The sequence below is a fragment of the Anguilla rostrata genome, chromosome 16 (genome assembly GCF_018555375.3).
Source record: "Anguilla rostrata isolate EN2019 chromosome 16, ASM1855537v3, whole genome shotgun sequence".
Taxonomy (NCBI): Eukaryota; Metazoa; Chordata; class Actinopteri; order Anguilliformes; family Anguillidae; genus Anguilla; species Anguilla rostrata.
The window spans coordinates 5,929,267-6,073,445 of record NC_057948.1 but is presented as its reverse complement, the minus strand read 5'-3'; the positions used below and the strand labels follow the sequence as shown (position 1 = coordinate 6,073,445).

At 46.8% G+C, this 144,179-nt stretch overlaps 3 protein-coding genes across 6 annotated transcripts in view; 2 read left to right on the top strand and 1 right to left on the bottom strand.

The window, feature by feature from the left end:
* Nucleotides 1–31,791, bottom strand: part of LOC135242546 (low-density lipoprotein receptor-related protein 4-like) — a 118,516-nt gene extending 86,725 nt beyond the window's left edge. For all 3 annotated transcript variants that reach the window (XM_064313665.1, XM_064313666.1, XM_064313667.1), the window contains exon 1: nucleotides 31,506–31,791. In XM_064313665.1, the coding sequence (XP_064169735.1) occupies nucleotides 31,506–31,563 (58 nt within the window). In that variant the 5' untranslated portion in view covers nucleotides 31,564–31,791. The remainder of the gene's footprint in view (nucleotides 1–31,505) is intronic.
* An 18,411-nt stretch (nucleotides 31,792–50,202) lies between these two features.
* On the top strand, nucleotides 50,203–112,008 carry cstpp1 (centriolar satellite-associated tubulin polyglutamylase complex regulator 1). Of its 2 annotated transcripts, XM_064312966.1 has the most exons (9): nucleotides 50,210–50,543; nucleotides 59,375–59,477; nucleotides 71,704–71,834; nucleotides 91,437–91,521; nucleotides 97,216–97,301; nucleotides 103,271–103,466; nucleotides 105,613–105,722; nucleotides 108,906–108,969; nucleotides 110,852–112,008. In XM_064312966.1, the coding sequence occupies exons 1-9, from the start codon at nucleotides 50,501–50,503 to the stop codon at nucleotides 111,015–111,017; spliced, it is 984 nt and encodes a 327-aa protein (XP_064169036.1). In that variant the 5' UTR covers nucleotides 50,210–50,500; the 3' UTR covers nucleotides 111,018–112,008. The 2 variants fall into 2 exon arrangements, with proteins under 2 accessions (XP_064169037.1, XP_064169036.1); XM_064312967.1 differs by lacking the exon at nucleotides 71,704–71,834 and having other exon boundaries at nucleotides 50,203–50,543.
* Nucleotides 112,009–123,156: 11,148 nt separating this feature from the next.
* Nucleotides 123,157–144,179, top strand: part of LOC135241816 (cryptochrome-2-like) — a 28,916-nt gene continuing 7,893 nt past the window's right edge. The window contains exons 1-9 of the mRNA XM_064312519.1: nucleotides 123,157–123,495; nucleotides 125,193–125,301; nucleotides 129,004–129,146; nucleotides 135,436–135,620; nucleotides 137,448–137,536; nucleotides 138,901–139,041; nucleotides 140,117–140,428; nucleotides 143,185–143,336; nucleotides 143,926–144,128. Of these exons, the coding sequence (XP_064168589.1) occupies nucleotides 123,338–123,495; nucleotides 125,193–125,301; nucleotides 129,004–129,146; nucleotides 135,436–135,620; nucleotides 137,448–137,536; nucleotides 138,901–139,041; nucleotides 140,117–140,428; nucleotides 143,185–143,336; nucleotides 143,926–144,128 (1,492 nt within the window). The 5' untranslated portion in view covers nucleotides 123,157–123,337. The remainder of the gene's footprint in view (nucleotides 123,496–125,192; nucleotides 125,302–129,003; nucleotides 129,147–135,435; nucleotides 135,621–137,447; nucleotides 137,537–138,900; nucleotides 139,042–140,116; nucleotides 140,429–143,184; nucleotides 143,337–143,925; nucleotides 144,129–144,179) is intronic.

Here is a 144,179-nt window from a genome sequence, read left to right as displayed (position 1 = left end):
CCGTCAGAACTCTGTGGCGAAGGCATTACTCCATAGCAGATTTCACACACGAATAATTGACAAACTTTCAGAATCTGTTGCTTTGAAGGCTTTGGAGGGAACCCGTTCCCCCTTTGACAGCGGCTTCCTACAGAGGCATTGAGCATTCAAAACGCACCTCCACGCTGAAACGAGCGCAACAAAAAGCATAGAAAAAAACACTCCCTGCAGTTCCCACAGTATTTCACCTGTCAAACACTTACAAAAAATCCCCAACTTCACTGCTGCGGCCGGGGTTTACCTCCCGCTAGGCCAGGACCAATAGGGACATTGTTGCCCCTCTTTATAAGGACACAGTATATCTTTTTCCCCCTCTTGAGTCCACACAGAGCGTCCTGAGCAAGCAAATGTTCCTCAATATCCCACGAGGAGCACATTTAGGGTCGAGCACAGTGGAACGGGCCCTTGCAGAGGACAAGGGACTTCTTGTACAACCGGAATCACTGCCATACATCGCCGCGCATCCGAAACGGTTCGCTTCCGAGGGCTCACGGGGAAATGGGACACTAAAAGGGGTTGAACTCATCAATTATACGAAAATATTTCCGTGAACAAGGAGTCTTAAGAGGCCAGTAGTTCGGCACGTGTCGTTTAATCGCGATATTCACAGCAGTATGTGGAAAGTGAATCAACAGAAATCCTGGTATTTTAACAGATTGTTATTTTTCTTTTTTTAATCGGCAAAAACGCCGAGAGAATTTATCTTAAAAAATAAATAAAAAAACCAGATGACAAGCGCTTTGTGATTATCACTCAAACATGCAGGGTATAAAATTTTGCAAACACGATGCGCCCGTATCTAGCTGTCCCTGTTCAGATCTTCTGTGTAAACACACTTCTGACAGCGTCCGCCGCAGACGACAACAGGGTAACACTATCGGAGATGAACCCACCAAACCACGATGACCCTTAAGTTATTACACTATCAACACCCCAATAGGCTACAGAGTGACAGCTTGAACTGCTGATTAAATACACGACACATTGCTTTGACAATGACAGCATAAATGCTCATTTAGTTAGCCTATGTCATAATGCATTTCCCTGATTTTTTCTTTGTACTGCGACTGCTGATTCCTGTAGGATCTGGTTGGGTTTCTCTTGTTTTGTTTTTGTTCGTTTTTTTGTTTTTGTTTGTTTGTTTACAGTTTGCTGGCTGCACTTTCACATTTGCGCTAGGTAAGCATACTCATTAAGGGGACAGAAAAGGAAACGTTTAGCTTCGCTAACAGTGATTACAGGCCGTGATAGCTGCGACCTCAAAACGCGCAGTAACTACAGGTATCTCATTTCAAAGCTTGCATCAACAGACCGCGACATTTCAGCGAGGCTGTTGAAATACACGCGTCGCGCGCTGGTGAGCTACTCGAGTAGCACGAGGAGTAGACACAAAACAGCGTAACTTTCAGAATGAGCTGATATTTAAATAAAAGCGAAGACGTAGCACTTTTCATGAAAAAAAAAAAATACTCGGAGGCCTTTATTTCCTGACAGCAAGCAAAAAAACAATGTGCTAATACCGGTTATTCGGAATTGGGATGTTCTTTTTATCGAAGCGTTATATTGAAAAGTACAAACCTCTCACAATTCAAATTAATTTAAATGTAATTTATAATTAAGTATGACTGTTAATAGGTAATAACTTGGCAAGTGAAACTGAAACTGGGCCACAAGGCTTATCTCTAAAACCCTCACCGTTGTCCGCACCGTTGTTTTTCCCAAATCTAACTCTGCGTAATTAATGAATGCAATAAACCCCTATTTTATTGGAAGAGTGGGCTCATAAAAAGCGGTGGGTCCTGAATACGTCATTATTCACTGCAGAATGCAGAGGCTTCACCCTTCCGTTACTTATTCGTCACAGTCAGAAGAAGAGTCTGCCACTGTCAAAGGCAGCCACAGAGGAGTTTTTTAAAGCTCTCGGTGCTGCAACATCTCCGAGACGAGGGTTTTCAAAACAAATTGCAAAAGAGGTACGTAATCAGCCTCTCCCAACTCAGTTTTCAGCCGTCGCAAGGCACGGCTTTGTAATTTAAAGGAGTTCGGGAAGGATTAGACCCTAGGAAGACTAAATTAAATTAATTTTTCCAACATATTATCACTGACAGCGCATAATCAACATGTCTCTGTTTTACGGATCTCACTACAATTACACCATTACAATGTGAAGCACTTTGGGCTGCATTTCATGTATGAAAGGTGCTATACAAATAAAGTTTATTATTATTATTATTATTATTCAATGGCATACTCGGGTGATGACAAAAAAAAACAAGGAAGGCAAGGACAATTTGCACTCAGAATTAGACATACTGAATGCCACTGCAGTTTTATTTTTCATCAAACTTTCTTTACTTGCTCAAAGTGTGATCAAGAAGGGTTTGAATTAGCTTTCACGCATCTTCACACGGTTATGACATCATCTATTAAATGTCTGTTTTTTTTGGGGGGGGGGGGGGGGTGTGCACTTTATTTCCTGTTGGCCAGTTGAGAACATATTCTATACCAGCCTGGTCAAGTGACTATGCCTATATAAGCAGCCAAAAAATAATCAAATGTCCACTTTGCAGCGCAAAAAAAAAAACACCACACACAATGTGGAGTTGACAGGCATAATTAAATCGTCCAGCAAAGTAAGTTAAGTAAGTTCTAAACTAGCCTTTTAAAAAAACCATTCGTTCATCTTAAAAATGGTCAGATGCAGAGCGTCAAACTTCCGGCCTTTCATCTTGCGTGTTCCACACTGTGCGATAGAGAGACAAGGCGTTAGATCCGACTGTTACTTCTTTCAGATCGCTTAGCAGGGTGTTATTCGAGAGCCTGGGCCAAAATGCTCATCGTTCTGGCTAACTTCGTATTAGTCTTTGGGCTGAGCCGAGACTAAAGACAAATTTCCAGCCCTGATTGGACGATAACGTTCTATTCTATTCTTTTCGGTTCTATTATATTCATAGCGGCTCTTTCGCCGCGTTCTGTAATGAAAGATCCCTACCCCGGGCCCTCAACTGACAAAAGCAGAAAAATAAATTATAATGATTCAAAAGCCCTTCGAACAACGTGTTTACGTTCTGCCCGCCCGTCGGATATTGCCGAAACCCCAACGCTGACTCGATTAAAGGGCTACTACGCGTCTTTTGTTTCGGCGTTGGAGCCCTTACCGAGGCGCTGAACTGATGATAGGGGTTGTGTCAAGACAGGCTGAAGTAAACTCGACCCAACGCCTTGAACATCTGGCTTGCGGAGAGATGCAAAGCGGGCCACAGAGCATCAAAAACCTATCAGTCTAAAAGACATCGGTTCATACGTACCGCTATCCCTGAGCAATATGCATTTTCGAATTGAAAGGAGAGGGGAAAGAAATGCAGGCATTATTCTCTCTTCTGTAAAAAAAAAAACACTCCAGTTTAACTGGGACTATTAAACAGTTAAACGTCATGGCATGGCTACCAAAGCCTTTATATGAAGTCATAACAAAAGAGGCTGTTGTAATATATTTTATGCATTGTATTCATAACTGTCTGTCAACTAAATTACATACAAAGCAAGACTCAGCAATTTTGTCATACATTCCACATTTCAAAGTATAAAAGGAAAAAAAACAGGTCTTTCAGAACCAAAAAACTCTTTCCTTAGCGAGATTTCTTTCAATGGGGCCTTATATCTTTGCCCAAAATAGGTCAGAAGGACATGCTTCATAATTACTCACACAAGCCTATCAATGACGTGAAATTACAGTGCAATTCATTTTCAAATTAACTAGGGCTTTGCCTTATTTAGAAAAGAACAAAAAAATTAGGACGAAACTTTGACTCTCGATGGTGCCTTGTCTGCTGTGAAATAGATTTTCAGGAAAATGCGTATGGGAGCCGTCTGGGGATTTTAAAGGATGTTTTGCAGCCTACGGGTCAAATAATTCAGCATCTGGCAACGCTAAAACGTGTTTACTCACTGCAACGTATAATCAAATGAAAATTACCTACAAAACAGTTTGTGCATATATGAATGGACAAGCCATCGCTCGCTACAGGCTACAGCCTACAGAAAATACATTCGTTAATGACACTGACACTTCGTGCTAAACGCCCACTTCGAGCACCGTAATCACACAGCACGCCAAATCACTCAGTTGGCTGCGTCCCACGTTCGAGCAAATGTTATTCTCTGACTTTACGCGGAGCAAGGGATTTGACTGTAAAGGTTGAGTGCGACAGCCAATAAAATCAGATGTGGTTGTAGCTCATTTAGCAAAAAGGCTTATTTATTTCTGCTTGGTTGAGCGCCTGCTTCCCCACATTAAGCTTCTCCCCGAGGCTGTTCGGCCGTGCACCGCCCGCTTCAAAGCGCCTTACAAGCGCTGGTGGCAAACTCCTCAAAACTAGCATCTGCTAGTGAAAATCAACGTCTTATTGATATAAATCATTTTAAATTGGGGGTAGGGGGGAAAAGCACGAGGCGCATAAGATTTGGCTGGAGATGGGGAGCACGTAGCATATACTTTATTTCAACAAGTATCGTTGATTGTGTACAATTTATTTGCTTATAAAAATGTCAAATACATGATTTCGTATAAACAAAAATCTAACGGAGATTTTTAGTTTACTCTTCCGTTTTGCATTTAGGATCAGCCCTTTTCTTCGGGGCTAGATATGCAACAAAAGTGAATTAGCGCACTATTGTATGCACAAAATGGAAGGATCTGTTTAAACCGTGCCCTGACGAGCTTATTTTCCGTACATGGTCGCTCATGCTAGCGCGGATCTGACAGACGTGGCCTTGGGACTGTTGACATATAATCCCACTGGCCAAACCTTTACCTATACCTCTCTTAGCAAACACTGCCATTCAGGAAACACAATTTAACTGTAACGGGTGCTGAGAGTATTCAAATCCCAAAGTGACACTTAACGGAGGGCACTGGTACATAGTGAACCGTACTTCTAAACTCGGGGCCTCACGACCAAGGTTGTTAACAAATTGGTTTACAGGCAGGCTTGCACGAGAACGCCGGAATAAAGTAAATAAATAGGCAATTCTGACAAAAACGATCTGTATTGGTAGTAAAACAGATGGCCAAATGTAGGCCTATTCCAAAAGATGATCCAAGGCTATACCACAGCTGAAAGCGTAAAAAAAAAAAACTGTCCCTCATCGTGAATATGCTCAGTTAAAGGTAAGTTGTACTCCACGGGAAAAGTCCAGTCTGATGACCAACACGGAAGTGCAGTGACTCACCCACACCAGCCCCCCTCATACTAATCTGCTCAGCCCAAGCACCAACGCTTTTCCAAACACAGTCGTGACCACCTAACGACACCAACAACCCGTCAGTACATTCAGCAGGGCGTTTTCAGGGTGACTAAAGGGGGACCCTCACCTTTTAACTCCAAATGACCCTTTTACCACAAGCGTTGATGTCAGATTTAAATTATATATCGCATTGTGAGAAAAAAGTGTGAGGAAAGCATTGCACGCTCACTCAAACATGTTTCCATTCGGTGCGGATGTCAGGCTAACGGATGGATCTTTGGTCCGGGGTACACCTGTATAGCTGAGTACCCCGTTTTTACTAAGACCAGCCAACATGTTCATTTAAGGAGTGCAGGCAGGACTTCAGACAAGAGGGGCAACACCTATGTTTGCAGAAATGATCTGAGAGACTAAATGAATACATCAGGCAGGTTACACAACACCGTGTTATGCAATTAACTTATCCGCGCACGCGTACTCAAACTGATTATTGTCAAGCATTTGAGAGCAAAAGGGTATCAGTGAAGTGCTTTAAAATACCAGAACTCAAAATGACAAATAAAAGGGGTTAAGCGTTTTGGCATGCGAGTCCAGCAAAATATAGGCTGGGTGTGGCCTGTGTCAGTCACAGTTTAGCTGGTCTGTTCCGCATGGAATTATAAAAACACACACATGCACACACGCACGTAGCTATGCACATCAGTATGGGTAAATAACAGGCAAACGGAACACACACACACACACGTGTCAACACAAAGCCTGACTCACACAGACAGCACGTCTGAATGACTGACGCCGCTCAATCACAAACACACACACACACACACACACACACACACGTGTCGACACAAAGCCTGACTCACACAGACATCAACCACAAACACACACACACAAACGCATGCACATTCATAACTTTTACAGGCAATTTGTTCTCCCATTATCGAACTAACAGCCCACAACGCTGTGACATCAGGCGCGCCATCTTGTCACCGGCGCGTCTGTGAGAATACGAAAGGGGCCCGGACGCGGTCCACAGCTGCCGCCGAACCGCACGGCCAGACGTGCAAGGCCGAACCTCGCTGTGCGCTTTGGAAAGGAACACCCAGAGCTGGAGTAGTGTTTCTCTCTCTTTCTCTCTCTCTCTCTCAATTCAATTTCAATTTAAGTTGCTTTATTGGCATGAAATACAAACATACTTATTGCCAAAGCATACATATATAATATGTCAAATAATAATAATATTAAATAAATGTAAATGTAACAATATATACAAAAACAGCATTGACAGCAACAAAGTAAATCAATAAATATGTACAATGTTTATATAGGGGTGGGTGGTCTCCTCATCTCTCTCTTTCTTCTCTCTCTTCTCTCTCTCTACTCCCTCTCTCTCTCTCTCTCTCTCGTCTCTCTCCCTCTCTCTCTCTCTCTCCCCTCGAACAGAGCACATTCCTCCTCCTCAGGAGAGGGACTACACAACACCACCCTTTTTCTTTTTTTTTTTCTTTTTTTTTTTGCAGGCCTCCTCACCATTTGCTCAAAGATTCCGCAGCTAACAGCTGGTACCCTCTGCTGAAAAGCACACGCGGCGGTTGAATAATAATAATAATAATAACAATAATAATAATAATAATAATTCCTTGCATTTATATAGCGCTATTCTCGAACTCAAACTGCTTTACGGTGATGAGGGGGAAACTCGCAGCCACCGCCGATGTGTAGCAACCCACCTGGGTGATGCACGGCAGCCATTTTGCGCCAGAACGCTCACCACACATCAGCTCAGGTGGAGAGGGAGAGAACTAATGTTTAGCCAGTTAACCTGATGGGGGATTGATGGTGGAGAGAGCCAGGTTGGGGAAGTTCAGTCGAGTTCCCCACAACCCTTCCGTTAGGCAGACAGGCAGACAGACAACGCACGCTTGTGCATGCCAACGCATGTTGGTGCACGCATGCGGGCACGCACCTGAAATGACTGCATGCCTGCATGCGCACAAACGCTCGCCTGCATGCGGTGCGCGGGCGCCCTTCCCGCCCCGACGCGCGTTTCCTCAGGTGACCCTTTGTTCTTCCCGAAACCGCAGCGGTAGCGCGACTGGATCGGACTAAAACCTCTAAGCCCCCTAACTACGCCTCAGCAGGCACGCCTTCCTCTCCTTTTGAAAAGAGCTAAAATAAACCAAGGAAAATGGGTTTATTCAAATTCCCGATAAGCGAACCCCGCACGAAATGTACACCAGAAGGATGTACGGTGGATAAAAATAAAGTAGGCGGGTTATTGTAGTTGCCTACTGTAGGTACTGCATAAAGAAAATTGTTTTGAATTACTGTAATTGCATGGCTGACATGTTAACTTTTAAACGCATGTTAAAGATGTGCTTTTAAAAGGGGAAAAGGTCTCATCAAATAAAAAATGATTCAAATGAACAAAACGAGACACATCCTCCTGTCCGGGTTTACTGAATTCTTAGGGTTGCCACACAAACAGAGATTTTGATTGTTTTTTTAAAAAGTCATAAATCTTCCATCAAAGGCTGTGGACAAAGATCAACCCCCCACCCCCCCCCAAATCTAAAAAAGGAATGGCACAGTCCACGACCGGGGCCCAACCTTTGCCTCGAGACAAACGACAGCAGGGCTCTCTGCCCCCTATTCAATCGGCCCCTATTAATTTTCGGTAAACAATTTCCGAAAATCGAAAAGGGGGCCTTTGTCTCGCGCCGGCTCGCCCCCGTCCCGCTAGCGGCGTGATTAATCAGGTGGTCGTCGCCCCGTCGGTGCCCAAACGCCGCTCGTTCCTATCCCGCCACAGACCGCCCTGTCGCGGCCAGACGTCGGAAAAAGACACTATTCGTTGGTTCCTGGGTGCTTGTGTGACCAAGGAGGAGGGCTAAGCCCATCTAGCAGCAAGCGGGCCCGATGTTTTGGGAGCTCTGATGCCTGCCCCGCCCCCGGAAGAACGTTCCTTGCGGACAGCCTTCTTCCGAGGCGTCCGATTGGTTCGTCCCATTTGCCACTGATAACCAAATCACCAATCTGACCCCACTACTAATCACTAGCTCCAGAAGGGCTACTATTAAAATATCACATTTACCACATTTCTAACCGGTGTGGATAAACTGGTATAGTTTAAAGATTAGTTGATATCTTATTAAGTTCTAAGTTTTAATTATGAAATGGATCAGGCTTTGAATGACCAGCGACCTGAACTGGTAAAACAAAATAAAATAGATCAGGAAATGACAGAAAGCATACAGAAAAATAGATGCAGCAGCACATCTGGGAGTCCCATGAAAGTTACGCTCTTTCAGAGACGAATGCCTCTCGCCTGACCGTCGAAACCAACAAAGACACTTTTACGTTACCCACCGGCATAAAATCTTATTTCCGCGTCCTCCCCCAGAATCGCTGCGCCGTCAGGAACGAGGGAAATCAGGAGACCGAAACACAGTCTCAGAACCGTGAGCGTTTCAGTCTTCTCCGCTGACTTCCTGCAGAAAGTCTGTTCCGTCTCATTACCTTACATTACAGGCATTTAGCAGACGCTCTTATCCAGAGCGACTTACACAACTTTTACATTGTATCCATTTATACAGCTGGATATATACTGAAGCAATGCAGGTTAAGTACCTTTGCTCAAGGGTACAACGGCAGTGTCCTTGCCCGGGAATCGAACCTGCGACCTTTCGGTTACAAGTCCAGTTCCTTACCCACTGCGCCACGCTCCGCTAATCGATGCCCGGTGACCGAACGAGGGGGGGCCTGGTCCTCCGCTTAAGTGCGTTTCCAGATCGGGCGGATCAATACCGTATATGGGGTCACCGGCATGGCCTGCTGCAGATCAGCGCATCCAACATTCGTACACGGAGGGGGTTCCTGTTTTAGTCTGAGCGCGCTCATTACATATAACGTACGATGCTCACATTCACCTCATGATAGGACGGAGTGTGGCACAGTGGGTAAGGAACTGCGCTTGTAACCGAAAGGTCGCAGGTTCGATTCCCGGGTAAGGACACTGCCGTTGTACCCTTGAGCAAGGTACTTAACCTGCATTGCTTCAGTATATATCCAGCTGTATAAATGGATACAATGTAAAGTGCTATGTAAAAAGTTGTGTAAGTCGCTCTGGATAAGAGCGTCTGCTAAATGCCTGTAATGTAATGTAATGTAATGATGCCGAGGCCTGCGGCAGCCATTTTGACTACGTTCGCTAAGCTTCGGAAATGGGGTTTAACTTTTTAAACGGCGCACGTCGTCCGTTTTCAGAAGCAATCGATATGGGGGAAAAACAAAATGGCGGAATGTTTGTTTAATTATAAATGTGAACGTCTAATAGGCCTAGATTCAGGACGGGCTGAGAACTAGAACTGGTTCTATCGTCGCTCAGTTTTTTTTTAGGTGGAGACCGGCGGTTTGGCGATTTCCCTGAAAGACCGAGACGCTGCCTTTTTTCAGTGTCGTTAAAAAGGAAAGCGAGCCCGGTCAGGGAAGAGAGGACTAAGACATTCCCGCAGGTAGCCAACGCGAAAAAGAAATCACGGAGCGGTCGAAAAGGATCCAGGACAAGGAGAAAACGAGCGAGCGAGCGGAAATCCAAGAAAGCGGATGACAAATAAGAAACGTTCGCTCGGTTACGAAGAAGGGGAGGCCGGCCACGTACCCCGAGAAAAAGTCCCTTCCGCCCCAGGGGGGCGCCTCGACCCCGACGCATCCCCGGGGGGTGGCTGTCGCGAAGGCCCCCATTGATTTGTCAGCCGTGATGAGTGGGGTTTCGCAGCCTTTCCCACAATCCCCTGCAGCGGCGAGGTTCTCCCACAATGCCCCGGCAGGGGTGTGGGCCGAACAAAAGAGCCCCTCGCAAAATCTCCGCTGCAGTTAAATGTGTAAAAGCTGAAGAGGTTTTTTTTTTTTGGTTTTTTTTCCGGCCCAGTTAAAAAAGACCCATCCGGCAGAAAGAGAAAATGGAAGCTCGGCAAACAGAAACAGAGTGATTGATTCGAGGCAGGGGGGGGGGAGAGAGAAAAGGGGATTCTTGGGCCGTCTCTACCTTCGCAGCGAGACGCCAGGCCGCTCCGCCGTGCGCCTCTTACACCACGCCGCGAGACGGCTTCAAACGGCGCTAACCGCGCGCCGCGGACTCGGCGAATTAACACCCAGAACTACAAACGGCAAATTCAGAACATTTCGTAGTTCTGTAAACCATAAAAAACGACCGCGGAAATAATGAATCTGCCCTTCCAGACACAACCGTACACACACACGCCGAAAAGGAATCCCGCGCGGACCTTCGAGGTTTCTTCGGGACGTGCGAAAGGAGGCGCGAACGACAACGAAGCGGCACCAGCTGGACGCCGCGAGGACCCGACAGGTGGACAAAGGCAGCCCAACTCGGCTCGTCTCAAAAAATGCCCGCGTGTAATTGCCCTGATAGGTCGAATCATTTATTTTATCGCCTCCTCCGACACCCGATAGGCTGTGACTCAGTACCGCCCTGTTCCCGCCGGCGGGGCCCAAGAGGGCCGAGGGACCGTCCCGGAGGACATATTAAGGGGTCGCCAGGCGCTAACCGCTAACGTTCTGAAGCCGAGGCGGGAGGAACAGGCTCCGCGTCCAGGGAAACGTCGGCGCGTGTAACTATGGCGGCGTTGCTCGAAAACAGTTTCCCCCTCCCCCCCCCCCTTTCCCCCCGGTGTTCCCGCTCTTAGATGGCGGGCATCAGGCCCCTTATGGCGGCTCATTAGCGGCGGATGAAAAATGGCCCTGCTTCACGTAATCTCATTCCTGGGCTTACAGCAGGTCACTTACGGTCGGACAGGCCTGCATTCAATCTCTTAATATGTTCGTACAAAAGACGACATGACAGAACCGTTTACTCTTACATTTTACATTTTAACCACTCGGCAGACGCTCGTATACGGAGCCATTTTACGCAGCTTCTGTCCTACGTACGTACAGTTCGTCTATACAGCTGGATGTACACTGAAGCAGTTCAACGGTAAGTACCCTGCTCAAGGGGTAAAACAGCGGTGCCCCACCTGGAATCGAACCTGCGATCTAGGACTTGCAAGCCCAGTTCTCTAACACCGGCTCCCCGTCGATCTACATTTCTGTGATGTTGTTGCAGTGCCGTGTTCCAGCAATGACATCACAACAGCTTTGACTGGAGGAGGAGGCCCCATTTCAGGGTAAAGCTTCACCCGACAGGTGACTCGTTTGCTTCAGGCGGCAGTTATTCTCCACTGCACCGCGTCAAACTGATTGGCGATTTGTTTGAACCGCAGCGCCCCCTGTGGCCATCACCAGAATTCCCTACGGAAAGATTTTCCCCCAACCGTCCGGCCCTTGGGTTTGTCTGAGTTCAGGAACACTGAAATAACATTTTTTTAAAAACACCCGATTCTACTTTTGCACGCGCTCCCTGCTTCTTTTATGTACGTGTTTTCTTCTCATTTTCGAATGATGTTTGTTCACTGGCACTGTATACGGTGCATTTTTTTCGAACTTGCTGCGAGGACGCGACGCTTTCGAAGGAAAGCCGCGTGGCGGTTGTTGCAAAAGAACAGCGTTAAGCCGTCCTTCAGACGAGGAGGCCCATCTCCCGCTCAACAATCAAAATGGCCCCTCGGTTCATGCGTTTGCTCTTCGTAATGCCGGGGCAGAGGCGGGTAAGCCTCAAACCGTCTTTAAAATGAGGCAGAAATACTTTGGAGCAGAGTCAGAAATCTCTCCCTGATGAAAACAAAAACGAGGCAAAAAACAAAAGTGATTGACTAGAGGGCAGTTTTAGAGGTTCAGCTGCCAACGTCGAAAAAACAAAACAAAAAAACAAAACAAAACAAAAAAAAAACAGGAGGTCTGGATTTAGCAAAGAGAACACTGTGGCCTGCGAATTCAGAATATCTAGAACAGCACTGCTGCCTACTTGTTTTAGGAGGGAGAGCTTCGGTCCGAATCCTTATTATGAAGGATTAAGTAATTGGATTAGGAGACAAGAGCACGACACCACCATGAGAATAAGACCCTGGCCTGTAGCCTTGCGTTCCGTGCCGTCCGTTAAGAGCTACTGGGGCGAAAGCCCCATAATCAGGTAACTAACTTTAGGCCTCTGTTCACGCCAGATTAAGAAATCAGCAATTACTTCAGGCAGCCAAAGCGGCAGACAGAAGACCTCTCACGGCGTCCGCAGCGAAAATCCAGAAGCTTTCCATCCCTAATACCCTTGAGAAGATAACCTCTTCGCTTCAAATCGCTGACTCCCTGCAAGAACGCCGCTTTACAGCAGAAAGCAGGGGTCTCATCCACTTTAATTGGTCCAGACGTGGTACGCCCCCACCCCCCCTCACCCCCACCCCACCCAACCCACCGTCTGGACTCATCTAGAGAAGTTTAACATTCCCTGCTCGGGTTACAGGGCCATTAGACGGTTATAGCTAACGCTAAGTCCGGCTCCCAAGCTACACAGCGAGCAGTAAATCTGCTTCTTATTTATCCCCACCAACCCCCTCCCCTCCTCCCCCATTTTGTTTTTACCAGGCCCGTTCCCCCGAACTCCACCACAGCGTGCGCTTCTCTCGGGCCGACGGCGATGACAGCGTCCTGAAAACGTTTCCATTTCGCCCCCCCCCCCCCCCCCCAGCTCTGACGCTCACGGTGATTAGCTTATTTAGGGAGGAAACCTGCAGAGCTCAAGAGCCCCGGTCCCTATGACAGCCAGCTTTGCGCAGGTGCCCCCCTTCCCTGGCCACACCGTGGCCTGGCTACAGCCAGCGCTGCCGCGTCGCTAGGAAAGAAGTTTCCTCCATCGCAAAAAGAACCAAGACTATCCTTCACACTGCCTTTTACAAAGATTACACAGGGATCTTTTAGATTTAAGCGCTTGCACACACGTACTCCCTCTCTCACACACACACACACACAGGCGCACACACACAACCACACAACACTTCTGCCATGCTACTGTTGGAAGTGGCCGGTTAGCATGCATGGTCAAAGTAGCATGGTCTTCTTTTTGTTACATTAGCAACAGGTACGAATACGGAAGCCATAGATGAATAACGTGAATTTGAAGACGAACACATACTTATTTAATAAAAATGGATGAACGTTCCCTAAAATTGGATCTGTTATTTAAGTCAACGGCTGTCACACATTTCAACACTGAACACCGCACACACAACCTGTGGGTGGGGTGGGCGGGGGGGGGGGGTAGCTTCCTACAGACACACAAGTCCCCACAGCACCAATAAGAGATACAAATGAACACAAGAATATCACCCTTCATTACACAACTAGCGAAAGGAGAAACACCCCCAACCGCAACAGCAAAGGCAAGGCAGTTAAAAAAAAAGCACCACCGACAGGCGATTCTGCCGAAAACCCCGAAACGGAATATTCTCAGCCATTCCGGCTCGATCCCGAACGCGCGTTCCCAACGGCGCTCCGGTCAATGGGGAAAAACGGCTCCGGTGCCCGCCGTCGTTCTCTTTGAAAGAGAAACCCCAGCAGAGCAAGGGGGGGGGGGGGGGGGAGGACGGAAAGCCCGCCGCGCACGTTTCCGCTACATAATCCCACCCCGCGCGCGGCGGACCACAAAAATAAGCAAACACTAGAGTGTGTGTGTGTGTGTGTAGGGGGGGGGGGGGTGTGCGGGCGGGTGGAGGGAAAACTAAAAAAAACAATGGCGGGAGTCGGAGCTTCTCCGGCGGCGTGGCTGGGCATTGTAGTCCTTCCCGGGGGAGGGGCGCGATCCCTTTGTTCCGCGGAACTATTAAAACAACAAAAGGGGCCTGTACTTCCTGCCGGAGGGACGAAGCTCTGCGTTCAGGCCCTGCGGTCTGCCCGGTAGGGAGGGGGGGGGTGGGGGGTGGGGAGAAGGGGTTAGGCGGGGTCAGGGGTCGCCGCGGGACCCGAGACCAATCGGCCGCGACTGGAGGCCCCGGAGGAAGGGAGCCCGTGATCGATAGAACCCGCCAGCGGCGCCGATTCCCCAAAACGACGCCCCCCCCCCCGGCTCGTCCCCCCGGACACGAGGGGTGAGCGAGGGGGAACGAAATTCGGCTCTTATTTACGGCGGGACAAAAGGACGGCGTGAGGGGGGGGGTGGGGGTTGGAGGGGACACGGTTCGAACAGAAGGCCCCCGGCCCGGAGGGGTTTTGGGTTTTGTCAGGAGAGAACCCTGCCCCTCGACACGCTGGAGAGAGGGCTTGACAGGTCACTTTGGGGAAAGAGGGAAAAAGGGGAGGAAAAATCGGTGGGCTCTCCTCTCCCCTCCCTCCCTCCCACCCTCCCTCCCACCCCCTCGAAGGCTTTGGAGCTGAGGACAATGTGTCCGGGGCTCCCTAAATTTAAGAGGGCCCTCCGAGGACGGGGGTCCTAACAGCTGTCGCGGGCGCTGGAAGCGTGCTGCCGTGGACCCTCCATTCAGACCTGGGCTGGGGTGGGGGGGGGGAGGGAGAAGAGGTGCTTAATCAGGGTATTATACAGCACCTTCCAGGCCCGGGGGGTGGGGTGGGGTGGGGGGGTTCGTGGGCGGTGGAGACAGGCCCTCAAGGGGGCCACAGATCAATACCGCGGCGCTCGCTTCCCTCCTGTTACCTCAAAAAAGATCAGAGAGCTCAAGCCGTCGGGGAAATTCGCCGTCAAAGTCAACGCCGGGGGGTGGGGGTGGGGGAGGGGGGGGGTGTTCCGAAATCGTCCCGGTAACCGTCGAGCCTTCGTCGCAGCTGTCAGGGCCCAGCATAAAAGGGGCGGGGCCGGTTTGAGCCGAACCCCCCCTGCGAACTTCCGCTGCGATGGAGGGGGCGGAGTTGGGAGTCAGGGGACTTCACTCGGGGTAAAACGTGGGGTATGGCTAAGCTAGCAGAGGGGCGCAACTCGACTGGGGGGGGGGGGGGGGGGGGGGTACAAAGGGCCCGGGGGTTGTCCAATTTATGACCGGTTTGACCTCAAAGCAACCTCTTCACCCCCTTTTTCACTGACCTGGAAATTATTTCCATTCAGCGCACGCTCTTTCCGACCCTCCATGAAAGATTTACCAGGAGACGGGTGACACTTTGGGCAGGCGAGAAGAAAAATAAAAAGGGGGGGGGGGGGTTGGGGGGCACAATCATTATTTCCGGCCAATTATCTGCGTCCGGGAATAGCGGACGGTTCCGATTGGACGCCCCCCCCCCCCCCCCGGCCACGTCAAGTGTGAAGCGTTTCACCAGCTGGGAAAAAAAAATAAAACAGAGATTTAATGTCGAAAACGCTTCGCTTCCGAACCAAAAGGAAAACAAATGACTCTGTTCGGGGCGCTTCCTCCTGATTAAGAACACGTTATCCTCGCGGGCCGGCTCTTCGGGGGCGGGAGCGGAGGGGGGGGCGTTCCGGCGGTCGGCTGAGGGTTCGAGGAGGAGGGTCCCCTCTCTTCCTCAGCGGTGCCGTTATCCTCCTCCTCCTCCTCCTCCTCCTCCCGTCCGCAGGGCCCGTGAGATCAGTAAAAACCCGATAGCCGCAGAGCCTGATCCTTGCCGGGCTGAGCTGTATTGCGCGGTGCGGAACGCTACGTCCCGCTTCCCGCTCTCTCCCGCTCTCCCGCCAAGCCCGAGGCCTCGCCGAAGGCTGTAATCGCGGCTGCTTCCCGCCGCCCCCCCCCCCCGGAGCGCGTACTCCGCCCAGAGGCCAGCTACAAGGCTACTTCAAAAAGTGCTAAAACATGCTAAACCGTTTCTACTTGTCTGGTATTACCCCCCTCTTCTCCCCCCGCCGCCCCCCGAACTTCCTGATGTGAGGGGTGCGGGGGGGGTGCACAGATAACCAGCCGGCGGCGCCCGCACAAATGCCGCCAATTTCCTTCCGCGGCCGAAAGCGGAGTCTCGGGAAAATTGAGTTTCGGCCGAGGCGCTCCGCCGCCTCGAAGAGGGACGCTGGAGGCGGGGCCAGCCTGAGCTAGCCCGATAGCGGCCACAACGGGGAGAACTCACGAGGTCGCTAATCCTCCGGTCGCCCTCCCCCCCCCCACCCCCCGTGTATCCGACTCCGACTCCACGCGACCGAGCTGAGCGAGCTCGGCTCAGAGGCGCTACGGTTACCCGCGTTTCGACGCGAGACGAGGCGTCGCGGCGGCGTGGTCTTTGCGCGAGGCCCCGACGTGCTCCTCTGAGGACGGCCGCTCTCGGGTGGATCGGGGCGCGCACGGTCGGGCCCGGAGGTTAAACGTCCGGCTGAAGGTCGCTTCGTTGCAGCTCTTGCCCCAACCCTCGAGAGTGCTTTGAGAGTCGTCTGGTCTCCCCCACCTCTGCGGTCCAGCCCCTCCTTCGTCATTGCCTCCACCCTGCTCACATCTGCCGCCACCTGCTGTTCCCCATCACCGCCACCCGGCCCCACCCATCATCTGAGCCACATCGCATATCATATCTTGTGCATAAACTGGCTGACATGCTGGTCACCAGTCGGCACCCTGAGCCGACCAGAGGAGGATGGGTTCCCCCCCTTGAGCCAGGTTCCTTCCAAGGTTTCTCCCCATCTGCCACAGGGAGTTTTTCCTTGCCACTGTTGCCTTAGGCTTGCTCCTGTGGGGGTTTAGGCTAGGGTTGTCTGTAAAGCTGTTGTAAAATACGCTACACAAATAAAATTTGATTGATTGATTGAATGAGGCAGGATACCGGCCTGATGCTTCAGCCATTTCAGACCGCACGCGTCGTACGTCTCAGCGCGCGCGCCTGGAATACAATGCGGACTGGAAAAGGACGAAGTAACTCGCAAAGCTGCGCGATTTGTCAGTTACAGATCGAACGTGTGCTTCCCCAACCTTTCGGTTTCAGACTGGCTTCTGCGGTTTGCGCAAAGAAAACCAGAGGAAGCTTTACTGGGCTTGTGAAAGGACGAATTCGCTGGTTAACAAAATGTTTACCAGAGGCGTTCGCGCCCAACAGCCAAAACAACATCTTCCCCACACACTGTCGAATTTTCACTTTCTGTGAAGAGATTGAACACCCTGGGGAGTTTTTCTTCTGTTTTTCCGGGAAATAGATTAAAAATAAAAACCCAGGCTCAAAGCTGTTGATGTTTTCCCTGAACGGGGCGGGGGGTGGGGGGGGGGTCGGGGGCTCAATCGCTTCGTTAATTGGAACAGGTTTCCTTCTGGCACGACTACAGAGCCCCAAAATGGCTGACAGACCCACCGCGCCTCTAGAGGCGATAGTTTCACAGCCAATTTCATTCGCTATCTGACTACTGTTCACATACACATAACCAGCTGTCATGACGTTATTATGTCTAGTAGTAGTAGTAGCAGTCATTGTAGTAGTAGTAGTAGTAGTAGTAGCGGGGGTAGTAGTAGTAGCAGTAGTAGTAGTAGCAGTCATTGTAGTAGTAGTAGTAGTAGTAGCGGGGGTAGTAGTAGTAGCAGTAGTAGTAGTAGCAGTCATTGTAGTAGTAGTAGTAGCTGGAGAGGTAGTAGTAGTAGAGAGTCAGTTGCAGTAAGTGCAGCATAATTGCTAGCAGTAGTAGTAGTAGTCAGTAGCAGCAGTAGAGAGTAGCAGTAGTAGTAGTAGCAGTTAGTAGCAGTAGTAGTAGCAGTAGCAGCAGCAGTAGTAGAGTAGCAGTAGAGCAGATGCAGTAGTAGTAGCAGTAGCAGCAAGTAGCAGTAGCAGTAGCAGCAGCAGCAGTAGTAGCATAGCAGCATAGCAGCAGCAGTAGCAGTAGAGCAGATACAGTAGCTGCAGTAGTAGTAAGTGTAGCAGCAGCGCAGTGCATAGCAGTAGACAGTAAATAGAGATATTACATGTTTTTGTGGGATACAGTCGATAAGAAGATAGCTGCAGTGCAATAAATAAATGAAGAAATGAAGAGATAAATATGCATCAGATCAGCGTGATAAGTACGCTGCCGTTTCGGCACCGAACAGAGGGCGAGGCGGAGCCGAGACGCTCACAGCGGCTAAAGGCTCCGCCCGGGGCCGCTGGTCATGTGACACGCCCGTCTCCTCGGCCTCGCCGCCTCCGGCCGCCGGGTCCCGCTAGCCAGCCCAACCGCCGCCGGTCCGGCTCTCCAGCGAGCGGAACCAGGACACGGCTTCGCCCCCCCGTTCTCCAAAAACGGCGACCGGCCTCGCCGTTCGCGTTCGGGTCATCACCGCGTGGAGAAACTGCAGGGGGGGGGCGCAGGATCCGCTCCCGTGGCAACGTGTGTGTGTGTGTGTGTGTGTGTTTTTCCGCGCTAATGATATACTCCCCGCTTTTCTTTTTTCTTTCTTTCTTTTCTTTTTTTTTTTTTTGAACGGTGCCGGAAAGGTCAGGCTTCGGCTCGTACCCGCGTCATGTGACGAGATACAAAGCCTTCTTTTGCGAACTCTGTTTTTGTCCCGTTTTCGCATTTGGGGCTCGCAACGGCATGATGAGAGTCCTCAGTATCTGGAGGCCTGGGGGGGGTGGGGGGGGGGCAGTGGGTGGGGGGAGGGGCGGGGGGGCGGACGTGCCAGACTACTGCCAAGCCACCAGGGCGAGGCTGAGCTCGGAACCCAAATTCTTTTCCAGGGTAACCTACCAAACAAGCAGCAGCGTTTCGGGGGAGTATTTTAAAATCACTCAAAATATAACTGCATCGGTCCACAAAACCTTCCATACAGAACTGGTGTATAGGGTTTCCAGATTATAACAGTGATAATCACGTTTTTTTTTAGACCTCATAAACATTATGCCACGCTGCTCAACTTCAGAGTTCTCTCTCTCTGGGCGATACCGACTTCCTCAGTTGTACAGGCGATGGAAAAGGAAAAAAAGCAAAGGCCGGCTCGTTTTTTTAAAAGGAACCGAAACCAACCCTTACTTCTCGACACCACTGTTCACGAGGAGACAAGGAACACCCCCCCGCCTTTGTGAAGAAAACAGGAAGCAGGAAAACTTTGGTGGATCAAAATATGCGACAGAAATGCAGTCCTGTGTTTATTCCTTCCTTCGAGGGTGGCGCTTCCTCTTCGCGCTACGCGCGGCGCGTGAACACGGACGCACCGCCAACGTCCTATACAACGAGCTACAACAAACGAGTCAGGAGCCAAAGACAATACAGTACACACTGCAGTACACTAGCATTAGCGTTAGCTACAACATTTCACAGCGACTCAATGGTATGTAATGTAACACAAAGGCAGAGAAATGTGAAAATGAGAAAATAGTTTGTTCAGAGGGCAAACCAAGTTCAGGACATGGCTTTTGATGAGGGAATTAAAAGCCTTGTGTCAGTTTATAGACTCCATATTTAAATGTTGCGCACACTGCGCAGCAACGGCACCAGTGTATGACCGTGGGGAGAGCTGTGATTGGCCGCCCTGACATCCGAGAGCAAGCTTCCTGCTCCCGCCGGCTCTACAGTGGCATCTATCACCGCGCTTCTGTCAGGACAGTACGCCAAGATTCCAAAAGCAGAAACTACATTACCCATCAGCCCCTCATCTGCATAACTCACCACCACCACATCCCTCCAACTCATTATCCCCTTATTTTCCACATTTCCACTGATACATCTGGCAACTGCGGATCAATCCCTGAAAGATCAGTATGCGCATACAGGCACACACAGGTAACACACACGTGTACACACACTCACACGCGCACACACACACACTCTCCTCTCCTGTGAAGGTTTCTTAGAACAGCAGTCAAACTCAGGTGAAGGTCAGGACATTCGCCAACAACCACCCCCCCCCCCCCCACAACCCCACAACCCTACAACCCCACAACCCCCCCGTTGTTCCCTGACACCCTACCTGACTGTGTGCCATTCTACTACCCTCCCTCCCCCACCCCACCCCACCCCACCCCACAGAATGGAAGAAAGGTCACCCCACTCACAGGGGTGCCAAGAATAGCATAGCTGTTACCTAAACCACAGGAAGAAGGGACATGAACCCTTCAGAAGGGGAAAAGGGATCTTGGGTTGCAGTGTGGTGTGATGTGTGTGGGGGTGGGGGGGGGGAGGTGACAACAGTGCCCACGTCCTCGAAAAACCTGGTGGGGCATTTATTTATTAACTTTAAAAATAATTCTTTCTAAAAGAATTCCGTGGAACGATGTCGTCAAGGCGATCGTTGTGGGTCCTGATATCCGCTTCCCGCTAATGCGTTGCTGCTGAGGGGCTGTCCGTCTTTCTGCCCGTTTTAGCCCCGGGCTCGAGACAAACACCATCAACTACCCCCACCCCTACCACACACCCCCCCCCCCACCTCCCCCCGCCGCACCCCCCCGCACGCCCCCGAACACAATGTGTCCGAGCAGATGCATTAAAAAGCCTTTAATCTTTGTAGTCTGCCAAAAGGGAAGCACCCTCACTTCAATCTAACAGGAAAGAGTACAATATCAACGTAAAGGACAGAAAGCACTTTATAACGGGCGGGCGGGCAGGGGGGGGGGGGGTTACTGGGGAGAACTGTACCCGAACGGACACGCGTGCACGTGTCATCAAAATAAAGGCGTTAATAAAAAAAAATCAGAGCGATTGCCATGGCGATTAGAGAGCAGCGCGTCGCCGGGGCATGCCCGCGTTGCTAGGGGCTTCGCGAGCCGCGGGTCGGACTGAAACGGAAATGTGAGCAGGCGGCGAATTCTAATGGGGGAGGGGGGCGAAAATGTGATTTTTTTAAGGTGAGTGCCAGCACCACAAGCCCGGCGGGGGGGGGGGTGGCGCACCAGGCGCTTTCCCGAGGGGGGGGGGCAGCGGCGCCCACGCTTTAACCGCAGACCGCTGGGGACTGGCGCCAGAGAGCCCCCCCACCCCACCCCCCCTTCACGGCTGCCAGCCGCGCAGCTGGTCAGAGCCGCGCCACCTGTCATTGGTCCGCCCGTTTCCCCCGGCGACAGAGAGCGTCAGGTCTGACGTCAGGCCTATTCCGCCCCCGAGAACGTAACAAAAAAAATAAATAAATAAAAACGGGTTAAAGAAAAAAAAAAAAAAACAGAAACTCCAAAAGCTCAACGGAAAACACTTACGGCTCAGCTCTCCCTCGCTTCTCAAAACGGCCCCCCGTTTCTCTACGACGACCCCCCACCCCCGAGCGGCAGTCACGTCACGTTCGCCCGGAACCGCGCGACTGCGTTAGCGCCGCGCTCGATTAGCGCCGCGGGAAAAAAGGCTGAGTTTTCGGCAGAGGAACCGCCTTCGCTTCGCTTGGGGGGTAACGCAGCCGGGCTCGGGAAGCGTTTAATTATAGATACGCCGGACTGTCGACGGACCGGAATGGGGAATGGCCTTCGAGGCGCGCCGCTAACTCTGGCTCCGTACCCCAGACACGGGCCCGCGTCCTGTCCCGAGAGGAATCCGCTCGCAAAACGCGCATCTTTTATTTACGCCCGTTTAAAATGCGTACCGGATGCCCCCCCCCGTTAAGGCACGGTTTCGGGCGAGCGTACGGGCAAAAGTGGCCGATGGGGTTCAGCCGGATGGTGACGTGCGCTTCCCCCTGCTTTCCCAAACCCATAGCACAGGCCACAGCCGCGAGCGCAGCTGGCGATCCAAACGGGACGGTCCAAATTGGGAGAAAGGGGGGGGGGGAGTCCTGTTAGCCGGACTAACAGGACTCGCACGCACTACGTCTAAAAACTTATGGCAACTCTGAAGAGGTGACAAGGGGGTCGCCCTGTCTGACAAATGCTGGTTGTCTGTAAAACACGAAAAAAGCAAAACAAAATAATAAATAAATAAATAGAAAATGAGTTATCCGTAACTAATCGCCATGGAGATGCTGACACCCCAGCTGTCTGGCCTGCTGGCAGAATGGATGGCCGAGAAAATGGAGAGATAAGAAAGGAAGAAAGAAAGAACGAAAGAAAAAACGAAGCAGTAAGAGAGCGGAGCGGCTCACGCAGACGCTAAACTCCGCCGTACCTTTTCCTCTCTTCCTCTCCCTTTCCCAGATAAGCCAGGAACAAAGGACGGCATTATGGGATACCTTTCTAAATGTCAGCCCCCCACACACCCTCCCCCCCCCCGACCTCTGCTTCCTCGATGCCTGTCCTCGCTCCGACCCAGAGCAGGAGCCCCGAGGTGACCTCTGACCCCCACGCGCACATGTTACGGAGGGGGGGGGTGGCGGTCTAAGGCCCACGTGGCCCCCGCAGGCAGAAGGGGAGCGGGGGGGGAGGGGGTGACCCCTGAGGCGCTCTGGGATGAGTTAATTGGAGTGTTTCCTGCCTGCCACGGGGGCCACGGGGTTGGGGAGGGGGGGGGCACCTCAATCACCCCTCACGAGGCGCACCCCCCCCCGGGAGGATACCCCAGGCTTCCGGCACTTTCTCTCGGACTTTCTCTCTCAGTCCTTCACAGCGCAGTCAAACAACGCAGAGCCAAAAAAAAAACGTTCGTTTCCTGCGCACTTCCTGTGTGAAGATCAATCGCAGGGCAAACCCCCCCTCCCCCACCCCCCCCTAAAAAAAAAAGAAAAACAAAACACTGCTTCAACCCTCCAACACATTCAGTCACTCTTATGACGACAGTCGCCCAAAGGGAGCTCTTCTTACTGAGGTGGGGTGAAAACCTACACGCGAGCGCGTGGTAGCCGCCGCGCTCCACGTTCTGTCAGCAACCAGCGCGCTCCCCTATTAAAGAAATTAAAGAGCAAACGAAGGGAGGACGGGCCTCCCTTTCACGGAGCGCGTTTTGGGTCGATGCGAATCCGTTCGGAGCGCACGTCCATTGTGAAAGATGGATGGCGAGGCGGCCCGGTACGGCAGAGACGGAGATGCAGGCACCCCTCAGACACCCCTCTCTTAAACCCCGCAGGGGCGTGAGTGTGACGTCACAGATGCGCGATCAGAACGTTCGCAACTGAACATTCTAATGGTGATGTCACAATCGCTCCTGGTAACCGAAAGCAAGGAGAGTTCTAGAACACGCTGACCTAGAATTTTGAAAAAAAAAACAAACAAAAAAAAACATTCCAAGAAACCTACTGAAAAAAAAAACAAAAAAAAAACTTCCCCCCCACTCCGGGTAGAACAATCCGGGTAGAAACCATCCTGCCTTCAGCCAGCGCGAGATAGAGGAGATACCGGCGTCTCCTCAAAGGACAAGCCCGGCTCTCTTATCGCGCTCTCTTTTGTCACGCGCAGCGACGCGCAGCTATCAACGTTTCGCCGACGTCACCCTCCTGGGGCGTTCGACTGCGTGCAATTGGGCCGACGATCTCAGGGTGGGGCCACCGAAGGGGACAGCCGAGGCCGCACAATAAGCTCACCCCCGCCCGCCCGCCCGCCCGCCCGCCCACCCGCCCGCCATTAAAAAGCATCAGAAATTGTTTGGGCACAAAACCAGACCGCCGTTCAATCCAAAACCGGGACACGAGGAGGACCATGTCCCACCATCGCTGCTGTGCTCCGCCTCCACCATGGGGGGGAGGTAAACCCCCCCCCCCTCCCAATTCCGCCTGTCCCATCTCCCACCTCCAGGCAAAATCAATGACGCCCCGCTCCCTCCTCCCCGGCCATTACCGCTAGCGCGCGGGCAGGTGGGGGCCGGGCCGCCACCGCGGAGCCCAAATCCCCCATTCAGGGGGGAATTCATTACAACTGCGTGAGCTCGCCTCGCCCCGCCCCGCCCCCCCCGCCGCGAACCTCCCGGGGTTACCGCGGAAGCGCCCGCCCCGGCGGACCAATCCGCAGGCCTTCTACCGTAAATAAAGAAATGAATAAACAAGCGCGAATCCGCAATAGCTGCGACCGCACACGCGCATGCATCCATGCGTGCACGCATCCATGCGCACACACCCTCACACAAGCACGTGACCTCTTCTTCGGCTCATGACCAACCTTTCCACAAAACCTTGTGCAAATCTGTGAATCCACTCGGGAGTTATGCGACTTTTTGTGATAGGCCACGCCCATCGCCACGCCCCCCTCTTGGTCAATCAGCCTGACAGTTCAGCGACCAACCTCCGTGCCAAATTTCAGCCTCCTGGGGTGAAAACTGTGGCCGCTACGGGGTGGGACACTTTTTGTGGACCGACTGACCAACCAACCAACCAACCGACAGACAGCTATAGAGCTGCGGTCACAGCTAATAATAAACAGAGCTCAAAATGACTCATTACCTCGCCGGAACCGTGTCCGTGTCACGTTAACCGGGGGCAAGGGGGAACGCGCGCGCCCCATCCGTCAAAAATTATGCGTGAGGGTCACCGCGGCACACCCGAGGCATTCTGGGACATCAGCAGGCCACAGAACTAATGTTATTTTCATGCAGACGTGTCACAGCAAGCTGGAAATTAAGTTCTCTGAGAAAGTGCACACAGATTAATAAAAAACAACAAATAAATGGCAAAAACTGCTGAAATAATATTGTCAAATAAGAGCTCTAAAACAGTATTTACAAATATATTTTATTTAAATTACCTTAGCAATGCTCAGCACATCCAACCAAACACATTCCCACATTCAATGGAAGTCTTCTGACAGTGTTGAAGGCTTTTCTGTAGTCGGGAAATGTATTTGACACAGGCATCGAAAGCAGAAGATCATGCTGTTTGATGGTTTGAGGAACGATAAGAACCAAGTTTTCTTTTTATGTTTTGGGAGTTTGAGCACATTGTAGCTGAGGCCCCTTCACACTGCAGTTCTGAGAACCATTTAAGGATACTTTAGGTGACACTTTAGGTGACTTAGGTGCACTAACTGTCTTAACTACTACTTGTATTTTTTTCCATAGACTGCGTTGTTGCCGTTCTCGTTGTGTTAGTGTTAATCAGTTTAACCTTCAGGGTCCAAGTTGAACTATGCGGTTGTTCCCTGTACTTGGACCGGTACTTCTCTCTAGGGGGTTTCGTCATACTTGTTCCTGGTTATGGTTATACACTTTGTTGTACGTCGCTCTGGATAAGAGCGTCTGCCAAATGCCTGTAATGTAATGTAATGTAATGATACAGGTCAGGGGTCTCAAATTTGGATCTGTTGCTATTAAGAGCCGACACGTCACAATCGGGGCCATCCGTTGGGGAAGTGAAGTGTTCAGACGTTACGCGGCGAGAGGAAGCGCGTTTGGCGTCGGGGAAGCGAAGCGGTCAGGAGCGGGCTGAGGGAGGCGGCCGTCTGGCGAGCCTCCAAACCGCAGACGCTCGCGCGTTTCTGACTTCGCCCGACGAGCAGGGAGCAAGACGAAAGCGTTACTGGGACGGGATCTGGTGTGGCGTGCTGATGGGGCGCTCGAGCGGCCCGCCGTCGTTAGGACCCCCGCGGCCGTCTGTCCCCCCGCCCGTCTGAGAGGCCCCATTGGCGGGGGGCCCCGATGGCGATTGTTTAGCGGGGCTTGCTGCTCGGGCTCGGGGGGGGGGGGGGGGGGGGGGGTCATGAATGAAGGACGGGGGAGGCGATGCAGGAAGTAACGTGATGCGTCTGTTTGGGGAGGGGGCCAGGGGGCCAGGGGGCCAGGGTTTCCACTGGGACCGAAGGCTCGTATGGTGATCAATCACATTTTCCATGAAAATGAAATCAAGGTTTACGTCCCACGGCCTGTAGAATAATGTTACTGCTATACCCCCCCCCCCCGAGACCCGGCAGAAAAAAAATGTTCATTTTTTAAGTGAAATACATTTTTCAAAAATATTATTTATTACACTTTGATTGAAAGTCCCGTGCAGTGTAGGACGTAGCATCGTAGAATATCTGGGTTCTTGAGATTAAGACCTGACACTCATGTCCCTCACAGGGGATAAAAAATGAATTTCCGGGTCATAGGAGGATAACACATTAACTTGAGTATTACAGACTGATTTAAAAAAGTAGCAACACAAGATACTATGTAAAAATCAGGCAATTTCACCACCAGGTGAGAAGTAATAAGATTTCGGGCTTGTGAAGCCTCAAGAAATGTTGAAGAAATTTGCGGGAAGCCATTCCCTCTGAAAATCGAGGCATGAATGGTAACTAGTTGGGCGCGTTGAACTGGTGCCAACTGTTTTCATCGATTAATTCCTCTAAAGCTGATCCATCAGCTAATGGACCAGAACTTGGCGTTCCTTCCCAAAGACCTTCTGTCTCCAACACCAATTAAGAGAGAAAAAATCCCCCAGTCAGTGTCCACAGGGCCCTCCATTAAGGAAGAGATGTTTTTTAAGGAGTCACACAGAGAAGGCCTCTCTCTCTCTCTCTCTCTCTCTCTCTCTCCCTCTTCTGCCTGTGTTTAGTTTGTTAATTGGTTTTTCTCTTTATGTTGCTTGTATATTATTTTTGTTTTGAAGTACAATAACTTCTGTGGTTAAACAATGTTCCAATTAAAGGGTTTTTTTTAATCTCTCTCTCTCTCTCTCTCTCTCCCCTCTCCCTTTCCCTCTCCACCTCCACCTCTCTCTCTGGCTCGCACTCTCCAACCCCCCACACACCCCCACATCCCCCCCATCCCCCCCCCACCACCACAGTCTCCAGAGTTAATTTTACACCGGCCCCAATCGAACCAATCCAAACCTCGGCAGGGCGTGAGCGTCTGTCGGTCCGAGAGCGGACGGGGCGAGGGGGAGGATTTGGGGGTGGGTTTTTTTAAGGGGGGGGGGGGGGGGGCGGCCCCTCACTCACAGAGCCTCCTCTCCGTGGCGACACCCCCAGGGGGGAGGGGGGGGGGTTTTCGGCTCTGACAAACGCCGCCGATGTTTTTTGTTTCCCTTTCTCCACGGAGCCAATCTCCATGGCATGCGTGTCCTAGCGGCTCCGCCGGCTAAACTGGCCGCATTAGACACACTGCAGCGCCATTTCAACTGGGACCCCCCCCACAACCCCCCCTCCATTTCCCAGAAGCTCTTTCCACAGAGAGAGCTCCTCATGTGCCTGCCTTTATTTTCAGGGGGTGTGGATGGGGGTGGTGGGTGCGATTTTGATTTTGTCCTCCGCTCGCCATGACGACACGAAAAAAGCCGCGACTCGGTGCGTTTAAAACGCGGAATTAGGACGCGGGCGACTACTGTAACGATGCGCCGACGCCCGAGCTCCCCGCGCTGACGTCTTCATCAGTCCGCGAGAGGAAGATAGAAAAAAGAAAAGAAAAGAGCGATACATCATAATTCAATTCTCCTCGCCATTCAGGCAAGACAACGGCAGGCAAAAGGGGGGGGTGGGGGGGTGGGGGGGGAGCCAAGAAGTGAGCCGTCCATCGACAAACTTTTTACAGTGCGTCTAAATCAGAGACACGAGACAGTGCTGCTTCAGAGGAGGGAGGGTCCTCACAATGAACCTCTCTCAGTCCCCAAGCTCACTACCCCCCCCCACCCCCCACACACACACACACACACACACACCTCTACCCCCCCCCCCCACACACACACACACACACACACACACACCTCTCCCCCCCACCCCCTTCCCATGAGATCGGACACACACAAACACACACACACACACCTCTCCCCCCCACCCCCTTACTGTGAGATCGGACACACACACACCTCTCCCCTCCCACCCCCTTCCCATGAGATCGGACACACACACAACAAGGGGGTCCCCCGGCCCCGAGCCCACAGAGACGACATCGTTCAGCTGTCCGCCCGTCATTACCGTAACCCCCTATAACGGGGGGGGGGTCAGGGAAGGGCGCGGTCGGGCACGTGGAAAGTCCTATTTTGGGGGGGCGGGCGGGGGGGACACAAACGGCTGTGGTAGACGGCTGGCATTGCTAGCCTGCGCAGAGTAAACCTACTGTTCCTCCCCACCCTACCCTACCCCACCCCACCCTACCCCCCCCCCCCTCCCCCACATAACAAACTCCCATACTGGCCTATCGATGGCTGCTGCTGTCAGTTTGATGGGTGTTTCACAAAGGTGTCACATATAGTGAAGCCTGTAGGCTTGCATGCAGATCAGAATACACCCTAAAGAGAGTGGCAGAATGTTCTGGAATGACAAAGCGTGCCAAAAGCATGCTGGGGGGTGGGGCGGGAGGAATCATCATCTACCAGAAAATTTGGGGTAATAATGACCAGAGCGGGGGTGTTGAGGGTACAATTGACCAAATGTGCAAAAATAAATTACATAAATAAATAACCAAATATCACAAGCATAAGGGTGGTGGGGGAGGGGGTAACAGGATGACACATGACACACAAATGCTTCCTACCTGAAGGTGCAATACCATACCCTCAGCGAAGCGCAAAGAGACAGACCTCGTATTCTCTTCGCGTCTCCGTTTACTGGCCTAACCAGCTCAACCTGCAGGCTCGCGCTCGGGAACCGAAGACGCTCGCGGCACCGTTTCGCGGCTCATTCATTTCGCAGGTGAATTTATCCTCCTAACAGAGCCGCGCGCCTCTGTGCCGAACCGCATTTTTCCTGAAGCGCGCGTTCCACACCACGGCTACTCCTACTCAACAATCACTTCGTCTATTATACCGACAGGATGCCAAGTAACACGGTGAAGGGACGAACATTTGTTTTGCCAAAATTATTTATTGAACTTTCAAACATAAAATCGCCCGGTGGAATATGAAATTAAATTGTTCCGAAAGCATCAATAATTGTCAAAAATACTAGTTTTTGCTCTCCAGGCCACCGAAAATTCAACAAAATTGACACCTGGCACTTAATCAAATTGAAAAAGATGGATGTGACTGACAAAACCTTAAAATGGGAGGAATAATTCAAATCCATTTCCCCCCACGATTCCCCTATGAATTGGACTGAAGTGCTTTAAGAGCTAACTGAATGCAAGCAGTCAGTCAACACATTCACATTAAAGCGATTTCTTGCGTGGGGGAACATTCTGGTTATATGCTATACGAAGAGCACTTATTTACAAACAAAAACCGCTCTGTCCCTTTTTGAACACCCGCGACCTATTTAAACTCAATATATTTTTGGATTTATTTTTCAATCCTTCCATAACCATCATTAGCCATATTTTCTGTGTGTTGATTTTCTCTTTAAATTTTTTTTAAAATAAAGTTAGCTTCTTTATTTCGGGGAGTAGAACTAAAGTGCCATCTGGTGAAAAAGTAATATCAACAATAAAGGTCTCCAACCAGACACCAGGACAGGCAATCATGCCACATTTACAAACCGAGATTGCAAAAATATATACCTAAATATATTTACAAAACATATTACGGAAGGGAAAACATCCTTAATAGCACACACAAAAAATGCCACAAGGGAAACGTCTATGTGAAAAGAAGTTTAAAAATGTCTGCAGTAGAAATAGGTCTACACAAACACCGATGCGCCGCGCTGAGAGTGATCTCACAGGAGAGCTGTTTTAGCGAGTACCCTGTCCTCAGCTGTTCGCCTCCTACAAATTCCATTCCTGTGCGCTGTTAACACTGGTTAGCTCACCCACGCGCACTTTATACCCTACCTTACACATGTCCGTCAAACAAGCACACGCGGGCGCGTGGGCAAATGGTCTCGTGTCGTAAATAAGGCCAGGCGAGCATACGGGCCTGAAGCAAAAGGACCTGGTATTTCTGCAGAGGACAGGATATGCAGATTCTAACAGTCGCCTCTTTGCTTCTTTGCTTGACGGGGAAACTCATCTCGCTTGATTTATCATTTTACGGAGTGAACTTTTAACTTTAGCTCCCACCTCCCACAAAAAGCACGAATAAGCCAAAAGGTTAACAGTTTAAAGTTTCTTTTGATTCAGCTTCTCAGTGGAATGTGTTTGGTGATTTGTGCTGGGACAATAACACGAACTGACTTGTTTCCAATGCAGATAAATAAATAAATAAATAAATAAATAAATATTTGCCTCAATGCTGTAATTATAATATCATATCAAACAGAAAACACGATGACTGGTTGAACTGATGCTATAATTATCAACTATTCTTAAGACTGCTTTCAGTTTCAATGCACGAGACTCGTCAATATTTTTCATAGTTTCCCTTCACCCTTTTTGCAAAAGCAAATGGTCCTTTTCCAAGCGCATCTATTTGCAGTTTAAAACGCTCATATGGTTTGTGGTAAAGGGAAACGGGCTACTTGAGGACAACACGGCCACCACTGAAGACCACGGTTTAAACTCACGCAGTTCCACACCAGGCCTAATGTTTGTTATTGCATAACGTCAGATAAAACTTTCCAATCATAAGTGAAATCTCAAAACCTAAAAAAACAATAGCTATACCAAAGCAGTGCTTGCCGAAATGCTACCATCATTTCAGCAGAACGACATTCGCCACAGATTATTCAACACTGTCAGGAGGCTTTTCAGCTGGACGCAAAGCAAATCTTCTTGACATTTAAAAACCCGCTTGTGACATTTGTATAATGTGACTGTAACTGATTTCGGGCTGCGCGTTATTAATTCACGCCAAACGACATGTTTGTTTGCATCAAATAAAGTACAGCAATGATTCTAGCTATAAAGGGTAGTCTGATTATCATAAGACCTACAGTAAAGGCGGCTCAATCTACTGTTTACTTTTGTGCCTGTCATAATGAGTTGAATCTGACATGCCCTGTGTCTTTAAAAGACTGACCGCGGTGCTTCGCAAATGTTCCTGCATTCCAGTGTCAGCGAGACTGCTGTTCGAACATGTTGTAAACACAAGGTGCGAAAGTGTAGACCTCAAACCTATTACTCAAGATTTAGGAGACGACAAATCTTGCACATGTTTAGATAAGAGGCAGAGAATTTGCTGCAAGCGCGTACGATGTGCGTGTGCGTGTTCGATGGTGTTGGACAGCGATATTTACCCAGTTTTAAAATGAATGTTATTTTGATCAATATGAATGACCATGGTGAGCCCCACGAGGTTAAACAGCATACGAACTCAGGTGTGTGTGCACAAGAAAATGCGCATACCCTAGATAAAAAAACATTCAATAGCCCATATGACGTCTGATTTTATTGACGGATTGCACTTCTGCACATTAGAGTGCGTTATTCTTACATTTTTCTACTGTCATGAATTAAATAGCATTTAAATGTATTTTCCCCAACTTATAACTATTATTCACAATTTATGTAAAATACCATTACAATAGGGCCTATGTTGTTTTATTTTAGGCGTCTGGTTTAACACTAAATAGAAAGTAGCGTGCTGCGTAATCAATAACAACATGAAACAAGGATGAACCCCACGGAACTCCTTACGAAACAGACCAGTTCACTATTTGGGAATAAGCGGTCTTGCCGAATGGAAACGCGAAAGTGTGCGCGAAATTCACGGAAGACCTTTCCAAGGATCCCCACGTTCAAAATACGAACAATACGAACAAAATGGATTTAACAGCTGTATTTAAACCCACGGTCGCTCCAAAGTTGCACTTACCTTGATAGCGAAACAACAAAGTTATGATAGTGCCGCAAAACACTGCAACAAGCTGCATTTTGAAGCTCTTCTCTCCAAGTTCTGATTTAGCAAATGCTCTAATTTGCTGATTTCAACGAAGGTCCTTTAAAAATGAGGGGGGAATGCTCATAACTACTTTCATAACATGGCTGGGCTGGCTTTCTGGGCTCTTTCAATTCCTTCAGTGAAGACCTGTCTTGGTTCTGAAGTTTCACCGAACCACCGGTGCCTGCAACTCCACTACCGCCACGGCCGCCTCCAACATGTTATGCCTTTCTTTTCAGTACTGGAGTGATCAAAAGAAGCATTGGACTGTACCAAATGCGACAAAGGGGACACCAACTTATGTTACAAAATGGTTATAAATGACTGCCGTTAGCCAAATCTCACGCTCTCCGCGCCGTAATTTCAAAATATATAAGCACAACACTGAAGTATTTTCTAGTGTTTTAATGTTCCATTTGTTTTTTTAAAGTAACACTCCGCTTTTTAAACTCCCCCCACACCCCCGGGCGTGTGTCTGACTTTGTCTTGGCTTGGGCCGTTCGTTGTGTCACTTCCAAAGTTACAATGTCTTTTTAAAGACTGGTGGTCAAAAGATTAAAGGGTGTTTTCGGGGAACGCGCAAAGCATGTTGACGCTTGAATGACTGTGTTCGGGTCTTTCCCTCAGCTTGCGCTGTAGCTGGTAACAATCAGGGTGGCTAAGGGCGATGTGTTCAGCTACGGATCTAAATTTGGTGTGCATGTTTCAGCTTTCAGGTGTCGAATCTTTTGTAATGTATCAGATTCCTTTTCAGGTTGGCTATGTTTTAGTTTTCCTCTGCGTGACCAAGCAAATGCTCACAGTAGTATTTGTAAGTTAAATTGTGGATAGATCATGGAGTAAAATTGTGTTCATGACACAGACTAGCTTCATTGCGTGTGCTTGCCAATCGGTTTAAACAAGCACCATCTGCTCTATGAAGATCTTAGTGCAAAAATTAATTTATTAAATATTTGTAAAATGTTAGCAGAAATTATTCCAAGAGTCATAATTTAAGTTGCCTCCAAACTGTTGCACTTAGTAGTTTAGCCTATTAGTGGCGTATTGCGATGGACTCTCAGGCCTATTCATAACGGTGATGGTGCATATTTTCACGGGGATAGCAATTGGAGCAAAGCTATACTTAATGTTTTGTAAATCTGCAAACCAATATCTGGGTTAAAATTTATAGCACTTGCACGCAGTAGGCTACTATTTGCATTCTCCCAAAAAGAGTTTAAGACGGAATTACGGCTAATCATATTTCAGTACATGCAATTTTGCATACAATGCAAAACCACAGCGCAAAATCTCACTTCATCTGCTTGGAATTATCTATATTATTTTCGTAACAATGGTCTGCCTTGCACTCATGTTAACTGCGATGCATCTGTCTTGCCTTTTAATATATTTCATTTGCGAGTAATGCTTCAGCACCTGCTGCTCAAACAATCCCTACCTCTGAATTAGTGCAGTGAAGCTCCTTCCCCAAGGCTGGCGGCACCAGAAACGCAAATGGTCATTGTGTTGATTCCGGTCTTTGCACACGGAACTGTAGCAACGTTAGAATGTGCTGAGGAGTTAAGATTCATGATAGATACATGAAATTTGAGTTCTGATTCGCAAATAACTACATTAACATTGGGGCAGCACGGTGGTGAACACCACTAGCACCTCACAGCAGGAAGGTATCGAGTTTGAACCCAGAGCAAGAGCCATTCTGTGTGGGGTGCGTTCTCCTCGTGTCCGTGTGGGTTTCCTCCGGGTACTCCGGTTTCCTCCCACAGTCCAAAGACACGCAGGTTAGGCTGATTGAAGACTTTAAATTGCCCGTAGGTATGAATGTGTGAGTGAATGGTGCGTGGGCCCTGCGATGGATTAGTGACCTGTCCAGGTTGTATTCCTGCCTCTCGCCCACTGCATGCTGGGATAGGCACCAAAGCATCCAAACGGCCCCCCCACCCCACCCCACCCCACCCCACACAAAAGAACCCATTTAGAACATGAATGGATGGATGGCTAGATTAATATTAGGACTACTATTCTTTCTATTTCTAGTATTTCCACAATCTATTGCTCAACAGTTGCTATGCACCTCACTACCATAGCCTTTTATTGCCATAGTACAGTTCTATCTGGCAATAGTCCACTGTGGTATGCAGCTGAAGTCAATATGTTTGAACATAATCAGATGAAATCATACCTTACAACTGGGAATGATGCTACCAAGGCTCATTTTATCATTATGAATATGTGCATTATTTATAAGTATCATTAATAGGCACTATAAGAATGACTTGTGAAAAGTGTCCCGTGAGTGATTGAAATGAAGTGCAAGGGCTTTTGTTATGTTGGTTTTCGTTATATTTATTCTAAACGCTCCGTGGACCTGACTTGGATTTTTAATTTATTCTCATGATTTGTTTTAAACGTTTTTGACGACACTGGTCCCATTATGTTCGGCATAAAGTAAATTCAGCATTTTGCAGTAAGAACACCATACCAACAGTCAAACATGGTGGTAATAGTGTAATGATGTGGGAATGCTGTGCTGCCTGGGGACTTGGACAACTTGCCATTATTGAAGAACCCATTAATTCTGTCTGTACCAGAACATTCTAATGGAGAATGTCTGGTCATAATGTCTGTGCGCTGAAGGGTAATTGGGTTATGCAGCAAGACAATTATCCAAAACAGTTTATGGTCAAAAACCTACGACTTTGTTTGAAATAAAGCAGTTCTGCAAAGCAGAGTGGGTTAAAATTCCACCACAGCGATGTGAAAGAGTGATATCAAATTTTGGAAGCATTAACTTGCACTTACTGCTGCTAAAATTGGTGCAATCAGTTATTAAGTGTAAGAGGGCAATTGCCTTTTCATATGGGTGATATGGGTGTTTGTTAACATTTTTCATTAAATAAATGAAATAATGATTTAAAAAATGTGTTTTGTGTTTACTCAGGTTCCCTTTGTCTAATATTACATTTTGTCAAACGATCTGAAACCATTCAGTGTGACAAATTTGCAATAATTGAGGATAATAGAGTTTCGCAGCACTGTATGGTGGTTTTTCTTCCCGCCAATCTTTTAATTAAGGCTGTTTCTTAAGGGCAAGGTGGGTAAGGAAGGCCGTATCTGGTTCTAAATTTTACTCCATTATAAAGCTTTTAGTGACTTTATTAGACAAATTCATGATTGACAGCTGATAATTGTTCCCATGTAAAACCTTTTACTAACTGTGGTCCAGTCTATGGCAGACTGCTGTGGTCCAGTCTATGGCAGACTGCTGTGGTCCAGTCTGTGGCTGACTGCTGTGGTCCAGTCTATGGCTGACTGCTGTGGTCCCGACTATGGCAGACTGCTGTGGTCCAGTCTATGGCAGACTGCTGTGGTGTGGTCCAGTCTATGGCTGACTGCTGTGGTCCAGTCTATGGCAGACTGCTGTGGTCCAGTCTATGGCAGACTGCTGTGGTGTGGTCCAGACTATGGCAGACTGCTGTGGTCCAGTCTATGGCAGACTGCTGTGGCCTTAACTAGCTGAGCCAGGGCAACCGATGGAAACAAAAACCTGGGAGCACTCACCGGCCTGCAGGAAGGGACTTGCCAACCTGCGACGTATGCTGGCAATTGGCCTGGACAGTTTTTATGAGTAATGAGGAACATTTTTGACATTTAAGGAAGGTTCTGATAATCAGTCAGCTTTTCATCAGCGGGGTGCAGTGATGCTATGTTTCCGGAAGTACATATCAATAGACTAATTTTACATCCTTCTTTTTTCACAAATATGAATTTAAATATCAGTAGGCTATCCTTTCTCAAGAGACACTAGCTCTTCACACCCAAGTTAACATAGGAGCTTTCATTTATTTTTCCAAATGAAAGTCCTGTGCTTGTCTGGGGGGCAAGACCAAATCTAGATCCAGATCCGGATTTTTAATGCTCATTTTCGTACGTCATTTAGGAGAGGATATTGGCCTGACGTTGGTTCATCTTGGACTCGTCGGATAGACTCCACCCGCCGGGTTTGTGTCCCATAAACTGACAGCATTGTTTTAGTGTGCAGGTCCAGGCTGGTTGCAGAAGGAGGCTTTAATTAATTGCGTGATTAATGATTCTCAAAATGGAGCCGTTGCATGAATCCACAGGACGTATCTTTGCTTTTAAGTCGGTGCAAGTGCTCCAGCGCTTAGCACAACCCAGCTTGGCTCGCTATGACTGCGCTTGACCATGCCTACATTCACCCTTGCCCGTTGGAAGAGGGACGGAGTGTGGCACAGTGGGTAAGGAACTGCGCTTGTAACCGAAAGGTCGCAGGTTCGATTCCCGGGTAAGGACACTGCCGTTGTACCCTTGAGCAAGGTACTTAACCTGCATTGCTTCAGTATATATCCAGCTGTATAAATGGATACGATGTAAAGTGCTATGTAAAAAAGTTGTGTAAGTCGCTCTGGATAAGAGCGTCTGCTAAATGCCTGTAATGTAATGTAAAGAGGAATTCATTCTCACTCCACTGAAACCCGCCTATGTGATTTATGAATGGGAGGCTGTAATAGGAGACGATGCTGGAGCCACATCAAACCACGCTTTCCTTTTGATCATGACGACACCGAGGTCTTCTCTCTGTTCGCTAACCGCATCTCTCAGTCCATTACAATTTTGGTTAACAGAGAATATTTGTGTTGGCAGGGAGGAGTAAACAGGGAATTTGTAAAAATTGCTTTTTCACGAACTGTCATTTCATTCCAGGTGTCAATTAAGTACATTTTTTTTCATTTAACTCCTGGATATTTTGGAGCAGTGAGTGCAAAATAAATAAATAAATAAATAAAACATTAAAATAAATTTGTGACTTCATTCCAGAATTGAGAGAAAGAAATGACGAAATGCTCTAAAATATGTTCTCTTGGGATGAGCTCCTTTGAATTGTCAAACACAGAATTTCTTTATAAACCTCAAAAAAAGAAAAAAAAAGAAAGTTAAATTGAAACTAGTTATGCTTTGTACTTCTGGCAAAAGAACAAAACTGGGAAATGTTCTTAAGAGAGAGAACAGAACTCTCTCTCTCTCGGTTCAAAAGTGATTTATTGACACGACAAATTTACACTCACATTGCCAATGTAACTGATGCTGCCAAGGCATATGAAGAAAAAAAACTAAGAACATTTAAACGGAATCCAGACAACAAAATAAAATTAAAAAAAACCCCAATGAAATGCAATACAGTACATAATACACATATATGCACACGCATCTTTATCGATACCCATTCTCTTTCATCACTTCCTGTCCTTCGGGCCGTTGCGAGCGGTAGCATGCTGCGCAGCTAAGGCCGGGCACTCCCTCCTCTCTCCCAGGAGGAACAGCAGCCCGTCTGCCCTCAGATTCGGGGGAAATTGGGGAATCGTTTTGGGGAAGTACGGAGCTCGTAGCTCTCAGCGCATTTCGTAAGGACGTAGCGCTCTGCATCCATCTCTCTCAGACGACGTAGCGAGCGCAACCAGCCCTCTCAGGGCGGCCAGGTCCGTGGAGGACTCCGTGGACAGGCTGTATTTTCTGCCATGGAGTATTCCGTTGCTAGGGCCGGATTGCATCGATTCGATTTTGCTTTGTGCTTTTGTTTGAGTTGCTCAGTAAGTGATGTAGTTTTGCTTGTGCTGCTGTGTTACAATGTGAGTGACTCTAATTGGTCGTGGAGTCATGGTGCTGCCCCGAGGCTGGTCAGAATTGGATGTTAGTGCTGTCAGTCCCAAGGGCTGAGGGAACTTTATGGACTCCTCTCTTGGCAATTCAGGGATTTATAATGATCGGAGTTGGTGGGGGGGGGGGGGGGGGGTGGTTGCAATTTGTTAAATGGATCCAGAATGTTAATGCTCTTTTCAATTTTGTAGTGGATATTGGCCTAATGGTAGTTCTATTTGGTTTTGTTACTTTGTGGTATAAAATGCCCTTCAGGTTTTCTTCAAGTTCATTCACTGCTAAGTGAACCTCATGAGCTCATTTTTAGACCTAGGCAGGTATACTGTTGGATGCGCTGTAATCCAATGCTTGGTGAATGATCGGAGTTTCCCTGACGTCTGGGCCTTTTTGAAATTCCAGAGCCCAGGTCTGATATTAACCCCCTAGCAGATCCTTGTTCAGTATGCAGTAACATAACCTGGACATCTGCATGGAGCAAAAACTTTTTTAATTTAGATTGAGCCCAGTAGCAGCACATCGATCCAACAGCATTGTCAATTCACTGATAAAAATGTCAAAGAGTGTTGGACTCAAACTGCAGCCCAGTCTGGCACCACACCCCTGGTGGAAGTAATTTGTCAAAATTATAATTCCTCCAGAAGCAACATGGTTAATCATGTGCAATTTAATGGATATGGTATGATTATTTCTTTGCAGCCTGTAGGACAGTCAGTGATTATCCATATCTCCACAGTTTTGCTTTTTGTTCCAAACACTGAACTGTCCTGGATGTTCCATAAAGAGATGGTCAAAGTCTTCATTTTAACCTGAGAATAAATGTATCTTTTTGTTTCTTTTATAATGAAATAAACATAAGGATTTGCATTGATAGCGTTTATTAAGTGTAGCAGTGTATCTTTTGTCAGGAATGACACAATGCTTAGGCACTTGTATAACCGAACAACATCATGTATGTACATATATGACCGATTTATACAGTATACCTGCACAAATATTCAATTTCAAACATCTTCTATCTCTCACTCTCTCCCACTCTAAAAATGTAATCCACCAGTGAGCACGGAATGTGACTGTTCAAAATACAAAAGTCCTCATAATTCATAGTTAGCCATTTAACGGACGCTTTTAGACAGAGCGACTTGTGAAAGTGCCTTTTACGTGGATTTGAGCTCAAAACAAGCATCAATCTAAAAGCCGGTGAAGTGTGCTCACAAGTGGGGTCGTGCGTGTGAATTTAGGTGGGTTGGAGAACCGTTGGACCGCAGAATTCTGGACCAGCTGCCGATGCCACAGGCCGGTACGCCCGCCACCAAGCATTACAATTGTCCAGACGAGAGATTACGAGGGCTTGGGTAGCTATGTATCCTCTTGGGTGAAGAAGGGGGTCCTTCTGATATTGTGAAATAAGAACTTTCACGACCGGGTGGTGGCTGCAATGTGTCTTGAGAAACACAGCTGGTCATCCATGGAATCTTAATCAAAGTAATATTGCAACATTGTTTTCATTAATATATAGGGACAAAGCACAAGTAAAATATATAAATGGAATCAGAAAGAACTTCAGTTGGGATATGCTATCCAGGGTCAACTGTCTTTGGAGAGAAGGATTCTATTCAAATACTATTGGAGAATTCCTTGATGCTGCACCACATCCATTTCTAAATCCCAACCTCTTGAAAATGCATTGTGTGCAAAGAGAGCAGACATTTAAAAAATACATTTAAAAGTAGTGGCATGCAGTGATATTCTTTTTTTTCCCTAAAGGCCCAAGAGAGACAGACACACACCAGTTACCAACCAAAACAATGATTTTTTTGATCAGTCACCTTTTGGCCCTGAAAGCATATGGCATTGTGAGGGAGCCGTGGGGGGCCGCTGTGTCCAATCAAAGCTCTCCTTTCTGGTGTGAAGCCAATCAAAGCTGTCCTTCCTGGGGTGACGCTTTGATGGTCCGAGGCGTCAGGATAATCTGTTGATATCTAGTCAAGGGGGTTGAGACAACGCAGACAACTGTTCCACCAAAGGACAGTCCTTATCTGTTCCGATCTCCTCTACCCCACAGCGTCCATTATCACAGCCTCACAGAGTTCCCTCATAGAAATAAGCGCGGGGTAAGAGGACTGCGGAGGTCCAGGATGCCCATTACCCGATATGATAAGATATGACCTCATCATAAGGTCATTAAAAAAAAAAAAACCTCTGAATTTCTCTAACGTTTGTGAACGTGTCAGCGTAATGGGGCGATTTCAAACCCTGTGACAGTCAGTTATTTCAGACTTATATCAGGCTTATCAACATCATCAGGCGTGTGTGTGCATGTGCGTGCGTGTGTGTGCGTGTGCGTGAGTGCGTGCGTGCGTATCATGTGTGTGTGAATCTGTGCACATGCGCTTAGCGACAATACTGCTATATTGTGTAACAGATAAATGGGTATTGGTGCAAATACACATGAACAAAGCTAGAGCACGTAAACCGAATGGATCTTTGATGCAATTGTCCCAACAAAAAACGTTCAAATACATTTTCAAAGAGGCCGTTCACTACACAGTCAATAACCAGTGTCCTGAAATGAATTATCTAGGAAAACAACATGAGAACACGGAGCTGGAGCATTTATCCAGTCTGAGCTGCTGGCTGCTTTAGCATTGAGCTAACCGCAGTCACACAAGCCAATTAGAGAACGCGTAACGAATGACGCAGTGTAGCCCTTTGCCGAGTCTGTTAGCATTGTTTTATCCGACATGTCTTCAATTAAAACGGATTATCGGGATGGCATGCCTACATTGAAATTGCCGTGCAATTATCTCTGTCATTATCGTTTATTATGGCATCACGTCGAGCGGCTCCTCAAAGACGAGCTCCTCCGGCGCTGCGTACGGGGCTCCCAAAGGACCCTGGGAAGTCTGCCCTTCCAAGACCAGACTTGCAGCAGCAGATGCGGCACCTGAACGCGCAACAGAGGACTCTTTCACCGTCTGCAGAACAAACGCGCTAAAAAACCAACGCTCCCAGCCCCGCGGACGTCTGTCGCCAGATTTCACCCGGGCTGCCGTGTTTCTCCAGGCTGCTTAAGGGCTCCTGGGCCGAGCGCGAGCCTGACGCCGACGTCATCGCGGGGGATTACTGCGCGCACGACGTCGAAATAAACGCTCGCGGATCGTTCTGCCCCCGCAGACAGGGCTGCTTTCTGCGAGCTCCGGCCAGACTGTGCCCTGCGGCTCTCAAACACTGATCCAGGATCAGTTAATCCAAATGGCCGTCAGTCACTACTAACCTGGATTAAGTGGCTTGTGTATCACAGGACCTCTAAACATTATTGAGACATTTACATAACTTTTTAAAAATCGATTTTTACTGCCTTCTATCAGAAGTGTAGCCAGAAATATTCACGTATTCAGGTCTGCATAGAATTAGGTGAGGCAGAACTACCAATGTGGGCGTTCACAATTGGGTGTGGTGGTTGGGCTAAGATATACGGGTGGGCCAGAACGCTGTTTAGATGGCTGTAGTCCAGTCTGGCCCTTCCATGACTACGCCACTGTTTTTTTTTTTAGCAGTTTTAGCCTTTGATAAAGATACCTTTAGAATAAAGAATAGATACAGGCACACACACACACACACACACACACACACACACACAGCCCACACCCCTGCCTGTTTGTTACAAACAGAATTGAATGAATGCAGTACCACTGAGAATCGAATTGAATTCAATGAGGGTTGAATCTGAAGTTAGAGACAACTTGTTTAATTTGTCCTTATGTGCATTTTCTTCTCTACAGTCAAGTACAGTGGTGGATCCAGGTCATAACAGTTTTAGATGACAGTGAGTTGGTTTTAGAATTAAGCAATATGGCACGAGAGGCCATGTTGTATAAAGAATTCAGTCACGGCAACAGGGGAGTTGTTAGACACAACGTGAAGTGAAGTGTCGGCCCCCTGTAGCTGTGACTGTATTGACGACACAGCACGGCCTCGAGTGCCGTATTACTTTCATAAAACGATTGCAACACATAGAAACACTAAATTGATGAGACAATTAGTTATTTAGTACTATTATTGTAAGTAACAGTTTGTTACGTGGAGCAGAGTGATTCTGTTTACAAACAGGCTGTGTTTGAATAACTGTTACTGTCTCGGGAGTACAATCACTGTAGAATGCATTCCCAGCCAAACAGCATCCAGGATCAGAACAACCCGATTTATAATTGACTGTATTAGCTTAACGCCTACATTGCATTTCTGAGGACCTTCGTATATCGAAAAGGGGATTTTTAATTTATCTTTAGGCGGAGGTATCAGTTCTGCAACGTGTTCTCATGATCACGTTCTGCTCTGATAAAATGTTTCTGATGCACTCAGGCGAGTTTATACAAAACAGACGAGCAAGTTTATATAAATTGCATTTCAAATGTAACATGATCTTTGAGCAACGAGTTAATTAATTCAACAGTTTAAATAATGGAATCGATGTAATATAAATTTGGATTACATCTGTGAATCTGCCTACTCTGCTTTTCGCAGAGCTCTTTGTAATTAAAGGCACATGGTGCGGAGTCAGGCTCCGTAGGGTCTTTTCCTGAAGCGAGGGCGAAAGATTTCGAAGTACGCTTTATCAGACAATAAACGTAAGAGGGGCAGGTGTAGCGTAATGGGTAAGGAACTGGTCTTGTAACAGGTTGTACCCTTGAGCAAGGTACTTAACCTGCATTGGTTCACTATATATCCAGCTCTATAAATGGATGCAAATGTAAATGGAATGTAGAACGTTGTCACTCTGGAAAGTCGCTCTGGATAAGAGCGTCTGCTAAATAACTGTAATGTTATGCGACCAAATCACTCTCCTCTTACAAATCCACCACACCTTGGGGCTGCTGGAATACACTAACAGATTAATTATGTAGCCTAATATACGTACGAGGGCATAAAGTCAGAGCCAAAACTACTCATAAACACACATTCCTTTTATTTTATGTATCTTAAATGGATGCACCAACTTTTTTTCTGCATCCATTCATAGCGATTACACAGTTAGCATGCAACCCATAGATACTGCCCAATATTTTTGAACTGGATGCACAGGGATGGAATTTGTGTTGATGTTATCATCTAACTATGGGTAAGATGGGTAAACCAGAGCGAAATTTCCCAAAAAGTCGGACGATCTTTTTAATATAGCACTAATCAGAATACGGTGGTTCCAAAAGAACCCCTTGCAGTAATGCCAACACAACCAAACAACTGCTATGGAGCACAAAAAGACTGAAAATAACATCAACAAGGTGTAAATGTCTAATCGGCTTCACAGGAGTTTCTGACTTTCCTGTGCTCATCCAAGTTGGCTGCTTGCAGAATTGCAGTCCGCAACAAATTTGGACGTCTATTTATCCCGAGGCAACACAATCTGGCCTCTAATAAATTACCAGTAAGTGAATTTTGGAAGATCAGTGGGGAAACCGCTTGAGTCCGGCCAGAACCGAAGTCACGTGACCTGGCGGCCACCCGCTCTCCTGGAAGGAGAGCCTTGCGCTGGCGATGATGTAACCCAACGAGCCCGGGTTCGACGCGTACATGGGAGCCTCTAAATCGGGAGCTAGCTTCCTCAAACTGTAGCCTATATTCAAGTTGGCTATTTTTAAGCATTGGAATGTCAGGTGATGTGACTTCTATTACATTTCATCTAGCAATGAGCAAAAACTTTTAAATGATTTTTTTTGTGGAAAAATAAACTCAAAAATAAAATGTATTGCATTTTTTTATGAAGGTGACAATCTTATACTATAAAAATTATATAAGTAGTGCACTTTCTTGTTGAATGAGCATATGTATATAATGTATTTATATATATAAAATTATTATTATACACTGTTTATATTATTTTATAACCTTAACTGTAAATGTATGATGCAAAATATGTTTTAATTTATAAAACAGTCTTGTTTTAAGTGATGACTGCAGTTACGTTTTGGTTCTCCTGGCCACAGAATCATAATGGCTTTGGACTGGAAAGTCACATGACTTTCATTCATCCCATGATGCATTGTGGCTGTTAATAAACAAGAAATGTCAGTTTTAAAGTTCCCTGTCATTTATTCCCGATAATTTATACCATGCCATAAAATGGCGATAGCCTGAAATGTCCATGGTTTCCTGGGCAAGACAAGGCTAATGGATCACGCTAGGACATCGCAAGGGCGTCGGCAAGCGAAATATTTTTATCCGCGCGCTAAAATACTTTGCTGAAACGCGCCGAATACTGCAGACAGCTCTGAATTTCTACAGCACGGAAAAACACGCAGAGCACCTGGTCATTTCTATCATTCAGCTGGATCACATGGAAATCACTTGATGAAAGGAGCTCATTAGACTTCTATGACTCATTTCTCCCAAAACCCCAGGCTTAATAACCACCTTGAAAGCCAAGGACTCTCTTGTTGCGTATCTCGCAGCGAGCGCGTTATTTCACTGAATTAGGGTTCCGCTGGTACAGACTGACATTTTTCTCATATTCAGAGAATTGTATTTTCCTGTGTAAATTACATTTGCCACAGTTTCAAACTAGTTACCGATGTGGGCTGCCTCAATGTGCTCCCTATTGCAAAGCTGCCATTGTAATCATTTGATTGCAGAGCAAAATAGGCGTGAAGATTGTTGTGTGTGTGTGTGTGTGTGTGTGTGTGTAATCTGAGCCTCAGTAAATTTGTTTTTAGCAGATAGGTGATCTTGGGGATTTTGGATCATAATGCACTTTATGCACAGAATAACCTAGTTGCACAAAACCATCATCAGAAACCACATGAAATTCGAATATATCCCAACGGAACGCTGACAAATGGTATTACACTTGTAGCACACGCAAGATATCACTTTTCCAAATTGTTTCAGTATTTAATAATGTTGCCTAATATCATTTACAGGCCTGGCATCTACTTTGATCAGTATTTATGTATCCTTCAATCTTTCTGAATTATTGTGTCATTTCTGTACATCTGTGTGTAATATATAATTCCCATTTTATTGCCTTCAACGGTTGTTATATGCAACTAAAGCCAACTGTTGTGTCACTTGCTATTGCAACGGGCAAGTTCTGGCTCAGAGGAGGCTCAAACCACAGTCTCCCTGCACACCAAACTGCACCCCAGAAAAGTGTGTTAGCCCATTCAGCTGAAAGCGCATGCTACTAGCTAGGGTGGCAAGCCCCAAAGGATGATGTCACACACAACCTACACAGCATCACTCATACAGCATCACACACAACATCACTCACACAGACTACACACACAACCTATACACAGCATCACACGCAACCTACACACAGCATCACACACACAGACTACACACAGCATCACACGCAACCTACACACAGCATCACACACACAGACTACACACAGCATCACTCACACAGACTACACACACAACCTACACAGCATCACTCATCAGCATCACACACAACATCACTCACACAGACTACACACACAACCTATACACAGCATCACACGCAACCTACACACAGCAACACACACACAGACTACACACAGCATCACTCACACAGACTACACACAGCATCACTCACACAGGCTACACACAGCATCACACACAACCTACACAGCATCACTCATACAGCATCACACACAACCTATACACAGCATCACACACAACCTACACACAGCATCACTCACACAGACTACACACACAACCTACACAGCATCACTCATACAGCATCACACACAACATCACTCACACAGACTACACACACAACCTATACACAGCATCACACACAACCTACACACAGCATCACACACACAGGCTACACACAGCATCACTCACACAGACTACACACAGCATCACTCACACAGACTACACACAGCATCACTCACACAGACTACACACAGCATCACTCACACAGACTACACACAGCATCACTCACAACCTACACACAGCATCACTCACACAGACTACACACAGCATCACTCACACAGCATCACACATCATCACTCACACAGGCTACACACAGCATCACTCACACAACCTACACACAGCATCACTCACACAGGCTACACACAGTATCACACACAACCTACACACAGCATCACACACACAGCATCACACAGCATCACTCACACAGGCTACACACAGCATCACACCAACAGAGTACACACGGATGGTACCCTCGTCTTCCTGCTGGAGCATATCCATGAATTCTCTTCTCTGCCTTTCCTACGGGCACCAGCAGGGCTGGTTTTAGGCATTGGCAGCCATCCATATCAGGGCCACACCCACACCCACACCCACACCCACGCCCCCCCCCCCCCCAACCACAATCTGCAGTAAGGCTACAACCGTGTCTGAGTACAAGCGAAGACAGATGCCGCTGTGTTCATGACAAACCGACTTTGTCGTGAATGCGTCTGCATTTCAGCTGCGAAGTGCCGTTAGCTCCGGGGCGCCGCGGGGGCTGCCGCTGTCGCTAGCGCGCCCCCATTAACCAGCACCACGCGGCCAGCCACTCCGCCGCCTCGCGGTAGCGCTCCAGCTAATGGTCGTCCTCTGCTGTGGACTCTCTTCACTTTCACCGAGAATTGTGTGTAATTTTCTCAGCAGGACTCTCCGCTGGCAGAAGACCAGCAGCCCTCCTCCGGCGGTAATTTTGATATACAGTGCAGAGACACTGGGCTGCGGCGACGCTAATAATTTACAACGAGAGCGGTAAACAAGCCGTGATAGATTGTGCCAGCCAGGGAGGGCGAGAGGTTTTATGGAAGAGGAAGGCTGGACGCTCCTTGGAAGGCCTGTCTTGTTAAACAAGACAAAATGGCTCATAAAAATCAAACTCTGTTTCGGAGCCATCGGCCGCTGAATAAATACCTTTTTTCTCAGCGCGGGAGTTTGTGTGTGAATTGGGATGCAGAGAGAAAAACGCCGAGCTCGGCATCCGCGGCGACGAAAACCCTCTGTCCTTGTAAGGCATAATTATGAGGCTTTTTTCCATCATACACAACCCTGCTGTGTCTCTGGCTATGACCGGCTCTGCTATATATAGGCAACCATTCCGCTCTCTCATCTTCCCTGTCTTGTTCTCCGTGCTTTCCCCAAAATATTTTAGTTTAGTTTAGTTTATTTATTTGACGGTTCACTTTAAAAGGACAATTACATGGTTGCAAACACCAATGTACATGAACAATTAAAACAGCATCAAGGATAACACAAAAAGTCAGAAGACTTATTTCCATTGTGGTCCTTGCTGTAGCTAGATGTCATGGAGCTGTGTGTGTGTGTGCGTGTACGAGATGGTGGAGTGCGGCATATAAAAGCACAAAAAACATCAATATACAGTGAACATTCACATTAGGCATTAACAGGCCTTGTTCTGACAAAAGGTTAAAAATACACACTTCCTATTATACTAAAAAAAAAAGGTCCATAGAGTGAGCTACATACAGCCCTGCCTACACAACTGTCTTTACAGGGGTACGTTATCTAAAAGCCAGAGTTTCAGTTTAGCCTTAAACGTGGTTTCCCCAAAATATATTTTCAGATCATATGCATCCTTTCCAGGGAATTGCGTACAATGGGGGCAGCCACCGACACAACATGGCTATACTGTTACACTGTTACGGCACGAACACTTTGGAAATGGGTTTTCTGCATACATTTGTACCCTATTCCTATAAACATATTTTTATGTTGAGGTTTTCCATCTACCCCCAAGATAGACGAGTGACACGTAATCCTGATTTCTTGTCATGCAAAGACCATTATATTTGTTCACCGAAGAGAACAACAGCTGTGTCAATATTGCGCTGCACAGTCATAACTCTGTTCAAATTATTTTTTACATTTCCAATTTTTGCGTGCATATGATCAGGCAGTTTTTGACATCGGTTGAATGTATATTGCGGATTTAATCATCCAAATCTTCTTTATACTGATTTGAAAGAAAAAAAAAATCAATACACTCACAACGAGAGAATGAATATTTATGACAATCATGTTTTTCCATCAAACCATTTGTGAATTGATTATTTTTTTCTGTGGATGTGCCAATTAAGGGGTTAGATATTTGTATTAGTTTGAAGAAGCAAGAAGAAGAAACTGACTTGTGTTTTATAAATACATGAGGGAAGCACAGTGTTTTCTTCCCACAGGCCAATGAATGAATGCATTGCAAGAGCCATTGCTTACTGTGAATCTGATCCTTCCCCAAAAGGTTATGCCAGCAGATGACATCTTACCTTAATGAAATCCATTTGGCTCTGAATAAGCACAAATGAACCTCTCTGTACATTGACCATTTTAACTGAAACCTGGAAAGCAACATTACAGTATTTCCCAAAACAGGGGCTCTGGCTAAAGTCACATTAATACAAAGTAATAAGAAAAATATATAGCTGCCTGCCTCCAGACGTTTAAGTCCCATTTATTGAATTAAGGGGCCAATGCAGAAGTGGCTAGAGTGAAAATTGGGGTATTGATATCTGCACTTGTAAACACATTTGTTACAGACAACAGAACTCAACACATGATTTGATTGGTGGACAGCAAAGGCAAGATTTGTTGCTGTCAAGACACTTCTCCTACACTCAAGATCTCTAAACAAATCTGATGTCTTTGAAATAAGATTGTTACACTCAAATAAGGTTCGACAGGAGATTCCAACATTCATGGTTTTTCTTTTCCTTTTTTTCATATGGTCTTTTCATATAGAAAAATTACTGCAGCTGAAATCCCACAATTGTCTGAATATGGTTTAGTATGAAGAATTGCTTTATTATTATAAAATATTTTGGCAATAACAACATTGGGAGGGCTGATTTTAAACTGTCTGGCGCCATCCAGGAAGAAATGTGTCATTATTAAAACCACAAAGGGAATATTACGAAGCCTGATCATGTGCAAAAAGTAATTAAATAGCTTTCAAATCAGTCAGCTATGCCCCACTGTAGAAACAGACCAAATTTAGGACAACATTCCCATCAATGCATGCCCAACCGCTGTAGCGTGATTCATGAGTGAAGGTACACTGGCGTCTCCGAGCGACTTTGTCTCAGGATATGAAATAAAGACTTGCCACCCCACGAAAACTCACTTTCATTGTTCGACGGAAATCAAAGACAACAGTTAATAAGTGTGATCAATCATCAGATGAAAAGCTCATAACTCTTTCTTGCTGTACAAACAGGCCCAGTGCTGGCAACAGACTGAGCATGGTGGATTGTGTCTGCTTAGCCGGGTGCCTTAGAAATGTGTAGAAATTACTAATATTTCTAAAGCCTTATCTGTTATCTTCCACTTTATCTTCTGAGAAAGTTTATATCTGTATACTGTTGCCTTTACACGTGTTATTTACTGAAAAGTTACTCATTTCAATAACTCAAACACCTGTCTGTAATGTTGCCGCTGGTTAACATGTTAGTGTGGATCTGAACATGATCACCTCTCTCAAACTAAAACTCTGGAAGGATGCTCATTCTTTCATATCATCCATACACCCCCACACATTTTAATTGTCTATCTGAGACCACGTCTAAAACAAATAGACTAGCCCGATATTTTTGATGTCAGTGTCTTAAATGTGGTATAACAACGTCACACAGAAATAAGCTGCACATATTCTTTTTAAAAAAAGAAGAGTTCTTATAGCTCACCATTTAACGCTTTAAGGTGTAAGATAACAAATACGTCATTAGAATGTTTATGACTGAGCATTCTAATGCTGATGAAACAATCACTACTGGTCATTGACAGCAATGGAGTTCTCGGACACTGACTTGGAATTTTTTTAAAAGCATTTCAAAAAACCTACTCTTCAAGGGCTAATATTTGTTCAGATGTGATATCCCTATAAATGTCAAAAGTGGGATTCACAGGTGTATGAATGTAGGTGTTTTTAGGACAGGACAGCGAAATGAACAGCACTGTATCGTGGCAGACAGAAGGAAGGGGGCATTCACCACTCAGAGCACTAGCTGACATCGGGCCACTGAACCCATCAGGCTGATCAGGCACCAGCAGCCTGAGGTTTTTATACCCCAGAGTCTTGTTTAGCTCTATTTTCCTTCCATTTTCCCTCTTTCCTTTTCTGTCAGAGCATGGAAAATGGAACCTGCAAATTGGTTTCTGTGGCACAAAATCTGTCTGAGACAGAAGCTTGAATTTCTGACTGCTTTGTGTTGCTTCTGGGTTTCTGAGCACAAAATTCCCCACATTTTACAGGTGGCCTGGAAGTGTGGCACATCAAATCATAGTAGTTTAAAACACATCTTTGATGTTAAAAAAGTATTTTACAAAAGCATTGTACACATAAATAGTTGAATATTACAATGTATTTGAAGAAATTGAAATCAAAATTAAATACTTGTATTGATCATTAAAAGGCATTTGATTTCATATAAACATTTTAATATACTCACAACCACATTACAGAACCAGCACAAAACTGATTGGCCTTATTTCATGTTTTAATTACAACATCCAACATGCCTTATTAACCTTAAAAGTAAAGAAGGTTTCACTGCCAATTTTATTCTGTATTGGCAAATAAGCAGACCTTTATATGTGCAAATATTAATCAGCAGGCTTTTACACTTAGTCTCATATTAAGTATTGAAAAGGGATAAACAAAACACACTGCCTTTCATTGCCCACTAGCCAACGTTCTTGGACACAGTATTCAATCTAGGGATTCCAAAGGTATTTTGCGAATACTGCTAGCATACTTATAATACAGGTATTTCATCTCTCAAGATTTTTTAATTCTCCAGATATAGAGCACTTTTGGGATAGTGTATTTCCGAATACTTAAAAAGCAACAAAATAAATAGCATCTAAAGATAATTATTTAAATATTAATGTGCCGACCTAGGTCTTTCACATCATCCATACACCCCCACACATTTTAATTGTCTATCTGAGACCACGTCTAAAACAAATAGACTGGCCCGATATTTTTGATGTCAGTGTCTTAAATGTGGTATAACAATGTCACACAGAAATAAGCTGCACATATTCTTTTTTAAAAATTTGTACGGCACACAGGAACTCGTTAGTCGGACGATTGTTCAAGGGGAGTTGTTTAAATTGATACATCTAGCTTGAGATGGTTGTGCTGCTATGGAAACCAAAAGCCGCTGAAGACGTAGCTAGCGTTAGCTAACAGACGAGAGTCCAATGTATTAGCATTAGCTAGTTTTAAACAGATTTGTTTGCTTGTTAATTCATAAAACCATTGAATCATTTTTCTTGGTTAAATTAAAATGAACGCCGACCGCTTCACGTTAACAGTTGATGAATACCTGGGTAACGTTACATTTTCCCATCCATTCCTTTCTGGCAGGCGTACGTGCGGGAACACGAGAAAATCAAAGATAATATGCTAACGTCAGCCATATATTGTTTGTTTACAGTTCGCCTGTAGGCAGCTAGTGCAGGACATACAGTGTATATATGCAACCGCTGTAAATAGATGGTAGACTATGTTATTATTGCACACCTGCTAGCTAGATACCATGTTCATAAACGTCGCTTGCTAGCTAAACGTAGCTAGCTTGAGTCGGGGCTGCATACAGCTTATCAGAGGGTGTTAGCTAGTCTAGACTAGCTAGATAAACAAATTTAGAAAAATATGCAGATATTTCGTCATATCTTTCAAGGTGCCACGTTTAAATTTTTTTGCGCTTGCTTAGGAGATGTTGCATCTTAACTAGTGACAGATATTAGCTAGACCAGTACTACACATTTTCCGTCAGTAGCAAGGTCGCTAGACTACAGTTTTTTGCCTTTTCAGCTAAAGTTAGGGAGGTCAGTCCTACCGTTCAGTCCTTCACGAATAAGACACATTTATCTTGCTACCCAGCTCAGATAGCTACTGGCTTTATAGCTGGATTGAACATATACTATTAGACTAAATACACAACAGGAACAAAATAACATCTTCGGTAGCAGTCGTGAATAACAACAATAGTTCCTCAAGAATCGACATCTAGCTGAAAAGTGTAGAACGGTGATACATGTATAAAACTAATAAACCACATAAAACGTGTACAATGATCTAGCTACATGAAAACGGTTACCTTTGTGTATATAATTGCAAGCGGTATCACGGTAGGGCAACGTTCACTTGCATCAGGTCAGGGGTTGTTTCTATGCTGGTTTTCATTATAACCTGTCTATCACTTACATTAAGATTACTGAAAGCATGGGCTTAAATTCCATAAATCTGAGACAGATTTTTTTGACTGGTTTGGTCTGATACCAAGCAGGTGTAGCTTCAGTGACGAGTTGTCCACACATTGAGCTTTTAGGACTTCACTGGTTTCAGCTGTCGGTCCATCAGTGAAGCGATAACCTCGTTCAGAAGAAACCATTTGCCACGGCACACTGCAGAAAATTAAAGCATTAACGTTAGCTGATCTGATTAAAAGTCAATATAGTATATTCATTATATATCGCTTTCTGAGATAATGTGGAAAAAACCAATCCTCATTAAAGCTTCAATTTAAAATAAATTAACGGCTCTTTATACTTAAGGAATTGCAATCAATGTTGGACAAAACGTCAGCATACACAGGAGTTCCCCAGGACCAGGGATGGGAACCATTGCATTGGGCAATGCTAATGTTGCCATGCTCAAACTGTTGTGATTAGGCTACTCTGAGTCACTGAGGGCTAGGTGAAGTCTTGACCAGTGCATTTTAACTTGGTGCATTTTACTGCATAAGATGGTGAACAGTACATTGAGGGCTAGCTACATTATCACTTATTCATATGTTGTAGTATCAGAGTTTTTAGTAACACTGTTTGACTCATGTAATATGTTTCATTATACAATGGCTTACGGTATTTTTATTGAAGCTGTCAGAATTGTGGCAGTGAGATGTTCAGAGATTTGCATTTTAACATTTGTACAGGTCCCTTACTGCCACACTACACTGCCATGAAGTAACATCAAATGGAGCTATTTGAGGTCGCTTCATGGTCAGCTTCCTGTTAAAATGGCTGATTGTTTTTAAACAATATGCCATTTCTGCAGCTTTGGTAAGGCACAGCTACCAAAATGTTTGCCATGTTGTCAGAATAGCAGAGGAGGTGCCACGTTGCCATTTTCTAGTCAGAAATAAATCGATAGATCCTCTTTTTTGTAGTTTTTAGTGATAACGCGAGGCCCACTCCAGACCTTAAAAAAAGTCAGTTCTGAATGGTTTCCTCTAGAAAAAGGCCAAATGTTCAGATCTTTATTGCCTGATTCATGATTTGTGTTTTTGTAGATCCCCGCTGCCTTATCTGCTAAAGAAAGAGTGCTAATCGTTACACAGCCTGAAGAGAAATACCTAGTGCAGCTGTCAGCTCCACTGGTCGTATTTATTTGTTTCTGAAGCGATTACAGCCTTTGTGTCACTTGCCAGGCTTGTACCATTTATCTTTTTTGTGCCAATACATAAAATATAACATTTTAAGAATGAGTATAAACATTCACAATGTGCTGTGCATCAAATTATTTGCCCTTTAGTTATCAAGTGTTACATTTTTGGAGCTCACGATACTTAGCCCAGTTTCGTGAAACCAACATAACTGATATAACCGAACAAATCTTTTTTGGAAAACAGAAACCCTCTTTTGCGTGCCAGCAGGGCCCAACTCCTACTTTGAAATGTGGTTGCCCAGGTCACATTATGTGTGGTCCACCCCTGAGGACTGGCTTGGGCTTGGTTGTGCTCTTGATTACTGCACATGCATGCTGTGCAGGAGTTGGAAATGTTTTGAGATTGCATTTTTATTTTTACAAGCAAATAATTCAAAGTTTTTGGTTTGATATAGCCAGCTGATTTAAGTAATTGTCCATCGAATTAAATCTTTGGCAGACTTTCATGTTCTGAGCAGAATTGGCCTTAGTACCTCTGTTTTCAAGTGTGTTATAGGCTAAAAGTTTTCAATTCACTATACAGTTTGGCTCTGAATTATTCACATTTACAAAGCATTATCACAGTGTGCAGTGCACATAGCCATTCATTTGCTGATGTTTAAGCTCACCATTAATCATATAGTTAGGACTACATTTTCTTAGTGACCCCTTGGCCATGACTCATTCTGGAAATAGTTGAGGTAAATGTATATATTTCAGACAATTTAGGCTCTTTAGCAGAAATCAGTGAAGATTCTGAAGATTTTACAGTTAATACAAATTACCCTGATTTAGGCTACCACTTAATCATTTCCGAGTTGATCTACAAACTGGAGCAGATGATGCTGTTTATGGATCACAGCAACAGATAACGTTTAGTTCTATTTATAGAGGTCAACCAATGACATTGCACATACAGATATTGTCAACATGTTTCTGTGTGAATGGAACTGCCAGTCAGCCGTCCAGAAAGCTGACTTCATTACTGCCTTTGCCAAGACGAAGTCTCTTGACTTCCTGGCTCTCACGGAAACCTGGATCACTCCCGATAACACCGCCACCCCAGCTGCACTGTCTGCGGGATACTCCTTCTCGCACACCCCCAGGGCCTCTGGCCGAGGCGGGGGTACCGGTCTACTCATTTCCTTGTCCTGGAAGTTCTGTGTCCTCCCCAGTCCTAACCCTACTTTCTCCTCCTTTGAATTTCACGCGATCACTGTAACTCATCCCTCTACATTTCACGTTATTGTTCTGTACCGCCCTCCAGGTCCACTCGGCTCATTTCTAGACGAGCTGGACACTCTCCTGAGCTCCCTCCCCGAGGATGGCACTCCTGCTATTCTACTGGGAGACTTCAACCTCCCACCAGAAACCTCCCAACTGTCCAGGGTTGCCTCACTCCTCCAGTCTTTCGCCCTATCCCTGTCTCCTCCCCCCCACACACAAGGCTGGTAACCAACTAGACCTTGTATTCACCAGAGGCTGCTCCATTCCCCAACTTGCAGTGACTCCCCTCCATGTCTCAGACCACTTCTTTCTTTCTTTCTCCTCTCCTATTTACTCCCCTCAATTCATCCAATAGCTCACCCACAGTAACTTTCAGGAGAAATCTCCCTACTCTGTCACAATCCTCCCTCGTCTCCACTGCTCTGTCTACACTTCCCCTCCTGCGTCTTTCTCTAACCTGCCTGTTGACCTTGCCACCTCCACCCTCAACTCCTGCCTCTCTCAGTCCCTCGACTCACTTTGTCCTCTTGTCTCCAAACCAGCACGCCCCTCACCCCCTGCCCATGGCTGACTGAGTCACTACGCTCCAGCAGAACATCACTGCGGGCTGCAGAGAGAAAGTGGAGAAAATCCCGATCCTCTGATGACCTGACCGCATACCATACCCTGCTGGCGACTTTTACATCTGCCCTCACGTCTGCAAAAGCCTTTTTTCCAATCCAAGATCAGCGCATGTGTCTCTAATCCACGTAAACTATTCTCCACCTTCTCTTCCCTCCTCATTCCTCCTCCACCCCCACCTCCCTCTTCCCTCTCCGCAGATGACTTTCTGGCCGCCTTTGAAGGAAAGGTGGCTACAATCCGGAACTCCTTCACCCATCCAGTGAGCCCCCAACCCCCAGGACAACCCCACAGCCACACTGACCTCCTTTGAAATGCTGGAGGACTCTGATGTATTACAACTCATCACCTCTCATCGCGCAACCACCTGCCCACTTGACCCCATCCCATCAAAAGTTCTCCAATCTATCTCCAGCGAGCTCCTTCCTATCTGTCTTCCATTGTTAATTCCTCTCTCTCCTCTGGTCATGTTCCCTCTGTTTTTAAGACGGCTCGTGTTACCCCACTACTCAAAAAACCCACCTTAGACCCCTCCGATGTAACAAATTATCGACCCGTATCCCTTCTACCCTTTCTGTCCAAAACCCTCGAACGAGCAGTTCTTAAACAATTAACCTCTTTTCTCCATCAGAACAACCTGCTAGACCCTCACCAGTCTGGCTTCCGATCCGGGCACTCAACAGAGACTGCACTACTAGCTGTGACGGAGGCACTTGCCACTGCAAGAGCCTCACGCCTCTCCTCTGTCCTGATCCTTCTTGACCTGTCTGCAGCTTTTGACACGGTCAACCATAAAATACTCCTCTCCACCTTGGCTGGGATGGGAATTACCGGGACTGCCCTGTCCTGGTTCTCTTCCTATCTTGCAGATAGGACCTACCAGGTCACCTGGAAGGGGTCTGCCTCTGCCTCTCATCCACTTGTCACGGGAGTGCCGCAGGGATCTGTACTGGGTCCTCTGTTGTTCTCCTTATACACCAGATCTCTTGGTTCAGTCATTAGTTCACATGGTTTTTCCTATCATTGTTATGCAGATGACACACAACTCTACTTTTCTTTCCCCCCCTCAGCCACACAGATCAATGATAAGATCTCTTCCTGCCTGGCTGACATCTCCACTTGGATGGCCAGCCACCATCTGAAGCTCAACCTCAACAAAACTGAGCTGCTCTTCTTCCCGTACAAGACCTCCTTGCTTCGTGAACTCTCAATCACGGTTGATGGCACCACAGTGACTGCCTCTCACTCTGCAAAGAGCCTGGGGGTGGTCCTGGATGACCAGCTGGACCTCAAGGAGCACATCAAGGCAACATCACGGTCCTGCAGATTCCTCCTATACAACATCAGGAGGATTCGACCATACCTGACGACGCACTCCACCCAGCTGCTCGTCCAGGCTACGGTGACCTCTCGCCTTGATTATTGCAACTCTCTCCTTGCAAACCTGCCAGCTTGTGCCATACAGCCACTACAGATGATTCAGAATGCCGCTGCCCGACTCATCTACAACCTCCCCAAATTCTCCCACGTCACTCCCCTGCTGCGATCACTTCACTGGCTACCGGTCGCTGCCAGGATCCGATTCAAAGCCCTGACCCTTGCCTACACTGCCGCCAACAGGACAGCCCCTATCTACTTGCAGGACATGACTCAATTCTATGTGCCTGCTCGACCACTCCGCTCTGCGGCAGCAGGGCGTCTTGCAACCCTCCCACCCGCCCAAAGGGATCACAGAGCTTCTCCACCCTAGCTCCCCAGTGGTGGAACGAACTCCCCGTCCCTCTCCGAACCTCCCCTCACTATCCATCTTCCGCCGTGGCCTGAAGACTCATCTCTTCAGACTATACCTAGAATAACCACCACCACGCTGTGTATATATATATATATATTAAAAAAAAAAAAAAAAAAAAAAAAAACCCCTTTTTCCTGTCACTTGTTACATGTTGCCCCATCCCTGCACTTCTTGGTAAATTGTATTTGTCCTAATACTCTAGCTTATTCTTCTGCCTAGTTTGGCTTTGCAGATGTTAGACCAGGATAGTGTTCTTTGTTCTCGGCTAGAAATAGCTTTACAAAATAAGTAATTGTACCTTACTGAACCCGTGTTCAGCAGTTGTCTACGATCATGAAAATGCACTTTTTGTACGTCGCTTTGGATAAAAGCGTCTGCTAAATGAATGTAATGTAATGTAATGAATGTTCAGGTGTTGTTTCAAAAGGCTAATTTATAAGCTAAAAAACACCAAATTACTGTATGGTGGAACACTACTTTAACTTGATGATGGAACTCTTAACATCAAATTACTGTATGTTGGAACTCTTTAACATATCAAATTACTGTATGGAGGAACTCTACTTTAACTTGATGATGGAACTCTACTTTAACATATCAAATTACTGTATGGTGGAACTCTACTTTAACTTGATGATGGGACTCTACTTTAACATATTAAATTACTGTATGGTGGAACTATTGGTGGAACTTAATTACCTCAGATGTACATTTTGTTTGGGAACTTAAGTTGCAGTCCTTCATGTCTGAGGCTGATGTTAACTTGTAAGGCCGCAGAACCAGTTTACCAGTCATCCCAGAGAAAGTATGTTGGTTTCTCTGTACACATGTAGCAATGTAGAGATTTTTGAGACCCTGAGAGGCGATTTTAAAATCGCTCGCTGACACCCCTGTGAGAAGATGACTGATGTTGCTCAGTAAGTCCGGCCCGTCCCGAAAGTGACGTATCGCTTTCAAAGCCGGTGTCCGTGCTTTCATTCCCCTGGATCTCAGGTTTGTTTGCGTGCCCTCTCTCTGCCCCAGAGGGAGCGGATTAAGTTCTCTCGCTGGTTTTCAAAAGGTGAAGTCGTATGAAAGGCAGAGCCCCTACAGGCAGTTGGATCGTCTGCCAAAGATTTCATATCAGATTCTTTTTAAGGAGGCAGAGACCACAGAAGAAGTAGGGGAAACTCCAACGGAATGGGCGGTGACTCCATCATTAAACGATCCCCCAAGAAATTTGGAGATGACGTGAAATGGGAAACGCTCTGGCCCAAAGCTGCCCTTTCGAGAAAAAAAAAAGTTTGCTTTTGCCTTTTGGGGAATGAGAGCCATGTTATTACAGGGTATGAAGTCGGGGGGGGAACTGGGTGTTGGAGGCCTGGCCGCCTGCAGAGGCCAACAACTGTGATCCACGGAAGCTTCTGGAAATACCCCCTGTTGCTTATTTACCGTGGACAGCTTTCACACCATCTGCCAGACTGCACAATTGAAGAGTATCAAACACTTCGCCCTTGAGCTAAGCGAGGAAAGATTTATTGAAACGGTAGCTTCGCTCAAACCCAATCCTCACCCCATTGTTAGTGCATCTGCCCGCGACGGTTTTTCGAGCTCCCACATGACATAATGTTTTGACCCTTTTGAAAAAATCTTATTTGAGGGGCTTTCTTGTTTTCCTCCAGGTCACTCTAAAGGGTGCGGTTGTTGTGGGTGTCTTCCGCCTGCCGTTCGCCGTGTGTTTATCTCGTTAGTGACGGCTCGTCCCCCCCGATTGGGGACTTTACGTTGGCGTGCGTCGCTTGAGGCGCGCGGCCCTGTTCGAAACGGGTGCTCGGCGGATTTCTGTCTTCCCGCCGTGTGACCTGCTGCTCTCGCTCTCTTTTCTGTTAATACCTCTCTCGCAATGGTGACCCGTCTCCTTTACGTGGGCCTGCGACCATTCGCTTTGATGGAGGATGCACGCAGGTGCGGTCGGAACAATCGTCTCTGAACGCACCATTCGCGTTTTCCTTTCATCCAGTCTAAGGTGTCGTTAGCCTTCCCGCTTTGTTTTGCGAACTCTTCGAGATCGATAAACAAAGGTCTGTGTTTAGAAATTGTAATCAAAGGGCTCTTTTGATTTTCGATGGTTGGCCTGGAATAGTTTGTTTACCGGGCAATGAGAGACCAGGAAAGCATTTACTCTTATGGAACATTTTAATGTTATTTTTGTCAAGTCCCAAAGTGTGTATTTCATGGCTAAAAGTACCACCTGGTTCTCTCATCAAGGATTTATTTTTGGGGTTCATAGAATCAAGCGCATGACCATTTGCTTAATGAAATCGGACGGGAACATTACACTTCATGATACAGAAAGGAGGATAAATTGAGACTCCACGAGCTACCCAGGTCTGGAAAGACCATCGTATTATGGTGCCTTACATCAGATAAACCAGCGGGCCTCTTCCGTCCTCCTCTCTCATCGGTGAAATAACAAACCAGCCTGTCATTTTAAAAGTGAGTCTGTAAACTACTCCTAGCATAATACTAAACACATTTCCAAAGTGAAAGTTAAACCAGCTCTTCCTTTCATGTGTGTCATCACCGTGGCACGTTGCAAACTGCCGTTTCTTCACACTGCTGAAACATATCTGTGAAGCAGACTGTGGAAGTCTCTTGACTCGGGAAGGCTGTGATGTTTTACCTCGGCCCACCGTAAAAAAGGCTGTTTTCGGTACGAGCCGGCTGAGAAAGTGTGTCCTCAGGGGGACGCCGGTGTATTTGCGTTTTAAGTCGTTTCGACTCTTAGCTTTCCATCTTTGTAAAAACCAGTTTTCATCCCGTAGCTCTGAGCACTAAGTAACGTCGACAGCCTTTTCCCTCTGGAAAGGTGTAATTCTGGTATGACGTGTCGTTATTTTTGGCGGATTGAATGAAAGGGCCTTCGGTACCAGAAAGATGTTAGAACTGAAGTCCATGTCCATCTCACCAGCCTGGATAAGCCGCGGAGACACGGTGGCTGAAAATGGCGGCAAATTTCTGTCTTTCACCTCACCTGTGGTCGTCTCCTTGATTCCTTGACGTTATTTTGACATCACTGATCCCCTCCTCTTTACTGCTTCCCCCCACCAGCCGAGAAGAACGTGCTGTTCTACCTGGAAGATGCAGTCCACCAGCTGCTGGACCACAAGGAGGAGTATGTCCAGTTCGGGATCGTTCGATACTTTGCCGAGTAGTAAGTTGGTTGCTTTCTTCGTAATGCAGCATGCTCAGACGTGACTAGCTGAACTGATCAACAGGACCTGATTAACGTGTTAAAAGCATTGATTACCAGGTACAATGAAAAGGTTTCTCTGCTATTCCTGAAAGCCGAGACCTGGCCTTTGATCAGGATCTCTCTGCCAAGTGGAGTCGTAGCCTCAACATCCTTTCAACTTTTTTTGTTTGTTTTTTTTTTCTATTTTTTTTCTTTTCTTCTCCACGTGATTCTGTCGAGACCTGCATGCACCCGCATCGTTTGATTCCGGGGCGTCAGTCATCCCAAAGCCCCAAAGCTGAGCCGGAGTATCGAGTCAGATATCGGCGACCAAAATCGTTTTCCCGTGCGCCTGAAGTGCTGCCTGTCCCGCGTAGCCGTTTCCGTATCTCACGCCACTTGGATAGCTTACGCTAAGCTAACCAACACACCTGCAAGTGGTGAATGACACACCCGTTAGCCGCGAAGGCTTTAAGCAGCCCGCGCTCAGATCCCCTCAGCTTCGGACGTAATCTCCGTCCGCGCGCTGGGTCTTAATTCCGCCTCTCAGCCTGGAATGGGGAACGCGCTGCATTTTTCACCGAGAGAAAAACTAAAATGACCCGAGAGGCGTATCACCCCCTTGCCCTTTTTCGAGAAATAAAAGACAGGAATGCATAGTCGTGCCTTTGCCGCGGATTCCCACACAACCCGCGGGTTTCGATTAAAGCTTTCGACCAAAAGGTTGTCGATGTTCTGAAGGGTAGGGCTTTCTACGGTCGGTGAACTTTAAAACCAGAAGGCCACAGCATTATGCTGAATTACAATGTCTGGAAGAGGAAATTAAAATTAACGGTCCTTTTCAAAACAGCCTGCTCCAATTACCGACTCTCCCCGACATTACACATCGCCAGGACAGGGTCGCACCCAAATAAGTCTAGTTCCAGAGTTTCATTGTGCAAGGGGAACCAGCTTTGACTTGCAGCCACCGAAACTGTACCACACACTTACACAGGAAAATGTCCAGTGTTAATTCAACTCTAATAGAATACATATGAGTTCAGTAGAAGTGATGTGTACTGTGAACGAATTGATTTAACACTGGATATTTTATTGTGTACACCATCTACAAAACTGAGGATGTGAGGAATTTGGCTCTAAATCCGGTGCTTGCTGCTTTCACAGCGAATCAGAGATAGATGGAGGTGGAGGACCGTCAGTGTAGGCTACTGTTGGTCGGTGTGTTTAAGAGCGGTTTTTATGCACGCCATTTAGGATTCAGCTGGTCACCCGCTTGCAGCGCGGAACGCAATTACAGGAGAAAATGTGTGACGAGAGGAAGAGATGAGCTTCAGGTGAGATCCTCCAGCAAATCCATCAACAGGAAAACGCCCTGTAGTTTGACTAATGCCGGTGCTCTGCTTTAAAAGTACAGATATCCATGTCAGATAAAACGGGCATTTGAACGTTTGCTCAAATACTGCGGATTTTCTTTTTTGTAGGCCTGTGTGGTGTGGGGATGGCTAGTTTAAGCAGCCACACCTGCCCTGGGTCAAGCTAATTAGACCTGGCCAATTGGATAATTGGTTAAGAATGAGAATTGGCCAGGCTAATTGGACCCAGGAACAGGAGTGGCTGCACCTGTGCATAGTGAGGTAATCAGTGCGCACAGGTTAAATCTGCCATCCCCACCCACACAAGGAGCACTCATGACAGTGTTTTACATCTGCTCCTTGGCGGTAACATCTTGCCAAACCCTTGTAAATAAATCTTGACTGCTTGAACATCATCTCCCTGTGTCTCTGTGCTGGAGGGCCCCTAGGAAAGCCACTTCGGTGGCCTGTGGCAGGAGTGTTTGCCACAGCCTGCTATTCAGGGATTAAGTAATTATTCAGGGAGACTTTGGCCATCCTCCAACACAAACTTGGACTTTGGACCTCGGCTCCTTGACTGTGAACTCCCCTAGCAATTTTAACAGCCTTAACAACCGATTCGGTGCAAGTAGTGCACTTCGACCCCTGAACTTTGTATTTGCGTTTACATTGTAAGTTGCTCTACGAGTGAGCATCTACCAAGTGGCAGTAAAGACTAATTACTTTTTACAAGGGAAATTTGTTATTTCCCGCTAATTAGGCTACTGGTCTTGCAGTTTCCAGCATATGGCATTGGTTTTTGTTGGATTATAAGGTGGCCTACAGCAACAGCATCACACTGGCCCAAGCCTTAATTTGGCTGAAATTCCTCCATTCTTTTCAGGCGGATAGGAGATGGAAAGATTCTTACGAGGCACTCTTGCATGCTGCGGTTCAGTTCTGCGTCACGTACGTTGACGGTGGGAGATGTTCAGCCTTTAACCGACGCGAAACCAAACTGAATGCCTCACACCGAGGCGATGTCTCACAAGCTGATTGGTTAGAATTTTAGCATTATATGTGAAAACAGTAATTACACCTGTAAATGGTAAATGGACTGCATTTATATAGCCCTTTTATCCAAAGCGCTTCACAATTGATGCCTCTCATTCGCCAGAGCAGTTAGGGGTTAGGTGTCTTGCTCAAGGACACTTCAACATGCCCAGGGCGGGGTTTTTGAACCGGCAACCCTCCGATTGCCAGACAATCGGTCTTACCTCCTGAACTATGTCGCCCCTCGTATGCAACAAGGTTGGCCAGATCCGGTCTCGAGCAGCCCTTGGTTTTTTGTTTTTTTTGGTTTTTGGTTTTTGTTCCCTTCAGTTCACCAGTTACTCGATTGGATCAGTGATCAGGCCTAATTGGACCGAACTTGATTAGGCCAAAGCTTGAGTGAGTCATGCGGAAAAAACTGTGTACTCTATGGCCAGGCTTGCACTGCCGCTAACCTGCTGCCACAGCTGTTTTGGTTTGGGTGTTTTCACTGAAAGCCTCACTAAGGCAGACACACTCACGCTAAGGTATATATTTTTTATTCATTAGGTTAAGTAGATGTTTCTTTCACAATGTGGAAAGGTGAAATTGTGGGCTATGGGTAATGCAAAGTTGTTGCTTCCTTTTGTTGGAGAAATCATATTGGAGAAAAAAAAAGTTACATCAAACATGTATATTACCTAAATATTTCTCAAATAATAATATTAATATATTGTGAGACCTAGCATAAAAAGATTAAGTACAAGTTTTTTTTAAGTGTTTTGAAAGACAAATACATGTTTCAGTGAAAATAGTCTCAAAAAATATCATTTATTTTTATTGTATGATCCTTGTACTGTAGTTTTCAGCAGAGTAGAGCATATGGTTCTTGAGATTGAGACTAGAGACTCATGTCCACTACAGGGGACAAAATGAATTGCCAGGGTTCGGGAGGATGTAAGCGTAAGCGCCGTGTGAGTTGTGGAGTAGAGGTGCCGAGGTGCCGGGAGAGCAGCCGTTTGTGTGAGCAGCAGTCCCGCCGCTCTCCCGCTGCTCTCAGCGCCGGCCCTGTGCCACAGCGAGCGTTCACTTACGTTTGCGTTTGGGGACTTGGGGGGGGCGGTTTTCGCGGCGTTACGCTCGTCGTCGGGGGAATCAGAACTGCAGAACCCACAGATTAGAATATCACTTGGATGAAGAGCTTTGGACACAGCTGTAATTTCACCTTTTCCCCAGTCTCTGTTCGAGTGTCAGACTTGCCTCAAAAAAACCTCAAACAAACGTAACAGTTTCTCTGAGGATTTTACAAGGGCAACTTTTAAATATTGTTTCTGATGGGATTGGTTGTTTAGGCCTAGTTGTCAGCTTCTTGTAGGCTAGGGAAGATAGCCTACAGGTAAAAAGGCTCGGTTGATTTCAATGCAGCTCAGCTTCAAATAAATCCTCCAAACTAAAGCGGTGGTGTAATAAACTAGTCCAGTCGGTGGTGGCGGTCCAAGACACTTCGAGGATTCAGATTCGTTGCTTCCACAGTTCCGCAAGGATCCTATGCGATGCTTTGAGCCTATTTTGTATTTTTTCTCTTTCGACCAGGATTAAAATGGCCTCGTACTTTAGATGAGGCTCACCCAACTGCAATTCACAAACATTTATTATTTTATTTTATTACTCATTTTTGTTATTTTACAGGTATAGTTCTAAAAGGTTCTCTTCAGTCGGAAGTTCACTCAGTCAGCTCCCTGCAAATTGTACCCAAACTGAACTGGGCCCGAACCCTGTCTTGGTATTAGTTAGAGGAGGGTAGCAAATGGCTACGCTTACTTCATACTCCTAAATCCTAAACTCCTAAAGATGGAAACATTGAGTCGGTCTGATTGCAGCGTAAACACACGTGCAGAAACCGTGTGTAAAATCTCACAGTCCCGCACGTGTTGCTCACCTGTTTGCTGTTACCGGTCGGAGAATAACACAGGCAAAACGAGTCAAAAGGTCAGAACCTGCAAACATTTCCACGGGACCAGGTGGAGAATGTTTTTGGTAGTTATTCCCCTTCTACCCCCCTCCTCCTCCCTTCTCGTTTGAAAAACGTCGCCAGAACTAAAACGGTCGACCATGTGGTTGAAATCGGTAACGGCATCCCTTCGTGCCCTAATGCCTCTCTTCAGAGAGGGTTTTACGGCTTTGTGTCGCATTGTGATAAAATCCGCCTGCTGAGCTTTCAAAACTTGTTCTGGGGCCTGGCTCCACGTTAGAGGAGCTCCGGACCTCTGAGGCCAGGGGACAGGGGGTCCTGTGGTCCAGACACTTGCTCCGGCCGGAAGAGAATCCGGGGCTAAAAATCATTTTTTTCACGCTAAATAATATATATATATTTGTTATCAGGAAATGGAACCGCAGCATGAAATGAGGCCCCCTGGGAGCTGACGCGGTGAAAATGTTTTCCTGGTATCAGTCGCCAGCACAACGTCCTGCTGGGTTTACTTGCACCTGTTTGCCATATTGAAACCCCCAACATGTATGAGTGTGATTTTTCAAATGGGACAATCCGAGAGATACTTAATGTCTAAGTCCTCCTGGGCATTTTTAACTTTTTGAAGAGTAGGTTTTTTGCAATGTTTTTCATGGGTGTTCTAGAACTCCATTGCTTTCGGTTACCAGTAGTGATCAGCACTGGAATGTTCAGTTAAGGGCATTCTAATCGCATATTTGTGGTCTTACACTTGAAAGGGTTAATTGGGTATTTTGAAACAGTGTCAGCGATGATGTGGGAGTGCAGAACTGGGACTAGTAAAATGTTGACTAGAAGGTTGCAGGTTTGAATCCCAGATGGGACACAGCTGCCATCGCCTTGACCCAGGATTATTTTTATACACAAATGGAGAAATGGATGTAGAGAAAGCAGGCTACTATGTATGCTTACGGACGGGAGCATCTGCCCAGCAGGTTATACATAACGCAGCTGCTGTATGTAATGTAATCGCGCGTGGCAGCTATGTTTGTTTAACTTGGTAGGCCGGCTCTCGTTCTCCATTTCCCAATCGCTCGTCAGTTACCACCCCCCTCGGCGCAGTGCGATGCTTACAGATGCGCCGTGACTCCCTGGGCAATCAGGCTGTGTTTACGAAAGACCCCGTCGATCTGAGTAACGGCCAGGGTGCGTTTTAATGCCGCGCTGCAGCCGAAGGAGGAAACAGAGACGGCCCCGAGGGGGGCGTGGCTTCAGGAGACGCAGCGGAACGTGGGCGGGGCTTTAGGTGACGCAGCAGAATGTGGGCAGGGCCGAGGCCCTGAGGGGGGCGTAGCTTCAGAAGACGCAGCGGAACGTGGGCGGGGCTTTAGGTGATGCGGGCAGAATGTGGGCAGGGCCGAGGCCCTGAGGGGGCGTGGTTTCATGGAGACGCAGCGGAACGTGGACAGGGCTTTAGGTGACGCAGCAGAATGTGGGCAGGGCCTCTGGCCTGAGGGGGTGTGGTTTCATGGCGACGCAGCGGAACGTGGGCGGGGCTTTAGGTGACGCAGCAGAATGTGGGCAGGGCCGAGGCCCTGAGGGGGCGTGGTTTCATGGAGACGCAGCCTAACGTGGGCGGGGCTTTAGGTGACGCAGCAGAATGTGGGCAGGGCCGAGGCCCTGAGGGGGGCGTGGTTTCACGGAGACGCAGCGGAATGTGGGCGGGGCTTTAGGTGACGCAGCAGAATGTGGGCAGGGCCGAGGCCCTGGGGGGGCGTGGTTTCATGGAGACTCAGCGGAACGTGGGCGGGGCTTTAGGTGACGCAGCAGAATGTGGGCAGGGCCGAGGCCCTGAGGGGGCGTGGTTTCATGGAGACTCAGCGGAATGTGGGCGGGGCTTTAGGTGACGCAGCAGAATGTGGGCAGGGCCGAGGCCCTGAGGGGGCGTGGTTGCATGGAGATGCAGCGGAATGCGGGCAAAGCATTTGTGGCCCCCACCGTCACGGAATCTGTCGTTACTGTCGATGCATGGAGGAGAGTATACTAGCTCACCTGGCCTGACAATTTCTGACAGAACACGCTGGTGGTTGAATAACGGATCAGGACAATACAACCTTGCCGTCCCACAAACAATTTCTTATACTGACTTTCATTGTGAAGTTACTTCTATTAGATGCCCACCCAACCCCAAATATTTAAAGCAAACAATTATGTTCAGAAAAAGGAACCCAAGAATAGCACTCCCTCCTCACAACAAGAAAGTACAAAGTTTGAATCCCAACTGAGGGCCTTTCTGTGTGGAGCATGTTCTATTCGCATCTGTGTGGGTTTCTTCCGGGTACTCTGGTTTCCTCCCACAGTCCAAAGACATGCAGGTTAGGCTAATTAGAGACTCTACATTGCCCATAGGTATGAGGGTGTGAATGAAAGGCGTGTGTGCCCTGTTATGGACTGGTGACCTGTCCAGGGTGTATTCCTGCCTCTCGCCTAATGCATGCTGGGATGGGCTCCAGCCTCCCCTCCCCATGACCTTGACCAGGAATAAGCGGGTATAGATAATGGATGGATGGCAAGGAACCCGTTTATCTGCAATAGTGATCAAAAGTGATCTGCAGCGTTTGTTCCTGGCTGGACACTTTGAGAAATTATTAGGATTTTCAAATTAAAGCAATGAATCACCATAAAATCACCATTGATTGTTTTGTTATGAATGATCTCAATTCATTGTTGTGGCCCTAGATTAAATTCTGTTTAAAGTCGGAATCACTCATTGGTAGAAAGTGCCACAAGCCTGCATTTGTGTAAGTGAAATTCTGGATACACTGTAGTGAGTTGTAATTCAGTGCAGTTCTTCATTATAATCCCCATGGGGCAATTTGGTTGCAGTACAAAACCATGAAAGAGAACATACACACAGAGAAGACAAAGACAATAAAAATAAAAGATTAAAAAAATATAAAGAATAAAATAAATAAGAATAAAAACATTTCTGCTGAGAGGGGAAAAAAACACTATATAAGTTCCCCAAAGCCTTAAAGATCTCTGTTAATTCATTTGAATGCAGTTGGAATAGGAGTGTTTGTGTCGATTACGTGTACGAGAGCGAGAGGTTATGAACAGAACGCTGGTGATCAGACACAAGGCACCAGCCTTCATCTCACGTTACGCTGCTTACGGCGTTCGTTTCGCTAGCGTCTCGCGTTGCCGTTAGCCTCGGGCTAGTTTAAAAAAAAAAAAAAAAAATTTAGCTGAACTGGATGGAGCTGTAACCTCGCCTCGGCTAATTCGCCCGTCTCTTTACGGGACCCCCCCAGTCAGCGCGTGACACCGGGAGCCTCGTCGAGAGCGAAGAGCGAATTCCTTGGCACAGTGACGCCGGGCGTCTTTGTCCGTATCGCGCGGATGCCCTGAAAGGCTTTTTTCGTCTGGGGCAGGTGGGACAGGGAACCCCTGGGGGCCGGTCCTGATAAGGCCCTCATTCGGAAGGTTAGGTTACCGTGCGCTGCCGGACACGTGTTGGATCGACACGTTGACAGAGGGTGTTCCTTGGGTGGAGGGTTGTGATGGGGCTGGGAGGGGGGGGGCGACATTTTTATTCCGGTCTGCCCGACCGAACGCAAGAAGGAGGGGAACACAAACAGGAATAATTTGAACACGCAAGCTTGGAACAGAAGTCGGCTGCGTTGCTCGGATTGGAGTCGAGCGGGGGTTGGGTCGGACCCTGCTGGAGGCTCTCGGGAGAGAGGGGGCTGGGCTTTAAATGTACGGGAGGCCTCGGTCGCGCACGCCCCTATCCGGCCGCGTCGGCGTATTTCCGGGTCCGTGCCCGTCCGCGGAAGACCACCATCGCGCGGGCGAACGCCGAGACGCCGGTCGCTCTGTCCGAACGACGGCCAGACCGTTCCGCTGCGAAAAAGCTATGGGGTTTTATTCATTTATTTATTTAACGTTTGAAACGCCAGACTGGGCAAACGCATGCCGAAGGGCGGTGGTTTTGAAACCGGACCCTTCTCTGTTTGGCGTAATTAAGTTTCGGATCTGTTGCTCGCGTAGACAGAAATTTTGAGAGGTGTGGAGAAAAACCGAAACCAAAAACAAACACAGCGCTACATTCTGTGGCGCAGAATATTCAGCCTGTTAGCCGATTCCTCCGGGATCAAAGCTGCCATGATGCAGCCTGTGGTTGGTTTTTCCAACCAATCGCGTTCCCATTGACCAGAAGAATCCTGGTTCAGAGAGTAAAAGTCCGTCTCGGTAATTCGTTCCAGTCACCTGGATCTGTGAGCTAACAGTGCAATTCTTCAGTCAGGTAGAACTAATTAGTGAAATCGGGCTGGGCTGAGTTCATGTGGGTGGAAGAAAGACACGGTTTTTCGCCCTTATTCTTCTGCCTAGTTGGCTTTGCGGAGGTTAGGTCAGAATAGTGTTCACTGTGTGAACTGTGTTCTTGGCTAGAAATAGCTGTACAAAATAAGTATTGTACCTTACTGAACCTGTTGTCTATGACCATGAAATGCACTTTTTGTACGTCGCTTTGGATAAAAGCGTCTGCCAAGTAAATGTAATGTAATGTAATGTAATGGCAGGACTTTCACTTTCTGTCCCCTGGACTCTCCGCCACTCGCGGCCTTCTCCGGCGTAAACCGAACCGGGTCGCTGGCCGCGGACGCGCGCGACGCCGCGCTCGGCGCCTGTGTGTTAAGACGGCCGCGTCGCTAAGGAACCGAACCCGTAAAATCGTGTTTTTGGGGCGGCAGGCTGCCGAGTTAACGACTGCGTTTGCGCGGCGAAAGCGGCCCCTCGATCGCCCGGCCGGCTCGCGAGGCGTGATGTTACGGAGCGATTAAAAGGAGCTTTATGGACTTTTCCGGAAGGAAACGACCCCCCGAATGTCATAAAAACCGTCCGGCACTTTGGACAAGGCCTGTAAATCTGGCATCCTGAAGGGGGACTGCACTTCCAGCTCGAACGGCCAATGCAAAATGCAAAGCACTGCACCCTCTCAGCCGATTGGCGGTTAGTATCCGTTCCATCAGACACACACGTTGTCCTCTAACTCACTACCCCACCCCCCCCTTCCCCCGATTCGCAAAGAGTTCTGACAGCACCCCGACCATCCCCACTCCCAACCCCCCCGGCTTCATGATCAAGCTCCAAGCCACCCTATGTTGCCTTTGTGCTAATGTGCACGGTGTTGACAAATTGTAAATCTGGCAACCCTACACCAAGGTGAGACGGGGTAATGGTGCGTTTCAGCAACGGCACGAGAGAAAGGCACAAAGCAGAGCTCCGGTCGACACTACCCGCAATATCTGGCTGTGAACCAGCATCCCCGACCCACGATGTGCTGTCTCCAGCTCCAGGCTGAATCATTGCACAAGCTTCCTTTTTTTTTGGAGGGGGGGGGTTGGGGGTGAGGGATTCTTTCCTGTTGAAGGGGGATAATTGCTTCCATCAGCTCCTGCACTCTCTGTCATTGGCCTGTGTTCAATCAGAATTTGTCCTTGAGGTGCAAGTGAACACATCGGCAACACTTTCTTCACAAGCCCAGCTTTGTGAGTTGGCAAACTGTGAAGAAAAAAAATTAAATTTTTTGCCAAACTCAGTGAGAAATGTTGCTTGAGTTCCAGCCAATTTTTTCGGAAATTTGGGGAGGTGGTGTTAAAGAGCACTGAAGGCCACAGTGTTAAGCATGTCTGCTGTCAGGGCCTGTCGTGATTGGACGTTGGCGTTTTGGAGGCGGGCTGCCCTCAGATTTGGGGTGTCCCATGGTCACGAAAGGCAAAGGGACACGTAGGAGGAAAGACAGAACAGGTCTCTGGGCTTAAAGCAGAACAGGCCTGGAGTATGAATTATTAAAAGGCCCCCCTTCCCCAGGCTCTGCTTCCTGCAGGAAAGGCGAAGAGGTGATATTTACCTGTTCACACGGAAATGGCCACAGCCCGTCCTTCGGGTTGTTTGCTCAAAGCGTGAGCTGCCGGGGGGGTTAAACTCAAAGTAATGGGGTCAGATTGGACTCCGTGTCCTTTCGACCGTCTTTTGGGAGGGAACGCTGTGCCCCGCGGCGTGGGGACGCGCGGCACCGTAAATGGCGGTAAAGCACGTCACCGAACAGGACCCCTCCTCTGCTGGTCGCAACAGAAGGGCCGTCTGAGTAGTGTAGAGGTGTAAGCACTCGCCCACCACCACAGAGACCCGGGTTCAATCCCCGGCAGCGGTACTTCCGGCTTGGTCAGACGTTCCTACGAGGTGTGTGAGAAGCCGGTGAGGGTATGAGTGAGGGTATGAGTCCTGATCGTTGCATTAGCGACTCCTAGTGGTTGGTCGGGGCGCCTGTCCAGCGGGGAGGGGGTCCGGGGGAGATATCGTGAACCTCCACCACCTGGATTGCTAGGTCGCGGACTCCACATGTATCGAGAGGATGTGCACTACACCCTAACCCAGACCGACAGAGCACCGACCAGGACTGTAGCTGGTCCACACGGGGAATCGGGATAACGACTAAATTAGGGAGAAAATGGGGGGGGAAATGGCAACAAAAAAAAAAAAACCTGCGACAGAAGGCACAAGTAATCATCCCCCTGCTGTCTAAATAATGCTGTGCCTGTAAGCGCTGTGATGTCTGGATCATTCAGCGAGGCAAATACACACACACCACACACACGCACTACACACACATAGGCACCACACACACACATGCAAAACCAAATACCACGCACGCCTCTTTTTAATGCCGTCAAATATTGTCAAACGCTTGACAAGAAGAGAACCATTGGCGTACGCGCTACGCGGGCAGAGACTGGCAGACGGGACGGGAGAAGCAAATAAATGGAGCAGCAGTCAGGAGTAAATGCGTGCCATTAGAAGGTTAGCGCTGACGCGGTTCGCCCCCCCCACCCCCCCCGTTCCACACAGACTCCGCCGGCAAGAATAACTACCAGGTATAAAACCGCCGAGCGCCGCGATGGCCCCCCCCCACCCCCACCCCCGCGCTCGTTTTCGGGGGGCCTATTAGCGGCCACTTAGGCGGCGAGCCGTGAATGCGCCCGTCCCCGCCGCCGCGCGTCTCTTTAAGAAGCCTCTCTCTCCCCCCGATTGCCGGGTGCGAGCGGACAATTTCGCGGTAATGGGTCCCCCCGCCGGTTTTTCTCCCCCGAAGGTTCTGAAAAGGGGACAATCAGGGAAACGGGGGGGGGCCCGCTCTGAATGCGGTATTGATTGCGGAGCGCGGACGCCGCGCGTTTCCCCCTTCCCCCCTGGGGAGAAGAGCCCTTCAGAAATTCAATGCGCTCGGCGAGCCCCCCTGCCGCCGTTCGGGGAAAATAAGCCGGCCTGAGAGATTGCGAGGGCCTCCCAAAAACGCGATTTTTCGCGACGGTGGTTGATTTTGAACCGTCCGTCGCTTCCCCGTTTTGTAAACAAGCACGGGGAAATTTGACGGCGAAGCAACTCGCGTAAAACCGAGTTGTTTGCGATAATTGACTCGAGGGAAACTTGCGACGAATCGCTGGCGGAAAAAGATTTATTTTGTTCGCGTGGAGGGAGACCTGGGAGGGTCAACTGCCGCGTGCTTGGCTGTGAGTTTAAATCTGAAGACCGCAGAGCTGCATTAAAACTGAAACCGCTATCAGAATCTGTGAAATGAAGATGAGCTGTTCCAGTTGTAATGCAGTTTTTTGGTCTGGGTGTTCTGAGTAGGTTTTTTTTGGAATGTTTTTTCAACAGTCTTAAGTTAGTGTTATAGAACTCCGTTGTATAGTTAAGAACATTCTGATCGCATATTTGCGATCTGACACCTTGAAGGTTTAAATATGAGGTTTAAAACTGCAGCTGGTTCTGGATGTGCGTTTATGAAGGACGCGACGCGACGCCATTTTCCGCTGTCTTTGGGCAGCTTCGGCAGCGTGAGGAGCGGGAACCACGTCCTGTTCAGGGAGTTCGCCTACGTCAAGGCCACGCCCCACAACAGGGCCTCCTTCGTCCGCGTCTTCTGGAGGAGCTTCAGGCAGATCGGCAAGAACGGAGGTGAGTGTGAGTGTGTGTGTGTACGTACGTTTTTATGAGTCTCTGGTCTTAATCTCGAGAACGATTTACTCTACCATGCTGAAACCTACACTACGAGGGACATTCAATAAAAATAAATAATATTTTAGAAAACATTTTTGGCATCGAAGACACCTGTAATTTATTTATAAAAATGAAAACGCTTTTAACTTTTTTTTTTCTTGCCGGGGTCTCAAGAGGATATGTGAATTGGGGGTGCCATTTTGTTTCGTTGGAAAATGAGCCGGGCTTCAGGTTCACGGCTTTGTGCTGGTTGTGGGCCCTCTTACAGCCGCCTCCCTCTCCCGCTCACCCTGCATCGTATTTTGCAGAGGGCGCCACGTTGTACCCTTGAGCAAGGTACTTAACCGAAATTGCTTCAGTATATATCCGGCTGTATAAATGGATACAATGTAAAATGCTATGTAAAAAAAGTTGTGTAAGTCGCTCTGGATAAGAGCGTCTGCTAAATGCCTGCAATGTAATGTAATGTAATGTACACTTTGTCTGGGTCTTGGGCGCATGGGCAACGGTGCTGACGTGCTCTGCGTTCTTCCTCTGAGCAGGTGTATGACTTAGATATGATCTGTCGAGTGCGTTCTTATAAGGACGGATGAAGGATAACAGTGCGATTTACAAAATGGCAGTTGTCACAATCCCACCAAGGAGAGGAGGCACGAAACATTCAAGGCTTTTTACCTGGGTTAAGCTACTGTTTTCAGTTTGTTTGTTTTCTCAGTCATTAAAAACAAAATCATTTTCAGTGTGCATGTCTGATATGCTTAAAGTAAGGAAGAGCATGTTGTATTTGGAATCGAGGGCAAAGTTACCCTTCCATGACCCAACACAAAAGCCTGGAGTTGTTTTTCTCGACTGGAGTACTGGGTTTTTAAACCTGAGGAGTCTGAAACAGATGTTTTCCTTCGCGGTAAGCGTAACAAACTCGCTGTTTGCATTTGAGTGGAGACAGTTTACCAAACTCATGGGTCAGCGGGGCACAAATGAGACGAAAACATGCCGTGTCATCGTCTTCGTGCCCCGGCAAACCGAGGCCATTGCAGCGGCAGTTTTTACGGACGGAAGGAAGGAAGGCAATCGCAACGAAACAGACGGAGGGACGCGCTTTCGATTTCCCTCTGGGAGCCTGCGCCCAATTTTCCTTTTTTTTCTCCTTTTTTTTTTTTTTTTTTCTTGTCAGCGCTCATCCCTCGTTTGACTCGGGCTGCCGAGGCCCTAGCGGGAGACGGCGTGCTTATTCTGTCACTCCGGAACGTTCCGGGCTGACAGGCGACGCCGAAGAGCCTCGGGACAACCCCCCCCACCCCCCCACCCCCCCCGTCTCCACCTGTCTGTCTCTCGCCCGCGAGGTGCTACCCGCTAGCGCCGACTGACAATTTAGGATTCAATTTAGGTGCGGCGGGAACGTTTTGACACCTCGGACGCAGGCTCTTCAGGGACTCTCGCGCAGAGGGCGACAAGGTCCTTTCTGGGGGCTTCGGAAACGCGGATGTCCTGCATGCAATTACAGCCACGGGGTAGGGGGGGTGGGGGGGCGGCGGTGTCTGTCATCTCTGGCATTAGGGCCCCCCTGAGGGTCTCTGCGAGGCTCAGCTAACGACTTTCCCCCCGTCGGGAGCCGGATCGCGTGCCCGAGCCTGGGCGCCTGCCTGCCTGCTTACGGCCGGTTGCGTCCGGGGACTCAGGAACGACGGCTGCTCCCGCGCTTTTACACACGATATTTAAAAAAAAAAAAAGTCTTACGGGTTATTATGGAACAAGGCTGTGATTTCCTTCCATGGATTCACAGAAATAAATATCCTCTCATGCCAACTTTGGACGGTATAAAGCGAACAGCTTGAGTGATCCGGAAAAAAGGGCTGGAACAACCAGGAACAGGGCTTAGTCTTAAACCTCAGGTAGTTGACTGATTAGCCTCAGATTCAGACGCGTGAAATATCCGCGTTCCTTCTAGAAAAAAACTCTCTCTGCCTATCTGGACGTAAAGGTTGCCTGAAATGTATCGGACAGCTTTTCTTTGGGCAAACATGCCTGTCTATTCAAACATTTCTCCCTGTGTTGAAATAAAAGTTAAGTTTCGCCATCGAATAATATAATACCGCTCTGAAAGGAAAGTTTTTTTTTTTTTAAGTTTTATAATTTCACCTAACAGCTTCTTAAAGAAAACGGTGGTTTTAACTTGAAGGCTAAACAGGGAAGGTTGCTGGCAATCTAAAAAAAAAATTCTGCACGCGCTCAGCTAAATTGTTGATTTTTTTTCGGCATTAAAACGTCTCGTAAATCGAACGTGTGCAAACACGTCGTTAAAGCTGCAGCCTTAAATGCCTCCTTTGTTTCCCTTTTTTGATCTTTTGATTATTGAGGGTTGCGTTAAGTATGCCACTGTGAGGGCGGGCGGGGCTACGGTTTTCTTCAGTTCGTACGTGCTCGCGTCTGCTTAAATATTTACATTCCTGTTCACGAATGTCATTCTGCGTTCAGTTTTGGTCACTTCCACTCAAGTGGAAGACAGTTTAAAGGGGCGACATGGCACAGGAGGTAAGAGCGATTGTCTGGCAGTCGGAAGGTTGCCGGTTCAAACCCCGCCCTGGGCATGTCGAAGTGTCCTTGAGCAAGACACCTAACCCCTAACTGCTCTGGCGAATGAGAGGCATCAATTGTAAAGCGCTTTGGATAAAAGCGCTATATAAATGCAGTCCATTTACCATTTAAATGTTCTCTCCCTCTCCACCTTCGCTAATGTGTGGTGAGCGTTCTGGCGCAAAATGGCTGCCGTGCATCGCCCAGGTGGGTGCTACACGTCGGTGGTGGGTGAGGTGAGTTCCCCTTCACTGTAAAGCACTTTGAGCATCTGGAAAAGTGCTATATAAATGTAAATGTAAAAATGTAATTAATAATAATAATAATAATAGTTTACAAAACATTTCTTTTTAACGTATCAGATTTAAAACCATCTGCAATCCCCGAGTTTGGGTAATGATCCCAAACACTTCTGGGCCCAAATGGAATCCAGTGTGAGCAGAACCGGCTTAAACTTCAGTATCTAAACAATAAAAGCTCCATTTGCTTAAATTCATTGCTGTGCATTAAGCACAAATGGTAAATGGTAAATGGACTGCATTTATATAGCGCTTTTATCCAAAGCGCTTTACAATTGATGCCTCTCATTCGCCAGAGCAGTTAGGGGTAAGGTGTCTTGCTCAAGGACACTTCGACACGCCCAGGGCGGGGTTTGAACCGGCAACCCTCCGACTGCCAGACAATCGGTCTTACCTCCTGACCTACGTCGCCCCAACAAATCTCATTGCTGTTTGATTTCTACGATCCCTTGAGCAGAATGACCTGACTTTTTGGGCAAATTAGGGAAGGCATTTTGCCAACAGGTGATTATGGCTGTAGATTTTCCTTTATAGCTTTCTTGAACGTTTTTATCACCTAATTCCCTGTACCTTTTAGCAGGAAATCTTGGTACAGATTGTGTTTAGAATTTAGTGGCAGCTGCACTTGAGAGCAGTTTCAGTCCCACCAATCAGAATCTGTCTTGGGAGTGTTGCAGTGCTAATGGAATTGAAGTCCTTAGTCTCACCTTATTTCTCATAAAACTGATTTGTTTGATTCAGTTCAGTTTGACTAATTGTCCATGATTTCTTCGTTTTGTCCGTTCAAACCTACGCATGTCTTGAGAATCTGGTTGCCGGACCCATTTTTTTAAAAATGCACCTGTTATCTGAGGTTATGCTAAAAACCTGAACCTATTTTAACCATGTATGTAATCAATTTAACAATGTTATCTGACACAGCTGGTCATTATAAAACATCACACTGAATTTTTGTTTTTTCCCGCTGAATTATTGGTATAACTTGTGCACCAAAATGTGTTTAAAATGTCTTTTCACGTGTAAAAATAAATGGACAAATGGTTCTCCATCTTTTGTCCAAGAATACTATCTAGAATGGCAGATGGCATTGCATCAAAAATGCAATCATGCTTATTAAGAGTTTCATGTAGACTTTAGACAGCTCTTGTCACTGATATTTTCCTGAAAACAAAGTAATGTTCTTCAAACACAAAAAAACACATGTGGTTTTGGTTACTCGATTGAGATCTGACAGTTTTGAAATAATGGCTTGTCAGTGACGTCTCCTAATGACTGGAGGAGAGGAAGGATTGCAGCAACGCAACCACAAGAGAGGGAAAGAGAGGGAGAGAGAGGGAAAGAGAGGGAGTGGTAAAGGGGGAGAGTGAAAGAGGGGGAGAGAGAGGGAAAGAGAGGGAAAGAGGGAGAGGGAGGGAAAGGGGGAGTGAGTGAGAGGGAAAGAGGGAGGGAGATAGATGGAAAGAGAGGGAGAGGGAAATGGGGAGAGAGAGAAGGAAAGAGAGAAGGAAAGGGAGGGAAACGGGGGGAGGGAGAGATAGATGGAAAGGGAGGGAGAGGGAAAGGGGGAGAGTAAAAGAGGGAAAAAGAGAGAAGGGACAAGGGAGAGACAGAGGGAGAAAGGATGACACAGCCTCGCAGGGAAGCCGGATCAGGAACCCAGCGGAGCGGGGAGTTCCAGTTAGCACCACGGTCTGCGAAAAAACCAGAGAGGGATAATTTAATCAAGGTCGAAGTGTGTCCGCGAACCCGTTCACCTCAGGCTGCGGTCCGAGGGCGGCTCCTCGGTCTGTCCCGGTTCGCCGGCGGCGAATGGAATCGGCTCGTCTCCGGCGAGCACCTCGCGGTCCCCCCCGGTTACGGCCGCGGCACGTCTCCCGGCAGCTGCTTGTCACGGCCCGGTCACCGCCAGGCTGCGCGCGCGTCTTCATCGCAGGAGCGCGTCTTCATCGCGGGAGCGCCCTTCAAACGCAGGCCTCTCCCTCTGTGTGGGAAACGAGAAGCCGCACCAAGACATCTTTCGCTGAGAGCGCGCGAAGGGAAGGTCGTTTTCAATCTAGGATTTTCCCTTCCATTAAAACCACTGTAATTTGTGATTTAAAAAAAAAGTCATATCCCAATGACTGTTAAATTAACATTTATTGAAAACATATAGACATAGTGTAATCAATTTACAGCCTTATTTCTATAGGTATAGGTATTGGAAAGTTCTAACATGATCATAAAATTATGCTTTTCTTGATGGTGTTTGGCAGTTGCAAGTTTCCATATTTTAAAGCCACATGCTATTGGAGATTAAGGGAGGAGGAATTACAGGGTTTAAATGAATCGTTTAATATAACTTGCAATAAATGAAAGGCGGTATTCTAGCCAACTGCTTGAAAAAACGCACACTTGACATAGAGGTAATGAATTCAAATTGCCGAGTTAACTTGTGGGAACCCGAGGAGACGCGCTGTATTAATCCGCTTCAGATCCCTCGTAGTTTCCGTCAGCTGCGGATTCGAAAGGGGATCTGCTTCGTGCGTTTTTCTTGGGTGCCGTCTGGGCGCGAAAAGCCCTTCATTTCGTGCTGACGTTTCCGCGGAAAGACGCGTTTATTTACGGCGTTTACGCTTGTTTACGTAACCCGACCTACTCCGGGCATCTCTGCCGATTTTAAAAACTCTCCGTCGGTGCGTCGGCGTGTGTCCGTTCCCGGTCGCGCGGCGCGGACGCGACCGCCCGGGCGCGGGGGAAACGGAAGCGGTTAGCCGGCGGTTTGGACGAGAGGATGAATGAAGCGGCGGGCCCAGGTACAGGGGCGGGCCCAGGTGCGGGGGCGGGCCCAGGTGCGGGGGCGGGCCCAGGTGCAGGGGGCGGGCCCAGGTGCGGGGGCGGGCCCAGGTGCGGGGGCGGCCGCTAATTAGCGGTTGGCTTCGGTTTAATTACAAGCTCTCTGGAAGCCGACGGCCCAGAGGAAGAAGCCGCTCCGCTTCGGTCCTGCGTGCTTTCATTGTCGAGAGTCTTTCCAGTCCTTTCTTGTCTCGCGGTGTTTGTAAACACCAGTTTTATCTGCATTGATTCCCTAACCCCCCCCCCCCCCCCCACCACTTTCTTCACAGTGCTTCGCTGTGCGTGCAGTCGAGGTGGCCGCTCAAATTCACAGCGACACCAGCCAGGCAAGTCGGCGAGCCAAGAGTCATCTAAAACTACCATGTGTCTGTAGACCATAGAGCTAGCAGCAGAGGAAGGAGCTCGACCAGGCACACTCAAATCTGGCCCTCGCCCTGATTTTCATTCTTCCTTTCTTCCCCTCTAATCTGGACTGGTTTAAGCCCGGGCCACCAGGGGAGTGTAATCTCTAATCGCCAGTCAGTGGCATTTTAATCCATCTATTAACTGTCGGGTAGAGAAGAAAACCAGCGGTGTTACATTACATTACATTACAGGCATTTAGCAGACGCTCTTATCCAGAGCGACTTACACAACTTTTACACAGCATTTTACATTGTATCCATTTATACAGCTGGATATATACTGAAGCAATGCAGGTTAAGTACCTTGCTCAAGGGTACAACGACAGTGTCCTACCCGGGAATCAAACCTGCGACCTTTTGGTTACAAGCCCAGTTCCTTACCCACTGTGCTACACTCTGTCACTGTGTTGCTGGCCTGGAGAGATTTGAGTACCCCCTGAACTACGCCCCCTCTCCTCCTCGCTCGGCAAAGACCCGCCTTTTCCCAGCGCGCCGCGGGAGGGCTCGAGCGCGGGCGTCACTTTTTGGCAGCTTTCGCTAGGCATGATGGGATATCGAATCCAATACAAATACAAAAGGGCTATGCCCCTGTTTACATGTTAATGAGTTCCCCCTTCCTTGCAAACGCGGTGAAACCAAGTTAAGCTAACCTCCCATGCAGCTGAAGGCTGTAGGTGTACAGTAAGTCTCAGGTAATTCACAGAAGATCACTGGAGATTATGATTTAATGCTGCCAGCCAGGGTGCATTGTAAGACACTGTTTATAGTAAACAGGGCAGAAATTGCTGGGTGTTATAGGATATTACCTCAGTGCTCCCTGGTTATCGTTTGAGGGAGGTCTCAACTCTGGTCCAGTCTTAAAGAAACAGCCGTCTTCACCTGCTTACACGCCACCTTTTGCATTGGTTTTGCACCACAGCCTTCAATGGTACGACGCGCAGAGCATACGTCTTGCTAGGTACTCGTTTGTAAATCTGGGTTTATTTCTCATAGTCCGTTGAGGTTAAGTGCCTGAACTGGGGTTAAATGAGGCAGCGGTCCATGAGGAATTTGAGCCAACCAACTTCTGGGAAGCAGTCTTCAACCGCTTTCTTGTGACATTTCACACGTTCCCTGAACATCAGCAGGGTATGCAGGCCCTGCCTCAATGGGATCTTTCCTTTTCTTCCAGGGAAAGGGAAGATAGAGCCATTCAGAAAGCCTGCTAGATTGCCCTTTACCACCAGGGCAGTGTGCTCAGTCTCCACTGAAGACCTGAACTTCTCCTCTTTAGCACGGGCGACAAAGTCACCTCTGTAGGCGTCGAGCGCGCGAGTGCCAGTGATTGGACGACTAGGCGAAGGAGTGCCATTTGAAAAGAGTAGCGCGTGCAGAGAAAGTGGCACGGTGGAAAGTCAGGCAGACACAGTGGAGCGAGCGTTATGGGCTTCCTCAGGTCAGCTGGACTCAGATCTGAGGGCTGCTGGGTGTCTGGTCCCGTTAAGGCGCCTGTTTGAGTTGCCGGATGGGCCCCGCCGTCTGGTCTCCCACCTGGACTGTGGCCGGCGGCGGCCCTGCTGGGCACCGCTCGACAACGCCACGGGAGGGAGGGCTTTTAAATCAGCCGGAACGACGGCGCGTCGTCAGTCTCTGGCAATGCCCGCCAGTCGCCCCGGGCTGCCCGCGGTCCGTCCGTTCAGCTGCACGACGCGTCTATCCCCGAATCGCATCTGCGCAAACCCGATTTGCGGCAAACCAACTGGCCACCTGTTCATTCCCTTGAAATTTAGGTTACATCAGGGGAACAAAGTTTTTGGTCAGACTTTGGGGACTTTTGGGGACAAAGACCATGTCTACACGCCTAAATGTATTGAGTTGCTGCCACGTGATTGGCTGATTTGATATTTGCGTTAACGGGTGCAGTTTGCAGTTGAACAGGTGTACCTAAAGGAGTGGCCGGTGAATGTATATATATTACCTTTAGTCAGCATTTCTCAAACTATGGTTCAGGACACAAAATGGGATGATGATGCTACTACGTGTATTTGATGGGTCCCTGAAAGGTACTACATTTCTAATTTGGGTCTCGATATTAAAAAGTATTTCTAAGTTCAGTCCTGATTTTAATACGTTTCAGAACTAGTGCCTTAGGTTCTAATAGTAAGGTCAGGCGTAGACCTTTTACACCATTTAAAGTAAAATATATATTCTTCTTCCTTACTGGTGTTGATTTATTTACCCATCTGCTTTAATAAGTAAATAACAAAATGAACCATTCACTTTTATTTACTTTAAGCTTTAACCGGACAGGTCAGCTGACAACTCAGTTATCTTTTGCCGTGGCAGTGTGGGGAATGGGTGTGAGCGAAGAATTCGGGGGATCACGCAGCCAATCAGGCGCCGGCCTGTCTGCTTCGGGTGGCCTCAGATGCAGGGGCTTGTTTTTGTGAGAATCAGACCAGGGGCACCGGGGTTAACACCCCCTACTCGAGCTGCGTAATCCCGCTTTGTTAACCGGGCGTCGTACGACACCAATGCCGCCGGCCGGGTCGCGTCGTCCTTTTCACCGCCTCAAATTAGCCCGTCCCGTTCAAGCGCCCTTCGTGCCTCTCGTCACGGGGGGCTTCCGCCCCCCCCCCCCCCGTTCTTTCGGCCCGAGCGCCATTCGCCCGTCGAGAGGCGCCTTTGACCGCGGCGGCTCGCCTTCCGAGCGAGCCCGTCCGATTAGAGGCCTTCTGCGAGCGCTCCTGGAAGAATGTACCTAGTTAGTATAATACGATTACGTTTATTTGGCAGTATTGTTTTTGTCTGATTAGGCTAATGTGATTCCAGTGCTAGTTTGTACTTGGTAGGATTGTTGTTTGCTGAACAGGTTACTTTACAGGGTTGGAGTCCTGATCGATGTGGTCACTTCTGGCACTGCGATCCTTACTTCACTCTAGTGTGTTTCTTTTGCACCTCTGCACCGTGAACTAATGCACTTGTTGTACGTCGCTCTGGATAAGAGCGTCTGCTAAATGCCTGTAATATAATGTAATGTAAAGAAGGGCCGGCCCGGATGAGCCTCGGCACACGCGCTCATGAATATTCGTGAGGCCGGACAGGTGGGGCGGGGCCTCCCCCTCTGGGGCTGTCAACAGGGCTCCGGGCGTGTCTCTGCCGGCCTCCTCTCTGCTGCTCTCGTTAGCCTGACATGTCGCCAAAGACCAACAAAGCAGAACTATGGGGGAAAGGGGGGTGGGTGGGTAGTGTGGGGGGTGGGGGGGGGGTGGCGGAATGACACGGCAACAAACCCAAGCCGATCGCTGTCAGGTTGACAGGAGTAACAAGCAGGTCGCTCGATAGGTTTGGCCGGGCGCGGAGACAGTGTTGCTTGAGCTGAGCTCGACCTTCGGAAGTCAAATCTAAGGTGAGCGACGGTAAAAAAATAAACCGCCGTCGTACAAGACTGTGGAGCCGCAGAACGTGCCGGCGGAGACGGGCTGTGGGAGACGTTTGGGGGGGGGGGGGGGGCGTCTGTTTGGCGGGGTGCCGTCATGCGCACAGCCGGTGTAGGAAATGCAGCCCCTGATGATGATGACACAACGTTGAATATGTCATGTTTAAGCTTCGTTGTATTGACTTCTTCTCACTTTCAACAAAAGTTTGACCAACAGTGCCCACACTTTTTGCGTATCTCTGCAGATGGCAGACCCGGTGCTGCAGTCCCAGAGATGATTCTGGTTGTTCACCGTCTCTGCACCTCCTATCTTACCGGATTATTTATCAGGATTAAGGAACACGGGTGACCGTGAGATTTAAGGCGCTCAGGAATTCACTGTTCAGGCTCCAGATATCCTGATTCAGACTCCTAATCTTCACTCGGACTTTGGGGTCAAGCTTGGAAGAAGCAACACGAGCCTCTTCAGTGCTTCCTGCCCTTATCCAAACAGTTCTCCAGGATTCAATCAGATACGCTTTGGCTGAATGTGCAGTTTAGCCAAAACCAGACAATTCAATCCAACCTTAAATTAATTAAAGGCTGGGGTTTGGGGGACGCCTGTGCTTAAGTTCTTTTTTTAAAGAGCAATGAATCCGTTTCCCCACTGTTTCAGTACCATTAATAAAGTAGAAGAGCGTGGGAATTTAATGTTGTGTGCCATGAGAACACCTCTCTGGTGTTGTAGGGGCAGACCGGCATGACAAGGTCATTGATGAGTACGGGATGAAAGATCCCATGAGACAAAGTCAAATATAATCATATATATGGTGAGGTCCATGAAGGCATATTTTTTATTGATTTGGCTCTGTACTCCACAATTTTTTAGATTTGTAATCAAACAATTCACATGTGGTTAAAGTGCAGATTCTCAGCTTTTATTAAAGGGTATTTTTATACATTTTTGTTTCATCATGTAGAAATTACAGCACTTTTTATACATATTCCCCCCATTTCAGGGCGTCATAATGTTTGGGACAAATTGCTTCACAAGTGTTTCTGATTAGTCAGGTGTGTTCAATTGCTTCCGTAGTGCAAGTATAAGAGAGCTTTCAGTATCTCGTCTTGATTCTTGGCCTTTGATTGCCTTTGGAGTTTGTTATTGGTGTTTGTCAGCATAAGGGCTAAATTTGTACCAATGAAACTCAAGGAAGCCGTTATGGGGCTGAGAAATAAGAAGAAAAAAACATGGGCCCAAACCTTAGGCTAACCAAAACCAACTGTTTGTAACATCATTGAGATGAAAGAGAGCACTGGTGAGCTCCCTTGAGCAACAGGCTTCAGCATACTGTAAAAGAACATGTGGTTCTTTAGATTAAGACAAGACTCATGTCCCCTACAGGAGACGGCAGGTCTTAGAAGGTTATTCAAGGTGAAACAGGGCCGAATGCTGGATGTCGGATGTTAGCAGTAGCAGCTGATGACGTGGGGTGATAATGTGCTTTTGTACAACACTTTTGTAAATTCATGCTAATCGGGAGTGGAGGACTTCTGTCTGCATGGTCTTAGATGGTGTTACCAAAGCAGGGGGAATCCCTGTGGTGCACAATTCCGTGTCTCAACATACCGTGTTCCTGTCAGGCGTGGCCCCGATACTGCGTGTCAGTCATCCCGTGAGACCCACGCCTGGCCCACAATGCACCTGTGCAGGGATCGGCTTCTTCATCATCCTCCGACGAACATTTCAAAAAATGACAGGACTTTTTTTTTTACATTTTAGAATTTCAGCGATTTTGGCAGTTTATCGGTTGGATGACTAAAGTAGCATGGACAAAAAAGTTTTACCACCGACCATGTAATGTCCACGTACAAATGCATTTCAGAGGCCCTGGTCCTGCAAGGAAGAAATGGCTCTTCAGTCTTTGCATTCTGGGCACCAACAAGGTCACGGAGTGTTGTGACAACACTGCGAAAATGATTTTGTCTTATTTTTTGGGAGGCCTAGTTAATCGTAAATAACAGGAGTAAACCTGTAGACAGATCGCCTCTAGGCTAATAGAGGTAAACGCTCGTGAGCGTGACGGTGGGTCCTTTGGCTCTGGAGCCACAGCAACGGGTGTTACTCGGAGTCCTTCTTTTTGCCATTTCACGCTCGGTTTAACGGCGGTGCAATAGCTCATCCGGATTAAAAGCAGGGGCATGTTTGCGCTGGGCAAACAGATCCTGCTTCCTCGCACGGGGGAAAGCGTGCCATTGGTGTTTATCCAGGGAAGAGGGAGCTTCCCATTGGCTACGAACATAAGAGCGATTGGGCATGGGGCCGGTGTCTGATGCCTGCTGCCAGACAATTTCACAATTTATCTGGGATAAATTATTGGGATTATTATTATTTGGGATAACTGTACACAAAGGTGCCACGAGAACCATCATAAACTGATGTAATTAGATGGGTTTCTGCCATCTAAGTACGGAATTTGGTGATGTTAAACATCAATGGCGACTTCTGTTGGCTACCTGCTATAGGCTACCTGTAGCATTGGTGAGACAGTTAGCTTCTCCCCGCTATAACATAGCGGTAAGTGAGCATAGGGTTCCTTGGGTTACCACTGTGTTCATTTTCCCACAACGCACCACGTGTCACCATAGAGCAACAGAGCTCTTAGCCAGCCGGTGCTCACTGTCCTGTATTTGGCCCGTTGCGGGGTCAGCGGATTTGGGGAAGTGCACCCAAGGACAGGGTGCGTTGCTGCAGCTGCATTTCCCCCCTGGTCCTGGAGGCATAACTGCCGATTACACGCGGGGGAGAGAAACAAACAGGTGCGTAAACTATTCAAAATAAATTGTTTAAAAATAAAACGGCGAAACCGTTGTTGGCGTTTCTGCAGCGCGCTCCCGTTGTGTCTCCCCAGCGGTTTGTCTCTCTCCCGAAATGCTGCGAATCGACCCCAGAAGCGCGGTTTTTATACCGTGCCGTTAAGCGCGTCCCTCGGCCCTGTTTCTCGTGTAGACGTTCCGTCGCACGGCCTGCTCGTTGCGTTAATAGAATGATAAATCCGCAGATATCCAGCAGAAGGGAGGGAGGTTAGTGCCGAGGCGAAAACGATCTGTTTCTAATTAGCATCCCCGGCCGGGAGGCGTGACTAATTTCTTCACAGCTGATTCGCCGAAAAAAAAATGAGCGCCAGCCGATTCCGCGACCCATCTGTTATTCAACAACAGCCCCCCCCTCCTCCTCCTCCTCCTCCTCCTCCTCCTCCCTCGTCCCCCCTCTCTCTCCAAGACTGGGGCAGAGCACTCTGCGCGCACAATGAGCGGTTTCTGCGCCGTGCGCTACTTGGCGAAACGGCAACATTGACAAGCCGGCTCGCCTATCAAGCTCTGAATCTCCTTCATTTACTCTGAATCTCCTCATTTACTCTGAATCTCCTCATTTACTCTGAATCTCCTCATTTACTCTGAATCTCCTCATTTACTCTGAATCTCCTCATTTACTCTAAATCTCCTTCATTTACTCTGAATCTCCTAATTTACTCTGAATCTCCTAATTTACTCTAAATCTCCTTCATTTACTCTGAATCTCCTCATTTACTCTAAATCTCCTTCATTTACTCTGAATCTCCTCGTTTACTCTGAATCTCCTAATTTACTCTAAATCTCCTTCATTTACTCTGAATCTCCTCATTTACTCTAAATCTCCTTCATTTACTCTGAATCTCCTAATTTACTCTGAATCTCCTAATTTACTCTAAATCTCCTTCATTTACTCTGAATCTCCTCATTTACTCTAAATCTCCTTCATTTACTCTGAATCTCCTCGTTTACTCTGAATCTCCTAATTTACTCTAAATCTCCTTCATTTACTCTGAATCTCCTGGTTTACTCTGAATCTCCTCATTTACTCTGAATCTCCTCGTTTACTCTGAATCTCCTCGTTTACGCTGAATCTCCTCGTTTACTCTGAATCTCCTAATTTACTCTAAATCTCCTTATTTATTCCGAATCTCATTTACTCTGAATCTCCTCATTTACTCTAAATCTCCTCATTTACTCTGAATCTCCTCATTTACTCTAAATCTCCTTATTTATTCTGAATCTCATTTACTCTTAATCTCCTCATTTACTCTGAATCTCCTAATTTACTCTAAATCTCCTTATTTATTCCGAATCTCATTTACTCTGAATCTCCTCATTTGCTCTGAATCTCCTTCATTTACTCTGAGTCTCCTCATGGCTCGAATACAAATCCGTCGATACGAGCTGGGCAAAAAAAGGCACCTTTGTTGTCCTAAAATGTCTTTATTATTTTAGGCCACAAGCTGCCTTTGACAGTCATTTATCATATTTGACATCTTCAGCAAAGAATGCCAGTCTGTGTATAACACACAAAAACTGTTTCCAAACCAAAAAAATTAGTTCTACAGATTTCCTTTCCACTTTCTGAAATCCACAGGGCCTTCTCATATCTCCAGTTATATGAAAGAGGATTATGGCTAATAATGTTAATAATCGGTTGTTTCTGAAGTCACGTTGACTACTGTTTAAAGGAATATGAAAGCAATATAGCGTAGAACTATTATTCCTTGCTTTGGGTGATTCATGCTTCTATCTTTTTTTTTTTAACAGTTTGCATGAGGGGAACCAGATACCGGGATTGAAGAGAGAGAGAGAGAGAGAGAGAGAGAGTGTGTTCTTGTATCGTTTCTGGTGCTTTCCCAGGTGGATACGGTTTCCCTTTTTATTCTGAAAATTGGCGTTTCAGCGCTCTTAATGAGAGACCGGAGCAATCGCACGCCATTTCCAGCGCCGTACCTAATGAGACTCGGCGTTTGACGGGTGCGCCGTGATTTTCACCCTTAATGAGGGGATCATTCGAAAGCCATTCGGAGGGGTAAATCACCACGCGCTCTGAGATTTCCCCCGTCGGAGAGAGCGGTTCCCCCGCCGCGGACTGCATGCCGATCACGATCTCCGCGTGGCGCTTTCTTTTTTTTCTTCTGCGCTCGACGAGGCCAATCCCACCGCTCGTAATGAGCCGCCCGCTGCACCCGCGGCCGCTAGCCTGTTACCGCGCGAATGTCACACGCAACGGCGGGAATATCCTCTCCGAATTAACTAGGGGAATTATCGCTTCAAATATTCATGAACGCTTCAGATAAATCTGTTTTGCTGGACCACAACAGCGGGGCCAGCCCTATAAACGCAAATGTCTGTGACTGAGTGACTGAGTGAGTGATGAAGTTACACCATTGGTCAGCCGAGTTATGAAGTTACACCATTGGTTAGCTGGTCCAGCCGTATACTAGGTTTTGACCTGGTCTTGATTCACATCATGTTAATTACCTCAAGGAATACATGAATGGATATGTATTTATGTGTGTATGCATGTATGTATGATGTGTGTGTATGTGTGTATATACATACATACACTCAGTGGCCAACAAAAAACATTTAGTTAGTGGCAGTTCTCTGGGCAAAAACACCACGTTTAATCAGAGATGTCAGACGAGAATGGGAAGACTTGTTCAAACCACCAGAAAGACCACAGATAATAGCCGTTTGCAGCAGTGGTGTGCAGAAGGGCATCTCTGAACTCGTAGAGCGGTGAACCATGAAGCGAATGGGCTACAGGATCAGAAGACCATGCTGGGTTCCACTCCTGTCAGCTAAGAACAGGAAGATGAGGCTACAGTGGGCACATGATCACCAGAAATGGATGAGCGAAGATTGGAAAACTGTTGCCTGGTCTGACGAATCTCGATTTCTGCTGCGACATGCAGATAGTCGGGTCAGAATTTGTCAGAAACAGTGTGAACCCATGGGCCCATCCTGCCTTGTGTCAACGGTGCAGGAGGCTGGTGGTGGTGCAATAGTGTGGGGAGTGTTTTCTTGGCACACATTAATACCCCTTAATACCAACTGAGCATCATGCGAATACCACAGCATACCTAAGCATTGATGCTGACCATGTGCATCCCTTCATGACCACAGTCTACCATTTTTGAAATGGACACTTCCAGCAGGATAATGTGCCATGTCACAAAACACACATCATCTCAAGCTGGTTCCACGAAGATGACAGTGACTGCAGTTCACTCCAATGGCCTGGACAGTCCCCAGATCTCAATCCAATAGAGCACCTTTGGGATGAGGTGAAATGGGAGTTTTGCAGCATGGTTGTGTGGCTGAAAATTCTGCTCGAACTGTGTGAGGCTATCAAGTTAACATGGACCAAAATCCCTAAGGAATGTTTCGAGCACCTTAATCCAAGACACAAAGAATTCAAGCGGTTGAGGAGGCTGCAGGGTGTCGTAAGATAGGTGTACCTAATAAAGCGGCCAGCGAGTGTGTATAAAACATGCGCTCATCCTTGCAGATCCTGGGGTTGAAGTTGAAATATAGACCATTGAGCAAAGTGCTGTTAAGGCTGGGACATACACGGCCTGGAAAAAGCCACACGCTGCTGAACGCGGCGGCTAAATCTTTGTAAGACTTCAAAATTTCTCCCTGACAATTATCCCGATTAACAGCTAATATCGGCTAATGAAAAGGGGCGCCGCCTCCAGAGGCCTGTTCGCATATTGTGACACGGTCCCCTGACGCCGCGTTTCCGACCTGCCGTTAGCGAGACGTTTGCGTTTAAGAGCCGTAATGTCTACAGTTCCCCACAGTTTGCAGTTTCCCTAACCCTAACCCTAACCCTAACCGTCAGGTTGGACACAAGCCTCTCTTGCTCATCTCATTTGTAGCCGCTGAGGCTAATTGTCGCGTACGGTAATGGCAGGGCGATTACGGGATTACCTAGGATGTCACGTAAGAGGCAGACCGCGCACCTGGGTGACATTGTTCTCAGGCCCACAGGTGATGCAGCTGGGGTTGGGATTGGATTTACCCCCCCCCCCCCCAGTCCTCCAGAGGACAGTGCTATCATTATCTTAAATGGGCTCCCAGTGTTGTGACAAAGGAAACAATGTTAAGCCCTTGGCTCAACAAAAATTATTCATGCGACAAACAACCTGTGGTAAGCCCAACTGAAATCTCCCATTCTGTATTCTCCGCTATTAGTCTGGTATTGGCAGAATGATTTCCATTTCAGTCAGAGGAGGTAGTCCCGGTCGTGGTCCTTACATTAGTTTGTGCTGCTTCCAGAAGGGACATACTGGTTTGTTGGATTGAATGAAGGCATGGGGAGACAGAATGAAGCTGATTGGTTTAGAGATGGGTGGGTTGTTTGAGGATGGTTGAGAAAAAAGCCGATTGGTTTGGAGATGCCTGGGTTGTTTGAGTATGGTTAAGAACGAGCCTGATAGGTTCAGAGATTGCTGGGCTTTTGGCTGTAGTTAATGTTCCTTGACGCCCGAGGTGCTGACGGGGCTTGGAGAGAGGGACCACCCAGAACACTGGACGACGGGGGAGAGGGGGGCCAGCGCGCACTTCCTGAGTCCCTGAGACGGGACTGCCCAGTGTCTTGAGGGAGGCGTGGCTGAAAAAGGTTTGGCGGGGAGGGGGCAGGGCCGTATTGTAACAGGCGTCCGGTGATGACGGGGAAAAACTAAAAGCCAAAACTCGCCGACTGACGACAGCTTTGGAGAACGATTCCCAACTGCCGTGAGTCTTGTTTGAATCATCGCGGTGGCCTCAGGAGCGAGACAATGATGAAAAGCCCAGGCATGCTATACAGCTTAGCCCATGGAGCGCTTTGACTGGCAGTACCAGCCTTTTTAGCCTAGGCATGCTATACAGCTTAGCCGATGCAGCGCTTTGACTGGCAGTACCAGCCTTTTTAACCTAGGCATGCTATACAGCTTAGCCGATGGAGCACTTTGCCTGGCAGTACCAGCCTCTTCAGCACACGCATGCTATACAGCTTAGCCGATGGAGCACTTTGCCTGGCAGTACCAGCCTCTTCAGCACACGCATGCTATACAGCTTAGCCGATGGAGCACTTTGCCTGGCAGTACCAGCCTTTTCAGCAGACGCATGCTATACAGCTTAGCCGATGGAGCGCTTTGCCTGGCATAACCAGCCTCTTCAGCACACGCATGCTATACAGCTTAGCCGATGGAGCGCTTTGCCTGGCATAACCAGCCTCTTCAGCACACGCATGCTATACAGCTTAGCCGATGGAGCGCTTGGCCTGGCAGTACCAGCCTCTTCAGCATGGCGTGACCAGCCTGTCACCATTCCCACTCTCTGCCTTTCAGACAGCAGTGTACTGTATAGAGATATCCTCCTGAGACCCGGCAGAAATGAAGTTTCAGTATTCAAATTTTTCTTTTTTTTTTTTACATAATACAAGTTCCTTGGATGACATCATCATCATGCTCCGGTAAAAATATTTTCCAAAACATTTATGTTATTTTTATTGAATGTCCCTTGTAGTGTAGCAGGTTTCAGCATGGTGTAGACTATGTCGTTCTTGAGATGAAGACCAGAGAGAATCCTGTCCTCTACAGGGGACAAAAACGAATTGTCAGGTATTGGGAGGACATGTCAAGCTCAGCATATTCGGGAAAAGCGTGTAAATCTGTACAAACGGCGGAAGGGTGACACCATGAATGAACTGGCCGCTTGTCGAAAGAAACTTCCGGAAAACCGTTCTGCCCCTATGCTGCAACTAAGAGCAGCGTGGCGGTGGGTCCACTGCGGTGGGCAGAAGAGAAACTGCCTGAGGAGCGGGACTCGGGCCTGACCTGAAACGCATCACCGACACTTCAGCTGGGACCGAACCACGCGGTTAAAACTCGCAGTCGCCCTACTGCGCGTGTGCCAGTTACACTGTGAGTTAAGTTGTGTGAACTCAGTTCAGTGTAAAACAGTTCAGTGGAATGGCCACAGATGTGGAGGTCTTTTTGGGGTTTTTTTTGGAACGAGAATATCATGCACGCTTTACTGCAGAGCAGAGCAGAGACAGCATTCCGCTGTTAAATCTCTACAGCTGACTGTGAAAAGGCAAACGCTTAAACCTGTTATTGTTTATACCAGGGTTCATACTGTACATATTTCGCGTACATTTCAGTTGTTCACATTTTTAGTGCTGAACGTAAAGCACTTTGAGCTACACTTTATGTATGAAAGGTGCTATATAAATAAAGATTATTATTATTATCATCATTATTATTATTATTATTATGGAGGGAAACATTCCACATCATATTCTGTCCAACAAATAAAATGTTTAAAATAAATAAATGTTTGCGGGGATAATTTCACTTGATATTATGCCTTTGAGTAGATAGATAGTTTGTTGGCTTAACATCAGTGATACTATGCCTGCGAACTTATTTTACTGTTGAACTGATGTTAATTAAGATGAATCAAAAAGGTTCAGGCATTTCGGCATATTGGGTGCATCGGTGAAAGGGTGCTGTATGTCTAGAGCTGCAGGAGTTGGAAAACGGGATTTGTTCTGAGGCCTCACTGAGTGAAAGGCATTCGCATTGATACGAGGGAGACGGGGTAACGGGCTAATGCTAACGGGCTAACGCTAACGGGCTAACGCTAACGGGATAACTCTAAGCCAGAGGCTCACGGTACAGCTGATCAATTTCTGGACTTCAAGCCATAAATTTTAATGAGTGACAGAAGAATGACTGGAGTACAAAATTCATATTTTATTTGGTGTAACGGCCATCGAGAGCAGGCAGGGCTGTTGTCCGCAGTCTCCGGAGCGAGGCAGCCACCCAGGACCGCGTCATCAAATGATGATTACTTCACAGCAGGGGGTCTCCGGATCCAGTCCTGGAGGCGTGCGGTCTCTGCTGGTTGTTGCGATGTCCTTTCGATCGATTGGCAGTCAGTTAAGGCCTTGGAAACAAGGTGTGTAGACCCTTTTGCCAATCGGTGACTTAAATTAAGCACTTTGAGTGCTGGAGCACATCAAAAACCAGCAGACGCAGGACGCAGCGGACCTCCGGGAGTTAGAGATCGAGGTTCCCGCTCTGCGGCGTGTTTTGAGATTCTGCTAATTGGCGTTTGAAGCGGCGCCTTGCGGAAAACGGGAGGGGTTTCTGCGTATGACTGATCTCCATGGCGTTGTGTTGCGCTTGTGCTGCAGATCTGCTGGCCATGATGGAGTACAGCTCCCTCCTGCAGCTGCTCTGCCCCGACTTTCCAGTGGAGATGGTGCAGAAGGCAGCAAGGTCAGTGTGAAGCGCATTCCAGTCCATTGCATTACATTCCAATACATTCCGTTCCAATCCAATCCATTATAATCCATTCTGTTCCGCTTCATCACATTCCATCTCATTACAATTCATTCTATTTCGCTACATTACATTCCATTCCAAATCCATTCCATTCCATTACAATTCATTCTGTTCTGCTTCATTCCATTCCATTCCAATCCATTACATTCCGCTTCATTACATTCCATTCTGTTCCGATCCATTACATTATCGGCATTTAGCAGATGCTGTTATCCAGAGCAACTAACACAATTTGTTTTTACCTGGTATCCATTTGTACAGCTGGGTATGTACTAAAGCAATTTGGGTTAAGTACCTTGCCTAATTACCTTGGGTTGAGTACCATAGAAATCAAATCTGCAGCCTACACAAGACCAGTTCCTTATCAAATATGCTACACTGCAGGCTATTTTTGAGGGCATGGGGAGTGAAACACAATGTGAACACCGCTTCAGGGTGTCATTATTAATAAAAATAAATAAACACATTTTTCAAATAATAATAATAATGCCGTTTGAAGCAGCAACATCGTGGTGATTGGGCTTGGTCTTTATGCAGCGTCACAACCTGACATGGAGCAAATCAGCATTCGTGTACACCTTAACAGCTAGCTCCCCACCCCCACCTCCACCCCCACCCCTATCCCCCACCCCTACCCCCTCCAGTGAAATTAGAGCCTTATCCTTTGATAGGAGTTAAGTCCCAGTATTTCTATTCACAACACACAGTCATTTACAAGTGTACCAAAAAAAAACCTGATCTTTAATGGGGACTTTGACTGATGTAGCCTCGTTTGTTTAAATTACAGTTAAATCCAGTTAAACGGTTTGAAGCTGTGTGGTCCAGATTCGAGGAGAACCGAAATCGCAAATAAAGCAAAGGGACATGTTGTCTTCCCCATCTGAAAACCTGAGACTAATCCGGGCCTTATTTCAACTCTGTCGATCGCCAGAGAGAATTAGAGCGAAGCTTTACGACAAGCTGTTCTTGGCAACGGTCGTCAGGGTGTACGCTCCACCCGCTAAAAAAAATGTCCGACAAATATAGCGGCTGTCTTCGTCGCAACAGTTTGCCTTTTCAAAAAACTGTGAATTCATTTCAAGAACCAACATTTGACACACAAGTCCCACAACGGTGTCTTTTTACACTTCAGAGGTTGTTGCGGTGTCGTTCCGAAGTGTCGCGTCAATCAACAGACGTAGGCCTCAAAATCCTCCTGAGACCCGGCAGGAAAAAAAAAAGCTGAAGCATTTACATTTTTTTGACATACCGCAGGTGTCTTGGGTGGGTGACAAAAACATGCTGCAGTGAAAATATTTTCATGAATATTTATTTTATTTGTATTGAATGTCCCTTGTGGTGTAGGTTTCAGCAAGGTAGAATATATGGTTCGTGAGGTTAGAGACTCGTGTTAAATAGCCACTGGTCCTCAGGAGGGTATGACAGCCAGCAGTGTGTATGGTGCTTTTACCCGCACGTAGAATCTCAACAAAAATCTCAATAGAAAATCGTTTTCAACATTTTAAAAAAAAGTGCAATCACGAATACTAAGCACTGTGCCTAAATAAACTTGCATAGCTTGATATCAAAATTGGGCTGAGGTACAACAAACAATATGACCTCAATCTTAGCTCACAGAAATCAGACAAGCTCTACTCCAAAGCAGTGCTGCCCGATGTTAGTAAAATATTTCAAGCAACGTGGCCCTGTGTTTCTTCATCCTACCTTTGGAAAAGAATGCAGTCACTCAATCCGTCTTTCGGATGAGACGTTAAAACCGAGGTCCTGACTCTCTGTGGTCATTGAAGACCCCGTGACACTTGTCGCAAAGAGTAGGGGGTTCTCCCCCCGGTGTCCTGGCCAAATTCCCAATCTGGCTCTCTCAATCTGCCACCTAATCATCCCCTGATTTAATTGGCTAAAGATAGTTCTCTCCCTCTCCACCTTAACCAACGTGTGGTGAGCGTTCTGGCACAAAATGGCTGCCGTGCGTCACCCAGGTGGGTTGCTTCACATGGGTGGTGGGTGAGGTGAGTTCCCACTCATCGCTGTTAAGCACTTTGAGCGTTCGGAAAAGCGCTACATGAATGCAATGATTCATTAACGCGTTCATACAGTCAAAGTCTGTGTGCCTTTACCCGCGTGTGAGATGATTATTTATTTGCGCTGTTGCTGAATCAGGTGCGGTGTCGGTTGGGGGGGGCGTGGCCGTGTGACAGCCTCAGGGTCAGGGGAGCCGGGCTCCCCGATTCTTATCTCCCGGGGCGGGGCGGGGCGGGGCGGGGGGGCGAAGCGCTTTCTTTCTTTACCCGTCGTTCGCTTGTCACGGGTTCGCGAGGAACCGTGTTTTGACGTCTGACTGTCTCGCCAGCGAGCGCAGCGCGGGAGCAGCGGGCGCGGGAGGGAGGGGCCCGGGAACGAGGCGGCCGGAGGAGGAGAGAGGCGCCGCTGACGGCGGAACTATCCGAAACTCGCGGAAGGGGAGGGGGGGGTGATCATGAGAGAGAGGGCCCTCTTTGATCCTGACACAGGCCGCTGGCACGCCCCAGCCCCAGTATTCGACGCCAGTCTCCGCCCATTCTGTGCCAGCTTCCCCCGTCCATTTTTGTAACAGGCCAGGCCCCGGGGGAGACTGGCTAGCGCTAGCTTCGGCAACCGATTCCATCCCCCTTGACTTTGATGAGCAGATTCCTCAAATCCAACAAAGAGTCGGTTCCTCAAGGACAAGCAATTTTCTTACAAATTCTCTTCGAAACACGAGTTTTGGTTTTGATCGCGATTTTCCAGAGGGGTCGTATTTTGGCGAGTGCCACACCCGTGCATCGAAAAAAAACAGGCGTTCATGCAGCAGGTGCCCCATGATGTTTTGGGATCCCGTGCCGTTTTTTTTCACGTTGAATTGCAAACAGAAATTTCTGATATTATCCCTCCCGAGACACAGCATAAAAAAAAGTTAAGGCATTTTACTTTTTTTGCCATAATACACGTCTCACATTTGCAGTGAAAATACTTTCATAAATATTGATTTTTATTGAATGTCCATTGTGGTGTAGCTTTTCAGCACAGCACAATATAAACGGTTCTTGAGATTAAGGCCAGAGACTCGTGTCCCCTGCAGGGGACAAAAATGAATCTCTGGCTCTAAGGACGATAGGTTGCGTAAGAGTACTCAAAATGGCTGACGTTACTCTAAAGGGATTTTTAGTCTGATGGAGATCTCAGATAAACAGCTTGAATTTAGTGCCTGGAAAAATTGCTGGCTGGAGATTTTCCTTCCGAGGTAAAAGAGCATTAAAAGAACGGGCTATTGCTCCTTTTTTTTAGAATAAAAACAATGAACTGGTGGATTTTCCATTACTTTTTAAACTGAAGGCGATCCTCTTGATTGTCAGAACTAAACTGGAGATCTGTGGCCTCAATACAAAAGGCTCAAGTCTCTTTGGGGTGGTCACAGACCAGGACGGTCACGACAAGCAACAGACACAAAAGTCAGTCATCTTCAGACACAAAGTCAGTCGTCTTCAGACACAAAGTCAGTCGTCTTCAGACACAAAGTCAGTCATCTCACTTCACCTCTCGAAACGACAGCGCCGCAGACGTTTCCCCTGAACCGCTCTCCCGAAAGAACAAAGGCCGAATCCTCTTTTTTTGTTCCTGCCGTACTGGGGCAGGACCCTGTTTACGGTGTTGCGGAAGGTTCGGCTGCCATGGCAACCCGCCCCCGAGCAATTGAGACTCATCTCGTGTTTACGTCCGCCTGAGACCCGACAGTTCGTTTTTGTCCCCTGTAGGGGACATGAGCCCCTGGTCTCCTAAGCTCAAGAACCACATAACCTGCACTACAAGGGCACATCCAGTGAGAGTAAATGATATTCTCAGAAATATTTTGACTGCAACATATTTTGGTCATCTAACATATTTATGTCAAAAAATTGAAGTGGCATAAGGGACGTTTTTTCTGCTGGGTCTGAGGTGGTTGTAAGAGTTGTTGAGTGGCAGTGACCCTACAGGCTGGTTCTGAGGCTCTGCTCTTTTTGCACACAGGGTTTCTGCCACTTTGGTCGTTGGGCGATGCACAGCACTCCTGAGCGCGTTGGTCCTGAGATTGGGGCTCCAGCACGATGGGGAGGGGGGGGCAACAGGAACCCCCCAACTCCGGCCTCCGCTCCCCCCCCCCCCGCCCCCACTGGAAATGAGCCTGATAGTTTATCTAATGAGCACTCAAAGGGAACTCAATAGTGTTTGATTTGCCTTTGTCATGCAAAGGAGGGCAGTCCCTTCCATTCAGTCCCCGAACATCGCCAGCACTTCATTAAACGCCAACGTGTCAGCCGGAGGGGCTCCTCGCCCCCCCGCCCCCGTCCCCCATCCCCCACCACCCCCGCCCCCCCCCGGCTTTTGTCCCAGCTCCGGCCTGCGGGCGCCACGTTCGCAGGCCCCGCCCCCTGCTTCCCCCTCCCCCGCCCCCCGCTTTATCAGTATGCTGCTGCTAGCTGTCTGTCTAGCAGTCTGCTCGCGGCGTCTCCAGTTCCGCCCCCGCCCCCGCCTCCCCATCCCCACCACCCCGGCTTTTGTCCCTGCTCGGCCTGCGGGCGCCACGTTCGCAGGCCCCGCCCCTGCTTCCCCCCCGCCCCCGCTTTATCAGTATGCTGCTGCTAGCTGTCTGTCTACGCATCTGCTCGCGGCGTCTCCAGTCCGCCGCCCCGGCCTCAGCCCAGTTTTTAGCGCCTCTCGCGCGCAGAGGGGGGATGTCGGACGGACTTCCCCTACGCGCAGAAAGCAACACCCGGAGAACTTTCCAGCAAAACGGCTCTGTTGCAGTTGTGACAAATTACGAGCACGTGGTTGAGCTGGATGATCTCAGAATGAATAAAAGATAGCGTATTTTTTAATTAAACCTAAGTGTAGATATAATTACATGGGAAAATATCTGCCCCTGGATGATACAGATGGGAGACAGTCAAAGGTATTTAACTAAGTTTCAGGGCTGAGCGGTGATTGGTCAGTTGTAGTCTAGGGCGGGGGTCTCAAACTCCAGTCCTGGAGGGCCGTAGCCTCTGCTGGTTTGTCCCATATCCTTTCAATCAGCAGCCAATCTAGGCCCCGTAAAACAAAGTGCGCAGACTCTTAAGCCAATCAGCGACTCCCATAAAGCACCGAAGCGCAGGAACGTAATCAGAACAGCTAGCGGACGCAGCGGGCCTTCCAGGATTCCAGTTTTGAGATCCCCTGCTTTAGGACAGCATTCAGAAGTTCAGATCATTTGAATTGGGTCGCGCGGCTAACGCGGCTAACGCATGGGCTCCCGCGCACCGACGGCGCGGAGGGCGAGCGGTAAGCGCGTGTTTTTTTTGTTTTTTTTTTGGGTTCCGGCGATAGACGCGCGCGTGTCACCCTCGACCCGCACCGCCCCGCCCCGCCCCGCCCCGCCCCGCCTTCCGTGAGCCCCGAGGCGAAATTTTACGACCCAGAGCAGAACTCGAAGCCGGCTGTCGGTCGCAGGTGTTTGCGGTTTTATGGACCGGCTCGAGTCGATCACACCCCATATGTTACTGGGGTTTCTTTTTTTTTTTTTTGGGGGGGAGGGGGCACCTTCTGTTTAGACGAGGCCCCGCGATGTGACTAATGGCTGAATGTCTGCTTCGACAGGATCGTGCTGATGGACGACGCCATGGACTGCCCCATGTCCTTCGCGGACTTCCTCTACGCCTTTCAGGTCCAGTTCTACTTCGAAGGTAGAGTGCGGGATAAATCATTTACACGCTTCAGTTACCCACAGTGCTTTGTGTTTAGACTGGAATTTTCAGTTACCCACAGTGCTTTGTGTTTAAACTGGAATTTTCAGTTACACACAGTGCTTTGCGTTTGAACTGGATATTTCAGTAACTCACAGTGCTTTGTGTTTAAACTGGATATTTCAGTTACACACAGCGCTTTGTGTTTAAACTGGATATTTCAGTTACACACAGCGCTTTGTGTTTGAACTGGATATTTCAGTTACACACAGTGCTTTGTGTTTAAAATGGCATTTTCAGTTACACACAGTGTTTTGTGTTTAAAATGGTTTTTTCAGTTACACACAGTGCTTTGTGTTTGAACTGGATATTTCAGTTACACACAATGCGTTGTGTTTAAACTGGCATTTTCAGTTACACACAGTGCTTTGTGTTTAAAATGGCATTTTCAGTTACACACAGTGCGTTGTGTTTAAACTGGCATTTTCAGTTACACACAGTGCTTTGTGTTTAAAATGGCATTTTCAGTTACACACAGTGCTTTGTGTTTAAAATGGCATTTTCAGTTACACACAGAGCTTTGTGTTTGAACTGGATATTTCAGTAACTCACACTGCTTTGTTTAAACTCATTTTCAGCCCCACAATCTGCTTTACATTTAAGATGGATATTTCAGTAACACGCTGCCTTGTGTTTAAGCTATAATTTTCAGTTACACAAACTGCTTTGTTTAAACTTTGTATTTCAGTTACACAAACTGCTTTATGTTTAAACGTGGATATTTACTCTACACACAGCTTTGTGGTTAAACTGGACCTTTGGGTTACATTGTTTAAACAGGTTACTTAGTTGTTGATGAACATATCAAGTGTAGCGCTATCATTGTCAGAGGATAGCATTTGCTCCTAATTTTACTAATTAATTAGCTCAACGAGCCTCCGTTCCCACCGCCTGTCGGCCACATCTTCACAAACCACATCTGCAGCCATTTTAACCCTTTAAAGGTGCGAGGTCTCCGACTGAATACGTGATTAGAACCTTCTTAACCGAACATAGGACGGAGTGTAGCACAGTGGGACTAAGGAACTAGACTTGTAACCGAAAGGTCGCAGGTTCAATTCCCGGGTAGGACACTGCCGTTGTACCCTTGAGCAAGGTACTTAACCGAAATTGCTTCAGTATATATATATCCAGCTGTATAAATGGATACAATGTAAAATGCTATGTAAAAAAAAAAAAAGTTGTGTAAGTCGCTCTGGATAAGAGCGTCTGCTAAATGCCTGTAATGTAATGTAATGAACATTCTAATGCTGATGTCACAATCACTACTGCTAATTGAAAGCAATGGAGTTCTAGAACACTGACTTTAGAATTTAGAATAAACATTACAGAAAGCCTGCGGGCTACCCTCACATGCCGTCATCGCGTTTCATCGCCCCCAGCTACGCGCTAGCAGACGGCCCCGAGCACCGACGCGTTGGAACGCAATGCAGAGAGCATTATGGGAAAGCGACTCCCCCCCCCAGTGACAATCTGCCTTCCACTCACCTGGTAGGGATGGATTTTAAAAAAAGTGTGGCCATAAAGGTTCTCCCAAGTAAAAAAAAAGGGCGGGATTGTCGTACTACCCAAACTTATTGTCAGTACGCTTGCTGTGTGTATGAACGGTCACAGTCTTCTCTGTTTAATGGAGGTTTGCCTCCAATTACTGGGTTACATTACATTTAATTCTCCACGTTCTGTAGCTGGGCCCCTTTGGGTTGGCGGAGAAGGCGCCTGTTAATTGTGTTTGCCTTGCTTCTCCCAGGCTGATCGATACCTGAATAATAAGTATATTTCATAATTAATTAACCATTATGGCAATAATGAGGTGAATTTCACGGACGCAATGTACTTACTTAGGCTAAGTCGATTATAGTTAGTTCTCCTCTGCCACCTCACTACGCTACACTATACTATTCTGTGGAGAACATTTTCCAGTGTCAAATCAAGAGAGCTCATTTTATTTCAATGCAGTACATTGGGCCTCTGTTGGAGTATAAACTCCAAAATAATACATTTAAGTTTATTATTTTACTATAATATTTCTGCATAGGCTGGGTTATTTAATTTGTAATCACAGGCTTGGCTCATATGCTTGATACAGTGGTTATATGCTGTTTAAAACCTACGATTTAATAGGCAACACATACATACATGGAAAATATTGTAAATACTGATAAAAGTAAAAGAAATTGACATTCACACGTATTGCCTGTTTAATATACTATTTCATGAGAAACGTTTGTATTTTTTGGCTATATTACAGAAGTAACTGGGATAAAATTCCAGCCGCTCTTATAAAAGGCAAAAGAACACAGAGGCTTTATTGGATATAAAAGCCAAAGCGTTTTCGCTTTACACCTTCATTAGGGCAAGCCTACATTTTAAATGTATGAAAGGACAATGCTTATAAAAGTTTTTTTATAAGCCACTTACAGCCATCAACTAATGACATTTATGCTGGAAAATTCAAATTTGGAGTGATAATTAGCCAGTTGCATAAAGTAAAAAAAAATAAATAAATAAAAAGATGTAGGTGAATACTGGGTCCTGTAGCATAGGTAAGCGCTAAAGTAGGTGTATAGGCAGTGTTGTGTGATTGTGCTAACTTCTAACTACTGTGTTTTCTAGACTGCGTATTCCGTCCTGTTAGTGTATATTACCTTCAGGTTCAATGACTATGCGTGTCCCTGCACTTGGACGACCTCTTAGGGGTTTCGCATACTGTCTGGTTATGGTTATACACTTTGTGTACGTCGCCGGTAGAGGCTGCAATCTGTAATGTAATGTATGTAATGTAATGTTGCATCTAGATAAGAAGTGCTAATGAAAGTTGTGTATAATGCAAGGACTGGTCTGTGACAAAGTCAAGGTCGATCCTGGGTCGAACACTGCCGTTGTGCCCTTGAGCAAGGTCCTTAACCCGCATTGCTTCTGTACATATCCAGCCGTATGGATGCAGTGTACAAGTTGTGTAAATCGTTCTGGATGAACGCCTGTAGTGTGAGTTCTAGTGTGGTACGCTGGCAGGAGTTTTAGCCGACTTAATTAATCGCTTCCCTTTCAGCTCTCTGAAGATGGTGGGCAGGAATAACGCCTGCAGGTCAGGACCACGGCGTGCGCGCTTCTGGGTAGTGTAGTAGCAGTGATAGTAAAAGCCAAGCCAGAGCAGCGGAACCGTGCGTACACCGTTATAGTAACACAGTAAAAACGGTAAAATGGACTGCATTTATATAGCGCTTTTATCCAAAGCGCTTTACAATGTATGTCTCTCATTCACCAGAGCAGTTAGGGGTTGGGTGTCTTGCTCAGGGACACTTCGACACGCCCAGGGCAGGGGGCTCGAACCGGCAACCCTCCCACCGCCAGACAATCGGTCTTACCTCCTGAGCTATGTCGCCCCAGTAACATAGTATAGGTTTTACAGGCAAATCTGCTGGTCTAACACGAATAAATACGAACCTGTCTCCCTGTCTCCCTGTCTCTCAGCGTCGTGCCGGAGATCCCGAACACAGACGTGTAGCGTGAATACAGACGGGAGTTTACGGAGAGCCGCTAGCACGTTAGCACGCTAGCACGCTAAGTCACTCTCTTGCAGCGTCCTGGAGGCCCAGAGGCACGCCATTTGCTTTGGAGCCAGACTTCGCAGGGCGGTATTCCCCCCCCCCCCCTCCGGATCTGTGCAGGGGCTACTGGGCCCTCGCCCAGGAAAGGGGAAATTCGCAAACGATTGTCCGGCGCATCGCTCGAACGACGGGCGCGCTCGGCTACGAAGATCAGAGCGCGTTTGCCGGGGGGCTCTCGAAAAGCCGAGAGAATCGCGAATGTGAAAATTTCTCGCTCAGCCGAAGAAATTTCCGGTACGGTGAGGAGCGCGGCGGAAGTCCTTGCACCTTTAGCGGCCTCTCCCATACCTCTCTGGCGAGCCCCGCTCCCCGGAAAAGGGCGCTGCTTCTCCAACCGCGTGTCCGAGTACCCCCCCCCACCCTTCCCCCCCCAGCACCGTGCCACTGCCGCTTCACAGGAAAGAACAGACAGACAGGGTACCGCCGGCCCGGGTGTCGAGCACACGCGAAACTCCGCTGGGCTCTCACCTCCCTCTCAGGCCCCCGTCTTCCGGGGGCCCATTACTGCCCCCCCCCGCGCGCTCGTTCCAGCGGCGCTACAGTAGTCCCAGCTCCCCCCCACCCCCCACACCCCACCCCCCACCCCCACCGCCTTCCAGCACCGCGTTCAGACCCGCCCGCTGATTGGTGGGACACGGGTGGGATTTCTCTCCAGGTTCTAGAACCTTCTGCGAGGGAGCGTTCGCCTAGCCTTCGGCCGTTCTAGTATGCTGAACCGATATCCTCACCCGGGGGTACCCCGACTGCAGCTTGGCGTTTGATTGGCGTGTTCCCTGCCGTGCTTCCGACACGAGGAACATTTCTGCGGCAGCAGGGGTTTGCACAGAATGCTACACGCGAACTGTTTGTACCGTTTTTAGGATGTGGACTCTCTCAGTAACTCTTGGCCTGCTCCGTGGGTCAAATACGATCGATCCCACAATGCGTTGCATCGACAGGGTGAGACACGCTGGTCGGGAGCTTCGTGAAATGGGTTTCCGTGGCCGAGCAGCCATACACAAGATGGTAAATGGTAAATGGACTGCATTTATATAGCGCTTTTATCCAAAGACTAAGATCACCAAGTGCAATGCCAAGCGTCGGCTGGAGTGGTGGAAAGCGCACCGCCATTGGACTCTGGAACAGTGGAAAAGCGTTCTCTGGAGTGATGAATTACACTTCACTGTCTGACGGACAAATCTGGGTTTGGGGAATGCCAGGAGAACGCTTCCTGCCCAAATGCATCATGGGAACTGTAAAGTTCAGTGGAGGAGCAGTAATAGTCTGGGGCTGTGTTTCATGGTTTGGACTAGGCTTAGTTCCATCCATCCGTTATCTCTACCTGCTCTATCCTGAGCAGGGTCGCGGGGGGTTGCTGGTGCTGGGTGCTATCCCAGCGTGCATTGGGAGAGAGGCAGGAATACACCCTGGACAGGCCGCCAATCTATCACAGGGCACACACACCATTCACTCACACACTTAGAGTCTCTAATTAGCCTACCTGCATGTCTTTGGACTGCAGGAGGAAACCGGAGTACCTGGAGGACGGAGTGTGGCACAGTGGGTAAGGAACTGCGCTTGTAACCGAAAGGTCGCAGGTTCGAATCCCGGGTAAGGACACTGCCGTTGTACCCTTGAGCAAGGTACTTAACCTGCATTGCTTCAGTATATATCCAGCTGTATAAATGGATACAATGTAAAGTGCTAAGTAAAAGTTGTGTAAGTCGCTCTGGATAAGAGCGTCTGCTAAATGCCTGTAATGTAATGTAATGTAATGGAGGAAACCCGCACGAACACAGGGAAAGCATGCATACTCCGCACAGAAAGGCCCCAAGCCGAGATTCAAACCCGCAACCTTCTTGCAACGAGGCGACAGTGCTACCCACCGCACCGCCGTGCACCACCCAATGTCACGTTCTACACCTGTTCACGGCTGGCCCCCACCCCCTTAGCTCCAGTGAAGGGAAATCTTAGTGCTACAGCATACGATGACATTCTAGGGAATTGTGTGCTTCCAACTGAAGCATTCTAGCCGAGAAGCCGGTTCGTTGTTTAGTCCTTTACGTACTTTTTGGCTGCACCAGCTCACAGCTGGTTTGAGCGCTGCTTTTTCTCTTCTATATTACACACTGACACACACACACACACACAGACGCACACATTTAAAAAAGGGGGATGGGGGTGGGAAGGAGTCGGGGAGGGGGGTTGTGGTTACAGGGTCACGCGGTGATGCGTGGCAGTTTGGCAGTTTTATGCTACCGCAGCGGTCCTCTGCAGCGCGTCCGCTAATTAGCGACTGAACTAACTGTGTCCCCTTTGCAGAGTTTCTGGGGAGCGTCGCCGTGATTTACCGCGACCTGCTCTCCGGGAAGAGCCCCAACACGGTGATCGTGCCCACCTCTTCCCCTGTGGAACGGCTCCCCCACCTGGCCGCCGACGACACTGCGGCGCAGGAGGGCGTGGACTCCGCTCTCTTCTGCTCGTACCTCGAGGCCCTGTGCGAGAGATACAAGCACAAGTAAGCGGCGACGGAGCGTAGCGCGGTGGGTTAAGGAACTGGGCTTGCGACCGAAAGGTCGCAGGTTCGATTCCCGGGTAAGGACACTGCCGTTGTTACCCTTGAGCAAGGTGCTTAACCGGAATTGCTTCAATATATATCCAGCTGTATAAATGGATACAATGTAAAAATGCTATGTTGTGTAAGTCGCTCTGGATAAGAGCGTCTGCTAAATGCCTGTAATGTAATGTAAAGTAAGAACCGTTTAGCTTCGATATCGCCCATCGTGCTCAGGAGTGCGCGAAACGCATTTAAAAAAATGAATAAAAACTTTCTTTCAGACGTTTCAGAACTAAACACCGCGAAGAATTCGCATTCGCCGTGGATACTTTGTAAGCCATCGGTGATTCTCGTTCTGAATTAAATTGCAATGAAAGTCCACGCTCACGACAGGACGCGGGACAGAAAACGAAATTCAAATGCGCGCAACGTTCCGGAAGTGACTTTTTTCGATCGAGATCACCTCCTACGAAAGATAGATGCGTAATAGGCCCACGACTGTCCAAACATTACATTGCATTACAGGCATTTAGCAGACACTCTTATCTAGAGTGACTTACACACTTTTTACATAGCATTTTACATTGTATCCATTTATACAGCTGGATATATACTGAAGCAATTCCGGTTAAGTACCTTGCTCAAGGGTACAACGGCAGTGTCCTTACCCGGGAATCGAACCTGCGACCTTTCGGTTACAAGCCCAGTTCCTTACCCACTGTGCTACACTCCGTCTTTAATGGTAAATGGTAAATGGACTGCATTTATATAGCGCTTTTATCCAAAGCGCTTTACAATTGATGCCTCTCATCCGCCAGAGCAGTTAGGGGTTAGGGGTTAGGTGTCTTGCTCAAGGACACTTCGACACGCCCAGGGCGGGGTTTGAACCGGCAACCCTCCGACTGCCAGACAATCGGTCTTACCTCCTGAGCTATGTCGTCCCTTAACGTACCAGTAGAAACACCTGGTGTTCTTCCCGGGCTGAGAAGGCATTCAGGGATGTGCATGGTAGTTAATGGGCCGGCGGGCTTGCAAAGATAAGAGAAAGATAAACACACCTGTCCCGTTCTGCCGGTAGCCCCCTTCACGACAAGACGAGACGCCGCTGCTCAGCGAGCCCGCGTTTTCCTTTGAAGTTCCTGCTCGGCTTTTTGTGTCAGGCTCATAATTCAACTCGGTTTCCCCCCCCCCCCCCCCCCCGGGCCATACAGACCAGCCTTTTGCCGGTTGTATTAAAGGCATCGCTCCCTTTAGACTGTAAATAGTTTTGTGCGCACGGCTCGGAGCCAGCTGGGGGGTTCGCTTTTGTCGAGGTTGAGAACTGAACTCGGCTCAGAGCTACGGCAACCCTTCGTACGTCCCCCCCTGAGCCGGGAATTCGCCGTTTCGTAAGTTTTCGACGCGTGCCGAAGCTAAACAAATTGGAAATTTGTTTTAGCGTCTGCAAAAGCCACCGTATCAACCTGTAAATATGGGCGGTCACGGTGGCGCAGCGGTTAGCACTGTCGCCTCACGGCACGAAGGTCGTGGGTTCGAATCTCGGCTTGGGGGGGCCTTTCTGTGCGGAGTTTCCGCAGCTCCTAGGTAACTAAGGATGGGTCAAAATGCAGAGGACAAATTACCCCACAGGGTTCAATAAAGCATCTCTTAATCTCTTAAAGGCTGGGAAGCGCCGTGCCGGGTGCTTCGGCGTGTTTAACTCATCTCGACCCCTCTCCCCCCCAAGACTGCTCTTGGCGTGTGTGACAACGGAGGCGTGTCGGTCCCTCATTCCTGTCTTTGTGCGTCCGCGTGCAGAGTGACAGCGCGCCAAAGACAAATGAAGCGACTGGGAAAGAGCATCTCCCGAGAATGCGCTTTTGAAATAGCGTCGCGTTTCACGTTCGACCCGGTGACCCGGTCCTCGTTACCGATCCATCGTTTGGTCGGACATCGCTGGAAAATCCACCCCCCCCCCCCGGACGTCGGTTGCTAATTGCCGTTGCTTACGAATCAGTTAGTCGTTTTAGACTAGACATTTTAGACACAGCCTCTCAGAGTTATGACAGTGATGTGTGATTAGACGGTTGGGCTGGATTTTTTTTGTGATCCGGCGTGTTCCCACCAGCCACCCCTCTACAGACGGCATCAGAGAGATCCTCCAGAGCGCGCAGCGCGTGACCTTCTACGGCTTCGTGATGGCCCTGGCCAAGCACGAGGGGATCAGTCAGGACATCGGTGAGTATCGGGTCGCCAAATATTGGGGTTAGCCTTCAACGCTACCCCCATCATTTCATTCATTCATTCATTCATTCATTCCCCTGCACGATTTCCTCATTTTGTTTTGAGCAAAACACCTAACCCCTAACTGCTCTGGCGAATGAGAGGCATCAATTGTAAAGCGCTTTGGATAAAAGCGCTATAAATGCAGTCCATTTACCATTTACCATTTACCATGATATTTTATGTTAGGAACTAATCTTTGTTATAAGTACGACCAACTCCACATAAGGTCATTTGCAAACCGATACAAGTGGGGAAAAAAGTATATAAGCACAGATATTTGAAACTAAATAACAAAGGAGATAGTTCATTACATAAGTATTCGATCCCCTTGCTCTGGCGGGTGTACGTTTTTACAGGTGTGGGGGAAAAAAACATTAATGAGCCACAGAATCATTTGATTGGCCTCTTTGTGGTGCATACATGTGATCATGATTTCACAGTATAAACATGCTTTGGGGAGTATTATTGGACAGTCAGGGGAATCGGAAAGTTATCCAAATGCACAGAATAGGAGGAAGATAATAAAATAATAACGGATATCAGAGTGTTTGTATATTCTGGTGAGCTCTGCTGGCTCATTAATATAGATATGGAAGCTGCATCTTATCACCCAGATACTGTCCTGAAAAGGTCGTCTCTCCAAACTAACTAGGCAAGCAAAGGAGATGGCTTAGAAAATAGAAACTCTGCATCAGTCAACAGCATCAAGAGAACTACCCAAATCCTGGCCGGTATGGCAGGGTAGCAAGAAAGAAGCCATTACTTTGTAAAACATTTGGGGGGAAAAACACCTCAAAGCCGCATAGTTTTCAGGAGGGATCCAGCTAAAATGAGGGGGGAAGTTTTTGGGGTCAGACGACACTAAAATAGAGGTTTCTGGTTAAAAAATCTTAAAAATATTGTGTTAAGGCTGGTGGAAGCCCAATACTGCGCACCTACCTCTCAACACCATCTCTGCAGTGAGGCTTTGTGGGGGCAGTATCACGCTGTGGCCTCGATTTTCAACAGGGGATCTGGGGACCTCTAGGGGTTCTTAAAGGTACTGCAGGGGGTCTCTGGCCGGACTCGATCTCGACAGAAACATGTTTTCAACGTTAAAACAATGCCAGGTTACGCATACAATGCACTGTCTATAAGTAATTAATTAAAACTTCCAAATCTAGGCCTGCCATTAGAAGAACTGATATCAAAAGTTACAACAAACAACAATTCAAACAAGCTCTCTTCCAAAGCAGTGATGATTTATAACGCACGGTCTCATCACGAATGATTTTTAACGATTCATAAAGAATTAAAACAAAACATTTGTGTTTTGTGTTCTGCGTGTTGGGGAAACAAAAAAGTATTGGATTGCCTTCTAGCTGTATAAAGCCACGGGGTTGCAAAAACAGACGTATGCATTTTAAAATAAAATAAAATTAAAAAAAACAGATCAGTCGTATCCGTTCACAAAGACATTTTGACGCGCGTGACGATTTAAGCGCTACCTGAAAAGGCTCGGAGGCATTTAAGGTGTTTTTTTTTTCTTCAGCCATTTGGGACATTGTTCCATTGTGCCTCTGAGCCAATCCCTCAAATCCCCCTTAAATAATAAAGGCACAAAGACAGGCACGCCGTGAAGCAGGTGGGGAGCGTGACTGCGCCCGAGCACACAGAGCCAGTCAAGCCACTACGTCTTTCAGATGACCGCAATGCTTATTTTAACAGCATTACTAGTAGTTGTCAAGGATCTGGGGCTTCCCTTACGTTGAATATATGGAGCTATGCCGAATATATTGTCATTTTTTGCTTAACACTGGGCATTATTTAATAGGACCTTCAGCACGTGCAAATCATTTTAGCACGCGCAAACCTAAAAACACAACTAGTGCAAAATACCAAATGCCATGGTCATGTCATTAGATTTGCACGTGCTAAAGATCTTAGCCCTCTGTTTCAGTTAATTCCTTGAGGATACATTCATCACTACGAAGTACTTGGTGCTATCTTTCTATACGGTCTTTTCAGATGGCTTAATTAGATTAATTAAAGACACCAACATAAATTTGGTTCAAGTCGATATGAAGACATGAACATTATGAAATACTAGCGTCATGGTACATCTCTATTATTTATTTTACTTTAAATCATCTCTTTTACAGTTCTGGAAAGCTGAGCAAAAAGTCCATAAGAAAGCCATGTTCTGTGTGGTTCAGCTGTTGTTTGTTTGTACAGTACAGGTTCTGACTCTTTAAAGGCGTTCTATTGATAAACTGACCGGGCTGGTTTTCCCGCTGCGCTGGAAAACCCCGGGGATTTACGGCACCGGCGTGAATGGAAGGAGTTGCCATCCACGAGCGATCGCGTCTTTGTAATCGCGAAATAGCTCAGCGCTCGCGGAAATAATGTTTGATCTCCCCCCGATTGTCTGCTCTTGTCATTTAAATAGTGGACTTGTTTGGGATATGTCCTTCTTGTGTCGACTTGTCATAGAGGGATTAAGCGCCGCACTGAACTGGAGTTTTAACCACCTGCTATTGGCTGTGAATACATCACACTGATACTGATAGTGTTTGTCTATTTCTATTTCTTGTCCAAAACTGTGATGCTGGGAACACACAATATATCATATTTATTCTAGATGAGGTTGAAAATTATTAAAAAAGGATTTGGTTGATAACTGAAGAATGATAGCTATGTAAGTATTCTGTATTTTGAAATATATATTATCATGAACAGAAGCTATATTGAAACTCTTCACAGTATATGAGGTAATATACAGATTGTTTCCATTGTCACATATTGAAATATATTTTGCCAAGACTTCATTTCGATAGCAAGTTTTTATATTGGGCCTTGCGAGGCTTGCAAGACCCAATGTCAACAATTGCAAAAAAAATGTCAACAGTTTCTCTGTCGAAAACATTTCACCAGTAAATGCGGAATTATTTCAAACCGCGAGTACTGATACATAAAGCTGACACATTACATAAAGTTAACAACAGAATGTTTTCAGAGAATTCCCAGGGCCCAGCAGCACAGGTTAGCTGCTGGATTCCGTTAAAGCATCTAAATGCAGTCCATCCCTGTGCAGTGGGAAAACAGGGAGACCAGAGAGCGCAAGGGCAGAGCATGACGTCTCTTTTGTTTTTCCAGGTTCCCTCCCAAATAAAGCAGACCTGCTGGTGGACCCTGCCATGGACCAGGAGTTGGAGAAACTGTAAGTGAACGGCCCGTTGTTGCAAAAAAAAAAAAAAAAAAAAGAAGCCCTTAAGCCTTAAGATCCTGCTGCTAACACCAGTTTTATCCTCCAAAAATCCAGGAACCATATTCCAATAGTATTTTGAATTGTGTATGGTGACAGAACATTATTTACCTGTTAAATGAAACATCGGGCATGCATTTATCTTGTAATTATCCCATTATTATTATGTGAATCTTTCAACTAAGTAATATTTCATCAACTTAAACGACAGCCATGTAAGAATCCTCAATCAAAATGAAAAATGTCTAAATCCAACATATTTGAGTCTTTGAGCGGAGTACCAGTGTGACTTCCTTCTGCAGAGTCACTTTCTTCTTAAAAACTGAGCACCTGCTTTTCCATACAGAACAGTACAACAGCGGACACTGGAGAGACTTTTTGGTACGGAGGGCTTGTACCAAAATGGAGATCATTTACCTCCCTTGTCACGGTTCATTTTGCCAAACGGGAAGCAGACTTGGTTCCAAAACAAGAAACCGGAGTCCGTTTGATTGCGATGATCTCGACTGCGACCAAAATGCGTCCCAGACTCAACCGGTCTGAATACAATCGCTCCGAGACCAGGAAATACGTTTGTTTATTGTTTGGGCTAAACCTCGCATGATTTCCATTTTGTCTTTTGGTTAGCTTGCGCCCTATTTTACAGAAGTAGGCTAGCCTGCGCGAAGCAGATTGGGGCAGTTGCTCAACTGTCATAGTTGTCTGGTTAAAATAAAAAGCAGTGGAGGACAGTTTTCTGTCCCTGAAGGGGAAAATGAATGCTTGGTGCTCACAGCTGGAATAAGCTTAATGGGGAACGGTAAAAAAAAAACAGCTAAAAGCAGCCACATCAGTTGCGGTAACCATAGTAACCTTCTTACTGTTCCGCACTGTGTTTGTTTGCTCGAGAGAATTCCGGGAGGATTTGTTGTCATAAATCAGTCGTAAAAACGCGTCTGCGTGTGATGGAATGTGACGGCTGTCGAAACGGGACGGGGGTCCTTCTTCACAAACTTTGTTTCTGAACAGATTTCCAAACGTGACCAGACTCATAACATACTTTTTTTGTGTGTGCTACAGTCCAGGGGGTGTTGTGGGTGTAGTACCAGCAATGCAAACAACAAAACTTAAGATTTCCATCTACTAGAAAATTATTATTCATGAAAAAATAACCAAAATGAAAATGTATATTTTTCCCATTTGTGTTTGGCGCTACTACGTTTTACCAAAAGGGGTACTGGTTAGGTGGGCATCTGGGGATCCATTTTGTATTTTTTTATTCAGCAAGGCAGCTGAGGCCTCATTGTGTTTTTTTCCACACACATGGGTAACCTCTATACTCTAGTCAGAATTTGGTCTTGAGATGCCACAAAGATGTCACGCCTTCACCACGGACCAGCTGTAAGGACGAAGCTCACTGTTTTTTTCCTTTTTAAAAAGAATTTGGCACCCGATGCGATGCTGAGCTCGCACGATTATGTGCAACCATAACCGTTCATGTGCAGACCCCACTGCTGACTCGGGAGATTGCAGACGTCCTCAGTTCTCCTTCGATGCACATGGTGTCACCACCCGCTTCTTTTTTTCCCACCGGAGAGAAAAAGCCAAGCTTGCATAGAGTGGAGTCGGAGGAAGACCTTGCATATGCAGCTCTGAGATGCAGTCAGTCCATGGGTGCCCAGATGGGACGCATAACAGACTGGACCCTCCCATACCCCGGGCAATGCTATTGCAAGTTGTGCACTTCTCTATGGCCACAGTTGGCACTGGTATAGTCCAGATTCTGGTGTAAGTAGCTCCCTGTGTTCTAATGTAATTGTTGTTGTTGTTGTGAGCGCCTCGCTGTGTTCCCCTGCAGCATCGCCCAGCTCTCGCTAAGCCCCGCCCCCCACAGCGGCAGCAGCGGGCCGGGGCAGAAGGAGCCGCCCCGGAAGGCCTCGCCGCGCAAGTCCCTCCATCACCGCAAGCGCATCGAGATGGAGAGCGACGGCTCCACCGAGGAGACCGACTCCTCAGAGAACTAGGCCCCGCCCTCGCTCCGCCCCTCTCTGCCCCGCCCCGCCCCTCCCCGAGCCAGACAGCGGTCCTGAGCCTATCTGGGTCAGCCCCGGACTCTGATTAGCATGCACAGAACAGAGCCGAGCTTATACAGCGCCGGAGAGCGCAAGCTACGGGATACGTCAGAGCTTTGTACTGAGCGCATCTGACCTGCAATGACAAATATTCACAGTTCTGTGAATATATTAGCTCATATATTTTACATTTATATAACAATGAAACGGTTTGTTCCTAATGTATGCCTGATGTATATAGTGTATAGAATTATGATCCATACCAAAAATAAAGGTGTGCTTCTGGGTGTGCAGCACTGCTTGTCAGATACACCCTGTTAGCAGTAGAGGGCGCTGTCAGTACAGGTTTATGTTTTTTTTAAAAATGTAATGCTCTTACCTTAACTTGCCATCTTACAATAAATAAGGAAACTAGAAGGTTAGGAAATGTATGGTTTGTCAGTTTGGGCAAATCGACGGGGAAAATTAAACGGAGCTGTGGTAACTTTCAGAGACTGCGTACACTGAGTCACTCCTAATATAGCCCACAAGAAACAGTGTTAGCAGAATCAAGGCAGGCAATGCTGGTGTAATCTGTAGGGCCTGTAGGACGCTTAGGCCTGATTTATACTTTGTCGCACGACTCTTTTGACAAGTGTCGCGTGACAAAAATGACGTATTTTCAATGAAAAAAGTGTCGCACAACACTCTCTTTCAGTCACAGAACTTCATACTTTGTCGCACAGTGTTGATTGGACTGCCAAATGGAACACCGAAATGCGTCGTCATGGATACGTCATTATTTTTGGTTTATCTGAGTGACAGACGCCTAACTTTTTCTGTTTGCATCATTTTTAAAACAAAAGTGGATATAAAAAAATTTTCCTCTATTTCTCTGTAATTTCACCGGGCACAGCAATGTTTTCACAGACGCAAAGATCATCAGTTCGGCGTCTTGTTACCATAGAAAACAAAACCCTCTCTGTAGCCCTTTGCTGAAGTATAAATATGAAAGGTCGTGTGACACATGCGACAAAGTATAAATCAGGCTGTAAACGGTTTGAAGAGTAGGTTCTTTTGGAATGTTTTTTTTTCCAGAATTCTACATCAGTGTTCTAGAACTCCACTGCTTTCAGTTATTTTTTATGCTTTTAGAAGCCATTGTTACCTGAGCATTATAATGTTCAGTTAAGGACGTTCTAAAAGGGTCGAACCCCATGTATTTATCTCCCTGTGTGGCTGGAGGTTCGATTCCCGACAGTGATTCGTCCTGTGCTGCCATCCCACAGCCACCTGTAAACCCTCTCTGCTTTCTCCTTGTCTGAATAAAGTGGAAAAAATAAACAAAGAGTCTGTCTGCGCTCCTTTAAAAAATTAAGTCACAAATGTATATTCATTTAGTATTTTTGAAAGGTATGAAAACAATCATTGTTGCATTACATAACCGAAGCGATTTGTAATAAGAAGGCAAGCGCATAAATCAAGGTTTTGAGCAACAGTAACCCTAGAGGTGGGAGGAAAATACTCAAAGTATTGTAAGCAAATTCATTTTAAAATGCAATTTAACCAACATTGAAGGCAAAATGTCCTATGCTGCTGTTTTTCTTGGTTAGCACTGTGGACTACTTCTCTCTGATGGTAACGTTCAATATGAGGGAGGTGTAGATTCAACAGTACTGGCTGCAATCAAGTCTGGCTGTTTTCAATCAGCTGAATCTAATCAGTTAAATTTGGGTAATTGGTGGACTGAGTAACTAGGGGGGCAATGACATTCTCATTGGTGATATCGGTGTTAATAACTTGACTTTTTTCATTAATTAAAGGTAACTATTTTTAAAATGATTGTTTTGTGTTTACTCTGTTTCCCATTGTCTAATATTACATTTTTGTCTAAAGATATGAAACCATTCAACGTGACAAATATGCAATAATAGAGAAAATCAGGAAGAAGGAAAATGTATTTTCACAGCACTGTACCATAGAAAGTGAATAAACCACATACATTTAAAAGCAGTCACTTAAATTTCCCACAGCCATCTGTGTTAAATTGTGATCTTTCAAACAGTTGATTTTGGTAAGCCTAGGGTTTGGCTTGTACCTCTGATTATTTTTTCATTATTTCTCAGCCTCCTAATGACTTTAACTTTCATTGGCACAACTCTGGTCCTTATGTTGACAAACAACAATTACAGACTCCAAAGGCAATCGAAAGCCCAGACTCTAGACTAGATACTGCTAGGTCTCTTATACTTGCACTAAGGTAATTGAACACATATGACTAATCAGAAACACCTGTGATGCCATTTGTCCCAAACATCCTTGGGTATATAAGGGGAAAAGTGGAGACTTTTCAACATGACCTCTTGTGTGCTATTCGTGTATAGCATTCCACTACACATACATTTTGCACCATTGTATATTGCCGTCATTGAACATACTGCAGAATAAATTGCATTGATTTTTACCTGCATTGCCATTTGACTCTTACTGCTGCACACCTAGCAGTTTTAAGGTTCTAACATACACATAGAGGTCAGTAGCTCTGTACCCCGTAGTCTCTTGGCCATACACTAGTGCCGTAGCAAGGTACACAGTTGTATCTATGCAGGTTACGTACGCCAGAGGCACGTCCGCGGCTACTACGATAGATAGCAATCCGTATGGAGCCACACTACTGCCGGATCATTTGCACTCTCCTACTGTGTAAAACAGTTAGCACAGAGGAAAGGTTAAAATTTTATTTTGGAATCAGATAACTGAGATATTATTATTAAATTAATTCTGCTCCAGTACCACTGGGTAAGACTACACACATTCCTCTGCCACTCAGATACTTCTGCTGTTTGGTGTATCTGAGGGGTTTCCTACGGGTGCAGAAACAGGGTGGCCAGGTTACAGTTAGCTAAGAAGGATTCAAAAGATGGCGGAGTTCTGGAAAAAGGTCTCGTAGAGAGACGAGACCAAGATTCCCTTGCATCAGAGTGATGGCAGGAGTAAAGTGTGGAAGCAAACTCCCCAATACTTTGTTATCGAATCGTATTAAGTGAAATCACGCATTGATTCTTATTTTTAAATGCATTTTGGATGTAACTGGGTTTAACATATGACTCTATGGGGAACTCGAGAGCTGGAGTGCACTGGACGCCATATTGGTTTATGCAGCTTCTGACTCCTCCTGCCTCTCCAGTTCCTATGTACCCTCTGTGGTTGAGAGTGAGAGCCCAGAGGGGAGGAGGGAAGAGGGAAGGAATACATTTGGGGGGGAGGAGTGATGGATCCAGTTGGTAATGTGTCATAGGCCCGTAGGCGGAGCCAGCGAGGGGGAAAACAATTCCACATCTGTCACTGTTCTGAACTGTTTTGCTCACTGTAGATCAGGCCAGCTATCATTATACATGTTGTATTCAGCTCCAGCCGGGGGCCCTGCTGGTCCGGTGTGTTTTCGCCCAGCTGGCGGCTTGTCTGCGCGCCTGTTGTTCGTGCGCTCGGCCGTCTGTTCGGGGCTGCGTTGGGCCTGCGTGTGCTAATTTGTTTGGTCTGGTCTGCCGGCCTGGGGCGTGTCGCTGCTTAGCGGGGGGGGGGGAGGCCCGACGGGTCACAAAATTAGAAATTGCTGAGGGACGGCAATTAAAGTAACGTTTCCGAAAATATATAAGGTTAAAAGATTTCATTCAATCTTCTACTGGGCCCTCTTTAAACGCCAAGGGGCCTGGGGGCCCTCACACTGTAAGCACTGAGGGGCCCAGGGGCCCTCACATTGTAAGCGCCCAGGGGCCCAGGGGCCCTAGTGGTCAGCTTACTTTTTAAACACCAAGGGGTCTGGGGGCCCTCACACTGTAAGCAGTGAGGGGTCTGGGGGGCCCTAGTGGTGTGCTCACATTTTAAGCACCAAGGGGTCTGGGGGGCCCTAGTGCTTAGCTCATGCTATAAGCACCCAGGGGCCTAGTGGTCAGCTTGCACTGTGTGCACTGAGGGCCCTGGCATTCAGCTTCCTTCGGAAGTCTTGGGCCACGCACCACGCACGGCCTGAGGCTTGGAGGCCCCCTGGCAGTCCGAGGCCCCCAGGGCACTGGCCCCACTGGGCCCGGTCCATAATACAGCCATGTCTGTACGGCTTCGGAGGGTAAATCTTTCGTAGGCCTATCGCTCCTTCATGAAACTACCCAAAGGCTCTTTTAAGAGCCACTTTTTTTTTTCTATGAAAAGCAGCATTTCCTCGTTTCTACCATATCCTTTTTTAAAAATTATTATGAATATATGGGTATTTAAGACACCGTGCCTATTGTTATACGTATTTTATTGTAAAACGTGTGTGACATCAGTGTCTATGGTGGTGGGAGCAGCCATGTGCGCATGTAGAGGATGCCCAAGAAACTCTGGTTAAATGTGTTTGTTTGACCATGAAGAAAGGAAACGGCCACAGACATTTACTAGAACTTAATTGAAACCAGAAAACCTCGCTTGCCCGGAGACGAACGCGATGCTAATTGACTAAAGATGAAATCCAGTTTCTAAATAACAACATTGCCCTTCAAAAACGGTATTTAAGGGTAACATCGTTATTTAGAAACTATGGGTTGCTTCGCAAAAATGTTCCATTCAAAAATACATTCTCTTCTAATGGTAATTAGGCATAATTAAGGGAGTGAGTGGGTAAGTATATAATGATACTGTAATACCGTTTGAGACGTCTGCTATTAATATGTGGCTTAGTGTATCTACACTTCTTTCACAGTCCCACAGTGTTACACTGTGTAGGTATTATTTCCCAAGCCACTCATTCAGAGTCATAGCCTACTTTCACTGAAAGATTTTAGTAGGCTATTATGAAGTCATGTGCTGCTCCAGGGTCGTTGGTAGTTAGTAGTGCATGTGTAGGATGTAGGACAAATGTACCCCATTTGTGTTTCAGACCTCCTGGAAATGGAGTTTGCAATGGAAGGACCCTCTTGTGGTCAACATAACTTATAAAATAACCAAAAAATAAAATAAAAACTGTGCATGAGCAGTCACTAGGATTTAAACCAGAAGAGACCCAATATAATCCGATTCTTGGTGTCTCTATGCTTTAGTATTTGTGCAGGATACTTTCTGATGAAGGATGAAGTGACATGGTGTAAAACAGAAGTGATGGCCGCAGTCGATACACCCATAAACACCTTCAAAGTGTGCTGGAATGACCTGGTAGTTACATTACATTACATTACAGGCATTTAGCAGACGCTCTTATCCAGAGCGACTTACACAACTTTTACAAAGCATTTTTACATTGTATCCATTTATACAGCTGGATATATGCTGAAGCAATTCCGGTTAAGTACCTTGCTCAAGGGTACAATGGCAGTGTCCTTACCCAGGAATCGAACCTGCGACCTTTCAGTTACAAGTCTAGTTCCTTACCCACTGTGCTACACTCCGTCCACTGTGAAGTAGTGAAGTGAGCAAGACAGGCCGTCACGTTCACAGCAACAGGTAAGGTAGAGGGACTTAGCAAATGGGCTTTGAGTCCCGCTAAAAACCATGTACCAGATCTCACAAGCCACTTGAGAGAGTGGTAGCTTGTTTCTGCATTCAGATCTGTCAGGATGAGGCATTATCTTGCCTGTGTCATAGATCTTTACATGGAATCTGACCCTCACCCTTGATTGAATCAGTAGGGCCACAAGGTTGTGGATTATTGACACTATATAATAATGGTGGCACTGCGATCATCAAGAGAGATGAATCACTGAATTACGTGGAGATAATTATTTGATTACACAACAGAGATTCGATCATCAATTGGTTCATGTTGTTAATTTATTGCACTAAAAATGAACACGAAGCAAGATTTGGGGGATCACATATATTTAGTGTAATGTTTCATTATATGGTGACTAAATTTGTACTACTATTTGTGTGAACACCCCACTCATATATTTATGATTGTTCAGGAATGTACCCGTTGAGTTTCTGTTTACATGAAGTGGCTGGAGAGAAAACATTGGTGACAGTGTTTTCAGTGATTTTCAACATTATTTTCAGTGAAACGGTGTTGTCCCAGTACTGAGTGTTACGTGTGTTGTCTGGGCAGCACCGCAAATTTGCATGTCTGAAAGCAAGAAATGCCAGAAGCCTATATTTGAAATACTTCAGATTTCTCAATCCCATATACCATTTTTTAACCATTGTGATTAATGTGTGACTAAAATCAATTGCATGAGGTAACATATTAACTTTGACAGCCCTACGAAATGCATTGCACCTGTGTCTATTTTGTACTGTGATACCTAATGTCTAACAATTAGTCTGCTACAGCCTCAAACACTGTTTCAGTGGTGCATTCTGTCCAAACATTGCACAGGGTGTATTCCTGCCTCTCGCCCAATGCAAGCTAGGATAGCTTCTAGCATGACCCCGACCAGGACAAGCGGGTATAGATAATGCCTGGATGGATGTTGAGTTTTCTTTCATTGCAAATCTGACAACTATTGTGCACTAGAATTATGTTGTGAATTTAAGATGCTCAATGATTTGTCAAAGCAGCAGATCCAGGAGGAGTCCTTGTCTGTGAGCATGGTTATTTCAAATGGATACAGTTCAGTTGCACATCAGTTACAGTAAATGTGTTGATCTTTTCTGCCTGCTTGCCACTTATCTATGCTATGAGCAATGCGACTCATTAAATGCATGATTTACCTGTCAAGATTTGTACACATTTAGGAAGAAGCCTCTCATCCGTGCCCCTTCAACATCACTGCATTTTGACATTTGTAAGATTTGACATCTGTACAGCTTTACTGGACAATGAAGAAATGCGCAATGAGGAAGTTTTATTCCTGAGATCAGATCAATTTAAAGTTAAATTAATGAATCCCGTGTCCAGTTAGAGATAAAAGGGCTTTAAAAAAAATGAAATTACTTTCTCTAAATTTGACTCCTTGTCATGCTAAGAAAGGTGAATTTAACTAAATGCTTCATTCTTGTACAGTATAGTAAAGAAAACAGCAGGGTCCCAACATTTAACGCCAACATCACAATAATTTATAACACAGTACAACATGGAACATCCCAGACAATTTAACATAGTACAATATGAGACATCATAGACACAGATTATGACAGACAGCAGACAGGCGATTAGCAGAAGGAGTTCAGAGTTCTTGTGGCGGTGGGATAGAAACTGTTTTTGAAACGGGTTGTTTTTGTGGGCAATGTTCTATGGCGCCTTCCTGAGGGCAACAACTGAAAGACTTGATGTGCTGGGTGAGTGGGGCTGGAGATGATTTTCCTTGTCCTTTTCACTGTCCGCTTACGATGGAGAGTTTCAGTTGATGGGAGGGGGGTGCCGATGATTTTTGATGAGTTCAGAAAGAGGTCATTGTTTGTTCACCATGTGACTGCTTGGTTTATCTGTTCACGGTATTGTGATTCATCGTTATTGGAGATGAGGCCAGCGATTGTAGTGTCATCTGCGTATTTATAAATATTGACAGAGCTGTGGTGGGATTTAAAGTGATTGGTGTATAGGGAGAATAACCAGGGAGAGAGAACACAGCCCTGAGGGGCTCCTGTACTGAGGGACAGACGGCAGGATATGGTGACTTAAAATGAAACCATTACTTCTAAACAAAGATTTTTAAAAAATAAAAAATGAACACACACACACACACACAATCTGCAAATGTGTGCATCAATGTGGTGCTACTATAACAATTTTAAATGGATACTGGCAAAAAGTCAAGTGGTTTCCATGGGAACAACACTGACGGAATATTTAAATGGCAGTGCTGAGGGCTTGATGTGACTCATGGTGATGAAATGGCTCAACATGTCATTCAGGTCTGAAGTGGCTTTACTTCCAACTAAACAAATAGGACACACAAGAGAAGAAAGTACATAACTTTCAAGATCATTGACTGGATCAACAAGATCAAGTTATCAAGTCGGACAACTATTTGTCTCACCTTGCAAGAAAAAGATCCCGTATTTTTCATATGAAGCAATTTGGGTCTGCAATGGGCTTTAGACCCATTATACATTATACATTATACATTATACAATGTGTTCTTTTCCAGTCTTCATTAAGATTGTGACTGTGACCATTGAGAATAATGAACTAGTGAAAAGATTAATTAATTTGCTCACAATACCGGTCACTTTAATTAGAAACGTCTGGATTATGCGTCACATGATGTCATTTATTAGATAATATTTTCAGATCACTTTTTATCGTCCCTGCTACCCAGGTTGAACTCAGCTTCATTATGATATCGGGTTATGGTTAGCAATGAGCTGGCCCATTTAGTTTATTGCAAATGGCCTCTCTTAATGACTGCGTTATGGATTTTCAAACTTCATTTTGGGGATGATTAAAACAAATAGACATGACTGTATGTGAATAGTAATGACACAGTTAGTGGAATGTAAGAAACAGTGTCTGTTTTCATCTGTTCTCCTCGAAAGGGTTTAAATGTGAAGGGCATCTTGAGTATGACCTGATATTGGGTTCATTCTGAACAAAAGGATGATACGTTAAGGGGCAACAGGCAAAGACGCTGGTACAACCGGGCAGCCTTTAAGGAGTCCTCTATCCAAAAATGTGTGGGCTTACTGACTTCCCCCCTGGGCTTCAGGGCGAACATTTGTTTGACTAGGTGTTTATGTAGCGGTGCAGAGGGGAGAATGTTCTCTTTTGGACGATGAAACAAAACAGCTGTTCCCCCATTCCGCTAAGGCCCTAATGATGGCATTTATCCCCCCCCCCCAATCTCCAAGCCCTGGACTACTGGCAGGAGCAGCTGGGCTGCAGATTTGATTTGTTTGTTCATTTATTCGTTTCAGGTTTTCCAAAATGCAGTTGTTACGTCCCTCCGCCTCAGGTGGGGGTGCTGGCCGTTTGGACACGCGTGCGTCTTAAAGTTAATTGTGAACACCTGTGGCGGTGCCCTTTTAAGAAGCCTGGAGTCGGCTTCTAGAGAGATGGGAGCTTTTTCTCCTCACCTCTCGACCACGGCCGGGTCTTGATTTTATCTGGTATTTTGCAGCTATTTTAAGTATTTATTTTTGTAATTAAATAAAGTTATTGGTTAGTTTAGGGAAACCTTGGTGTCGGCATTGCTTATGTTTGCGGGGGCTTGAGAGCAACCGTAACAGCAGTTCATCGGGTGCCATACATGCCTTCTTGCTCTCTTTAGGTCCACATGCAGAAAACTGTAAATGCATAAAGAGAGTTGGGGGTTTAAACAACATGATCTATTCATTCAAGTTGCTTTTTACCAGGAAAGTGCTCACAGGATGCAAGATGACAAGTTTATGACAGTGAGTTCTGTTTTGAGAAAAAATGGTATACCTGGCTTCAGGGTGCAATCAATGCACATTTGTCTGAATGATTTGGAGAATTGGAGAATGTTGGCTCGTCTGGGACTTTTTTTTTCTTTTTTTTTTGCTGTTTTGGTCTGACGGTTGGCAGTGCATTTGTAGTAGTGGGGTCGACACGAAACGAATTCAGAGAGACAAGATCTAAAACATTAATCTCCGTGTCTTTAAAATAAGGAATTGGATAGGGAGCTTTGTCATCTCTTTATATGCTACTCTTAATTGATTCAGTTTATTTGACATTTTGGCTTCGGTAGAGCGGTCCCTTCAGATTGCAATGGCACGTGAAAACGCTAGTCCCAAATAGCCGCTAAGATTGCAAAGCTGCGTTGGTTTTGGCCTTTGCACACCATGCATCACAATATCACTTCTTATCGTGTATCACACTGTCACTGTCTGTTCTGGGGAGTTTTGTCCTGGGGAGGGTGTTTTCTGTATTTTTTAGGTGAGTGTGATATGTGACATTCATGTCACACTGGGAACTTAATTAACTACATCCTTTATTATCAAAGAAGTAGAAGAGTGTGATATAAGAAAATAAATAAATAAAATGATGACTGAATGTCATAGGCGTGGGACAGGAACTGTTATTGGAGAAAACACTGGTTACTCCAGTGTCTTCAATCTTGGCAGATGTTACAGTTGAAATTGGCATATTTCAGGAAATTGTATGTATGAATTCAGGGCATTGTTACTGTACTTATTTGATGTAATCCAAGCGGAAATAAGCAGAAAATGTGGTGCTCCCTTAAATTTCTCATTGAAAAATAAGGGTAATGGCCTTGATAATCAACTGTATTGTTAGGCATCAATATATCCATTACTATGTGGAATAAAAATGCAGGTAGTTATGAAATTCTCCATTGCTTTTACAAACATGATCAATATGATTCAAACATTTCTGATGATGAATATTTAATACTTGACGAGAGGCCAGATGTCTCGGATATGCTGTCTTTAATTTACTGGCCAATGATTTTATTAAAATGTCACTTTCTCCCCTAACATGGATTAAATAACTCATTCTGAATTGCTAAACTATGGCTTCAATTATGGTTGAGGCCTCAAACTAGGGTTAGGGTTAGGAAAATGGTAATTCTAAGGGTTAAGGCGAGTTCATGGCTGTGTTCAGCAGCTTGAAGAATGGTTAGTACATGGGTTTGTTAATGATTTTGAATAAGCCAAATAGTTTCAATAGTAGTATGTGTACCTATGGCCATGGAAAAAGGTGCAATGCATGCACATTGTTGCAGGGTAAAGTTTTTGGTTTTTTTCCCAAAAGTTTTCAAATATATTATTTTCATTTTGTATAGTATCATTCATAATATTTACTTTGTTTTTCATCAATTTTAAATAGATTTTCTGAAGTTTTCAAAGGTATCTATGGCTTCAATTAGGGTTAAGGGCTCAAACTAGGGTTAGGGTTAGGCTAGGGTTACAGATACAGATAGGGTTAGAGTTAGGGTTACTGAGCTCTGCTGGATTGCCTTGGAAACAACACAAAATGTAATTCAAATTAGATGACAAGGGTTTCTGGATTCATTGTATTGTACATTTGTTTTACATTATTCATCTATATTTATCCTAGGAACACACCTTCCCAATAGCCTAACCAATTCAACATGGAGTGTGCGTGTGCAATACAGCGGCAACTGTAATAGTTGACTACCGCTGTTATTACACGACAGTAACGATTGGCATTTTTTCTCTGCCGTTCAGCTTCTGCCCTTCTGCTGTTTTTACGGGACAGATAGTCAGCAAAGGATATCGACGTCCAAAATGTCAAAATATACCACTAGATGGCACCAGAACGCAGTTTACTGAGATTATGCTGCTGGTACGCCTACACGTAAGGGACTTTTTTGCATACGCAGATGTATTAGCAGTCGACAATCCAACTACTACGCTTTGCAATTTAATGGCCATGCCCACCACAGAACAGTTGTACGATACCGACAAAACGTAGCCTATACAAAGATGAAAACAGGCTGCAAATTTCTACACACCTCTTCCCCGTCCAAACGTGAATGTATGTCGTAGGCTACCTTCCCGTTTGACTAATGGGCTGTTTCTGTGAGAGGGATTCCCATGCATTTTACGCTTGATACCATTTGTGTGTTATTAAAACTCTTGCGGCATTTCCCAAATCCCCACCCTACATTCTTATGTTATATCACTGAACAAATAAATTGCGTAAGAGGTAAGTGTAAGGTTAATGCAGCACCTGCCGCTCATTGTAGTGAGGGGTGATATGAACAGCAACTTACATAAAACGATGCAGGGACTGGGCTTATATAAAAACCGCAGTGGCGCGTAGCACGGACAAACACGAGCTCTTCAAAATCAATAGGTAATGTTTTTAATATGCCTAGACTAGTAATGTCATGTTTTTTCGGGACAACGTGCTCACTAAAAAACGAAACAAATATGCAAATCTATATGCTAAACCATTTAACCTTGTCACGCAGTAATTCATCTTTGCATGCTTTTAAAAGCACTCTGATCTGATCAAAGGTACACCTTACATAAGAAAATGACTTCCACACAGATCATGTAGGCCTAACTCAATGTGAATCAATGGGTGGTTATATGATTCCCTCACTTGCGATTTCCCCGGTTTGTCTGTGAGTGTTTTCGCAACAACAACACGCCACAGAAACGTGACAGGGCTTGGCGTACACGTGCCGAGTAACCAATAGCTACGGAGCTGGGCGTGTTTCTCATTATTTTTACGCGCGTCACTCCACAGCCAATGGCTGCTAGGCTGGAGAGAGAAGGGTTATGTCCTGTGGAGCGAGTTAAACACAACTAACAGCGAAGGGAGACAGCGAGAGTCGGCTGTGCACTGAAATTTCTGTCTGAAAAACATGGGAACAGTTTTGACATAATTCTTTAAATACGTCGACTGGACCTTTTTCGAAGGAGTAAATAAAATCATGGTCGTGAATTCAATACATTGGTTTCGTAAAGGGCTGAGGCTTCATGATAATCCGGCTTTACAGGAAGCGTTGAATGGAGCGGATACCGTGCGTTGTGTTTATATTTTAGATCCGTGGTTTGCTGGATCGGCCAACGTCGGAGTCAACAGATGGAGGTTTGTGATATATGTTGGACCTACAGCTATAATATTCTAAGCTTTACGAAGAGCCCTCGATTATTGGTTTGTACATAGCTGTACAATTAACAGTTAATGTTAACTACTTCTAGCTAACCACACTGGCTAGCTAGCGTAATGTTAGCTTTTTGATGACTCGTTACTGACAACGTGACTGTGATGGAGTACTTAATGTTACGTTTCGTTTTGTTAGTTAGCCGCCTAATTGTGGAGGTTTCTTTCTAGAAATTAGCCAAAATGAAAATTTTCTCAAGCTAACCCCATAGACTAAGCATTAAACGTGTAACATAAGTTATATATTTTCCAAACAATTTTACTGACAGCAGGCCAATTTATTGAAATCGGTCAGCACATTCGTCAAAATGTAAAAAAGTTGCATTTCTTTAGTACTTCGATCAGCTGCATTTATTCAGAATCTCCAACAATGATAACATAGTTTAGTCTAGTAAGCAGGTCGTTGTAACTTTAAACGATAGTATATTATTTATGAAATTTGCCTTTTAGAGTAAACTGGAGTTAGCTAGCTCGCGTCAGATTGTTTAAATATAGCATCCTAGCTTGCAGGCTTAACAAGTACACACGCCCACCCAGTAACTTCATATGCAGCATAATGGTAATGCTAATGTCTGTTATTTTCCAGATTAGCCCCTATAATTTTTATTGGCGTGCATGTCCGATGTGGTTGTGCTTTTACCCGGTGCAATTGCTACACACGAATGTAACTTATTGACGTAGTTTGTGTTTTGCAGCTATATAAATTAACTATTCGTTGCTTTTCTCGCAAACGTTAAACAGTTGGTACTTTGTGCGAAACTATTTTTTGTGGTTTCTACAGTGACTTAACTCGATTGCCCAGAGCCGAGTTTAAAATTCAGATAGTACGTAACATTTGAGTTCCAGTTTCTATTCAAAATGCGTCAACAAGCTGTCAGTCACACCAGTTCGCCATTGCATCGATATTGCAATGTTGACCTGTAATAGTACTAATCTTGTGAAGGTCTTCACACCGATTGTCCTAGCTGTCATAGATCGCAAGATGCATGGAATATAGGGAACGGTAACAGTAACAGCTAGTACAATGGCCCAGAGACGTCGGGCAAATAAAATGTTGGTATTTAAAGAATATCGATAAGAAAAATGGAGCGAAACTACGTAATTATTTTGGCACAGAAACTGTGCTTACTAGTGGGGCTAAAATGCAGCTATGGCGCGAAACTGCATCATGCTCATACGCCCCTGATCTCAAAAGAACTTACATCATCATGCTCACGTGCTGTCAAACGACCACCCATAACATCAACAACTTCAGTTTTACCGGGGTTATATTACTGTAGACCACTGATTTGTTAAACTAAACAAATTTACACGGCATTTTTAAGTTTTAGTGCATTAAAACGTTTTTGATCACTCGTACCACTCTTAACTAGTGACATCGCTAGAGATACTGGTTTTGCTGGACTAACATCCTGCACATGGTAAAACCATCAGCGTGTGTATACTGTAAGTTATAGTAACCAACAGCCATATGGGAGAGCTACCATTGCACGTCTAAGTTGACTAAGGTGATCTTACTTTTCGTCCCTTTATGCAGATTATCGAAGGATTCTCCAAAAGGGGAATTATTAGTGTCGCTATATGTCAAAGTTGCCTTACTAAGCAGTATTTGTACTTTTCAGATTTCTATTGGAGTCTCTTGAAGACCTGGACACAAGCCTCAGAAAGCTCAATTCCAGGCTTTTCGTCATACGGGGTCAGCCAGCAGATGTATTTCCTCGTCTGTTTAAGGTCAGTATCCGTGTTTTGTAATAAGTTCAATTAATGAACTTGAATGGTGTCTCTTGTAGCAGCAATGGGTTTTTTAAAATTTATTTATTTTACCATTGCTATTTATGTAGTCTGGTACTTCCGCTGGGCTTCACATGCGTGTGGTGTGAAATACCTGCTGATGTGTTTGAATTGGTAAAGTGATGTCACTGCTGATGCACTGTAGTTGTCACGTTGATATTTGAACCGGTACAAATTTAGCAGCTGACATCAGCTGTTCATGTATTAAAATGAGTTAGTCTTGTGTGAAATGTTCTGGTGTTTCATCAAACCTAATGTAACAGTATACATCATTTACGAGGGTCGATTCATAATAATTAACTGTGTGTGAAAGGTTACACTTGTTCTCTTGGTTCTTTGCATCATCGTTGCCTGTATAGCATAAAATTGTTGCGCTTTTCTCCTGCCCCAGAATTGTTGAAATTAATGAGTGTGAGTGTATCGCTGTAATGACAAGGGTAATTTGGAATAGTCAGTGGTGATGGAGAGCCACTTATTTTGTTTTCCTAGAACATACCACTTGGTTCTGCTTCTTTTTTTGCCCTACATTGCTTTTTCCTCACATTTTTGGGATTGCCAGATGTGCTACATGCAAGCATAACTCCTGTGCCACCTACGCCTGTGCAGAGTTCTATAGCTAAAGCACCTCGTGAACTCTTGATACGCTTGCCTATGAGTCAGCAGCTGTGCTACAGACCGCTCTACGATCTGCAGGCGGGCTAGAAGCAAGCAGGCCAATCGGATGTATGAAAGAGTGAGCGAGCAGCTCGGGGGATGCACGCGCAAGATCTAGAAAGCACTTTGAACCGCGTTTACCTGTATGGCAGATTGCTATATAAATAAAGTTTGATTGACTGAACGGTAACGCAGGTACTGGCTGATTCAGACCTGTACTGCCAGGCCTCTGCCAGTTTCAGCTTACACGTAGGCAAAATAATAAATGCATTTTGTTTGACGGCAAAACAGTTAATACCTTTTTTTTTTTTTTTTTGAAAACCTGCTGTGGTTTTAGAGTGGAGGAACTCGTTTGTGTTTTTTATTTACGATGGCGTCAGAATGTCATTCCAGCCCATGCCTTCGCTCGTTCCCCATGCCGTCGCTCGTTCTCGCCAAGTCCCCGTCGCAGCCAATAAACGGCAACGCGCCAAGTCGAGCTGGCGAGATTTTTGGCTCCGTCTTAATATCTCGGCGACCGCTTTGGTCAGCAGAGCGCCGTCCTGCCGTGCTCCTGGATGAAACGCTCGCGTCGTCACCGACCCGGTGAAAGGGTGCTATTTACGTGTGACCCCGCAGTCTGATGTTTCCGGTGCAAATTCTGGAGCCAAAATGGCCGCAGAGAAGCCGGTGGTGTTCGGAGGATTCCTTTCCCGCTTGCGCTAGGCTTTTGTGTGGTGGCGCCTTTAACATAAACAACTGAAAATGAAGGCTCAAAAAATAGGTTATTCCCCCCCCCCCCCCCTTTGCCAAGGTCATCAAAGGCACCAATCTTGTAAAAACTTGTAAAACGTGAGTTTAATTGTGTTTAAGTAAGTCAAGGCAATTTCCCAGGATGTGACACAAAAATTGCTCTACATTTCCCCTCGTTGATTGTGGACATCATGCGAAATATTGAAGACTCAACTGATGCCCCCAATTGGCGTCTAGCTGTAAAGTTGTCAGCCATGTATAGTAAACAAATCACTTTCCTGGTTATGTTTTTACCTGGACTGTTGATGAGATTTGTTGATTAAAACGAGTGAGAAAGTAGTGGGCACTGGCATAAAGGAATTGAAATCAACGACTGGTTTTCCTGCTCTGTTGGAGAAAAGTGTACGGTGTGTGAGCGGCTACTTTTCGCTGTCTCTTTAAGAGTGTTTCTGGTTGCAGGTCGTTGAACTTTTAAGTAGGTCCTGAAAAGCAAGCCTCTTCCTTTGCGTCGTGTTGCGATGCTCGCCCCCCCCACATGGATAACGGGCAATAACCCCACCCAAGCCAATGATTTTGCATCCTCTCGCTAAATGTCCACTCTCTCCACATGTGGTGCGAACAACCCATTTGAGTCATAAGACTGCAAATCCCCACCCCCTCACTTTATTGCAAGTCACCGTTCCGCCCTTGAGTATAGCAGTCGGCGAATCTCTCTTGGGGCGGCAGCGTAGCGTAGTGGGTAAGGGACTGGGCTTGTAACCTAATGGTCGCAGGTTCGATTCCTGGGTAGGACACTGCCGTTGTACCCTTGAGCAAAGTACTTAACCTGCATTGCTCCAGTATACATCCAGCTGTATAAATGCAATGCTTGGTAAAAAGTTGTAGAAGTCGCTGTGGATGAATTCCTGTAACGTAACGTAATGCAGACAGCTCAGTGACCTGTGTTCCAGAGGCTCATGGGGCGACATAGCTCAGGAGGTAAGACCGATTGTCTGGCAGTCGGAGGGTTGCTGGTTCAAACCCCGCCCTGGGCGTGTCGAAGTGTCCTTGAGCAAGACACCTAACCCCTAACTGCTCTGGCGAATGAGAGGCATCAATTGTAAAGCGCTTTGGATAAAAGCGCTATATAAATGCAGTCCATTTACCATTTACCATTTCACTGTGGCCAGGTCAGGTTTAAGTTAGAGGTCTATCTGTAGTGGTTGTGTATTCTGCGGACCTGTATTTCTTGTGTGAGAAACAAATCTTTTGTCTTGTCTGCAGTAGACCACATTGAATTGATTTGAATGGAACTAAATTTGAAGGGAAACTAAACCCTGATTCCTAAGGTCATTGTGTTTGTCCTGTGACATCCTGCAGCCACGAAGGCGTCTCTTTGATTCAGCTGTGCGTTGCTACTGCATTGAGAGTGGGCGTGGCTGCCCTGGTGATGCAAAATATCACTCAGAATTTTTTTTTTTCCCCCTCCCTCAACACACTCTTGTCTGTCCCTCTGACTGTTAGCAGGATCTCTGAAATTTATGAATGGATTTGCACTGAATTTTGTGGGAAGCTTGGTTGCGGGGCAAGGAATAAATGATTAACTTTTGACACTCATTGCGCAAAGGTGGGTGTGGCAGTGGGTGTAGATTCTTGGGGAAAAAAAGGCAAATTTCGAACGGATAAATGGAACACCGTGAAACTGTGTGTCCCTATCAGCAGGGTGGTCCTGAAGAAGAACTCTTTTCTAGCCACTGAACAAGTGCAGTGCTGATTGGCCACGTGGTTCTGTGCTAGCCGAATACATGGTTAAGATTGGCTAGAATTTAAGCAGGCATATCACATGCTCAATTTGAGATACATCATGAAATTGTGTGTGTGCCTTCTGTCGTGAGGGGCGTGAAAGAAATGATTAACTATCTGAACTGGCATGTTTCTAATTGCCTCGTGTTAGCGGTGGTATCCCCTAGTTCCTCTTTATTTGCTAAATGTTGCCATTTTTGACAGTTTTATAGGTGGAAAGATTAAATGAACATAAACAAGACCAGGTTAGAACCGAGTATATGGCTGGACCTAACACACTTGATCCGGCCGACCAGCGGTGTGACTTCATAACTCGGCCGACCAATGGTGTAACTTCATCACTCACTCACTCACTCAGTCAGTCACAGACATTTGCGTCTGTAGGGCTGGCCCCGCTGTTGCGGTCCAGCCAAAAAAAAAAGGGTCAAATTTTAGGTCTTCCTCTGTCAAAGTCTTCGCTTCGTCTGCCCGCAGGAGTGGAACATCACCCGCCTGACGTTCGAGTACGACTCGGAGCCCTACGGGAAGGAGCGGGACGGCGCCATCATCAAGATGGCCCAGGAGTTCGGCGTGGAGACGCGGGTGAAGAACTCGCACACTCTCTACAACCTGGACAGGTGAGGAAACGCGCTTTCTCTTCTGGCTCTTATGTTCCAGCGGTGAGAGAACTTTCAGCTCGAGAGAGCGGGCACAGATTTCACCTTTACGAACTAGTCATCGGTCTTGGCCTGTTGTCAGTATTTTTTGTGGGTCGGTATATTTTGTGGGTCGGTTACATCGGCTATGTTCCCGGGTCAGTTTTTGCCCCTTGTGTGGTTTCACCTCTTCAGTGTTGTCATAATAGGTATTTTACCCTCCAATTGCATTTTACTTTTCTTGCCTTGCCAGTTTTCAGCAACTATAAGATTGACAAATTTGTGTACTTTACAGTCCGTATGCACTTTATTGCGTGATGTACTACTTATTTTCATAACAAAACATTTTGCTGCATCTTATTTGCCGTGATAGGTGTAGGATTCATATATTTAGTTTGACCATCCCTTTTCAGCTTGTGTGCACTTCCCAGATATTTTGTTTGTCTTGATGACTTGATATATCGAACAAATTCACGACTATTGTGTTTCAGGTCAAAATTGACCTGTGTATTGCAAATTTAACCAAAAGCGTCATTTGCAGTACGAAAACTTTTTCAGTAAAAGTCATTATCAACAAGACCAGGTCAAAACCGAGTATATGGCTGGACCTAACACACTTCATCTGGCCGACCAATGGTGTAATTTCATCACTCGGCCGACCAATGGTGTGACTTCATCACTCAGTCACTCTGTCACAGACATTCATGTTTGTAGGGCTGGCCCCGCTGTTGTGGTCCAGCCAAAAATGGACTATGCACATTTTTAACCATATACACTGCAACTTGTTGCCTTTTGATAGCTTTTTTGTCATTGAACAACACTAGTACATGGATGGATGGACTGATGTGTTCGCAGAAACCAGAAAGTGGTCAATTCACACTGGCGTGAATGACAGTATGTGAGTGTCTGTGCACGTGACTTCCAGATGTGCCTTTTGTATTTGTTGCAAGTTTCACAATGATTCAGGCCCAGTAATTAACAGACATGGCAAAAGCTCCACCCCCGTATCCCACACATCCATACTTGCAGCCAGTCTACCTGGTCCACATTGAGGAGTGGCCTGTGTGTGTGTGTGTGTATGTGTGTATGTGCCAGGCCTTGCAGTGGTGGTCTTAAACTTGATCGCACATGTTCATGAGTGGGATGGGTAGACTGGGTGAACCGAAGGTCGCGTTCGATTCCGGGTAGGACTGGTGTCCTTGAGCAAACTTAACCGCATTGCTTCAGTTATCATGTATAATGATACAATGTAAAATGCTATGTAAAGTGTAGTCGCCTGGTACAGCGTCTGCTAAATGCCTGTAATGTAATGGAACAGCCACGGTGCCCAGATGGTGTCCTGACTTCATGAAGAACATTGTCACCATGAATGTCGCACGTCTGTTGTGATCGTCAATTTCACACATCCGTATCAAAACCATTAAGGATGTCATCAAGTTTCATAATGGAAAAAAAATCTATCAATGATGTCGAAGTTTGAAGCGGGTCAATTTTTACCCAAACATAACAGGAGGGTTAATAAGTGTGCTAATTGTCTGTGTAATGCACTTAATCCACTGGCAAGCAATTCAAAAGTTTTTATCTTGACTGTCTCGCGTGTCCCCTTTCTTCTTGTCTCTAGATTAATTTAATTTTACACATGATTTTTTTTTATCTGCAGTGTCCTTGCTCTTGGGTAAATAAGTGTGCCAGTATTTTTTTTTTTAATTTATTTTTCACTTTTTGGTCTCTGGATACCTGACAGCTAACCCACAGCCTCAGGCGTTCATCTTCCCAATTGAAATTACATTTGGGCATTTATTCAGAGCAACTTTCACGGCTAATCTTTGTTCTCCAAGTGCAATCCATTTATACAGCTGGGTATTTAGTGAAGGAAGTCCAGTTGGGTACCTTGCTCAAGGGTGAAATGGCATTGCCCCACGTTGGATTTGGATTTGGATTTGATTTTGCGGAGTGGCTGGTAAAATTGTGAGGCTCACACGCCACAGTGGCGGATGCCCAAACTTTGTCTGTGCGGTGTTTCTTACATGGCAGTAGCCTGGCGACCCATCTCGCGTCACGGCCACGAGGCTTGTCGGAACTCGGCTCCTCATTGGCCGGTTCCGCTCACCCTTTCGCCCGACCAGGAAGTAGCCGTCCGCTGACGCTATGTTAGGCGAATAAGCCAAAAACGAGCTGGCCCCTTGACTATCTAGGTTTCGCACTGCACGTGTGCCTCTAGGATTTTATTTGCGTGCTCTCACCTCTGCTCTTAAGACACTGGATGGCATCTATCATAGTGCTTTGTGCTTTATTACAAGGGATGGGTTTAGAACTCACCGCTGTATTTTGTATCAGGCGGTAAGATGGTTTTCTCTAGACCTTAGAAGAAGGTATCACAGCGTCATTTTTATTTATCAAGCTCTACTTGCGAAACTTCCTATTTATTTGTCCAAGCTCCTTTCAGTTAAGTTCTCAAGTTATTCAGCAAGGTCCCAGGAATGCATTACCTTAGATATTCCACGTTTTCGGACCGAACTAGGTAAAACCACTTTCAGTGTCGCTGCCCCATATATGTGGAATGAATTCTCTTAAGAATCTCTTAAGGTTACCGCCCTGGTGTCTTTTGAACTTTTTAAAGATTTGGTTGCTGAACTATTGGAGTTGAAAAATGTTTGTGGTTGCTGAAGTCTTTTTAGTGTTGTTGTTCGTCTGTGTGAACCTGTTAATTTTGTTGCTCATCTGTGTCATTATGTTGTTATTTATTTGTTACCTCTTTGCACCTGCATCTCTACTTATTTCTCTTATTTATTTTTTGTTGTTGTTGTGATCACAGGGCACCCCTATAAAAGAGACTTTGGTCTCAGAGGCTCTTCCCTGTATAAATAAAGGAAAATAAATAAATAAAATAAATTTTTATCGCGAAGCCCGTCAACGCGACACACAGTCTGATAGACCGTATGCCACAGGGCGGACGATGAACCCAAGCACAAACGTCTTCGTCCGCGGTCACGCGAAAACGACAAACAAAAACAACAAACGAAAATAACAAACCAAGTTAGTTTGCCAAATAGCTTTTAAATGGCGGACTAACCCTACAAGCCTAACCAGGGGAAAAACTCTTATTTTGTTTTTACTCACCCTTGCTTATGAGCGGCGTGTCGGAAGCATAGAGCAGAGAGCACAGGACGACAGCCCGGCGTGTACAAGACGTCACACTGAGAGTCAACAAAATCGTCATTGTCAACATAGGCTATGCTTCGTGTATTTATTTAACTATTAAGCGTGGCTTAAGTTTCATTTTGATCATATTTAGCCTTTAATATTGATTTTTAAAAAGTGGCTGGGGAAAAAATGTGAGTGGCTGGTAGAAGTTAAGAATCTACCAGACACAGTCGCTAGTGCATAAGAAAGTTAATTTTTACACCCTGAGTATGTCCTTGGTTCAGGGGTATAGAAGGGAGTACTGGGCTCTATGCTGATATATACCTTTTTTTTTTTTGGAGCACACATTGAAGTAAAAAAAAAAAAAAATGCATCACAGTTGGTTGATGTACTCTTAAATAATTTTTCCAGTTGGCGCACATCGGTTTTTTTGGGTCCACACCTTACTTAAAAGCACTGTGGAGGGAGGGAGGGAGGGAGGGGTGGGGACTGGCAGCGTAGTCACGGGGGTCCGCGTGGTCCGCGGACTCCGTAACGGTCTCTAACCGAACTCCCGCCGATATCGGTTGTTCAGGCAGGAAGCATACCAGAGCTTCAGGGAACTGCGGCAGCCACAATTGGTCACGGGGGCAGAGGCAGCGAATCCCAGCATTCCCTCGACAGTAATCCTTAAAATGAGCTGCACCTACGCACAAGGTTTTAATCTGCACACACCCCGGCTAAGTCATTATTGGTTTTTTATTTCATTTTATTATTTTGGAAGAAAGAAAAAAAACTGTATTGTGCCCAAAATAACCCTATGTTTTTATCTGCACGCACTGGCTTGAGATAAAAAAAAAAAAGATTTTATTTATTTATTTTTTGGCAGATATCTGGTTAAGTAATATTTTTTTTAAACAACACTGTGCAGATGAACTGCATCCTGTTCATTGCCGCTATGTAAACTCATCCAGAGACCGTCTCCTGCCTGCGACGGTCCGGGGCAGGGGACCTCTCCCCCCTGCCCTCGCCGGCCGTCTGGTCTCTCTCTCAATCTCTCTCGGCTCGGTGCTGCCACCCGGTGGAGGCCAGGAGGCGGCGCGGGCGGCGACTCACGCAGGGGAACACGTGCGGCCCAGGCCGGAGGCGGAATAGCTATGCAGATCGGTCACCGTGGAGAACATGTGCAGTGCCACACCCCCCCCAGCCAGGAAACCACCCGAAATGGGAGGAGCCCGCCCCGCGCACCGATATAGACCCCATTGTGTAAGCTGCTGCTGCAGCAGCAGCGGCGGGCCAGAGTCTGGAGCCTGCTGCAGATTTAAAAGCACGGCCCGGATCGGAGGCATAGCCGCGTTTTGGATTTGCCTCAGCACGGAGCTATTTTTAAATTTAAAAATGTAATTTTCTGTAATGTTTTACACTGCTGTCCGGGACATGTTAAGCCTAAATAAACAGAGCAGATAAAGAAAATGGCCACTATATAAAATTCAGCTGTCCATTTATATAGTCAGTTTCTGTTTTATGTACAAATGGTGATGATATTATGGACAACTGTGTTTTATAAAGTTGACATTTTCTTTTTCTGTTCTGTTTTTTAAAAAAAAAATTTTTTTTTAAGAAGATGATGGAAACTGACGTGGACACATGTATTTTGCAAAAATCAGAAAGAAGAAAAAATGAGATCAATAAAATAATAACAAAATCATACCTATCCATGTAGGATTGGGAGGGGCTAAGAAAAGCTGACTTCTCACTGGTCTGCTTTTACTGATCTTATTTATTTTATTGATCTTAGTTCATTTTTCATTGCCTCTCTCTTAATACTTTTTGAAGCCTTTTCATTTTATCTGCCTGTTCTTTTAATTTAGCCTCTGTGAAGCGCTTATTGTTGCACGAAGGTGTATGAAATGTAAATAAAGGTCGATCGATAAGAAGGGTTTATTGGTTGAATTTTAAACCCGCTTCAACGGAGAGCCCTTTGTCCTTTCTGGGACGAACGTAGGACGGAGTGTAGCACAGTGGGTAAGGAACTGGGCCTGTAACCGAAAGGTCGCAGGTTCGATTCCCGGGTAAGGACACTGCCGTTGTACCCTTGAGCAAGGTACTTAACCTGCATTGCTTCAGTATATATCCAGCTGTATAAATGGATACAATGTAAAATGCTATGTAAAAGTTGTGTAAGTCGCTCTGGATAAGAGTGTCTGCTAAATGCCTGTAATGTAATGTAAAGTCCTGATTGGGGCCGGTCCGTGTGCCGCATCGATGCGGCTAGAGCAGGCACGCGTTCTCCTTTTCCCCCTCCCCGCCGAATTTGGGACCTCGGGGGGAGAGGGGTCGCGGACAGATGGGATCGCTCCCCGAAAAGCGTCTCGGCTGGGAATGGAACCGAATCTCCGGCGGCTTTTTGAGGGGGTTTAGTTGTTCGTTAGGAGTCCGCCGTCCCACTGACCGTGCCACAATCTGGCCACCCCCCTCCCCCCCTTTAAAGGACCTGGAAGGATAGCTGAAGAGATTTAAGCTCTTTTTGTCACCGTTTCCCCTGCCCCAGGAGTTTTTGGCAGTGTTTTTAACTGCTTTGAAGGGAATTTGACTTCTCTTTTTATTATCCAATCCATTTTGCATGCCCTTTACCTTCATTGTTTCAGAGTACTTAAATTAAATAAATTTTTTTGTTTTTTTATTTTTTTAGGAACTTTATGCTGCTTGGTTCCTTGCATGAAAGGTACTCTGTAAATGGAAGTTTGTTGTTGTTGTAGTTATTATTATTTTTATTATTATCAGGCTGTTGTTATTGCAGCATTTTGAATGAGTGCGTAGGAATTGTCCTAATAATTTATAGCACTTTGAAGGGAAAGAATAGGCATCTTGCTTCCAGAAGATTCTGTCTTTTGAAAGTTTTTGACAGCTTTGAATAATTTATGTGATGACCAGTTGAAACCGGGGTTAGCCTGTTAGCTATGGGGTGGGGGGGAGGCAGGGGTTCAGTGACCAATTAAAAATAAAGAAATCTGACCGTTTCATTTCAGTCTCGTCGTTTTTCTTGGCCCCTTTTTTTAAAAAATTTTGGGAACGGTTAGCCGCTTCCGCCGCGTCGCTCGAATTAACGCCGATCTTTTCCGGTTCCTTCCTCTCCCCCCCCGCACAGGATAATCGAGCTGAACAACAACAGCCCCCCGCTGACCTTCAAGAGGTTCCAGGCCCTGGTCAGCCGGCTGGAGCTGCCCAAGAAGCCCCTCCCCGCCGTCACGCGCCAGCAGATGGACGTCTGCCCCGCCCACATCGCCGACAACCACGACGAGCGCTACGGCGTGCCCTCGCTGGAGGAGCTGGGTGAGGGCCCGCCGTCCGTCCGTCCGTCCGTCCCTAACTTCGCTGCTTGAGTACGCTGCGCTGCTTCGTTGGGTTGAAGAGAGGGAGGGCTGAGCTCGTTTTTAAGGAGGGGTCCACACACGTGAAGCGCATCTTATTCATACTCCGTTTTATAAAAGCTGTGGAGAAAATGTTGCGAATGTGTATTGAGCATTTGTAGAAAGAGTCCGACCACCAGGAAGAAGTAGTCGTACAGCTCTGAGCCAAGTGGTTATTAAATGACTCCTTCTGGCTCGACTAATTATCAGTCACCCGGCTAGTTGTTATTTTATTTATTTATTTTTTTCGATCTCTTATCATTGATCTCTTAATTGACCACTGGAGAGCTCTACAATAGAGGTGCTTTCAGCCCTGCTCGATAGCAATCTGTCCGTCACTGTTGCTCGCTGCCAGTGCAGTCGGGGGTCACAGCACAGAAACCACAGAACAGCAGCAGGCAGGTCCTGGAGGAGGCAAAATGGATTCAAAATGGCTGTATAAACCAATGCTGACTCACCCCTGTTGGACCACAGTAAAACCTTTTCACCAGGGTAAGCCCGGGTCAATTCCGATTCACTTTTGGACCATATTGCCATGGATTTTAATGAGATTTATCATGCTGATTTGGTCTCCTAAGAAAACCCTGCAACCAATATTATACTTGCCAAACTATTACTTGGTCGTTAATTGGGGAGATTTGGGATAACCGAGTTTGGGCTAATTGAGACTACTCCATTTTGACTCATAGAGAAATGGTTTTTTAATCATTTTTAAAATCTTGTAAAATGTGTACTATGTTGACCCCACTATGAGTTGGGAGTGATTATATTCTTCAAATTATAGGAAAAAAAACCTGTGATTTGAAATGGAATTAATTTTCACTAAAATTAGGTTATAATGTCATCAACACCTCAAAGTCATTGAGTTGCTCTAATTAGCTCAAAATTTGTTAGCCTGATTAATGATCCGATGTGAGTGCAATTGTAGGTTCAGTGGTTTCTTATAAGGCCGAATCAGCTTGCGAAATTCCATTCAAATCTGTAACGGTGTGGTCCAGTTAGGAATTGCCTCGGACTTGTCTGCTGCTGGAGCTGACGTCAAATGATTGGACCACGTACGTGTTTAAGAACAGAAGTTGGGGCTGTGTACCCCCAGATGTAGAATCATTTGCGTTAATGTCGATTGACGTTCGGATATGCGATGGGGGTTTCGGCACGATGCAGTCGGATGTTGGCCATACCTGCTGGACGGAGCGTAGCACAGTGGGTGAGGAACTGGGCTTGTAACCGAAAGGTCGCAGGTTCGATTCCCGGGTAGGACACTGCCGTTGTACCCTTGAGAAAAGGTACTTAACCGGAATTGCTTCAGTATATATCCAGCTGTATAAATGGATACAATGTAAAAATGCTATGTAAAAAGTTGTGTAAGTCGCTCTGGATAAGAGCGTCTGCTAAATGCCTGTAATGTAATGTAATGTAAAGCTCCTTATGCTATGCACGTGAGTCCCAGATCAAAGCGCAGAATGCTTACTTGGCGCTGTCATCAGCCGTCTGTGTCCTGTTAACAGGCTGAGGCTTTAAACCAGAGCGCCTCGTGTTCACAAAGCGGCTTTTTTACGTGTGCTGTTCACACCTGCCCTCTAAGCTCGCTCCTCTGTGGCCTGGAGTCCCTACGGAAACGCGACTCCTCCCACCCCTCCCCCCTCCCCCCTCCCCCGCTAATCCGAAATGTACCTTGCTCTGTGTGCATGCGTAACTGCCTCTCATCCACACCAATGACATAAACCCCCCCCCTTTTCCTGTTCCGCAGGTTTTAAGACGCACGGGCTGAGCCCGGCGGTGTGGAAGGGGGGCGAGACGGAGGCCGTGGACCGGCTGAACAAGCACTTGGACCGCAAGGTGCGTGGCCCGATCCCCTCTCCTGCCCCGCCCTGCCCCGCCCCACCTTGGCCATATATGCATGTCACTCACAGCTGACTCACTCAAGCAGGGCCAGGCAGCACATGCCAGAGCCAGCATTAAAGGCTCCGGCTGAGAAGCCAAGTAGATCAGCGATCTCAAACTCCCCGCAGGGCGAGCTCTGTCTGACATCTCAAACTCCCCACAGGGCGAGCTCTGTCTGAGATCTCAAACTCCCCACAGGGCGAGCTCTGTCTCTGATCTCAAACTCCCCGCAGGGCGAGCTCTCACTCTGATCTCAAACTCCCCGCAGGGCGAGCTCTGACTCTGATCTCAAACTCCCCGCAGGGCGAGCTCTGTCTGAGATCTCAAACTCCCCACAGGGCGAGCTCTGTCTGAGATCTCAAACTCCCCGCAGGGCGAGCTCTGTCTGAGATCTCAAACTCCCCACAGGGCGAGCTCTGTCTGAGATCTCAAACTCCCCACAGGGGAGCTCTGTCCTGATCTCAAACTCCCCAGGGCGAGCTCTCACTCTGATCTCAAACTCCCCGCAGGGCGAGCTCTGACTCTGATCTCAAACTCCCCGCAGGGAGAGCTCTGTCTGAGATCTCAAACTCCCCACAGGGTGAGCTCTGCCTGAGATCTCAACCTCCCCACAGGACGAGCTCTGACTCTGATCTCAAACTCCCCACAGGGCGAGCTCTGTCTGACATCTCAAACTCCCCACAGGGCGAGCTCTGTCTGAGATCTCAAACTCCCCACAGGGTGAGCTCTGTCTGAGATCTCAAACTCCCCACAGGGTGAGCTCTGTCTGAGATCTCAAACTCCCCACAGGGTGAGCTCTGTCTGAGATCTCAACCTCCCCACAGGACGAGCTCTGACTCTGATCTCAAACTCCCCACAGGACGAGCTCTGTCTGAGATCTCAAACTCCCCACAGGATGAGCTCTGTCTGAGATCTCAACCTCCCCACAGGGCGAGCGCTGTCTGAGATCTCAACCTCCCCACAGGGTGAGCTCTGTCTGAGATCTCAAACTCATCCTGGGCGAACTCTGTCTGAGATCTCAACCTCTCCACAGGGTGAGCTCTGTCTGAGATCTCAAACTCTCCACAGGATATTGCATTATATAGTAAATAAGGACTTTTGTGAAACCTACTGATAAATGTTTCATATTTGAAGTATTTCTATGAAAATGTGCAGTATCTTTAAGTGGCCATACATTGTATGTTTGCCTGTGTATTTTGTATTTTGAGGTCACTGCATTAGATTAGTCTGTGATACGTCTACAGGGATGATTTTGACAGCATTTGGTAGCATCTGGATGTGCTCATTTGGATTTTCTGGGTTTTTTTTGGGGACGGCAGGCCTGGGTGGCTAATTTCGAGCGCCCCCGGATCGGCGCGTCCTCCCTGATGGCCAGCCCCACCGGCCTGAGCCCCTACCTACGTTTCGGCTGCTTGTCCTGTCGGGTGTTCTATTACAAGCTGCGTGAACTCTATCAGCAGGTGAGTTCTCCAGGGGTAGGGTGGGTGTGGTGGGTGGGGGGGTGGTGGTGGTGGGGTGGGTGGGGTGTTTCACCAAGCAGGATTACACGTATTTATTTGGCAGAAACTTTTATCCAAAGGATTACTGTGTTAACCGGATACGTTTATTTACCATTTAGTCGTAACGTCACATAAGGAGAACAGGCCATTCAGCCCAACAATGCTTGCCGTTTTTCTGACTGAATTGTGCCTAGTGCTCTGATTACCTGCAGACTACATAGTATCTAACACCGTATCAAGCCTGAGCTCAGTATAACCCGAACGGCTCTTTAATTCGGTCCATGTTCCATGCGCATTTGGAATTCGGGCATCTGCAGGAGGAGTCTGCTGCTTCTTATCTGTGGGGCGACATAGCTCAGGAGGTAAGACCGATTGTCTGGCAGTCGGAGGGTTGCCGGTTCAAACCCCGCCCTGGGCGTGTCGAAGTGTCCTTGAGCAAGACGCCTAATCCCTAACTGCTCTGGCGATGAAGGCATCAATTGTAAGCGCTTGGATGCTTATAAATGCGTCATTAAGGTCGCCTATCGAATTACGGCCTGGGCTGGGGTGGGTTGGGTTTCTCGGGCTACCCAACTTGCGATGCGACCACAGTTAACCGTGGTGATCCTGTGCGTGTCCATCGCGGTTCCGTGCGCCAACGGACAGCTCCAGAAAGTTTGGAATTGGAGTTTTACCTTACTGCAACACTGTTCTACATACTTCGATCAGACGCTCTTATCCAGACACTAATCCATTTATACAGCTGGATTATACTGAAGCAATTTCGGTTAAGTACCTTGCTCAAGGGTACAACGGCAGTGTCCTTACCCGGGAATCGAACCTGCGACCTTTCGGTTACAAGCCCAGTTCCTTACCCACTGTGCTACACTCCGTTTCCAGTGCCTAAAATGGCTGCTGAAAAGAAACCCCAGGAGCCTGTGCTCACTGCAACCCTTAAAGGGCTCTAGTTAGGAACTCTGGGTTTATAAGGTGAGCGCTGCCCAGAGACTGAAATGCAGCATGTCTCTTGTGCCCCCCCCCCGGTCCCCCCCCCCAGGTCCGGAGGCACGGCACACCCCCGCTCTCCCTGTTCGGCCAGCTGCTGTGGCGAGAGTTCTTCTACGCGGCCGCCACCGACAACCCCAACTTCGACCGCATGTCGGGGAACCCCATCTGCGTGCAGATCCCCTGGGACCGCAACCCCGAGGCGCTGGCCAAGTGGGCTGAGGGCCAGACCGGCTTCCCCTGGATCGACGCCATCATGACCCAGCTGCGGCAGGAGGGCTGGATCCACCACCTGGCCCGGCACGCCGTGGCCTGCTTCCTGACCAGGGGGGACCTGTGGCTCAGCTGGGAGAGCGGCATGAGGGTGGGTGACGGAGGTCCCGCCCATTACATTACATTACATTACATTACAGGCATTTAGCAGACGCTCTTATCCAGAGCAACTTACACAACTTTGACATAGCATTTGACATTGTATCCATTTATACAGCTGGATATATAATGAAGCAATTTCGGTTAAGTACCTTGCTCAAGGGTGCAACGGCAGTGTCCTACCCGGGAATCGAACCTGCGACCTTTCGGTTACAAGCCCAGTTCCTTACCCACTGTGCTACACGCCGTCCACAGTCCGTGTCGAGCCGTTCTCTGCAGTAGGGCTGCGAGACGCCCCTTTGAACCCTTCGTGAGAGTAGGTTTTTACGCCACCGCGACGGCACAGCCGTGGCCGGACGCATTATGTTTTCGGGTTGTCCGTCCGTCCGTCCCTCTGTCCCGATTCTCGTGAACGCGATATCCCAGGAACGCCTTGAGGGAATTTCTTCAAATTTGGCACAAACGTTTTACTTGGACTCAAGGATGAGCTGATTAGATTTTGGTGGTCAAAGGTCAAGGTCATCGTGACCTCACAAAACAGGTTTTTTGCCTTGGTTGGCGGAGGCATTCAACCGCGAGGCGGTATTTCTAGTTGGAATGTATTTTCAACTCTGACTAAGAACTAAGAACATTGAGTTCTTACTCAATGATCTAGAACTGCTTTCCTTACAGTGACCGGTAGTGATTGTGACATCAGCATCGGAATGTTCAGCTAAGAACATTCTAATAGTCAGGCAAAACATTTCATAGTCAGGCCTCCACTCGGTGCTCGTTAATCTACTGGTAATATTCAGAATTGGTCCTGGCTGGACTAGCCTGTTAGCGCCGGGCTGGCTGGCCTCTAGTCTGACGGCAAAAACTCTCGGGGTGTCGAGCACCTTTGTAGCCCTGGTCCCTGAACCCCCCCCCCCCCAGTCAAATTTGTATGCCTTTAGCCATTAGTTTCAAGGACTATATCATTTGCTGCTAGTAAACAAGTGGTTATGCTTATATTATGACGGCTCTGTAATTATCACACTTTGAATGCGCGTCCTAACTAAATCCTTAGCTAAATTTTACCAGCTTTGTTAGCTTTACTGTTGTCCACAGTTCAAAAATATACAAACGTTCTCTAATGTAGCTTCTGCCTTACCTGTTGGGGAAACTTGCACTGGAGGAATTCTCTGGAATCCCAGTTCTGAGGCTGCTGGTCTCAAGCGACTCTCAATGAACCAATGAGTTGAGCCAGCTTAACCAGTTTAAGGCGCAAGGTCGCAAATATGCAATTAGAATCCTCAGGACTGAACATTCTAATGCTGATGTAACAATCGCTACAATGCTGTGGAGTTCTAGAACGCTGCCTTAGAATGTTGAAAGTATCTTTATTTGGTTTTTACATTTTACATTTTTAAAACATATTTCCTTTAAAAAGGTCAAAAGGAACAGAAAATACGTTTAGACATAGACGTTTACTAAGTTTCGAGAAAATAAGCAACATTCAGAAAAAGGAAACCTAATACAAACAGCCATACGTATGTTTAACTAATAATCACAGGACAATAATTATTGTAAGACGTAACTTACATAAAATGTGTATTTGAAGAATAATAAAACAACAATTTGTGTTGAAAGAACGTTCAAATAAACCTACTCTACGAAGGGTTAAAAGATACAGGCCGTTGGATCGCAGAGCCTCATCCCCATGGAAACGCTGCCAGTTGTACCCTGTGAGTGGGTTTTCTGTTACCGGGGTAGGAAGGCGGATTCTGCCGTGCAGGGAACACGCTGTGCTCACAGTGTGGCTCTCCTGACGCATACTGTGTGTGTCATGCCATAACTGGCCTTGTGTTTTGCCCTGGAATAGGAATAGCTTATAAGAATACCATTCCTTTATTGCATGTATTCGTTATATGGTGTTAATTTTTATTACTCTACTGCTGCTTCTGCTACTACAGCAACTACTGCCAACACTACTAATGTGAATTATTATTACTGATATTAATATTTTATTATCGTCAACACACGTTTGTAAAAAAAAAAAGCGTGAAGGGAATTGTTTAATTTTTAAAATATTTACTCTGGACAGCCGCGGTGTATGCAGGTTTTCATTGTTACTTGGCACTTAATCGGTTCAACGGTTGGTGGTTGATTTATTTAAAAAAAACAATGATTTAAAAAAAGATAATAGGCCAGGCAAGACTCGCCAGCATTAAAAAAAAAATGAAAATGACTTCCAAGTCAAAAAAAAAAATAAAAAATAATAATAATTTTGAAATTGCCTGAAATGGAACAGGCTTGCAGCCACAGTCTTTGGAATCTCTCGATGGTGTCAGGGGCATGTTCCACCGTAGCTCATGTCTTTTGTTTACGTGTAGTCCGATCAGCATCCGTAGAGTCGGCAGAGACTGGGGAGAAAGTGTAAGGTATAATTAAATGGGCGCTGGGGTGCAATAACAGGTTTTTCAGCAACAAAAACCTGACTTTTCATAAACTTGTCACAAGCGAATTGACTGTGGCTAATGCGCAGACCGTAAGTATTTGGACAGCGACACTTTGTACATTTTTGTGGATTTGGCTCTGTACTCCAGCGCGGGTGAACAAAACGATAAATACGAGGTCCAAGTGCCGACCGTCTTCCGTAGTTCGCGGGAATTATAACTTCCATGGCGGGTGACCCGCTGGTGCAGCCATTTTTTTATTTTTTATTCGTGGCCTTTCGGGGCGAGCCTTTTTTTAACACGTCCACGTCCGTGTCCCCCCCCCCCCCAGGTGTTCGAGGAGCTGCTGCTGGACGCGGACTACAGCGTGAACGCGGGCAGCTGGATGTGGCTCTCCTGCAGCTCCTTCTTCCAGCAGTTCTTCCACTGCTACTGCCCCGTGGGCTTCGGCCGCCGCACCGACCCCAGCGGCGACTACATCAGGTGGGTTCCCCGCCGCCGCGCCCGCTGGCTCCCCCCCCCCCAGCGCTGATACGTGCCAGGGGAGCTGGCCCGCGTCCGCACGCACATCAGTACATATCTATGCATGTCTCGTATGAATATAATTAGTTTGTATAGCATTTAAAATTATTATTTTTTTTTTTTACACAAACATTCATCGCAGTACACTGTACAGTGGACCTTGGCATAACCCCCCCCCACGAGAGCATGCCTAGGGTGATGGTGGCAAGGAAAAACTCCCTGTGCAGGATCGATTGGCGCCCAAGATTTGTTTGACAGTTGTGCGGTATAGATGTTACTCTAGCTTTTCCTATTCCTTTTTTTTTTTAAACTAATTCTGGAATTATTTCCACGCCACCCCAGACTTATTTGTTTTTTATTTGTGCTCTGATACCGCAGTCGGCATTCTGTTTGCCGTTCACCCACGGGAAGGAAATTTGCCATAGCATACTGTTGAAATTGAAATGGACCTTTTTTGGAATTATAATTACGGAACGCCCGTCGCGTGACGCGCGACACGTTGATCCATCGTAACCGCGTGGGTGGGGGGTGGCGTTTCCCGCTCTCGCAGGAGGTACGTCCCGAAGCTGAAGGACTACCCCAACCGATACATCTACGAGCCCTGGAACGCCCCGGCGGCGGTGCAGAAGGCGGCCAACTGCGTGGTGGGCGTGGACTACCCCAGGCCCATTGTCAACCACGCCGAGGTCAGCCGGCTCAACATCGAGCGGATGAAGCAGGTCTACCAGCAGCTCTCGCACTACAAGGGGCTGAGTGAGTGTCCGTCCGTCCGAAAACCGCGCAGTAACCGCGGCGCACCCGCGC

What these genes read in the sequence shown, in the direction of transcription:
- cstpp1 (XM_064312966.1), top strand. Translation starts at nt 50,501, where the DNA reads ATGAACGCCGACCGCTTCACGTTAACAGTTGATGAATACCTGG. An exon ending in AACAGTTGATGAATACCTGG is followed by an intron (nt 50,544 to 59,374) that starts GTAACGTTACAT and finishes TCCCCCCACCAG; the next exon opens with CCGAGAAGAACGTGCTGTTC. An exon ending in GGGGATCAGTCAGGACATCG is followed by an intron (nt 105,723 to 108,905) that starts GTGAGTATCGGG and finishes TTGTTTTTCCAG; the next exon opens with GTTCCCTCCCAAATAAAGCA.